Raw genomic sequence first — 116645 nt, 5'->3', positions numbered from 1 at the left:
ATGGCCAAGAAATCTGTAGAAACCAACCTTTGTTAAACGGACCCTTATATTCCTAGACACTTCTTCACCACTCACTACCCCCACCCACACCCCTTTGTCCTGTTGGTTCTTCACACATTTTTTAAAAATGTTTATTTATTTTTGACAGAGAGAGCGAGTGAGCGGGGGTGCGGAGGGAAGGGGCAGAAAGACAGGGAGACAGAGGATCCAAAGCAGGCTCTGTGCCGGAGACCCCCGCCCCTGACGTGGGGCTCGAACTCTGAGCCTCGAGAGCATGACCTGAGCCGAGGTAAGACGCTCAACCGACTGAGCCACCCAGGCGCCCCGCTCACGCATTTGTTTCTTTGTGTGAAAGGTAGAAATGCTTCCTGCTGTTGTCACTTCCGGCCTTCCTTCTCTTGTGAAGGTTCTCATAGACGTGTAAACGTCCCATAAAACGTACATGATTTCCCGGTTAATTTTGTCAGTTCACTTTTCAGACCCAGCCAGTGACCCTAAAAGGGTTGAGGAAAACTCTTTCCTTACCTTCCTCCCTCTCTCTGAATAATTAACGTGGCAACACAGGTAATGAGAAACACTGACGTGACACATTTTCAGACCTTACTAATCCCTGAGTCAGGCACTATTATTATCCAACTTTTCAGATGAGGAAACTGAGTCACGGCGAGGTTAGGACACTGTCCTGTCTCTTATACGGCCAGTCACAGGGTGCAGTAGGGATTTGACCAAGCCTTGCTGGCTCTAGAGCTGTTTTGGAGGGAGGCTGAGAGAGTTGGAATTTCCAGGCTGTTCTGGAGACTCGTCCGCCAGGCCCAAGGCAAGGGCCCCGCATGTATGGCTGGCTCTGGTCTAGTTTGGGCCAACAGAAGACCTCGATCTCTCCCGGAACGAGGAGGGCTTGTCTCTGGCTCCCTCATCTGGAAGGCTCAGCTTTGTGTAAGCAAGAAATACAGGATTTGGGAACTAGACCAGTGGCTTCAGCCCTCCTTAGCCAGAGACCAGAGGCAGGACGAAATCTGCTTCCTGGGGCGAGCAGTTTCCAAAACATACCCCTGAGCTGCCCTGTGGGGAAAGGCAGTCTCTTGCATGCTGTCTTTTTTATTTTAATTTTTTTAATGTTTATTTTACTTTGAGAGAGAGAGCGAGAGAGCAGGGGAGGGTTGGAGAGAGAGGGAGACAGATTCGGAAGCAGGCTCCAGGCTCCGAGCTGTCAGCACAGAGCTCGATGCGGGGCTCGAACCCACCAACCGCGAGATCCTGACCTGAGCGGAAGTCAGACGTTTAACCGACTGAACCCCGCCCCGGGCGCCCCTTCCATGCGGTCTTTCAACCCCACGTGCCTGGTAACAGTGGCCTTGAGGCTGGAACACTTCCTTACCAAGAGATAAAGAGCCCACCCCACACAGCCCGTGCTGACCTTGTCACCTCGAGCGGGAATATCTTTCCCGTTTCAGGCCCAAGGTGAGCTCTTTTGTTCTGCTTACGGGTGTGTGTCATAGGGCAGCCGGCCAAGCCCCATGCTAGATCTGTCCTCTCGGGGAGGGGAGCGTCCTGCCACTGTGGCAGGAGGGCGGGGAGAGCGAGCCACTGGCCCCGTGCCGGTTACTCGGAGAGGCCTGCTGGCCACGGGGGACTGCCGCCAACCGCCAAAACTCATCTTGCTGCCTCCTCGGCGTGAGCAAAGCATGATTCATCCAGTGCTGGACTGCATCCCTTTCCCGGGTGCCTCTGGCCACAGGGTGCAGCGGGCAGAGCTGTCTGATGTCCTCCCTGGAACTGATACCCGGTGCGTGGTGTTCTGCTCAATGTGGCCACTTGTCCCCACCCCCACCTCCCAGCCCAAGCCACCAACATTGTCCTTTCAGAGCGTAAGTCAGATTGTGTCCCATTCTGTGCAAAGCCCTCCAGCGGCCCCCATCTCACTCAGAAAGAGCCCAAGTCTGGGGCGCCCGGGTGGCTCAGTCAGTTAAGCGTCCGACTTCGGCTCAGGTCAGATCTCATGGTTCGCGGGTTCGAGCCCCTCGTCGGGCGCTGCGCTGACAGCTCAGAGCCTGGCGCCTCCTGCAGATTCGGTCTCCCTCTCTCCCTGCCCCTCCCCCACTTTCTCTCTCCCTCTCAAAAATAGACATTAAAAAAAAAAAAAGGCGCCAAAGTCCTTGAAATGACCTACTAACCCTTTGCCAGCTGGTCCCTGCTGCCTTTCTGACCTCATTCCTCCATCCCTCCCTTGGCTCCAGCCGATCGGCCTCCTGGCCCTCCTGGCCATGCCCGGTAACGGGCTGGACAGGAACACACACGCTCAGGCCTTCCTATGAGCTGTTCCCCTGCCTGTAACCTCACGCCAGATGCAATCCCCTGACACTTGGGGTTTTTTTTTTTTTTCCGGTCTGATTCTGGTATCCCAGCATCTAGAAGCCTCCCAGTTCCCATAGGCTCTTGGCTGCTTGTTGAATGGATGTTACAAAAGCAGTTTTGAGACATGCTGCGTGGAAAGGGGGCACCCTGCCGGTGGCCCTCGCTCTCTCTGGGCCTCTGATGGCACTCTTCTTGCAGGACAGTCCTCCGGCTCCTGGGGCCACTTGGTCTGCATGGTCAGGGCGCCAGAGTAGCCTTAAGTCACGGTCCCCCGCCCCCGGAGCAGCCCTGGGCCAGTGACCGGAAAGCCCAAACCCCTTGCTTTGTATTGAGTCACACGCTGCATTCAGGGTCTGCTTCTGGGGATGCCCACCTAGGATAGGAACCTTCCTCTGCGCCCCATAAAGATCCGGCCAGACTTGAGGGATCTCTGGCTATACTATCCCCTCTGCTTGACACAGGCTCTCTTAGATGCCCCCCCCCTACACCCCCCTCACCTTTTCATTCCCTTTGGAAATCTGACATATTCACAACATACACACGGGAGCATGCGCCCACTGGAGGCCTCCCGTGTGCCAGGAACTGGGTAGAAACCAGAGAATTGGAACTTGGGTTTTAGTCCCATTCCTCAAAGGCCACACCCCTCCCCAACCCAAGGCCGCCTCAAACATGACCTTGAGGGGTATTTCCTTCTAGTCCACTCTTCAATATTTCACCACACGTACCCTCATGAACGACATACAGGATTGCTTGGAGGTTTTTAAAGTCATGCTAACACTCATATTGCACACACCATTCTGCAACCTGTTTTGCTCCCAACAGGGGGACTGATGTCCATAGAGATAGGTCTGGGGCGCCTGGGTGGCTCAGTTGGTTGAGCATCCGACTCTCGATTTTGGCTCAGGTCATGATCTTGCAGTTTGTGAGATCGAGATCCGCGATGGGCTCTGCACTACCAGCAAGGAGCCTGCTTGGGATTCTCTCTCTCTCTCTCTCTCTCTCTCTCTCTCTCTCTCTCCCTCTCTCTGCTCCTCCCCTGCTTGCACTCTCTCTCTCATAAAATAAACTTTAAAAGAAAAAAAGAAATTGGTCTGGTTTATTCATTTGAACTGCTGAACCATAGCCACAGGATGAATACAGCACGGATCATCTATCCGTCCCCTTCTGATGGTGAAGCTAATTCCAGGTTTCTTACAGCTGCAGCCACTCACCAACCCTTGGTCCAGAGCACAGGTTCGGTCCCAGAGGTTCCTTTCGGAGCTCCTGCCTCCTGACAGCGGACTCCTAATGTCTATTCCCTGAGAGCAGGCACCAGAGTTCAGCCCTGCAGCCCCAGGCACTTGCAGCAGCAGGCACTAAGCCCCTTAGGACAGACGGACACAGGAGGATGGGGGGGTTGTGCACTAGGCTTTGATCTCTTTGTGCCGGGGACAATCCAGGACGGCCTGGGGAAGTCCAGGCACATGAGGCCCGGAGATCAACACTCAGTCCAGTCGGAGTGGAGCGGGACCCTGGCCACGGGACGCTTGGGGCTTCTGACCAGGTGTTGGTCCTGCTCCGCCCTCACACCAAGACACAGGGTCTGCCAGGGAGATGTCACCCTTTGCCTACTGACCCCACATCATCACAGGCTCAAGGAGCAACCCACCAACGCTGTTACTTCGGGAACTTTCCAAGGGCCAGGCACTGCACTCTTTGTGTGTGGCATCACCCTCCGGGCGGGCATTAGCCCTTTTCCAGAAGACACTGAGGTCAGAGATGTTAAGTTGCTCAAAGGCACATAGCCAGGAAGTGGCAGAGAGGGATTCAAAGCAATACCCAAGTCATCTGATTCAGAGACACATACCCGTCTGCCACACCAAAGAGGGCCCTCCTCTGCCCAGGCCCCGGCGAGGCCAAAGCTGGGTGCACGGCAGGCCCAGCTGGTCGTGAACCCAGGCTTCCTCCCGCCACGACAGAACTGGCAACTAAGCCCAGTTTCCCTGGGGATTCAAAGGAGAAATCTTCTCAGGAATGACAGGTCCCGGACCCAGCCTGGCTGGGAGATTAAACGTGGCTCAAAACACACCCAGCTACAGATTCCCCAAACTTTTAATGCCGTGGCTCTGGGAAGGGCAGCTGGAGGCTGCAGACGGTCTCCGGCCCCAAGGTCCCCAAGCACCGAGTGACCAGGCAGTGAGAAGCCCAGGGACCTCACTGCCACACCGCACTGCTCCTGGGACTGAGGGCTGAGCACCACCTAAAGCTCTCAGAGCTTCTGCGGGTGGGGTCAACAAACTGTGGGTAAGGCCTGGCCCAGGTGGAGCTCGGCCTGGGGCTGCACGGGCAGGTGAGGAGAGACCAGGTTCCCAGCTTTACTGGCACGGGCCAGTGAGCTACCCTGAAGGGAGAGGAGGTCTCAGGGAGTCTGGGACAGGTATGCATGGGGCTCCTGGCCACTCAGGGCACCTGATTCAGGCAACCCCTGAGATGAACAGGAGAACACAGTCCAAGGTGGGCGGGGCGGGGGGGCATCTAGAACACCATCCGAGGCGCAAGGAAGGTGGTGCAGCCTGAGCCGCCTCCACGGTCTGTCATACTGGCCCCAGGCTGGGGCCCGGCAAAGCAGCCTGGCTTCAGTACCCTTGCGGGGCGTGACCCCTGCTCTCCGAGCCTCCGAAAGGGTCTGTGGGAGCCTCTGGTGAGTCAATCGTCTGGTAGTCGCTGCGCTCCTGTGACGGTCCGAGGAAACCTAGGGGTGGGGGGATATGGGGGTAGGGGAGAAAAAATGAAGGGTGAGGACTCAAGATGTTCTACCCACCCACCCCCACCAGGAGGGCCCTGGGACACGGATGGCAAGAGCACCGCCCCCAAGCTATTGGCACGTGTGCAGCCAATCCTCCCATATCCCTAAAGGGCAGGCATCTTGTTGCCCCCACTTTACAGACGGGAAAACTGAGGGTCAAAGAGGTGGACTGACTTGCCTGCAAGCAGGGAGCTTGAAGCTGGGGACACTAAGAGTCAAGCCAAGGCAGCACGAGTGCTCGTGGCCACCACGCTCGGCCCTGCACAGTGCACGCTTAGCAACTCGAGGAGAGGGTGCCCAGCCCTGGGCCCACAGGCTCCTCTCCGAGGCACAGTGGACACCGTGTTACTGTGTCCAGAAGGCCCAGAGCTGGCACAGCCGCAGAGCCCAGAGCGCTGGGCTGGGGGTGCCAGGTAGGTGAGAGGGCTCGAGGTGCCCATGCCCTCACTCCCATCCCTGCCCTGTACATCTGTCCCATGATCCGGAGCAGGTCCCAAGGGCTAAGGGCGCCAGCTCCTTCATGTGTCCAAGGGGAGGAACGTCACTGGCTCCCCGCAACCCCCCGGCAGTACTGAGGTCAGCCAGGGGGAGGCCACAGGCCACCCCTGCCCTGGCCCGGCTGCTCCCCTGGGCGGGTCATGGGCCCCTCTGGGCCTCTCTTCTCCAGACCAAACAGTGCAAGACTGCCCCCCAGCCTCTCCCTACTTGTCTGAGATGAGATGTCAGAGAGAACAGGAGAATGGCCTGGCCACCATGAGAGGGGTACAGCTCAAAGCCGGTGTTGGAGGGGTAGCGGTGGGCCGGGATGGGAGAGGGGTGACACAGATGTCAGCAGGGAGACCACCTGGGGCTCAGCCGAGGCTCCCGCGGCCCATGCCACGCCAGCGCCTTCTTCCTTGGCCACCCAGACCCCACAGGGCAGGAGGGGAGGCTCCAGGCTGCTACCGCCCAGAGCTGCCTCGGAACCGGGGCACACCCAGCTGTATCCGTGCTCGGGCTAAGAGGGGGGTCCGGTCGCCACCCCCAACTCTGCCCGCGGCCTGATGCCGGGGAAAGCTCCCAGCAGGCTGGGATGGGAGCACAGGGCTGGTGCAGCAGAAGCCGGAGCTTGTACGCCTCCTGGCCTGGGGTTCAGCGTCCCCGCCACACTCCTCCCTGCACCTTGAGCCTTGGTCCCCAGGGCAAGGACGGCCCACTCGGGCAGGGGCTGTGGGCCAGGCTAGACAGAGTCAGGGGAGACGAGGAAGGCGCTGCCAGCACCTGGGCCGGGGACAGGACAGTCAGGGAGCCGGCCGCAGGTGGTGGCCTCACCGATATGGAGCAGGAGCTCACCCCCGCGCTCCCGGTACATGTGGTAGACGAAGCAGCAGGACAAGGGCTTGAGGAGCAGGCTGAGGATGGCCATGCCGGCACCAAAGCGCTCCGTGTCCGAGAAGCCGGTCCGCTGGTAGAAGATGCTGATGTGGACGATGTCCAGGAAGATGGTGGCCGCCAAGCCACCCAGAAACTGCAAGACAGGCCAGGCGCAGGGCCCGTGGTGACCACGTGTCACCAGGGCTTAAGAGCACGCTGACGCCCTATCATGCCCTCATGCGCCCCCCCCCCCCCCCCATATACCAGACCGGAAGCTCTGTCTGTGCCCTCCTGTGTCCTTAGGCTTTGCTGCAAAACACATCAGCAAGCAGGCAGGACCCTGTGGATGAGGCGCCTGCCCGAGGACTGCAGCACCGAGCGCGGGGACGTGGGGACGTGGGGACCCGGTCCGGACCTAGCCTGTGGCTCCACCAGAGCCCCACCCCCCACCACTGCCCCTGTTGCCCTTGAGGCCATGATGGGGCACGAGACTTGGCTCCAGAACCTCCAAGACAGAGGTCCCTTGGAGTTCGCCCAATCTGTCTCCAGCACCAGGGAAGCCCTTCCTCGGTCATCCTGACGGGCCGGTGCTGGAGCGCCCACCGCCCGCCGGGGCGTAGCGGTTGTCCATGACAGAGCTCAGCAGGGCTGTGTCCACTCTGACCTCGTAAGTACAGGAGCTCCCTCTTCGTGGGTCTCCAGCCACATCCCTCCCCACCAGAACCTAGAGGCGGGTTACGGGAAAGGGGTCCAGTGCCATCGAGGAGCGGCCGCTCTGGGGCGCCTGGGGGGGCCCCACCCGTGCCACTCTCTCGGGGAAGGCCCTGAGCAGACTCGGGCCGCTCTGGGCCCGGCAGGCCGAGAAGCAGGCCAGGCTAGTGAAGACACACGTGGGCTGGTAGCCTGGGTGGGCTTATTCACAAGGCTTTAGAGAACGGAAAATGGGGGCAGGAGGAGGAGAGAGGATCGGGATGGGTGAGGGGGAGACCGGGGGCGGGGGCCACGACCACCCTGAAGCCAGTCCTCTCGCTGCGTCCCCCGCCTCACCAGGCTTATGGCGTCGATGGAGTCCCTCTGAGCAACGGCCCACACGCCCAAGGCCAGGATGGTGAAGTTTGCCCAGGGATAGGGGCCCTCGAACGCTATGCAGCCCCTGTGGGAAGAGGCACCGGAGTCACATGAGGTGACCGCCCCCCAGGCGCCCGCCTCCTCCCGCTCCCGGGCCTCAGGGCCCTCTGACGTGCCGTCCGCCCAGCTCCAGGGCACCTCCCCTGCCCTGGAAATGTCAGCAAGCAAATCCCCTTGGCGTCACTTCCCAAAGGGACCCCGAATCCGGCCATATCCCTCCAGCTCCAAAACACCATCCTCCCCTGGATACATCCACGGATTGATCTCTGTGGCCTCTGCCCACCGGTCTCTCACTTCCATTCCTGCCCTTCCAGGGGCGACGATGTCGCTCTCCTGCTAAGAATTCTCCAGCAGTTTCCCGTCCCACTTGCAGTGAACTACAGACTCTTCCCGTGGCCTGAGGAGCCCTGTGGGATCCGGCCCGTGACACAGACTCTCTTACGGTCCAGCCACTGCCCGTGCTGTGCCCTCTACCCTGAACACTTGGCCCTGTTGTGTTACTTTAGTCTCAGCCCAAACGTTACCTCTGAGACTCTTTCCCCGACCACGTAATTTTAAGTACCCACCTTGTCACTTTCTAACACAACACCCGCCCGTATCTTCTGTTCTGGGGGATCGTTACCAACTCCCGACGGATGCGTTTACGACTTGTCAACCCAATGACACGATTAGCACAGAGGCCCTGCTAGCGACTAGCACAGTTCTAGATGCTTTAAAGGAACTCATTTATGTGCATTTATGTTCACAACTCTAGAAAGGGAGCACAAATTACCGGCCTCGTTTTTAAAAACGAGGAAAGTGAGGCACAGAGAGATCAGGTAACGTGCCCAGGGCCACTCGGCTTCTAAGTGGGGGAGCTGGGATTTGAACTCCAACAGCCTTAGCCCTTTTCCAGAAGACACTGGAAGACACCGCCATTGACGCAGGCAGTGTACCTTGAAGTCTGCAAAATGCACACAGAGGCTCAACTGTTTCCAGTCCTGGTTTGGCAGAGGAATCTCCCCAGCAGCTCAACCGTCATTTCATTAGGCGGCAATAATGAAAATCAGCCCTGCAATCCTTGAGCCTCCCTTTGTGGCCCCAGGGAGTGTGGGATGAGCACTGCCACGCCTCTCCCCCACAGCTCCTGAGGGGTGTGCCATCCATATACCCATTTGACAGATGGAAACCAAGGCCCCAAGAGGTGGGTGGGCCACTTGCCTAAGGTAACCCGGCTGGACCCTGGCTGAGCCAGGACCTGCCCGGGTCCGTCTAAATCCTGAATCTGCCACCATAGAAGAGTAAGGGTCTGCCCCTAAGCAAGTGACCACCCTGCGTCTCTCAGCTCATAGAATATCAACTTGCTGAGCCACTGAGCTAAGCCACAGAAGGCGCTCAGCCCAGCGGCTGGCCCCGAGACACCCTCAATAAATGTTAGCGGTTATGACAGTTTCTAAAGCTAAGCTTTCACCTTCCAATGACCTTACAAGGCAAGGAGGGGTGTCGGTAATACCGTCATTTTGCAGGTGAGAAAATGACTCAGGGGGGTCTAAGTTTCCTCTGGAAACTGCCTGCCCCTCACACATTCTTGGGACGTGGGGAGCCTGCGGAGGACGTTCTTGGCAGAGGTGCTATTTGGCTTTGGAACTGGCCAGGAGACCCGCGGACAAGACCCAAGCGACACACGGACAAGACCCTGGCGACATGTGCACCCAGATCCCGGGAGACAGGTGGACACAGAGCCGGGACACCTGTGGAGTCACTCACCAGGTCGTCAGCAGCCAGTGAACCAGGAGGATCGTCTGCGGCACAAAATAGGGGAGAGGGAAAGAAAAGATCTATGAGTGTGACCACCAGATGGCAGGGGCGTGGGGGGGGGGGGCGCGGTGGAGCTTTTGCGGCCAGAAAACAGGGGACGCAAGCCCCTGTCTAGCACCTACGAGGGCTTCGCAAATACAGGAGGGGAAGAGCAGGGGGAGGGGTGGGGGTGGGGAGGCAGGCCTTGAGGGTCTCGGCAAGGAACGTGGATTTCATCCTCAGTGCATGGAGGGGACGCCACCAAAGGCTCTTCTGCAACGAAGTAACCTGGTATGGTTTAAGAAAAAAAAAAATCCCTCTGGCTTTTTTCTAAATGTCTACACTATTCCACCCCTCTGATCGCCCCAGATGTCCTTAAAATCACAGCCCCCATTACTGGAACTGGTCTCTACTCCTGGTAATCAAAAGGGCCCTGCTTGGAAAGCAGACGGAGGAGGGAGCAGATGCTATGGGGAGGGCAGGGCGGCTGTGAGTTGGCGTTTCCGAAGGAGGGCACTCGGTGCCAAGGGGTAAGCAGGGACCCCGCCAGGCAAAGGGGAGGAGAGAAAGGTGTTCTGAGCTGGCGCGTGACAACAGGAACGGGGAGGCAGGAAGGGGAAGAGGGAGTGGCGCTGACCCCATGGGGGGCCAGGAGCCCCAAGTCAGGAGCTTCAGTGGGGTCCCAGTGGTGGATGGGGGACCCTGAAGGAGTTACTCAAGGGATTGGTGGGGATCAAGCTGGGAGGGGGAAATGCCGAGAGCATGGGGAGGGGATAGCGTGCCCGCCGGCCTGGAGAGCAGAGAGCCAGGGCAGGCACAGCAAGGGTGTGTAGTGAACCGCCCCGGCTTCTGGACTGGTGAAAGGGCAGAAGTGGGGGTTGCCACTTGCAAGAAAGAACCCTGGCTAGGGAGGGAGAAGCCCCTCGAGAGGAGTTACCACTTACCGCGCACATACTCTGTGCCGAAAGCCTTACACAACCTCCTTGGGGCCTCAGAACAGCCTCTGGAACAGACACTAAGCTCATTCCCATTCTGGGGGGCCTGGCTAGCTCAGTTGGGGGAGCATTCAGCTCTCGATCTCTGGGTCACGAGTTCAAGCCCACGTTGCGTGGGTAGCGATTACTTCAAAAAATAAAATAAAATAAAAGATCATTCCCATTTTACAGATGGGAAAACTAGTCTCCGAGGAATATTAAGTCGATCTGGATTCCATAGATGGCAAGTGGTAAAACCAGAGTTCAATTGTAAGTGTGCCTCCGGGGCACCCAACTTTGCAGCGGGGGCCCGGGCTTTCAGCGGAGAAAAGCCATTTGAACTTTCGACAAATGTGGACATTTTCTGCACATGGGGGAGGTGAAATCCAGAGCAGATGGCTGGGATATTCCGCCTTCACCCCTCGTGCCCAGTGCGAATGAACCAAAAGAGCTCTGGTGCCATGGCCCAAAAGCTCAACAGACTAGTAGAAGAGTTCTGTAGGGACTGATACTCCTGACTTTACAGAGGTCCCAAGACTCTGAAAAAACCAAGTCTGTACAGTATGGAAGGCTGGCGCTAGAAGAAATCTTCGCGGGGCACCTGGCTGGCTCAGTCGTTAGAGCATCCGACTCTTGACCTCAGGGCTGGGAGTTCGAGCCCCACATTGGGTGTAGAGATTACTTAAATAAATAAAACTTAAAAAAAAAAAAAAAGGTATCTTCACGACTGGCTACCTTTGTTTACTACCGAGCGCTTCCTAAGTGTCAGACCCCCATACTAGGTACTTTCTATACACGGACGCACCTCATTCTTACAGTCTGTGGAGGTGACATTTACAGTTGAGAAAACTGAGGCTCAGAGGTAAGTCAGTGGCAGAGCCACTCAACAGATTCAAATCTGACCATTAGCCCAGTGTTGTCTGACTGCCAGGCCTCTCTGGGCCTGGGCAGATGTCTTCTTCCCATTACAAAGATGGGGAAACTGAGGCAGAGAAGTCTTAGTCTGCCACGGGTTTGTTAAAGTGTTTTTTGTAATGTTTGTTTATTTTTGAGAGACAGAGAGAGACAGAGCGTGAGCGGGGGAGGGGCAGAGAGAGAGGGAGACACAGAATCCGAAGTAGGCTCCAGGCTCTGAGCTGTCAGCACAGCGGGCACGCAGGGCTCGAACTCACAGGCCATGAGATCATGACCTGAGCTGAAGTCAACGCTTAACTGACTGAGCCACCCAGGCACCCTTTCCTTTTATTTATTTTTTTAATGTTTATTTATTTTGAGAGGGGGGAGGGGCAGAGAGAGAGAGAATCCCAAGCAGGGTCCGTGCTGTGAGTGCAGAGCCTGACATGGGGCACAGAGTAGGGGAACATGAGAAAATAGAGGATCTCATGAACCATGAGGTCACGACCTGAGCTGAAATCCAGAGTCAGATGCTTAACCGACTGAGCCACGCGGGTAGCCCTGCCATAGTTTTTTTGTTTTTGTTTTTTTCCCCAGAGGCTTAAGAGATGCGATCTCATGGTGCTACTTTTCTCAGGCATTTATACTTTAACCCAGCATCCCTGGCACCTGCTAGGCACCCGCCCTGGGGACTCAACAGTGAGCAGAGGAGATGTGGTGCCCTGCTGCCCTTCCAGAACTTTCACATGGTGGAGGACACCTGCTGATCAGATCATCACCTTAGAAACGAAGGCTCCAGTGAGAACCTCTTCCAGAAGGAGGGTGATAGCAAAGGAACCGGAGACCCATTCTACAGCCGGGTGGGGTGGGGCCGTGGGGTGGTTCTGAGGGAGTGACTTTAAAACAAATTTTTTTATGTTTATTTAGTTTTAAGAGAGAGAGAGCACGAGCAGGGAAGGGGCAGAGCGAGAAGGGAGACACAGAATCCGAAACAGGTTCCAGGCCCCGAGCTGTCAGCCCAGAGCCGACACGGGGCTCGAACTCGAGAACTGCGAGATCATGACCTGAGCCAAAGTCGGAAGCTCAACCCACTGGGCCACCCAGGTGCCCCGGGAGTGACTTTTAAGCAGGGGATTAACTAGGGCCAAAGATCAAAGAAGAGCCTTTCAAGCAGAAAGGATGGAGCCTGCAAAGGCTCTGTGGCAGAAGGAAACGTGGAACCTTCTGGAAACTGAAAAGAAGCCAATGCAGCTGGACAGAAGAGGAGAGCAGAGGACGGACAGGAAGCTGGGGGGTGGGCAGGGCTGGGCCCGGGAGGTGTGGGAAAGAAGTCTGATCTTTATCTCAAGAGCTAACACCACCACCGGTCTGTCTTAACAGGAAACCCTACCCACAAGAGGGGAGAAGTCTTGCCTCGAAGGCCACAGCACGTGACCAGTCGCGAGAGTCCTGGTGTCCGGCTTTTGGACTAAGAGAAGACACTGAGAAAGACAGCACAGGGGAGGCGGCTCACATCACCACCTTCCTCCTGAAAATCAACACCTAAGCCTTCCGCACTGCTGGCTTCTATTCCAGGAACCGTCTTAATTTCCAAGTGCTCGGCTTCCTCCATTCAGACCATGCACACAACGGGCCCTGCAGAGCTCTGCCTGATTAAGGTGAGCTGGATGAGGAGCAGGCCCCCAGGGTGCCCGCCGATGCCCAGGCAAGCCTGTGGGGAAATCGCTCTGTGTCACCTGTGAGATAAAGATTTTTCCTGGAGCCGAAAAGACCTGTAAATGCAGTGAGCGCCTGCCTTACGTCCAAAACTATGCCATCTGTTTGGGGAAGAAAAGAGTGCAACCTGGAAATACTGAGGATCCTTGAAGACACAGGGTGTCCCCACCATGTGACAGACATCACTTTTGTTTTATAAATACTGAAGAAATTAAGCACCTTTTGATCATGTCTCTTAAGCCCCTGAGAAAAGGAACCCGCAGAAGACTAAGCCTCAGTTTCCTCATCTTTGTAGCGAGAGGACACGCCCACCCAGGCCTAGAGTCCAGGAGAGCTCCAACCAGACACCGAGCCAAATGGGCCCTGCCCTTCCCGACACAGGAGGGAACAGTGACTCATCTCAGCACAAAGAACTGTCTGCCGGCTGTTGGGGAGGTTTCTGGGAACCAAGGGGACACCAGGGATTCTCAGGTACTGCCTGAGAGACTGGGGGATGGGGCGGAGGGGGGGAGAGGGCTGGGCTCTGAGAACGTGCCTGGGGAGCCCTTCCTGGCTGGGCAAGAGGACAGAGACCTGAGCTCCTGGACTCTTCATACAGTGCTCGGCACAGGGGGCCTGCCTGGCTCTTCCCCAGGCAGCATCCAATGTGTCAGAAGACTGGGGAGGGGAGGGCCATGGGCCACGGCAGCCAGGGGTCACAGGATGCTGGACTGGAGACCTGGGTTCTGATCCAGGGGCCATGTCCCTTTGTGTCTGTGCCCCAGGGTCCTTCTCTGTGAAATGGAGGCAATACCTATGTCCCCATATGTACCAGCGGGGTGCCTCAACTGTAGAGAGACAGCGTCTGATAGTTACTGTACGTATCCACAGTCATGCCAAGCACCCCCGTGAACAGGCATCTTGGAACAGCGTCAATAACACAATTCCTGTTACCGATGAGGACCTGTCTGCCATGTGTCTACACTGCCCCGAACACTTGGACCACATCACCCTGCAACTGTATGGGGGAGAGAGTATGAAGGTTCTTTTACTTGTGAAGAAACGGAGGCAGTGAGAGATTAGGTCACTGGCCCAAACTGGAACACTTATAAACAAGAGAGCTCAGATGCCAATCTCCGAATCGGTCTGTCTGGTCTGAGTTTTTCTGCTAATAAAAATGTAATGCCCCAGGGCGCCTGGGTGGCTCAGTCAGTTAGGTGTCCGACCCTGGATTTCGGCTCAGGTCATGATCTCACGGTCCGTGAGTTCGGGCCCCACGTTGGGCTCTGTGCTGACAGCTCAGAGCCTGGAACCTGCTTCCGATTCTGTGTCTCCCTCTCTCTCTGACCCTCCCCCGTTCATGCTCTGTCTCTCTCTGTCTCAAAAATAAACATTAAAAAAAAAATGTAATGCTCCACCAACTTCTGGACCACTGGGTCCTTCTCTTAGCACCCTAGAAGGTACGGTTTATTTTTATCCTCTTTTTACAGTGAGGAAACTGATACTCAGGTTAAGAAACCTGTTCAAGGTCACACAGCTAATAAGTAGCAAAGTCTATGCTACGCAGTCGGGATCTGGAGGAGAAAGGGAAGGGTGGATGGAAATGAGGTTTAAGCAGAAGGGAAGGCTAAGGGGAACCCAAGCGGTCACGTGGACCATGACTTAGACCCCTTGTTTGCCACTAGAGGGCCCACGGACGAAAGGGGTTGGGTGTGGGGGAGATTCCTAGACAGGTGGTAGACAGACCTAAGGTCAACCTACAGATCAATGTATGGAATATAGTTCTATTAGTCCTGTGTAAACATTCAGCAGCCTGTTACGTGAGGCAGTAAGACCGCCCAGGGCAGCTAAGGCTGAGGGACCCACGTCAGGAACGCCACGGCAGGGAGGCAGAGTCGGGCGGTGGTTAACTGCTTGGGCAATGAGGCCAAAGATTTGGATCTGATCCTGGCTCCATGTGTGATCTCGGGCACGTTACCAGATCTCCTGGAACTGCTGTTTGCTCATCTGTGAAGTAGGGACAATAACGCCCGGGTCATAGAATTGTCATGCGGATCTAGCAGCACAGGGAGGTAGAGAGGTACGTGAAACACGCAACACAGTGCCTGCCAGGGAGGCAGCCCTCAGCACACGGCCATCCTCGTTACTCCCGTCAGGAAGTCGGCTTCCTAATTTTTAACCTAATGCTGCTATTCCCTGGCCCCTCCTCCCGAAGATCTTTTCTCACAGGACCTCATGGGCCCAAGTCTACTCTGTTCTCAGCTTGCCGCAATGTCATTTCTGCGGCTCAGGACTTGCCTCTCGGATGGGGCTCGGTTAGGGGCTGCCCTTTGGGTAAAGGGCCTGTGGCAGCTGTTTCTTTCACCTGTCACCACTGACCACTCTGGCTGGGCTGGGCACAAGCAGGCATCCAACCAGCTGCCAAGGAATGTATGAAATGAGGGGGTGCGGGGCCACAGGGGTGCGTTTTCCCAGCTCCCCGGGGGTCCTGATCTCAGAACATCCCACTTTGGTGCCTCCAGGGAAGGAGTCAACAGCGGCTCTCTATAGGGTGGCCAGATTTAACAACAACAAGACAGAACGCCCAGTGAACTCTGAAGTTTGGTTAATAAACAGTTTGTTAGTATGTCCCGAATATTGCCTAATACTTACGCCTAAAAATCACTCGTTGTTGGTCTGAAATTCAAATTCAGCTGGATGTCCTGTATGCTACCTGGCAAACCTGTCCCCTCAGAGCCTCCTAGTACTTCCTTATCTCTGACTGGTAGCATCGGTGACCTTTGGAAACATGGGGTCTTGTTTCTGCCTAGGGAACAGCCAGCCACGTCACTCTGGGGCACCGAATACCAGGACATACCTGTGGGTGCATTTGGCCTGTTAGGCACACGAAGTTGCTCAAAAACAAAGGAAGCCCCAAAGGGACTAAGGCTCCCCCAGTGGATGGAAACCATCAAGGCAGAAGTCAGTCCTAACTGGAGGCCAGGAAAGGACCTGGCTTTGAAGTCTGACCCCAGTTGGTCCAAAGCCTGACTCTGCCACTGAATCCCCGTGGGACCTCGGCAGGTTACTTTTTGGACCTGAGCCGAAGTTTGCTCCTCTGTAAAAAGGTGACAGTATCGGCTTTCTCAGAAGGTGGCTGTGATCGAGCAAACAACCTGACGCCCGGGAATGAGGAGGGTTCCCTGCCCTCTCCATTCCCGCAGCTCTGCCCCTCACCTGATTCTCTCCTAGCAATTATTGTAGGCAAATCTGTCATCAGAGAAAAGGCAGCCGGCACTGACTCACACTGCCCGGAACACAGGGGATGTTGACCCCAACAAACCGCAGCTGCCCTCCTGTAAACCTCTTAGGCTGGAAGCTTCAGGGAGGCAAATGGCATTAAGGAAAACCTGCCCATGTGGAGTCCGAACACAGGCCCCGTCTAACAATCCGCAGACGGATCACGTGTTGTCTTGTAGCCCTCTAGGCGTTAGATTCCTTTGGTGCCGGACGCCACGCGTGCTAAGTGCTTCGTCACTGGGGAGTAAGAGGCCATTCCTGGATACAGCCTCAAGGGGGAGGGCGCCCAGACCCAAAATGGCAGGTTTGGCCCAAGGCTCACACCTTGCTGCCCAGAGCTAAAGGTCCCAGCCCCTCGCTGGCAAACTCAGCCCAGAAGCGGAGGCCGCCGGCGGTGGGCGGGGAGAAAATGAAGAAGCCGCTGGCATCTTGAGGAGCTGAGGACAAGCCACAGGAAATGAAGACACCCCAGAAAGGCTCTCAGCGTCCTCCTAAGTGTATACGGTGGGGGTTTTCTGCTTTTAAGTAACTTCTCTCGGAGTTCCCGTTTTCTTAAGAAACAGGGACGCTGCACTGATCAACTTTGGAAAAAGCACTCGTCTGCGAATTTCGGCTTTTCTTAACCCGATTAAGCCAACAAAGCAGCAGGGGGGGTGCTGGGCGTGCAGGTGAAAGGTCTGCCCCCCTCTCTCTGGGAAAGGGCAGGTGTCCAGCCGCCGAGACCCCCTCGGGCTCTCAGCGCCCGCCCCCAAGTCCGCCCCTCCCACCCTCTCCGGGGGGGAATTCTGGGCTCTTGGGCCGAAGCGATCCTCCCGCCCCCGCCGCCTCCGGCTCCCTCGCGGTCTTCCCTGCAGGCCCTTCCCTGGATCCCTTTCCTTTTCCGGTCTGCGCATCTCCTTCCCGGCTCGGCTCCACGCTCTCTTTCTCCCTACTACCCCTCTTGCCCCAAGCTCTTGATCCCCTCACCTCTAAAATCCTTCTTGGAAAAAAAAAGCAAACGCCCGACACACTCTGGAGGGCCCGCCCCGCCCGCGCCCCGCCCTGCCCGTCGCCACCTTCAAGTTCACGGTAGGCAGCTCCATCCCGAGCTAGGCGGAGGGCACCTGCGCCGCGGCCGCGGGGGCTCCTGGGCTCCGAACTCCGGGCGCAAACTTGCCTCGCCCCGCCCCGCCCCGCTTCGGCCACTCCACCTCCAGAGCCGCTCCGGGCCACGTGAGGCGGGCCACGTGATCGCTGCCCCGTTGCTAGGAGACGGCGTCGGGCGGCGCCCGCCCTCCTCCGGGTTTCCAGCTCCGGCCGCCTCCGAGGCGGTTCCCGCAGGCGGTTGGAGAACGCTGGGATGTGTGTCGCAAAGGGCGCAGTATCTCGCCTGGTTAGTAACCTGACAGGTGGATCGAGGGGACCACCTGCAGCTGAAGAATTGGGGGGAACGTCCAGGTGCCCACAGCTGGTGTCTCGTCTCGTCCCTGCGGGTACCCTCCTCCTTGCTTCCTGGCGTCAAAGTGGAGACACTGACAATACCTACCTCATAGGATCCTGGTGAGGTTAAATGAACTCATTCCTGTTGATAATGAAAAAATTATTCTGACACTTGCTGGACCGGTAAGGAAGACTGTTGCCGTAGGGGTATTGCAATGGGGAAGCCTGAGGAAGCTCACCTCCCAGGACAGCAAGGACAGGCGCAGAGGGAGGGTCAGTGGATGGAAAATACCAAGAACAGACATCAAGGGTAGGGAGATTCTTGCTAAACTGACCCAGCAGGATTCTTGCTAAAGGCAGGCGAGGACACCAAAGGTGGGGGATAGGGAACTTGATCAGATATGGAGGGTGATCAGATATCAAGGGTGGGGAGAGTCTCACTAAATTGATTTAGCAGGGTTCTTAGGGCTCTGCAGTCCCAGCAAGGATAGGCTGGATACAGAAGGCCAGGCCTAGTCTAGGAGAGGGCTCAGAGGAACCTAGCTAAAATTTGATCACAGATAGTGTCTTTGTGAAGGTAAAATGCCCAGAACAGTGCCTACCACTTAGTAAGTGAGCAATACACATGAGCTGTTGTTATTAGCGATACAGAAGGTTATTATCACTATACTGCTTGGGGCCCACTTGAGTCAGTATACCAAAAGCTAGCTGGAAAATCTAGCTGGAAAGCCAGCAGAAAACCTACAGGACACAACTGTCTCCAGAAAGAAGAAGATTGGAGAGAAAAAGATTTTATCTAAACACTGTCTGCCCCTCAGCTGGAAATGGAAAGAATTGAGGAAGGAAAGGCCATCTTACCTGGCACCCCTCTTAGACTGTTGACCACCCTCTCCCCAACCCAGACAGGAACATTAATTCTCCCTACCTCCATCCCCCTCCCCACCTCATCCTTCCCCCATAACCAGAGAAAATTTTCATTTGGAGAGCACCAGATTCCATTAGAGTCACTTGGGGTAAGGGACCCCCTCGGATGCGTCTGAGTGCTTGTTCTTGCTTTTAGGAGGGAGAAACCTCATGGGAGGCTACAAAACTACCTGGGATTGGCGGTGGGGGGTGAGGCGTGGGAGGGTCCTGAGATCAAATCAAGACACATCCTCTGGAAGCGCCTGGGTGGCTCAGTCGGTTAAGCGTTTTCGACTTAGGTCATAATCTCACGGTTCATGGGATCCAGCCCCAACGGGAACTTTGTGCTGCTTGGGATTCTCTCTCCCTCTCTCTCTCTGCCCCGCGCCTGCACACACGCACTCTTCCTCCAAATAAACAAACAAACATTTAAAAAAAAAACAACAAAACAAGACACATACTCTCTCCGGACATGAAGGGAGACTTTTGCAAGACTCCAGGGCCCATTGGCCTAATTTAATGCCCTTTTGGAGACGCAGTCCTCCAGCCCAGGGGGCAGAGAAGCGCAAACTGGCCACCGTGGTTGAGAGCTGGTAAACGGCTGCACCTAGTTTGATTTTTTGGGATTCAGCACACAGCGGAACAGGTGTTTGAATCCCGACTTTGCCACTTACTGTTTGAACTTGGGCAAGTTGCTTCACCTCTCTGTGCTTTAGTTTTTGCAAGTGTAAGAGGAAGATCGTAATGGTAACTTCCTCAAAGGGTTGTCAGTAATTAATACACAAAAAGCGTTTAGAATAGTGCCTGGCAGATAGTAAGCACTAAATCAGGATTGGCTGCTATTGTCATTAAGTATTAGTTATTGTTAATTATTGCTGTTGGATACCGAGAAGAGAGTAATTCCTCAATAAATGGTGGATATTATAACACTATATTATTATTTATCCATTTTCTTTTCTAAGAAAAAGTCCCCATCCACCTGAGATCCTAGAGGTGTTTCATCCAAGCCTGTAGGGGTGTAATAAGACTGCAATCCCATTAGAAGGAGAAAATAAAGGGGCACCTGGGTGGCTCAGTCGGTTGAGCATCCGACTTCGGCTCAGGTCACGATCTCGCGGTCCATGAGTTCGAGCCCCGCGTCGGGCTCTGTGCTGACAGCTCAGAGCCTGGAGCCTGTTTCCAATTCTGTGTCTCCCTCTTTCTCTGACCTTCCCCCGTTCATGCTCTGTCTCAAAAATAAATAAAAAAAAAAGAAAAAAAAAGAAGGAGAAAATAAAAAACAACTCCTAGGATTAAGACTGACATTTATTAAGTACTTATTTTGTGGCCCACGGTGTGAAAAGCGTTCTGTAGTAAATGCTCACAATGACCCCATGGTGTGGGTGCTATCCCGATCCTTATTTACAGTAAGATGATTGAGGTTAAGAGAAGTTGCAAAGATTATCCAAATCACTGGTGGGTATGAAACTGGCCTGGGGACCGAGGAGGTCTGGCTCTGGGACCCTCCCTGACATTCAGCCCCTCGGTTCCACTGCCTCCATCTTGGGAGGGAAAATGCAGCCCAGGCTGGGATGCAAAGGACGGAGGGAGGCGAGGAGGCAAGACAGATTGCGGATGAAGCACAAGGCTGGGTCTGTGGAAGGTCCTTGCCGCTCACACAGTGACACTGCATTCATCCCGACCAGCTGGGGCCAGAGGCATGGGGGAGGGGGCAGAAGACCCAGCTGGCTAGGGTTGGGGGGGGGTAGCTCATAGGAACAAAGGAAAGTGACTATTCTCAAAGGAGTCAGAGTTTCTGCCATGACCCAGTCCCGACTATGGAAGGACAAATGCCCCCCTCCCCAAATCCTATCCCACAAGGCTTTGGGGTCATAGCTTTAGTGAGCACAGTTTTGGAATTTAAGTTTAAATCTGTCGCGTCCCTCACCAACCGTGTGTGCCTCAGCCAAATTTTATCTTTGCACTTTGAGTACAGAGAGAGACATGAAGAACACCGATTCATTCATTCATTCATTCATTCAGGGGAGAGTTATGGAACACTTGTTTGGGTAAACATCTGGGAGCAGAATGACCAGATCATTCGGCAGGTCATATTTACCTTTTGAAGAAATTGCCAGGCCGCTTTCCAAGGTGAATGCAGCGCCTATGTTTTATTCTCCGTAGCACTTATCACTGTCGGAAGGTGTTGCTCTATCAGTGTACTTGCTTACTGCTTATGATCTGCCCCCCCCCCCACCCCCCAACTAGACTGTAAGCTCTAGGAGGGTGTGACATCCTCAGTGCCCAGCCCCCTGCCTGGTGCCTAGTAGGCACTCAGGGAATGGACCGACATACACCAACTGAACGAATATGTGTGCCCCACCCCCCATCACAGACATCTGAAAGACCTGCCGCCCAACCCCCTGCTTATCCTCAGCGTCAGGCTCCGTCCAGGAAGCCGCTGGGTCAGTGGCGCTAGTTGTGGGTGATGCAGATAACAGATAAAACACTTAAGGGGGGGAGGGGTCTGGGGTGGCTCAGTGGGTTAAGCGTCAGACATCAGCTCAGGCAGGTCATGATCTCACGGTCCGTGGGTTCGAGCCCCGCGTCGGGCTCTGTGCTACCAGTTCGGAGGCTGGAGCCTGCTGTGTCTCCCTCTCTCTCTGCCCCTCCCCTGCTCATACTCTCTCTCTCTCTCTCTCTCTCTCTCTCTCTCAGAAATAAACAATAAAGATTAAAAACATTAAAAAAACCACACCTAAGGCAGAGAAGCTACTGGGACTCCATTTTGGAAAGGCTCATCATGGCTTTAATCCTCACTAGGGTAGAAACTTCTACTTTGTTGATGGAAACATTGTTGCAGTTTGGATGACTTAACCCAAGTTGCATTTAGCAAAGCTTGCACGGGAGCCCTGTAAAGAAAACCTGCGAACCCGGCTGGAGGTCTGTCTTTGGGGGCCAAGGATTCCGTCCCAGGTACAAGCCCTTTCCGTGATCCTGGAGGTGAAGGTGGGCATATGTACCCCCCATACTCCTAGAACAATGAGGCACGGATCAGGTGGATGAACCCGAAAGAGTCAACAGTAATGGCTGGTCTTTATTTTTTTTATTAAAAATTTTTTTAATGTTTGTTTTTGAGAGAGAGAGAGAGAGAGAGAGAGAGAGAGAGAGAGACAGAGCACAAGTGGGGGAGGGGCAGAGAGAGAGGGAGGCACAGAATCCGAAGCAGGCTCCAGGCTCCGAGCTGTCAGAGCCCGACGCGGGGCTCGAACCCACAAACTGTGAGATCATGACCGGAGCTGAAGTTTGACGCTTAACCTGATGCTTAACTGACTGAGCCATGACCAGTTTATAAATAGGCTTTCCTCAAATTCACGTATGTGGTATGGGATGGGGGGAAAGGTGAAATCTCTGGAGAACGTTTTGCGGGGGTGATGCTGTTTAATCAGAGGCATTGCAACGTGGGTATCCCGGGAGGTCTCTCTCCCCGGGTGCCGTCCGGGTGGCCTAGGGAGCATAGGGGCTCAGCCCCGTGATGTTAAAGATGAAGCCGGGTCTACAGTCTCCACTTGAATATTCCTATGGCTTCTCAGAGCCCTGTGGACGATGACTGAGGGGACAAACCATGCAGGAAACATCTAAAAAGAGAAAAAGAAATGGGGCACCTGGGTGGCTCAATTGGTTGAGTGTCCAACTTCAGCTCAGGTCATGATCTCACGGTTTGTGAGTTCGAGTTCGAGCCCCACGTCTGGCTCTGCTCTCAGCACAGAGCCTACCTTGGATCTTCTGTCTCCCTCCCTGCCGCTCCCCTGCTCGTGCTCTCTCTCAAAAATAAAGTTAAAAAAAAAAAAAAAAAAAGCAAGGCTCTATCTGCTCTGTTTTTCTGCTACGCCCCCTTCACTCCTGTTCTACACTTTGCCTCTGAACAAGCCAAAGAAGCGATGTTCCCACTTCTAGGGGGGAAGCAAAAAAGCTTTGTCCTAGGCCTCAAACACCTGAGAACACCTAAGAGGAGCCAGATCCCAAACAGGTTCCAGGGCATCAGCTTCGAACAAACCCCGGCTGATGTTGACATCAACCCCTCCTCCCTCCGGTGGTTTATAAAATAGTTCCTGTTATTCGCCCATCACGCACTTCATCTTTTTTTTTTTTTTTAATTTTTTTGTTAACGTTTATTTATTTTGGAGACAGAGAGAGACAGAGAATGAACGGGGGAGGGGCAGAGAGAGAGGGAGACACAATTGGAAGCAGGCTCCAGGCTCTGAGCCATCAGCCCAGAGCCCAAAGCGGGGCTCAAACTCCCGGACCGCGAGATCGTGACCTGGCTGAAGTCGGTCGCTTAACCGACTGCGCCACCCAGGCGCCCCACGCACCTCATCTTTGATCGGACCCTACCCTGGATTCCCGAAGGAACACGTACCCTAGACTCCTTTCCAGTATAACCCACGCCCCCGCCCCCACTCGAAGCAACGGGGAGACTCACTCTCCTTTGGTTTCCGCATCTCCCAGACACTCCCATCTGTTACACTCTGTCACTCATGCTATTCATTAAACTAAACTCTGCTTTCACTCTCTCTGGCATGCATTTGATTTCTATCCTGCGCGGAGCCAAGGACTCTCTTGGCTGGGTCTGCGGCGCACCCCGCCCCCCCGCCCCACTCTGGGTTCTTCGTCCCCGCCTGCCTGCGTCAGAACCACAGCCATCGCTTTCCCAGGGTTGCTTGCTCCTTTGGGTAAAGGTGGGTGTTTTTGGATCCCTGCCTTGCCTCCTCCTGGCACAGCTCCTGGAACTTCATAAATGCTCAGTAGGCAAATAGCTACCCTCCTGCTGTGACGAAAACCACAAGTGTCTTTTGGCGTCTCCCAGCACGTCTGGGCCCACAGTGAATGCTTTTGGAACAGATGCACCGGGGAAGACCCCTTTGATGGGGAGCAGATGCCCACCCCCCCCCTTTCCTACTAGCAAAGACCTCGGCATTTCAGCCTGCTGCCTACCACCTTCCCAGCTTCCACACCCTCCCCTCCCCAGCGCTGCCACTTTGCATCTATGACACTTAATCCCTCCGCATTTTTTTCTGCATCGAGACAATGGGGACAGTGATAATCAGTCCCCCCCCCCCCCCCCCCCCCCCCCCGGCGCTGTGTGAGGCACAAAGGAGGCTCCGAATATGAAAAGGTTTGGAGATGATTTCCCCCGTCCTTCAGTTCTTAACCCACGGGAGGCCCACCGTTGTGAGGCGGTGCAGCCACTTCCTTTCCAAGGGGGTAAATCCAACTGGAAGAAAGAGAGCAGAGAACATCATCGAAACACCGTCTGAAAGTCACATGCGCCTGTCACAATGCAGAGCCCTCCGCAAGAAGCACATTAGAGAAGGGTCTGGAAGCAGAGCCATGGCCCCTGGTGGCACATCCCCCTGGGGGGCTTTGATCTGGAGACCCATCCTCCAGGGCGCGTGTTAGCTTGTCACATGTAACCTGCCGGCTCTGTGTTTCTCGGCCTGAGGTCTGGCGGGGTTGGGGAAGGCGTGGGAGTTTTGTGGGTCAGTGCTGGCCTTTGGATCTGTGGCTATACTCTTCTTTCTCCTTCTGAGGGCCAGCTGCTGCCCACCGACTACAGGAAACGGGGCAGGAGCTGATGGAACCGAATGGAACCCTGTAGGACTGGGGTGGGAGTGGCTCTCTTGGGCTCCCAGACTTCATTCCCTGTCTTCAGCCCGGTCCTCGGTTGATGCGCGTACCGAAACTATCAAATGCCATTATGACTCACCAGTAAAATCACTGTGTCCCCAGCACCATTTACTCAGAGCCAGGAAGGGGACATGGTCCAGGGGGAGGCATGTGCCCAGAGGGAGTCAGGTTGGATGATCCTGCTACATCCCTGTTCCTGGATTTTCTGGAGGTGCCTGGACATTGCTGGGAGGTGGGAGAGGCCTCCACTCTAGAGGACACGTTTGTTTTTTGTGATTAGTCAAAGGGGGACTGATTCCAGGGTATTTGTCCCATTGGCACACAATTCGAACTTACAGCAGCATCCATGGCTGACTTTTAGAGGCCCCGGTCAGGCTCCTTGAAGACTCTCCCTTGAGCCTTAAAATGAAGCCCGTAATTCCTGATGGCCCTATAGCTTTGCCACCTCATCAGGGTCCTAAGAAAATTACTGCGGGTGAGCCCCACCCTGGGAAGGCCCTGCCAGCCACGTAGCGATAGTACCCTGTCCCTCCAGACACCCGTGTGCTCAAGTCAGGCCTCGGAGAACACATCAGAGCGCTCCATGGAACCCTTGGCGAGCGTGGGAAAGGCAGAAAAGGAAATTGTGTCCGGTTCCAGGAAACAGAGGTTGTGTTCGACAACAGCCAGAGGGAAAGCGCACTGAAGAGGCTGTGTTGCCCAAGACAGAGCCACGGCGCCCCTCCCCGCGGCTCTGTCTGTCCCGTGGCATTTTCTTCATTCGCCTCGTCCATACTCCAGCAACCCTCTTTATGCCACCGTGCTTGTGCGTTCCCAGGCTCTCACTATGCACCCCCTGCCTCCCACTGCCTGTCCTGTCCTGGCCTCAGTTCAGGCTGTCGCCTCTTTCCCCGTCAGGCTTCTCATCTCTCCACGTGCTCGGGGTGGAATTTCAAGAAAGGCATTTGAGGGCTCTGGCTGCACCTTGCTGATCGCTCAGATACACGCACAAGGCCAGTTATGGGCCCTGGGCCCTGCAGCCCCCAAGATGCCTATCTGCCGTGGGGGGTTATCCTGGTGTTGGCTTTCACCCCCTTCTGCTGGGCCAGCTCAGAACCAAATGGCTTTTGGGTCCAGGTCTGCGGCAGGCTCTCTGAGGTCTCGCGTTCCTTGCCGGGGGACAGTAAGGGAGGCTGTGAGCCATGCAGGGGGAGGGATCAGAAAAAGGAAGCAGGGACTGGGGTCAGGCAGGGTATCTCTGCAGGTTTCACCAGTTGGGAAGCCCCTGAGAGGGAATCTCAACCCCCTCCCCCTCCACAGCGCAGGGCCTTCTAGAAGGCAGCATGGTGAGGGTATGATCTTTGGTTCTGGCAGCCCAGGGCTGGGGCCTGCCTGGCAGAACTCCTGTCCCCTGCCGGCCCCGCCAGCAGCCTTGGTGATGCCGGATGCACTGTGCAGCTCCTGTGACCCGGGGTCTGGGTGGGGGTGGGTGGGAGTGACCAACCCCTAGTAGGTGCTCGGCAAACTTGTGGCATTTGAGAGGCAGTGTGAAATCGGGGGACATAATCGAGTTTTGGAGGAGGAAAGACCTGGGTGGGGTCCCCGATACATCTACTTAGTTTTCCTGCTCTGAAAAAGGGGCTCTAATAATACCTAGCTACACAAGAGGAGGGTGCTTCTGGCAGTGAGGACCGCCCCGTAGATAGAGGCCACAGTTGTGTTTGGACGAATGTGTTCCCTCTCTAAACATGACTTCCGCTTTGTGCCGGGCACTGACACAAGGTCAAGGCTGGGGCATGGAGAGACAGTTCAGGACCACCATGCACAGAGCTGCCCAGGCTGCCCCGCTGGACTGACCAATCACCAGTGGGGAAGGGTCCCAGGTGTCCCACCATGGTCCCCCAGGCACAAACATGTGGGTTTCAGGATACACCATCCTGGAGGGGGAGGGTGCAGAGAAAGGAGTTTCTCTGTTTAGCCATTTGCCTACGCAAGTGTCCATCACACCACCTTCCCCCATCCCACGCCCGCCAGGATTTCATGTCCTGAGACTAGGACTGGTGTGTCCGCTTACGTAACAGATGGCAGTCACTGCTGCCATCTGGCACTCAAGCTGGCAAAGCAGTGAGGGAGCCCAGAACCTCGAGACGCACCAAAGACAACTCTACCACGTGCCCGGGTGCTATGATCCAGAGCTGGAGAGCTGAGCTTCGCCTCTCCGTCACGGTCAGCTTCCTGGGTCATCTTGGCCAGCGGGAGTATGTGAGGATTTCATCACACACTAATCTAGGTGCCGCTGTGAAGGCATTTTGCAGATTCAGTCAACATCTACAAGCAGGTGACTTCAAGGAAAGGAGAGTACCTTCAATAATGTGGGTGGGCCTCATCCAACCAGTTGAAGGCCTTAAGAGCAAAGACTGAGGTCTCAGAGGAGAAGAAATGTGGTCTCAAGACCATCATATCAACTCCTGCCTGAGTTTCTGGCCAGTTGGCCTGCCCCATGGATTTTAGACTTGCTGGCCCCTATAATAGGGTGAGCCAGTTCCTTAAAATAAATCTGTATAAATAGATACAGAGAGAAAAGAGATATATAAATACACAAAGATGTATAAATACAAATATGCTATTGGCTCTGTTTCTCTGGAGAACCTGCAATACACCCCCCGTCCAGCTACCTGATCCCCTGAGGGCAGCGCCCAGGCTGCCGGCAGAGAGCTGAAATCCCTGTGGCCTTGAGTTCAACTGGCCTTGACTCCTCATTTCAGTACTGCTCTAACCCCTCATCAGTAGAAATGGATTTGAGTAGACATCCCAGGGCAGGAGGGGTTTGTAAAAGCCTAGCGTATCTTTCTGCAACCATGGACCCAGGGGTCAGCAGTATAGGTTAGGGGGTTGGCAAACCACAGATCATGGGCAGAGCCAGCCTGCTGCTCTTTTGTATGAATAAAGTTTTATTGGAACACAGCCATGCTCATGCATTTGTGTATATCCATTCACAGCGTTGTCTGTGGCTGCCTTGCCCTGCAGTGGCAGAGCTGAGCTGCTGGGCCAGCAAGGGGAGGACTTGTGAAGCTTAGACGAAACGGAACTTTTTGGGCTTGATTCCCTAAAACCATCCCCAGAGAGAGGTTCGCCAGCTACTTGGGGCCTGAGTGGGGGAGGAAATTGAGTTCTCAGGAAGATCTGAGGAAGCAATTCTCATACCTAGGGCAAGAGGCTCATCAAACATGCAGATTCCCAAGACCCACCCTGAGAGATTCTGAGTCACAGGCCCGAGTGGAGTTCAGAAACCTGGGTTTTCTCCCTAGAGGATCCTGATGCTGGGAATCCCAGGCCCATGCCGTGGGAAACCTTGGATTAGGGTGTTTCCCCCGTCCAGGCTGCAGAAGCCAGTCCCTCAGTGGTGCCTGGGCAGGGAGTGCCCCACAGGGACACCAGGCCCTTAAGAGCATCCCATATTGGGGCCCCTGGGTGGCTGAGTCAGTCAGGCGTCTGACTTCGGCTCAGGTCATGATCTCAGGGTTCAAGCCCCGCATTGGGCTCTCTGCTGTCGCACAGAGCCCACTTCAGATCTTCCGTCTGCCTCTCTCTGCCCCTCCCCAGCTCACGCTCTCTCTCTATTTCTCAAAAATAATAAAATATGCATTAAAAAAAAAAAAAAGGGCATCCCATGTCTGTGATTACCCCGGCCCCCAGGAGAGTCTGGACCCTGGCTTGGCTTCAGGATGTGGAGTCCCCTAGAGCTGTTACACAGCCTTGGTCTGTATTATGATCAGCCAGGCCTAGCAGGGCCTGGTCTGTGGAGCCGGGCAGCAGTGGCTGGAGCTGCCACAGAGGTAAGAGACGTCTTTCCTGGTGTTAAGCCAGGCCACTCCCTGGCCAATTCATGCCCTTTCCCATGATGGCATCTGAGCCTGCTTAGATGGCGGCGCTTTGTTCCTTTTCATCTTGCTGAAGCTGGCGTCTGCTGTTCTCTACACGTGGCCACCCAGACCCTGAATGAGGGCCAGCCTGCTGTGACGAGCCTTGTGATCTCTTTGGGACCTCAGCTACCCCAACCCTAAAATGGAGAGGGAGGTCAAACTGTGACATTCCCACCCAGAGGCCTAGTTAAAGGGTCACGATGAGGTCCAGGTGAGGACAGAGACTCTGTCTCGTTTCCCGCTGAGCTCAGAGCAAATGCTCAAAGATGTGGCTGAGGAAATGCTAGGCTTCCGGTCCCCTCCAAACGCCCCGCGTGTGCTCTCTGCCTCTGCACACACAGATCATCTCCTGGAGAGTCAGAGAGAGACAAGAAAGCAGCTAATGAACCATTGGCTCTTTATTTACAGCTCACGGGAGCACATGCAACACGTCATCACGGGACTACAAGGGCCTGGCACCTCCCCCCCTCCCCCTGCTGCCCCCACACTTTAAAGAGGAACCACAGCACCCCAGGGAAGTTCCCAAGAGTCAGAAAACCCAATGACTGAGGGCTCCAGGCCCAGGTGCTCCGCTTGATTTCCTCTGAAAATAGACCAGTTCCAGCCCTGCCAGGGCCTCAGAGCCTGGGGGTTTGTCCACCGCTGGTTATTAACTAGGCAAACCGGATCTCAGATCTGCCAACTCACACACCCAAATGTAAGGGCTCTGAATTAGCTAAAAGTCCCAGACCATCCAGCTTTTCTGTTTCCCCCTATACATCCTAGACCCGTGTCTCTCAAACTCAATCGTGCACAAGAACAGCCTGGGTCTTGTTAAAATCCAGACGGCCATGCCCCCCTGCCACAAATTTTGGTTCAGCGGACCTGGGGTGGGCTCGGGATCCCACACTTCTATCAAGCTCCCAGGTGACGCCATGCTGCTGGTCCAGGACCACACGGTGAGTAAGGAGGGACTAGGGAGCCTCCTGCACCCAGAAGAGGTCGAGGATCCTATATCAGACGACCTGTCCTGACTTAGGATTCAGAAAACACATTCCCTGCCATGAAAGTCCCTGGTTCTGCAAACCAGTTCCTGCTGCCCCCTAACCACCCCCCCCCCCACGCTCCTCACTGTCTCCCATGAGAGGAAAGGTCATCATGGAGGTGATGGTGCCAGTCCCGTGGAATCCCCAGTAAGGAGCCTAAGTGGTTTGCTTTCTGGCTCCTCCCAGTGTCCCTCCCAGCGCCCACTTTCCTTGCTGTTCTGTTGTCTTACAGAGATGTCTTTGTAGGTTCCGTGTATGTCCACTGACTCTCCTGCTGCAAAGCAGGTCCATTTCCAAGGAGCTGTGGGCCCACCATCTCAACACTAGATTTTACTGGGTGTGTTGAATATGGCTTAGAGTCAGGATCCATCTGAGGGGAGGAAGGGGTTGTGGCTTTGGATTTGACTTGTGGTTCCTGTCATTCCTCAAGGGGCAACTGAAGCCGTCACGTTCCCTATGAGGCTCGGCCCTCACGTCCTCTGACCCTCAGCCCATTCCCAGCAGGCTGGGGAGCCACTCTTGGCATCGTTGGACAAATCCCAGAAAGGAGTCATGTGGGAACCGTGGGCACCTCTGGGGAATGGCGTAAGACTCCGAAGAAGGAATGCAGGAGGGCACAGGCCACCCAACAAGCAGCTATTGGTTTCCACTTGACCTCGTGCTCCGCTCTCCCTCTGGTTGTATTTAAATTGATGAACCTGTATTGCAATGCCACTTAACACCTCTTCCAGCTCAGCCCCAGTGCAGGAATCTGTACATGGCTGCCTCTGGCTGAGTCCAGAATAGGTTTCCAAACTTCTTTGACCACAGAACCCCGCCCTCTCTTTTCTAAAGGAGCATCTCCTGGCCCCAGTGTTCCAGGGGAAGGAGCCTGAACGGTGACTTTGAAATGATCCTTGAGTATATGATGGATCATCGTCAAAGAACAGAACGCCTACTGATATTATCCTAGGAAACAAATTAGCCCACCCTGGGGGCTTATTATGTGCCTGGCACTATTCTAAACATGCTCTAAGGATTTTACATTTACTTCTGGCAACAACTCTGTGAAGGGAGAGTCATTAGCCCAGTTTACAGATGAGGAAATCAAGGCACAAGTAACTTTCCTAAGGTCGCCAAGGTGTTAAGAGGTGGAGCGGGCTGTTTGCTACCAGCTGCACTCCCACAGTCAAGAGGACAAGGGCAGAGTTCAGGCCCGGTTGTACATTAGAGTTGCCTGGGGGAGCCTTGGACACAAACGAAGCCCAGACGCAACCCAGATCAATGAAACCAGCACTGGTGACACTCTGCCGGTGGGCCTGAGCATCAGTACCTTGGAAAGCTCCCCATATTCTTCTAACGCGAAGCCAAGTTTGAGACCAGTGACTGTAGCAGGAACCTGTAAACTAGCGCCTGTGGGCCAAATCCAACCCACCACCTGCTTTGGGATAATCTGCCAGTTAAGAGAGGTTTTTACATTCATAAATGGGTTTTAGAAGATCAAACGAAGGCTAATAGCTTGTGACATGTGAAAATTATATGAAATTCAAACCTCAGTGTCCACAAATTGTTTTATTGGAACACAGCCTAAAATATTTAAGTGCCCTTTATGGTAAAAAGTTTGCTGAATCCTGGATTAGGGAGAATTGACTTCTGTACCAGCGAAAGAAATGTAAGATAGACCTAAGGAAGAACTTCCTGGCAGAGGGGTTTGTTAAACACAGGGGGCTCTGGGATCCCTAACTCTGGTGTTAGGAGCTTTGCACCCGCAGACCACCTTGCAACCGTGGCAAAGAGCTAGACTCCTCTGAATTTCCAACCGTGGAACTCCCCTAGTAGACAGGGATAGTTCCACGGGGACTTCTGTGTTTTCCATTGCTGATGTCCCCGGGCCATCCTATTAGCCCCCAGACACAAGCGATGCCAGACATAAGCAATGCTGTGCTTCCTGCCTGCAGCCACCCCCTTAGGGTTCAATCACAATCTCAGATCAGCCACCCCAAGCGAAGCACACACAGCACAGGCGTTGTCTGGTCTTAGCCAAAACTGCTGGTGGATTTCATTTCCAAACAGCCGGCTTTGATCTCTTTCAGTTCCCCTGCCCCGCCCCCACGCCCAAGATTCCTTTGCCCACAGAACTTGAAAGGGGAGAAATGAGCAAGGATATCTGGTTTCTCCTAGATCTGTCTGCTATGCTTGGTGCCAGACCTCTGACCCTGACTGATTTTCCCAATGGAGTAAACAGCCCTGGCATCACGGGTATGGTCCCTCTGTCAGGTGTCCAGGCCAGCGAGGAATTTGGACAGGGAACGCTTTTGTCATTTGCAACCTGGTTTGCCCTGGACCAGAGGGCTGACCAAGAATGAGGTGCCAGGTGTGTATAGGGGGGATTTAAGTGGCTCTCCTGAAGTGGCCCTTAGAGCCAGATCTGCTGGGAGAGATGTTCCGAGGGCATCGTGGGTCTAGCTTATGGGGGGGGGGGCAGGTAGTTTCAGACAGCACCTTGACCTCAGAGGTACCTCAACTCCTCAGTAGGCTTTGCTGCAGAAGTGTGGTGTGGGGGTCTAGAGATGTCTGTGGGAGGCCTGGAAACCACTGAGGCAGCATGCAAAATGGGTGCATATTTTGAGTCCATATTGGCATTCGATTCTCAAAGGGCACGAACCACAGAAGCTTAAGAAGCTATCAGGGCAACGGCAAAGCGCATGTCCTGGGACATGCACTCTTGTTTCCCCCAAACACATCGTATCTCAGAATACCAGCTCCCAGAGGGCAGCGACCAATCTTCCCAAGTCATGCCTTACCGGCAAGCGGGAGCTTAATGCATGTTTTGTTTTTAAAGATGATACACCTTTGTCCAGGGAAGGAAGAGAACAGTTCGTTTTTGCAGACTTCATCACAGGGAAAGGAACTGCCAGGGAACGCTTGCTTCTTTCCCACTGAAAGCCCTGGGGAACCTGGGATAAATCCTTGGTTGTGGACAAGCAACCACCCTTTGGGCCTGGGGAACCCGACAGGCTTGGCCTGGGTTCAAATCCCGGCTCTGGTGTTTACTCCCTAGGGCCTGGGTGCTCTCAGTGGGGTCCCCATCAGCATCAGCAGCATGCCCCCCCCCCTCAGAGCTTGTTAAAAATGCAGAAGCGACTGAGCCAGAATCTGCATTTGAGCCAGATCTCCCCGGGGTTCTTACACAGGTTAAGGTTTGAGGAGCATTGATCTGGGACCCTGGACAAGTCATAACTAACTCTGCCTCGGTTTTCCTCACCTATAAAACGGTGATAATGCCCACTCTGAAAGGTCATTGTGATAACTAAGAGAGATAACGTATGGCACGCATTTAGCACAGTGCCAGGTACGGCAGAGGTGTTCCCGCGTTCACCTCCTCGGGTTCTCTGTCTCTGGGAGTGGTCCCTTTACGCGCTCAGAAACCTCTCCATTGCAGTGCTGAGGTCGGGCAGTAGAGGGCAGTCTCGACATTGCCATCGCGGAGTACGCGGTTCCCCCCGGGGCCGCGGGGGCCTCGTGGGTCCTCCGGAGGCCAGGAGGTGGGCGCAGGTGTGCCGCAGCTCAGCTCCTGGGCGGGGGCAATTCGCCCAGGGCTCCCCTGCCAGGGCTGAGTGTCCTGGGCTGGCGCCTGCAGCCTCGATCATCTAGTCCCCATCCGATCTCGCACTGCTAGTTCTGAACAAATTGCCCGGCTTCTCCAAACCTCGGCGCGCGCGCGCGGTCCCCAGGCCGGCGGGGAGGCGCCTCGCGCAGAGCCGCTAGACGTTGATGAAGGATCCCTGGTCGCCGTTGGCCGTCTCCGGCTCCACGCAGCGCCCCTTCCTCCGTGTGACCCTGCGGTTCCGGTGGAATTTGGCATAGCAGCGCAGCCCTGAGCGAAGAGAGTCAAGGGGGTCGGGGGGGGGGGGGGCCCACCGCCAGGGCCCGCCCCTTCCTTCCCCGCATCGCATCCTCTGGGCCCCCCGCCCCCACCGCCCCGCACACTTTCACCACCCCTTCTTTGTGCTGCCCTAAAATCCACCCACTCAACACATGGCAGCCCGAGTGGGCTTAGAAAAGACAATGGGCGGGGCGGGGAGGAAGGATGCAGAGACGGAGCACAGGGGCTGTTCCGGGCCGCGAAGCTGTTCTGTGATACTGGAATGGTGGACACATGATGCATTTATCAAAACCCGTGGAATGCTCAATGCCGAGAGTGAACCGAATACAAACCATGGACTTTATCAAGACCATGGTTCTTCAATTGTAAAGAGCATACCACACTAATGCAAGATAACAGGGGAAACCATGCAGGGGGGTGGGGGGAGAGGGCACAGGAGAACTGTATTTTCTGTGCAAGTTTTCTGTAATCCCAAAGCTGCTAAAAAAGATGGTCTATTAAAAAATGTGTAAAGGGATGCAGATTCTGCCCTCCCCTATAAACCTCCTGTGGCTCCCCCTGGTACTCAAATAGAAATCCAAACTTCCCACTCTGGCTTACAAGACCGCCTGGGACCTGGACCCGCCTCCCGTCTGCCCTCTTCACTTCCCACTCTCCTCTTCACCATCTCCAGCCACACTCAGTCTTCTTGCTTTTCCTCAACACCCAGTCATGCTCTGCCCCAGGGCCTTTGCACTTGCTTTTCTCTTAGCCAGAATCCCTTTCCCAAGCTCTCTGCATCCCTGGCTCCTTCACAGCCGTCACGTCTCAGAGACCCTCCCTGACCACCCAAATTAAAGTCAGTGTGGCCCTTCTGGCCCACCAGTGGGAGGGTTTCTTAGCTGAAGCTCTCTCTGTCATGGCCACCAGCATTTACTGGGATACACGGCAGGTAGATGTATTTTTCATTTAAGGCCTCAGAAGGCCACGTCCTCCTGGTGGCAGGTGGAAAGAGATGTGAGTGTGGCCTGAGCAATTCCACCACTTCAGGTTAGGAGGGACCTCAGGGAGAGAGGACATTGCTACTTTAAGATTCACTTATGTCACCATCCAGAGAATAAAGGAGCAAGTTGCTGGGTAGAGTTTGTGCTTAGTGGCCTAGAATTTACACCTGGGTCACTGGGCTTCCAGACCTGTGGCCACACAAGTGACACTTGGAAAGGGGAGGGGATTCATGAGCAGGAGTACTAGGTTCCCACAGAAGCCCCTTCAGAACCCTCCAGAACCCGGGCTGGCCCTGACTGCTGGACTTAAGCCCTGGGCCCTGTGTTCAGCATTTCAGGATCTCTCAGAGGTCCTCAGGACTCTTGGTCCTCAGGAGGGTTCCTGGCCGCCGCCTAGATCCCTCCGGTGTGGCATCTTGGTGACAGCCGCCTCCTGGACCATCTTTAATGAGCTGCCTGAGTTGTCACTTCTGTTCTTTTTTTTTCTGGAGCCTGAGTCTCCCAGGAGGAAGCAAGCGTCCCTTCCAGGACCGACCGGTGCCAGAGGGATGAGAGGAAAGGGGCAGATGGGGCTTTGGATGCCGACGTATCTTCCGGATGCCTGGAAAGCTGCCCCCTCCCGCCTGAGGTCCAGGCGAGGAAAGAAGGAAGAATTCCTGGACGGTGGGGCCACCCCCTGAGCACCCGGCCAGGCACCAACCAGGCAGGTGCAGCTCAGCAGGGCCGCATCCCCCCCACCTGGGCGCTCGGGGTTGGACCTGGAGGCCAAGGATTGAGATCGGACCTCAGAAGTGTTCTGGCCAACCTGGACTGGAGTGCCCTCCTGCCGGCTCCATACCTCAGCCTCCTGCTCTGTGAAATGGGTCCCCAGCCCTGCCTACACGTAACAGAAGGCAGTTTCCCTGCACCCTCCCCACCCTGCCTTCTCTTCACCTCCCTGTCGGTCCTGTCTATCTCCACTCCTGTCCCTCAGCGTCCTGCAGCAGAGACCATGTCACTCTCCTGCCTACGACTTCCAATTCTAACTCAAACAAGGCTGACAACGTCCTGTGTGATCCTCCCCGCTAGCTTCTCCCACCCGGCCCTTGGGCCACCTTCTCTGTTGGCCACTGTGTGCCGGGCCCACTCAAACACACCAGCCTTGTTCCTGCCCATGGTCCTCGCCTTTGGCCTGCTTCTTGCCTGGGGCTCTCTCTCCGTCCCCACACCCTCCATCTTCTGGAGGCTGGTCCCCACTGTCCCCTCCGGTCTGTCCTTCCTAAAACAAGTCTGATCCTCATCAGACTACCTGGATTATTTACTTTACAGCCCTTATTACTTTCTAAAGACACCTTATCTCTTTATTTGCTTCGTATCCGCTCATCCCATTAGAATGGAATCCGTGGGTGCATTTTGCCGGTTCTCTTCGCCGCTGAATCTCGAGTGTCCAGAACGGTACCTGACACTCAATAAATATTTCTTGACTTGGGGACGCCTGGGTGGCTCAGTCCGTTGGGCGTACGGCTCTTGATCTCGACTCAGGTCATGATCTCACAGTTTGTGAGATCGAGCCCTGCGCTGGGCTCTGCACTGACAGTGTGGATGCAGCCTGCTTGGGATTCTCTCTCTTCCCCCCTCTCGCTCTGCCCCTCCCCTGCTTGTTCTCTTTCTCTTTCAAAGCAAACAAACAAAATATTTCTTGACTGACTAGACCCATGTAGCTGTATTGCTTTCACCGCAGATAATTTTTGAGGCTAATCTGAGTAAAAACGGGGCTTGTATCTCAGGATGGTCAGTAGAGGGACTGAGACCAAATTCTCCCACTCAGAACACGTGAGCACTGATTAGCTAGTGAATGATACCGAGCAACTATTGTTCACATTTGGTATTTTATCTTTAAAAGCGTACTTCTCTTTTAGAGAGATATACTGAACTAATCACAGGTGAAATATCTGTAAACTCCCAAGAGTTGCTTCAAAATCATACTGGGAACTGAGTGGGGGGGAGAAGTGGCACAGATGGGCAGTGAGTCTGTAAATCCTGATGCAGAATGATGGGAAATCACTCTGGGGGGGCTAATGGTTGTAATAATGATTTCTAACACGTATGTTTGAAATGTTTCAGAATGCAAAATTAAGAGCATTCCCCTACTTTTCTGGCTGTGTGAGTTCGGGCAAGTCACTTAACCTCTCTGTGCCTCGGTTTGCTTATGTGCGGAAGGGGGATCATAATAGCTCCCTTTCCCGGGACGCTTGTGCGGATTATGGGAGATGGCGTGAGTGAAGTTCTCGGCACAAGGGCCCGGCACAGCGGGGCGCACCTGGGCAGGTGGGAGCTCAGAAGAGTTAAGGACGTAGCTGGCCAGGTGCATCCTCCCCTGGGACAGTGCTGGGAAATCCACCCCACCCCTTGTTATCACACTTGGAAGGCCTCCCCAGGGATAGAATTCTGGTATGAAAGTACCAGCCTTCTCAGATGTGATCTTATTTAAAGAGATGCACGCCTCTCCTCCCTTCTCCCACCTCCAGATCACAGGAGATCATGCCAGCTTGTATTTCAAGAGGTGAGAAAAGCACATCTGAGAACCGATGCCAGGAATCAAGACTAAATGAGTTCACAGATTGGGAAGGCACCGAGCAAAGCTGTTCTTGCTCATGTTTTCAGCTCCCAAGGCCCTCTTCCACCCTCTCCTTGGCCGCAGGCCCCTCTGCCCACCCTCTTCAGAGCCCAGGGGACCCCCGCCCCCCAGGAGTGCGGGCTCACCTTCCATACACATGCAATCATCAAAGCATTTGTTGTTGAGGCCGCGGTTGTGGGGCGTGCAGAGATGTTCCCGAAGGTCACAGCAGCTCCCTGCTCACACAGCAAGTGCGCGGTCAGCCACGCTTCCCCGGACCCTCCCACCGCCGAGCCCGCCGTCCCACTAGACAGGAGATCCATCATCTCCGTGGCAGGGCCGTGGCCCGGCAGGGTGGGCCATCTGGTGCGCAAGGCTCCCTACTGGGACCACCTATGGATGCCATGGCCGAGGCCCCCCAGGGGCGGGTGGCAGAGACCCCAGCTGCCCCAGATGGGCAATTGATAGAGCACGGGCAGAGCGAAGGCGGTGTGGGATGGCCTCCCAGGGAGAGGGGGCAGAGCAGCTGGGGGGGGGGTGTGGAGCTGGGAGGGGCTTCAGGGACCATTGCTGCCAAGGTCCACTTTGACAGATGGGAAAACTGAAGCCCCTCCCCCCCCCCCCCTGCCGCCTGCCTCGGGGGGAGCAGCAGGGGGGTGGGAGGGGCGGGGGGGGGCCAAGGTAGACCCCAGACAGGGCTTTGCCCACCACACACCGAGCCAGCTCTTAGGAAGACTGTCCAGCTGACCCCAAATCAAGCCTTTTCTTTGCACTCAGGGTGAAAACTATGTGTTGCAGAGGAAACGGCCTGTCCGGGAGCTGGTGGTCTAAACACTGGGGATGACAGGGTCCCTTTCCCTGGGTTGCCATGAGGAGCAAATAAAGTATGACAGCGCCACTCAGGAAAGAGGTAGCTCAGGTTTTTGTTATTTCTCTCCCTTTTAGGGCCACGGACCCACAGGCCCTGCTCACGTGCCTGGGAACGTCCCCACACACGTGCAGCCTCCCCTCCACCACCCCAACCCTGACTCTGCACCCAGCCGTGTGCCCTGGAGGCGGATGCTGGCTCCGTACCTGGCAGGCAGTCTTGATGATGGTCGCACGGCTCACCCTCAGCCGGTGACGTTCCGTTACCATTGCTGGAGAGTTTAGCCCAGTGTTTCTCTGGCAACGAGAAGTTCTGCTGTCAGAAGCTGACGCCAAGCAGAGCAGAGAGACTCGGCACGGGGGTGCCGGGGACTGGGTGCTCATGCTGCCCCCTGTACGGTGTGGCGTGGACAGGACTGTCTACCTCGCTCTCTCTGCCTTCGTCTTCTCCTCTCTAAAATGGGCTCAACAGCAGGATGGGCCTAACAGTTTTGTTTTGTTTTTTCGGGTAAAACAGCCTTTGCCTTGTGGGTGTCAGTGCCAATTTAGACGCCACGCCCTCCCACTCTGGACACCTGTAGGTCAGGCTGGGCTCACTGGGGCCCCCACCGTGACAGACAGTGAGGGGGGTGAGGGAGAACCCAGGAGTGGGGGTGGAGGGCTGGGCGGACGTACCTTTCTTCTTTGCAGAGGGCCAGACCTCAGGTTTTAAGTCTTCATAATCGGTCCAGTCGAACAAGGCCATGTCCAGTGTGGGCATCACCTCCCCATCAGGCCTGGGCTGAGCCTGCAGGAGGGACATGGAGAGGAGGGAGCCTGGAGCTCCCAACAGGTGCGAGTTGAAACATGGGACCCCAGAACCAGGGGGTTAAGGAAGGGCTCCTTAGAAGCCAGCTCGTCCTCTGCTGGGCAGCCTGGAATCCCAGCCCTGGGGACACGGGGACAGCTGCCTAAGCAGTTCTCTCACTCTGCAGCCACCACCCCAGTGGGATGGTATTAATGCAGACAGGTCAGTTATCCGCCAGGCCCCTGAGGGAGGGACTGGGAAGGCATTCGTGCCTGCTCAGGGTTTCTACACCTATGCAGCCGGGGAGTTGGGTGAAGCCCAGCCACTCGCTTTCCTGTCCCTTCTCTCCTCTGACAAGTCATTGGCTCTGTAGCACCGTGAGGCCGCCGCTCAGTTCACCTCGCAGCCAGCGGTCTCGGGGCTGGATCAGTGCACAAGGACATGTTGGTACGTGTGAAAATTTTCCCCCGAGGTCCCTGCTCTTTTCCATGTGGACCCGGTGTGCTGAGCTGGCACCTGCTCTCTTGCCTGTCCGTGGAGTGAACCCTAGGACCACTTCGTCCCGGACAGTAGCAGCCCTTTTAGCACAGAGCGTCTGCCGGGCTGCAGCTGAGTTGGACAGGCATCAGGAGACCTGGTCTGCCTCTAGCCCCGGTGGCTCATCCCGCTCCCTCCCACCCCTGTGCCTCAGTCTCCCTAAATATACGATGAGGCTCTTCTGGGGCCCCTTACCTGGGGCCACAGGGATGTGACAGGCAGGATCAGGGACTCTTCTGTGGCAGGTGCTGCCTCAAAGGTGGTTAGGTAGAGGATGGTGGGGGCCAGGCTGGTGGAGGATTCCTCCATCGTGGCATCCGGTGCCTGGTCTTCGGACGGCTCTGCCTTCTTCATCAGGGAGCTAGGACCTCGGACCAAGGCTCGGCCTGAGACACGGAGTGGGAAACACAGGAGCTTTATCTGCTCACCACCCTGTGTCAACCCACAGCACAACTCACATTTCCATCTGCAAACAAGGAGGCAGCAGGGACTATGTGACAAGCCATGGGCTCAGCCAACACTCCTGTTGCCCACCTTCCTGGGGAGGTGGAAACGAGGGACTGGGGTGGTGGGGAGAGAGGAGGGAGGTCTTGAATGAACTTGCAGTGTTGCCGCCAGGAGGCAGCCCAAGGATGCTCTCTCTAAAGCAGCATTCCGGCCAGTTCAAGTCAGGTTAGCGGATACAGCCGGGGCCGTAAGTGCAACAAGTGGGAACTGGTGGGATTGACCACGGAAGGCTTCCCGGAAGAGGTGAGGTGTGACTAGGAGAGGCTGAGAGGCACTGCAATGGGGAGAGGTCTTTGAGATGGTAAGATCCACAGTTTGTCACGTACAAGCAAGGGCTTCCTATGTGGTGATAACCATCGCCCTGTTATATGCTGGGTCCTTCCTTACAAGCATTATTTCATCTAACCACGGTAGGAACCCTTAGGAGATGGGTGCTCCTTCAGGCTTCATCTATGGGGGGTGGTGTGGACACGGAAGCACAGAGAGGTTAGGCAACTTGCCTCAGGACACACAGCTAGGGGACAGCAGAGCCTGCATTCAAACACAGGTCCATCTGAGCACAAGGCCGATGCTTTTGGCCACAGATGCCACCCCCCAAGACCCGTGGGCATTGGGGTAAGTTGAGTGTGAGGGGACAGTGTGCAGGATTGGAGGTGGTCAGGAACAAAGGGGCTCTGAGAGAAGCTGGAGGCCCCGGGCTCACCCTTGCCTCTTTTTCCTCGGGCAAGATCTGACTTTGAGTTTGATTGGGTCAGTCGGGGCCACCCCACCCTCCGGAAACAAACCCCAGAGAGTAGAAAGGGGACTTAGGGACCGTTGAAGAGCTCCCCAGCAGGTCGGCAGTACCGGGCCTGGCCTCCAGCACTGTCCCCTCCTCCACTCACCCGCCACACCGACTCTCTTGGGATGGGGGATGGGGGCCCTTGGTCCTATGGAGCTGGGGCCTGGAGTTGAGCCAGGATGAGTTCATGCCTTGTGAGTCCTTGAGGATGCCAGCCTCCCCCACCCAACCTGACCGTGACCTCCAAGGGGGTGGGAGGCTGAGTCTAAGCGGGGATCTCTCGACTGTGTTCTGTCCACTCGGGGGGTTTCAGGAGGCCTAGCAAGGAAGACCCCAGCGGTTGCAGAAGGTGGGGGTGCCCAGCCTCCATCACACTCCTCTTGGAGAACACCTGCCCCACATTTGTGGCACTTGGTTGGCCCCTGGTGGCCTTGGGACCAGGTCAGGCAGGAGGAGCTGCCTGGGCCCAGCTGTTGGGACATGTTTGTTCAGGGACTGAGTGGGCAAAGGAGGTGGCGGCCGGGGCCAGGGGGCGGCTAGGCCCTCACGGGGATTTGAGGATGCGGGAGAAACTTAAAGAAGGTGACCAGGGCCACGGGGGAGCACCCCAAGAGACAAACAGGACAGAGGCAGGAGGGATAAGGACGCCACGTCTCTCCCTGGGTCATCCGTGTCCGGGTCAGGGGACGGTGATTCCACACTGAGAGCAAGTTGAGAATTAGCTAGTAACAGCTACTGCTCACGGCACGTGATGCTTGTCAGGTGCCATTCTAAGCATCTAAGGGTAGATGGAGCCCTCATCCTCGTTTTGCAAAAGGGGACACCGAGGCACAGAAAGGGGACTTGTCCCGGGCACGCAGCTAGTAAGCGGCAGAGCCACAGCCGAACTGGGGCAGACCTAGCTTCAGAGTCTGAGCTCTCAGTCCCCGCTCTGGGATTCAGAGTTGAGTAAGTGTTGATTAAGTCCCCTGGTTGGGGACCGAACTAGTCTATCTCTACTCCGGGCTTATAGTAGGGTGGATTTCGGTCAGACCCAAGGCAGAGCTTCCTGACTTAGGAGGATCATTCCCACGCTCCACCACCAAGGCTCTCCCAGCTCCCTCCTCTTACCAGATCACTTTTGAGAGACCCCCTCCCCTCCTCTGGGGGTCCACTGCCTGCCCTCTATGGAGCCTCTGGATATCCTCCCCGGCTTCTCACACCATCGACACTTCTCCACTTCCCTTGTGCCCGCCCCCACCCCCCTCTTGGAGTCCCCTTGGCCATTGGGGTATGCCCTTCCCTCATCCCCCCACCCCTCCTTTCCATGGCAGGACCCCACCCCCTCGCAGACCTCCGGCTACCTCTGTGCAGTTTCAACCTTTCCCTGCGTCTCTTGAACTCCCTGCCACGTTTCTTGACCCTCTCTGACCCGGGAGACCGGTTCTCCTTCTCCGGGTAGGGCAGTGCCAGCCCCAGGAGCAGGCCCTTGTCCTCCAGTAGGCCTGCAGGACTCTGCCCGGGCAGCGGCTCCCCTGCCCCTGGCAGCCTGGAGGCCTGCCTGGTGGTGGTGACCACAGCCCCATCCTGAGCCCGGCCGGGCATGCCTGGGCCCCACTCCTTCTTGCCCAGGCCCCGCCGGCGGTGGTGGCTGGCCTGAGGCATCCACAGTGCTGGGCCCTGGAGGTCGATGTGATTCTCAGGAAGGTTCCGAGCCGGGGTTCCAGGTCCCAGGGAGCCTGCCAGGCTCAGCTCCGAGAGCACCAGGAGGGCGAGGAACAGCATGGGGACAACGTGGGTGCTGGGCCCGGCCATGAGCTCTGGTCTGTAAGGAAAGCAGCACCATGAGCAGACAGCTCAACAGCCCTCCTCGTCTTCTGCTCCCCCACTTCTGCAAATCCCCTCACCCACATCATCATAGCCCGGTGTCTCTCAGCACGGGTGGAGGGGGACTTGGCTCCCAGGGGACATTTGGCAATGTCCGGAGACATTTTTGGTTGTCATAGCGGGGCAGTGCTGCCCCTTCTGGGGTCAGGGATGCCGCTAAACACCCTACAGCTAGCACAGGATGGCCCACGAAGGAGGCTTGCCGGCCCAGGAAGACCACAGCGCCGAGGCTGGGAAGTCCTGGTTTGATTGGCTTAAGCAGCATCCAGGTTCCAGATTAGTCTAGAATTCTCTTTTAATGTCTTTTATTTTTTATTTTATTTTTTTAAAATTTTTTTAACGTTTATTTATTTTTGGGACAGAGAGAGACAGAGCATAAAAGGGGGAGGGGGAGAGAGAGAGGGAGACACAGAATCGGAAGCAGGCTCCAGGCTCTGAGCCATCAGCCCAGAGCCCGACGCGGGGCTCGAACTCACAGACCGCAAGATCGTGACCTGAGTTGAAGTCGGAGGCCCAACCGACTGAGCCACCCAGGCGCCCCTAGTCTAGAATTCTCTTTGCACAGACCTCTGCCCTTTGCCAAGTCCCCCGGAATGAGCTGCGTTCTTCCAAGCTCAGAAACAGGCCTGTCCTGCCCGAGGCTTGACTCAAAGCCCAACTCCGAACAAACAGAGCAGCCTCTTCCAGCGCGTGCCACGGGCCGGAATCGGGTTCAGAGCTTTGCGGGAACTCATATCACTTCGTCCTTTCAACATGCCTCTGAAGTGGCTCCTAGCATTTTCTGGAACAGCCACTAAGGCCCAGAGAGGTTAAGCCACACCTAGTAAGTCTCATACATGTAATTGCTACGTCTGTGCTCTGCACCTCCCTCGTGGCTGTCCCAAGACCGCTCCGTCCCTGTCTTTGCTCTTTTCTTTTCCTCTAAGGGGCCGGGAGGTTCTGACACAGCCCTGTCTCTGCCGGCGCTGAGGAACTTGGGAAGAAGCTTGGCTCTGACCCCTGCAGGGTGGGGTGAGCTGACCCTGACCTACCCTCAGGATAACCCTTCATTGCCCACCAGAAGCGGGGCCTCCTCAGGGCACACACTGCTCCCCCCGCCGCCCCCCTGTGGGAGGAGGAAGCAACCCCTGGATGTTCCAGAAGACGTCGGAGCTAAGGCTCATGAGGCCTGTGGCTGGGGACGGTGGGGCAGGTGCCCAACTCTGGCGACCACCCCCTGTGGCCCCACCTGCCCCCCACAACCTCCCTGCCCCCGGCTCCCCCACCCACAGCTTCGCCTTTAGCCAACTCCCAGTGAGGCTCTCGGAACGGGCGGGGAGGGCAGGCCGGACGGGGAGGCCGGGGCCCCGCCAGGCTGACCCACTCTGAGGGGGTGGGGGCCGAAGGGGGGGGAACAGCTCCTCCCACCTTGCCTGGTCTCAGGGTCCTTTATCCTTCTCTCCTTTCATTCCAGCCTGGAGGGCCCTGGTCCCCTGCGAGGCCCAGGCCCTGCCTCCGTGGCCCGCAGCTCCGCTCTTGCTAGAACCACCGACTGAGAGAAAGAGGCCGTTCTATCTCCTCCCACCCGGGGAGCCCCCTGCGCGTCCCGGGAGAGCCTCAGGAGCCGTGTGGGACCCTGGGATGGCATGGCGTGACAGCTCCTGTCTCGTCACACAGCCTTCCGTGCCTAAGACGGTAAACCATGAAGCCCTGGCCCGCCTTGCTGTCCACCTCAGTGGCCGCACAAGGATTCGGCCCCATCAACCTCACCTCCAGCCTTCCCATAATGAGGGCTCTGGAGGCCGGGGCTCAGGCAGCCGGGGCCTGTGCTCCTGGGCTCCTGAGGCAGCTGGGCGGGAGGAGGGGGACCATTCTAAAGGCCTGTCAGTCAAGTATTGTTCTGCCCCCGGGGAACCCCTTGAACCCTGTTTCCGGGCCTGAGGCAGATGCAGACTCCTCTCCAGGCTGGTTGGCCAGGCTTCGCTCTGCCTGGGACTGAGAAAGGCTTTGAGGCTGTGTGGGATGCTGTCCCCCACCCCGCGCGGCCCTTCTGTCTCACAGGGACAATAGCCTGAGAGAAGCCCACAGAGTGCCCTCACCGGCAGGGGTGGTGGGAATAGAGAGGGGTGAGGCCGGTCACTCCAGAAGTGCAGGAAGAGGCCAGATGAGGCAGAGGAGGAGGGGTGGGCAGACCCACAGGCCCTCGTGGGCCAGCATGCTTGACGCGAAGCAGGTCGGTGACTCTGAGAGCCAAGGTATGAGCTCGCTGACCCGCCCGGGGAACTGTCTCAGACGACAGCCCCTCCTCTGCAGAGCCGGAGGAGGAAGCCCATCGCCACGCCCTCAGGCATCATGAGCCCACCCGTTGGCATCTCTCTCCCCCACCGGGGTCCTGTTGCCAAGAGTCTTCCAATGGCCGTGGGTCTGTTTACGGTAACCCCAACTGGCTTCAGGGCCATCTTTGTTCCCTTCCCTCCCTTTGCACCCCACAAATCACGTGCGAGCCAGCCTGGGACAAGCAAGAACAGATTTCAGTGTGCAGTGCCGATCGATGCACCCACTGGGAGTCATTTCTCTCCCCAGACCTTATCGGCACCGTCCTGCCCCCAGAGCAGCTCGTACTGCTGACAGATTCCTCTGACCATGACCCTCGCCTGCTTGAAACTGTCCTTGGCTCCCTATTGCCTTCCCATTTAACGGCGACTCCTTACCTCGGCACTCAAAACCTTGTATAACGTGGCCCCGACCTGGCTTTGCAGCCTTGACTTCTACTTCCTCCCCATCACGGTCAACAGAGACTATTCTCCGGGCCCCAAACACACCCCACCTTTCCTATCTCTCTTCTCACTTGGGCTGTCCCCTCTGCCTCAAACAACCCCCTCTCTCCACCCGCCGCCCCCCATCTCTCTCTGTCCAAATCCTGCCAGTCCTCTGGGGTCCATCCCAAATGTCCTCTCCTCCAGGAAGCCCTGTCAGTCCCCCAGTTACAAATGCTCCCCACCGCGCCCCTACATATGTGTGTCCAGCTCCTGAAGACCTCATGTACCATCTTGTGCTGGGGCAGGCTTTTTTAAAGACTGACTGGACAGAAAGATCCTAGGGGGCTCTGTCCCTCTCTTCCCTCTGTTCCTATCACATCTACAGGACCCTGCAAATAACAGGCACTGACAGTGGATGGGAATGGAAGTGGACTGAGCGCAAAGTGACCCTGAGCAGAAGAACATAAGTAAATTCCTAGGGTGGTGTGTGTGTGTGTGTGTGTGTGTGTGTGTGTGTGTGTGCGCGCGCGCGTGTGTGCATGTGTGGGTTTGAGAGAGAGCATGAGTACTGGAGTGAAGGCTGGGCATCCTGGCACCACTTTGCCCTGACGACTGCATGAAGCCCTCTCTCCAAGCCCACGGGATTTGTTCGCGGATCTTGGCACAGCCCAGCAGCTGAGATGCCAGCCTGGCAAAGCGCCTCAGGAAACGTGGGCTGCTAACAGAAGTCGTGCCAGGGATCCACAGCGATGAGGGGCTCCAATCCATTTCTGTCACTCTGAAAGCCAGTTGGAGGCTGCATCACAAAGCGCCGAGCATCCAGGCAAAAAAGGGGCAGCAGGCCCCCCACCCCCACCCCCATCAGCCCTGGAGGGTTGTCCCCGCCTGCGGCTTGCTCACAAAGTCCGCCCTTCCGGGCCCCTGGGGCGGATCCCCTCCCTAGCAGCCTGGAGTTGCCCTGGATGAGAGTTGTCGAGGGGACTTCAAGACCATCCGCGACCCAGAGATGGCCCTCTCGTAACTGAGATCTAAGTGACTCATTAAAAGCAAAACAGAACAAAAGCTGCCGCTGAGACTGATTTCGTCCACTTCTCCCTGCGTCCCTCCCCGCTGCCCTGCACAGCATGTCATTTTCTACATTTTTAAAATGAGGAAACCGAGGCTCCGGGAGGGTAAAGCCACGCATTCAAGATGATGCAACTCACCCAGTGCACATGGATGGATGGTCCTTGCACACCACCGACCGTGCACTGAGCTTCATCAGGGGTCACCTGCCTCCCCCACATAATCTGTCATTGCTGTGAGTGCAGTCGAGGCCCAAGAGGGGGACCAGGCACTGGCAGCTGGGGACGGGGAGGAAAGAACTGATCTCATGTCCTTAAGCTGTCCCTACATAGTGGGGACAATTGACTGGGAGCTGTCTCCATCCAAAGGCTGCACACGCGAACGAAGGCAATTAATTGAGGCTGGAGTCTACCGTGATTCCTGAGCCCCTCCCCTCCCAACAGCCTGGCATTTAGGGCCAGGAGACTAGGGGGGTTCCTGCCCCACCTGCCTGGCAGACAACTGTGGAGCTGGACTGCCCCCGGGGCATCCCAGGACAGCTGTAGGGCTCACATTCCTGCCTTGCTGATCAGCTCACCAGCCACACGGTGGGTTGGGATGGGGGGAGGGGGTGGGGAGGAAGAGGGATGGGGGGGTGGGGTAGTAGGGCTGGCGGTGGGGGGTGGGTCTGATGGGGATCCTGGGCCAGGAATATCAGTGATGCTCTGATAGAGCAGAGGATTACCGAGCTCAGTCCGGGCTGTGAGCCAGACAACCACCCACTGGGAGAACTTGGCCCATCAACCCCTCTCCCTGACTCTGAGTCTCCTCCTCACGTGTGAAAATGAGACATCCGAGCCACCATATTTGGTAGAGATGCTTCAGGGTTTCTTTAAATGTTTGATTCTAACATCACTTTAAAAAAAATATTTTAAACTATTCTGAAAGCTGTAGCGAAGACAACAGACACTCTCAGACACGCTCTCTACTCAAATTTTAACACGAGCACTGCTCCATCGTCACTCGGGCTTCTCCTGGGTCACCGAAGAGTGTTCCAGGGGCTCAAGGTGAGCAGTTGAAAAGAACCGTTATGGGGGCGCCCAGGTGGCCTGGTCAGTTAAGAATCCGACCCTTGCTTTCGGCTCAGGTCATGATCTCAAGGTTTGTGGGTTTGAGCCCCGTGAAGTGGGGAGCCTGCTTGGGATTCTCTCTCTCTCTCTCTCTCTCTCTCTCTCTCTCTCTGCCCCTCCCCCACCCCTCTCAAAATAAATCAACTTTGAAGGGAAAAAAAATAATAAAAGAATTGTTGCCATTCACAACTACTTATGTACGCGTTCCAGAGTTTTCTGGACATGACCGGCCAAAGCCGGTTAGAGGCCCCGTCTCCCACAGACCAGTGCAACCAACATCCACTGCATGCTTTCATGTCACTGAGAACGAGTTCTTTTTTCTTGCTGATTTACTTTAAGGCAATATGGTAAATCGGGGGCAACGATGGTTGGTCCCCTGGCACGTCTCTGCAGGAGGCTGAAGAGAGTCTGGCTGCAAGTGAGGCTTGAAGGTGTGTCTGCATAAGATGGAGAAGATTTTGATTCGGGGAAGAGATTATTGGTGGGGATGTGGGGTGCTCTGTTCGTAAAAGGCTGCCTTTATTGGTTTTATGTATTAGGATTAGGGATCAGATTTCATGGGAAATGATGTGCACTGCTCAAAAAAGTTGGGGTGAGGGGAGCGGGGGAAGAAGACCACCGTATCCGCAGGTGGGGTGGCCTCAAGGACCTTGTCCGCCCAGGGAGCCTGGGAATTTATGACCTAGAGTGACAAGCCTTCTCCATCTGTCTGACAGCCCCCCTGTGGGGGAGGGGTGCCGGGTAATATCCTCTAGGATTCGAGTAAGCCCCCAGGGGCTAGGGGCATGAATTCAGAGGATCTACTGGTAAATGCTAAAAGGTAAAACACAATTATATGATTAACAACCCCATGCCAGGGCTGGCCCTCCCTCTCCCTCGCTCTTGGAGAAGGCCTGCTGCGCTCTGTCCATTTCTCTAAAGGTGGCTGACCCCTTGGGCACCAGTGAGACCCTAACCCACAGGGCTTCTGGGATGGGCACCTTGAGACCAGTACAGGGTCTCTTTGGGACGATCGCGGCATTTCTATCTTTTTAGACTTCTGCAGAAAAGAATGCAAGGTGCTGGGGGTGGGGGCTGGACAGGGAGGTGTCTTAATTCCTGCTATTCCTCTGGCCACAGCTTGGGTCTTGAAATGACCCTTTTCATGGAAACACCCTAACCCTCTCCAGCTCATGAGAAACTTGCAGGCAACCACCCACCGCTAAACCTGAGCAGGAAAGGACCTCTGACCCCTGAGAGGCCGAGAAACATCTCTGAGATCTTCCTTCCTCGAGAGAACCCAGCTGGGAAGGGACATGCTGAAGTCACCCCAAACAGACTCCCTTACCCTTGGGCTCACTCTCTCTGTTCTCAGGCTTCGGTGATGAGCCCTCAGGCTCACGGGGACATGGCCCGGATCCTGGGCACTAAGGGCTGGATCCTGTTCTTCTGAGCAGCAGCCTCGGGCAGGCCCGGCCTCTGTGTGGGTGCCCGCTCGCCACAAAACCCTGGCCATGTTCCCTGCCGTGTTTTGGGTGACTGGAACAGCTTCCCATGCTGCCCTTCTGCCTCTGCTCCTGCTTTGCACCAAAACATTCTCTGTTTTGTGGTCAGAAGAACAAATCTGGGGGCGCCTGGGTGGCTCAGTTGGTAGAGCGTCTGACTTTGGCTCAGGTCATGATCTTGTGGTTTGTGGGTTCGAATCCCAAGTCGGGCTCTGGGCTGGTGGTGGGGAGCCTCCTAGGGATTCTCTCTCTCTCTCTCTCTCTCTCTCTCTCTCTCCCTCCCTCCCTCTCTCTCTCTGTCCCTTCCCCACTTTTTCTCTTTCAAAATAAATAAATAAACCTAAAAAAAAAAAAAAAAGAACAAATCTGATGACTGGCTCTACGGCTTAAAACTCTTCAGTGGACATTTTTACAACCTATCCAGAAGACAAGGGATTAGCTCCTTAATGTATAAAGAGCTCTCCCTCACGCCCAGCCCTTGACACCCCGAGCCTGGGAGCCCTGGGGCAGCAATTGTAGGCCTAGAACCCCGATTCAGCAGTGCTTAGGACGGATTTTTCTCAATGCAGGAATCATCTCTGGTTTTACGTTCCCATGTGTCCACGAAGATTTTAGGAATGTCCTAACTTAGAACGGATCTGCCTGACTCCTCCCTCTGGTGCCTCGTCCTCACCCAGGAGGCTGGACACTTTCTGGAACGGCTAGAAGTGGAGAATGGAGGTGGCCATCCCCAGGCCTTCCTCTCTCTCAAAATAAATAAACTTCAAGAGAGAGAGAGAACAAGCTGGGGAGGGGCAGAGAGAGCGGGGGACAGAGGATCCCAAGCAGGCTCTGCGCTGACAGCACCGAGCCAGAATTGGGGCTCGAACTCACCAAGCGTGAGATCATGACCTGAGCCGAAGTCGGATGCTTCCTTCACCAACTGAGCTACCTAGGCGTGCCCCTCCTTCTGTCTTTGAACAGTGGGGCTCCAGCGGGGGGGGGGGGGGGGGCGGGTCTTAGAGCTCCTGGCCCCCTGGGAGCAGATTCCTGTCTTCGTTAGAGGGACCTGACTCCCCCGGGGCTGGAGAATGAGTGATTTTGCTGGTTCAATCAAAATAGTCCTAGTGTAGATGAGAGTGGGGGAGGGGCAGGTGGGTGGGCTTTTCTCAAGGCAGTTCGGAAATAGACTTTGTCCCTCTAGCTGTTCCCACCATCAGAACTCCTCGGGAGTCATGACGTTCCTGTCTGCGAAATGGGTTCATCAGGCTGTCTTGAGATAGGATTATTTAGGAAATCAGTATTTCTTCGTGCCGCGTGTAGGGCAGAAGGGACTTCCGGTGTGCCTGGAAGCCAGGCAGTGTACGTGGGGTAGAAGGCAGCAAACGAGCTCACTGGCTCCTCTTTTTACAACCTATCCAGCAGACAAGAGATTAGCTCCTTAATATATAAAGAGCTCTCACCCACTCCCAGCCCGCGGGTTGGGGGGGTGGGGGCGAGGTGCCTACTTGGGCCTTGACAGTCCTGATCTAGTCCCCACCCCTCTCCCTGTCCAACAGGAAGAGGACACAGAACAACCAGAGCCCCACCTACCCTTCCACAGGCCTTTGAGCCAACCCAGCCTCCTGCAGAGGACTCTATCTTGAGGGAAGCGGTGGGAGGAGGGGGGGGTGGGGAAGCACCGGCTGCTGCTTTGCAGTGGAGACTGTAGGGGAGAACGACACCAGGCGGTCACCACCGGCTGAGCCCCTCTGGGTGCAGGACCTGGAGGTCACGTAAAGGAGCCCGCTCCAGTCTCAAGGAAGAGAGCTTCGTCTCTGCTTGGGAAACTGCCAGTCCAAATGGGGATACTAACCCTGGCCCTAGGGGGTTCCCAGTGTCACAGGGGAGATCCACGGCTTGCCTTGGAGGGCTAGGATCTAGGGAGGACTCCCAGACGGAGAAGAGAGACACCCCTCCTGCCCACGGGGAGCTCTCAGTCTAAACAAGGAAAGCGACTCCTGCCCCAAGGAAGCCTGCAGTCTGAAGAGATAGACTCAGGGGCGCCTGGGGGGCTCCGTGGGTTGAGCGTCCGACTTCGGCTCAGGTCACGATCTCATAGTTCACGAGTTCAAGCCCGGCTCGGCTGCTGTCAGCGCAGAGCCCGCTTCGGGTCCTCTGTCCCCGCGCTCTCTCCGCCCCTTCCCCACTCACGTGTGCACAAAACCAAACAAACCTTAAACAAAGAAATCAAGAGGTAGATTCATTTGCTGCCCTGAGAGGTTCCCGATAGGAGAGACATACCTCTGGCCTTGGGAATTCCCATAACGTGGGGGAAAACATACCCTTTGCTGGAAGGGGCTTCTAATCTGCAGGCAAAGACATAGTGCCTGCCCTCCAGGTGTCCCCACTCTGACCTGCTGGAGAGGTCGGAGGTCCAATGAAAGCTCGAGGCACAAGCTAGTGCTGATTCAAACAGGTGTCGGCCCAAATCCATCAAGCTGAGCCATGGGAGAGCCCCGTGGAGCAGGTGGGAAGAGCTGTGTGACCTTGGGCAAGTCATTGAACCTCTCTGAGCCTCGGTTTCGTCTGTAAAATGCCAGGGGTTGTGGAGGAGGAGAAGTAAACGTATATAAAGTGAGCAGAACCCAGTCCGGGCGGGATCAGCAGTAGCCCTTGTTATAATGGGGCTCTTTTATAAAAAGAGAGAGAGTGGGTGGTGGGTGGAGTGGGGGAGAGGGGTTGGTCCTGGAAGCATTTGTGCGTCTGTGCCTGTGTGGGTCGGGGGGGGGGGGGGGGCAAGCGCAGGTGGCCATGTCCTCAGTCCTCAGTGGGGTGATCGATGGTTTCCTGTGGGGTGGGACAGGACAGGCCCAGGCCAGCCTGGAGAGGACCATTGTCTTGGTAAATGAGGTTTGGCTTCCCCGCAGGGGCGGGACCATCTGCTTTTATTGTTTCCAACAGTAGCCTTGGGAATTCGCAGCCCCCCCAAGGCCTCACACCTCAAAAAACCTACATAGGGGTGTGGAGTTGGGGGCCGCCTCAGAGCCCCCGCCCACCCACCCAGAGGCTCCCGGCCTTGGGCTTTTCTCTCCCAGTGTCCCGCGTCCACCTCCTGAGCCAGCGTCCTGCCTCCTGCTACATTATAGGTAGCCACTCCTCTCCCCGCTCCCCAAACAATCCTCCGCCCGCCCTCCCCTTCCCCAAACTTCATTATCTCGGGACCCAGACAATTTAACACCACTTGCTTTTGGTCAGACCCATCACTTAATCATCAAGTGACAAAAATGCCCGCTGTTGGCTCTGGCACAGGCCAGCGTGGGGCAGAAAGACACCTGGTGTCAGACAAGCCTGGGGATGAATCCTGGCTCCGAGCGCTTAATAGCTGAGTGACCCCGAGCAAGTCAATTAACCTCTCTGGGCGTCAGTCCCAGGTTGTCTGAGTATCATTTATTGGCCATTTACTAATCTGGGCCTAGAGCATCAGGTGCATTATCTAATTTAGCCCTTTGAAGTGGGCAAAAATGACTCAACATGGGGCCAAATTTGGAGGGATTTGCCCAAGGTTACACCGCAGAGGGAGTGGTAGGGCTGGGACTTGATCTCATGGTTGTCTGAGAGGCAACCGTGCCTGTACTGTCAAAGGCAGGGTCTCTGACCACTCCTCATGTTACCCTCAGTGACCCTCAGTGTAGACGCTGTAACTGTCCAGGACCTCCCGTACTGGAGGCCGTAACACAGAGCCCGGCACAGAGAGAGCCTCTAAGAACTTGTAGTTTCTACAATGACTTCATCTCAACTGCTCTAGATTCTGGGAGGGGCCTTATCCCTTGGACCCCCCCCCCACACCCATCCAGTGACGTGTACCAGATGGTCAATGCCGGACCACGGTGTTGTGTATGGACAGCTGTCAAAGCTGGGACCTGCTGGTGGTGAGGGCGGCCTGGCCTCTAGTGGCAACGGTTCAGCCACCCTCCCGTGTCCTTCCTGGGGATGGCCTGTGTCCTTCCTGGAGATGGCCTCTGCTCAGTTGGCCAAATGGCCCACTCAAGAGGAAGGGCCGACAGAAGACGGGCAGAGGGGCTGCAGTGGGAAAAGAGGCAGGTCTCCTCCGAAAGAGCCAGAATAGGGATGCTCATCTAACACCCCCCTTGGGAATATGCCCAGGACCCTCTCTGGAGGGAGCGCCATTCTCCCCAGGCTGTAGAATCAGGGAGGCCAGGATGCAAATCTCTGCTCTACCAAATTCCTGGCTGAGACCAGTGAAGGAACTCCCTCCAGGTCACGTAGCTAGCAAGCCATCAGCCGGAATTCAAACCCATTCTGCAGGACTTGGGCAATCACTTCCCTCTCTATAATCAGGCACAGATATCCTCATCTTCCAGGGAGAGGGAGAACCCAGTACCCTGGGGGTTTTCCAGGAGGCTTGTTCCCCCTCTGACCTCCCCAGCTACGGTCTTTTGCTTCAGGGTCACCCCTGCCCCTGGCCTGGCCGGCAGGACACGGTGGGACCCAAGGATAACCTGTGGCTTAGCAATATTCAGGTCACTCCCATCCCTTTGACCAAACGTTCCAGTCGGTACAACACGTGCGCGTGGAGCGCCCCCTGGGTGTCCTGGGACCACGAACGGAACGAGACCCAGCCCCGCTCAGGGGAGTGCAGACCACGCGAGAAGGGGAGGCAAGGGGGGAGCAAGAGGGCTTCCCGAAAGAGGGGACATCTGACCTTGGCCTGCAGGGAGGGCAGGCTCCCACTGAATACGGGCAGGGGAGGAGACGTTTCAGAAGGAGGGAGGAGCCAAAGACGCAATGAGAGTGTTGTGGGTGGCAGGTGGAGTTGTTAATTTGGTGCCAACAGGGAGCCATTTGAAGGATTTAGGGCTGGGGAGAGGGGGCAGGTTGGACGGGCGGAGGAGGCGCCGTTGTTTTCGTGTGGGTGAGGGGCAAGTAGCGAATTTTGGAGGGGTCGCAGAGGCTGCCGAGCTGGCTTTCCCCAGGAGGCAGAGCGGGCAAGGGCGCCCTGGGTTGCCAAAGCCGGGCCTGTCCACCAGGCGGGATCACGAGCAGGAGGCTGGATGGGGTGCGCCTGTGTCCCTAGTCCCTAAGTGCCAGCTCTGGCCATGGCTGAAAACAAGAACTTAGGCGGGGGAGCCTAGAACGTGCTGGCTGGGAGGAGGTTACCCTCTGCTGAAGTGGCCCTCATTGAGCCACTGCTGGATTCCGGGGGGGGGGGGTGTCCCCTGTTATGAGGACACAGATGATCCGGTGGTCAGAGGGTTTGGGCAATTACACAGCAGGTCCAGGGTACAGCAAGACAGTGCCCCCAGGGGGAAGGAGATGGCTTGTGTGCAAGTGCCATTAAAAAAGAAATCGGTGCAAGATAGAGGTTCAGAATTGGGAATGAGTCACATGGACGCCTCATGATGAATGACCAGCTGTTGGCAACATTGTCACAGCGACACTCATCTCACTTTGGAAGCAGAGACCCTATTCACCCTGACTTTTTAAAACTGCTTTTAGGACAAGCAGAGAGGAGGAGCGAGAAGAGGGGAGGGTGCCTGTGACAGCAGGAACCCTGTAAATGGGTGGGGGCGGTTGCAACTGTGACAGCCACGCTGGGGGGGGGGGCAGGGAACATTCAGGTTTCCCTGCAGTGTCTCTAAGCCTTGAATTGGGATCCATTTCCCCCCCTTGCTGGGGAGCCTCCTCCCCACCCCAGCCAGGGGCCGAAGCCTCACCCATGGCCACCAAGTGTGTCCTGTGCTGGCATCCAATCTGCTTTTTTTTTTTTTTTTCTCCTCACTGTTTCAACACACATCCCTATGGGTAGGTGCTGTTATCCCCATTTTATGAAGGGGGCTTCGAGGCTCAGGAAAATGCATTCCTTTGTCCAAGATCACTCCCAGGGCCTCTGTCTGCCTGATCCCTGGGGGATGATGCTGAACCGCACCGGGACACTTCCTGCGGGCCCCCGGCTGGGAGGAGGGCAGCGGGGAAGGTGCGCTGGGCAGGAGACCCGATGGAGGCGAAGGCCGAGGGAACCCCCAGTGGAGGAAAGCAAGAAGACTTGGCGGGAAACCCAAGAGCCCTCGCATCTCAAACCCCGCAGGCAGCCGAGACCCCGGTGCTCAAATGGAGAAAAAGCCAGCGGAGGAAGAGGGCCAGAGCGGGGCCGTCGAGGTTGCTAGGGCGCAGAACCGCCCGGGCGCGTGGCCGCCGGCGGCGCTGGCAGAGGCGCACGCCGAGCCTCCTTCCCCCGGAACACACCTTAGCCCCCCAGGCAGCCTCGAAAGGGGCAGGAGGACACGCCTGTCAGCTCTGCCCGGGACGCAGGGAGTCTTCGAAGCTTCTTCGAATGGTGGCGGATTCTCCGGTCCGCTCCCGCGTCCTGGAGACCGCCCAGAGACTCAGAGACAGAGAGACAAAGAGAGACGCGGTCCCAGAGGGAGAAGGGCTAGCGCGGAGAAGAGAAGGCGAAAGCCGCGACCCAGAGAGGGCGGCCAAGGCGCGCGCGAGGCAGAGTGTCAGAGCGTGGAAAAGTAAGCGTCCGGCGGAAGGTGGGCGGACGCGGGGGCCGGGAGCAGAGCCTGGAGCCCAGCGGTGACGCGGCGAGGGGCGGAGGCGGCGGACACACGGACCGACGGCTTCGAGGGCCGCGAGGGCAGGGAGGAAAGCAGCATCCTCACCTCCAACCACAGTCCCCCGCGCGCCCTGCCCCTAACCGCGCCAGGTAGCCCACCTTTGTCCGGGCACGCTACCAGGTGAGGAGGGAGGGCGGGGCCAGGGGCGGGCCAAGGCCATGCCTTACCTGTCCGGCCGGCGGGGCGGGGGCCGAGGGGCCCGGGGCCGAGCGCCTGCGGGAGCCGAGCGCAGCGGAGGGCCGAGCTGCGAAGCGGGGACCGCGAGGAGAGGTGCGCGGGCGGCTGGAGGATGTGCCCAGGCTGAGAGGGGCTGGAGGGAAGGGGAGGGGGCCGGCGCGCGGGAAGGGGCGGGCGCGCTGGGAGGAGGCGGGGGAGGGGCGGTGGGAGTTGGCCCGGCCGCCCCCGGCTGAGGGGCAGCCCCCGGCCCGGCTGGGCCCTGCGCGCTCCCGGCCGGCGCGCCCTCGCCAGCTGCACTTGGCGTTCCGGGCCAGCTCCCCAGAGGCCTAGCCGCCGTCGCCGCGAGGGCGCGGGGCAGACAAAGGAGGCAGACAAAGGCGGGCGCAGCCGGGCGGCCGAGCGGGCACGGGGCGAGGCGAGTCCACTCCTCCCGGTGCGTAAGAGCCGCCTCGGTACTGCCCGGAGCGCGTGGGACGGGCGGGGCGCGGGCAGCGGTGGCGCATCTGGAGCGGCCCTGCCGGGAGCGGGCGACAAAGGGCCGCGGCAGGGGGTCCCCGGCGGACCCAACAATGGATCGGAGCTGAGCGCTCAGCTGCGGCCGCGTCTGGCCGGGCAGGGGCCGGCCAGTCCCCAAAAGGATTATTCCGCCCTGGCTGTCAAATGGGACGGAAGAAATGCCCGGTGCGAGGGAGGCGGGACGGGGCACCGCGGAGCCTTTGTAGCCTCGGAAAGTGCGCGGAGCAGGGGGCGGGGTTCTGGAGAGGTCGCTCTTGGTTGTGGGGGGTATAGGCGGTCTTCAAACCGTTACCAGGTGAGAATCCCGGGCCTTGACGGCCGCACTAGTGTGTCTCCCCCGGTACACACCCTGAGAGGGAAGGGAGAGATACAATCCTCCTACCCAACACGCGCGCGCGCGCACACACACACACACACACACACACACACACACACGGTCTTCCTCTCGCCACGCCCCGTCCAAAGTCCTGGTGGTGTTCCCGTAGCCCGGCCCAGCTGGGACAAAGCCAGCCCCCAGGGCCGGCTCATCCATCACCGCGCGGGGCGCCGTGTCCTAAAGACCCTGGGAGTCCGGGAATGCTGTGTTATGAGTCCCGCGGCCCCCATAACTCACAACGGGGTCAGAGGGGCCACAGGCACTGCCAAGATCAAAGAGCTGTTGGGCAGGACCCGGGCGCGCGTGAATCGCGAGTCTCGCCTGGAGCCCAGAGCTCGCCCAGCGGCTTCCATTTCGATTGTTTTCCTCTTCCTCCAGAGTGTGGCAGTTATGGTTCAGAGGTTTAAGGAGCTCCGTTCTTGGGTCAGGCCAGATACCTGGGCTCATCTGCTGATGCCATTCCGGGTCACCTGGGGCAGTCGCCTAACCGCTCTGAGCTCATCATCCCCAACTCTTAGGGTTCAAGGATTCTGTTGGATGCAAGGAGATAGCGTTCCTAAGATCCTGGCCCCATGGGAAACACTCTAGAAAAATGACCTGCTATTGTTATGTAATAGTATCAGCCTGATGGGCACTAGGATGGACTGTGTTCTGAGCAGAGACGAGACATGACCTGACTTGGGCTTTAGGGACGAAGTACCAAGACATGCCACAATGTGGGTGAATCTTGAAAACACTATGCCCAGTGAAACAAGCCAGACGTGAAAGGCCACATGTTGTATGATTTATATGGCATGTTCAAGATAGGCAAGCCCATAGAGACAGGAAGTAGACTAGTGGTTGCCTGGGGCTGGGGGAAGGGGAGACGGGGTTTTTCTTTTTGGAGTCACGACAATGTTTTGGAATTAGATGGTGGTGATTGACGCACAGCGCATTAAAAACCACTAAATTGCATGTTTTAAAGGGTGAACTTTATGGTTTGTGAAATACATCTCAATAAAGCAGTTATTATTTTTAAAGGAGTAGTCAAGTTGGATCAAGGGTTCTTACTGTGTGGTCTGGGATGACTTCAGAGAGCCCGGGAACCCCTGAAATTGTGGAAGACGTTCCATGTCTATGGGTGGAAGCTCTAAGCTTAAGAAGAGATGATTTGTAAGATCCTCCTGACCAAAAAGGGGTCAGCAACATTGGGGGGGGGGGAGGTCAGCAAAACACTGGGGAGGGAATGGCATGTATGGGCTCTGCCCTGGCTGAGGTGTTGGAAGTGCCCAGTGCTGCTGGCCTAAGGTCAGGGCCCTGGCTTGGGTCTGAGGTCGGCCGTGGATCTGGGGAGCTGTATAGGTCACGCCTCACGCCAGAAGTCCAGGTGAGGGAGGGGAGGAGCTGAGTGTGGGCCACATTCCCTTGCCTTTAGGCATCTCTGGCGGGGGGGATACAGGTCCTTCCTTAGGGCACCTCCTGGGGACTGCCTTGGGAAATGGAGATGGGGAGGGGGTGCAGTTGAGAATGTTTTAGATGGGGTTTTGAAAAGCATGGTGGCTTGTCCAGAGTGTTTGTTCTAGGGGCTTAGACAGTGTGTGCAGATGTTAATATCATTGCCATAATAGCACGAATTGTGCATTTATATGCCAGGCATTGTGCACTTTATATATATATAATTACATAAAATTAATATATTAATTAACATATAGTTATATATATAATTTTATTTTTTATTAAAAAATTGTAATGTTTATTCATTTTTGAGAGACAGAGACAGAGAGTGAGTGGGGGAGGGGAAAAGAGAGAGAGGGAGACACAGGATCTGAATCAGGCTCCAGGCTCTGAGCTGCCAGCACAGAGCCTGGCCCTGGGCTTGAATCCACGAACCGTGAGATCATGACCTGAGCCGAAGTGTCAGACGCTTAACCCATGGAGCCACCCATGTGCCATATATATGTACATATATATAGATATATATATATGTTTATTTATTTATTTTGAGAGAGACAGAGATAGCAAAAGTGGGAGAGGGGCAGAGAGAGAGGGAGAGAGAGAGAGAATCCCAAGCAGGCTCTGCACTACCAGCGCAGAGCCTGATGATGCAGGGCTTGAACCCGTGAATCTGTGAGATCATGACCTGAGCCCAAACCAGGAGTTGGATGCTTAACCGACTGAACCACCTAGGCGCCCCTGTGCACTTTATATTTTTACAACCATCTCACTTGTTTCCCCCCCCTCCCCCAACCCTATGGAATTGGTGCTCCCACGATCCCATTTTCCAGGTGAGGAACCTGAGATTCCGAGAGGGAGGGGACTCACAGCTGGTTAAGGAGCAGTGGTGGGGAAAGACAGTACGTTAGAGGCGCGAGCAGCCCGGTGGGTGCAGGGGGTACATAGTGAGCATTCCCCAGCTCTTGTTTCATTTTTGAAAACAGCTCTTTGCACACCGCTACCTGTAGCTCGAGCACTGAAATCAGAGGCCTTTGTTCTCATTCAGAATAAGTTAGGATTCAAGTCAGGCAAATGGCAACGAGCCACTGTCCGCCGTCATTTCATCTGTTCTTTCTTTCATTAATTCATTTACTTGCACTCATCGAGAACCTGGATTGGGCCAGGCACTGGGTGAGGGGCTGGACCAAAAGAATGAACAAGGCTGAGGCTCTGATCAGGAGGTGTCCCAAACGGCTGCATCCTTGAGCATCGGGGTACCAGTGGATTGTTACTAGGCTATATGTGGCTCACTCTCTATGGCTCCCCCCACTCTCCTGTGTTTGGTGTCTTAGGAACCTTAGGCAGGGATGGGATAAATGATCTGTCATGTGATCCGCCTAGTGGGTATGAGGGGACCTTGGCAGCATCTTAAGGGGCTGGATACTTCATTGCCTATTGTTTTACTCTGTTCACTTGTTGCATATTTGTTCAGTGAACTCCAGGGATCCTCCTTTGCCCACGCAGGCCTTGGTCTTTGCAAGACTTTCTTACATCTTGCTTTCTCTTAGTTTCAATTTAAATGTCTCTTGGCAGTGATTTTCTTTCTGTCCTCATTGCAGACCCTCAGGGACCTGTTCCAGTTGGCAAATAAGCCCTCTCTCCTCCTAAACATCCATCCTTTTCCTCCCGGATGCCCTCCTACATATTGTTATTATGGTGAAAAATATGCAAATAACTTGGAAAAACAGTCTCCCAGCAAATGGGTATTCAAAAATGTAATAAATTAACCCCATAATGTAATCTTGGTCCCAAGACTATCCATCATGCTGATGTGCTCAAGATCTAGAAACCCAGATGCCACAGAGCCCTATGGATAAAAATGGCAGATGTCTTCTTAGAGCTCCCCTGCCCCCTCTCCAGCTTCTTGGCCCCCGTGGAACCCAAGGCCATCAGAGGTTCAGGGAACATCTGTCCAGCCTGTTCATTTCAAAAATGAGGAGATAGAGGCCTTTTTGGGGTTAGGGGTCAGATCAGTTTGAGTCCCTCCTCACCTGTCTCCCAGCCTGCATTCCTCTGCTTGTGGCTGACTCTGAATCCAAAGCCCCAAATGTAGGCATTTTGTCCATGGGTTTCTAGTTGACAAGGCAGGTACCCCAGTGTCAAAAGCTCTTGGGACCTCGCTTTCTGCATTTGAAGAATGTTGAGTGTTGGGTTGTATGTCTGCCAAGGTGTCTCTGAAGTTCCTTTAGCTCTGTGTGTCAGGGGACCTACAGGTGGCTTGTGCTTTGTCTTCTCAGGGCAGGGGGCTAAGGCTGGGAGCCTGGCATGAGTCCTCGTGTCGCTCACATTGTACTCTGGAGGCCATCCCATGGAAGCAGCTAGACTCTTGAGTTTCCCAGCCCAGGATCCAATCCCAAGAAACCCTTTACAAGAAATTGCCCCCCTAAGACTGCCACTTCCTGTCACTAATGGACAAACTGCTTGAACAGCCTCCAGAGAGGGGCAAAGAAGGACTCTTGCTTTCTCCAGGGCCAAAGTATCCATAATGATTAAATCTCAAGGAGCCAGGGGACCCTGTTTACAAGCCAGTGAGCTGCTTAACTGGCTCTGTGTGGAAACAGTTGTCTCCTTCATGGCATGATATGGGCAGTGTCCCCAAGTCTTGAGAAGGGCTGCCATGCCCAAAATGTGCCACCGAGTGCGTCAATTCCTGAAATAAACCATCTTATCCCTTTGGGTTAAATGTGGAAATGGTATGAAATGCAGACTTTCTTTGGGAACAGCCCAAACTACCGTGGCAATTCCCGTATGTTTTGGGGCATCAGGGTCCCTGGGGAACTTGTTAAAGGGCCCATACCCTGCTTTGCACCCAGACTGGTCCAGTAGGTCAGAGAGGCCTGGGTTCCAGGAGTTTAATGGGCTCCCCAGGGATTCTGATGCAGATTTCCCAGGATTGCTTTGAGAAATGCTTTGCTGGTATTCCTGGCTTAATGGGCCAAGTCCCTTATTCTCTTCCTTATCCCCGCCCCATCAGAAGTGGGCAAGTGCAGGTTTGAAGGCATCTGGAGTGAAAACGGGTGCAGATCTCCAATAGCGACCTGTAATTGATAAACATTCCTGGCTAGATCTGGGTACCCACAGCTGGGTGTGACTCCTAACAAGCTCTTCTGTCCCTAGAGGTCAGAGTCAAGGTCCCCAGGCTTCTGGTCCTGATTTGTTGCCTGTAACTGTGCTGCAACTTCTCTGACCCTAGTTTTCCCACCTGTAAAATAAAGGGGCTGAAAATAAGTTGAAGCCCTGGAATCAGGTTAGAAGTCAGAACTGGGTTTGTATTCCAACTGTGTGATTTGGGCAAAGTAGGGAGCATCTCTGAGCCTGTTTGCCATCTATAAAGTGGGGCTGTAAAACGGGGGCTTAGCTCCTAGGGTTAAGGAGGGAATTAAAGAAATCAGTGCTCGACAGCGAGTTAGTGTTCAATTCAAGTTAGTGATTATTTTAATGTTAATATTATTATCTCCCAGGGGGCCTCTCAGCGGTTCCAGAGGGCATGTCTCTAGGGGATTCCAGAACTGTAAAATGTAGTGGGCCAAGACAACTCCGCGCGTCCCCTCCCTCAATAGATGTGTGATTCGGGAAGGTTACTTCACCCTTCTGAACCTCGTTTGGCTCCTCTATAAAATGCGGACAATCACAGTAACTGTCTTACGGAACTGTTTTGAGGATTTAGTGGGATAATCCACAGGCACACTTAGCCCGGTGCCTGGCACACGGCTGGGTCCCTATAAAGGGCAGCTACCACTATGATGCCCGGGCCCGGGAGGTTTTATCTTCTTGGGAGGTAAACCCAAGCTGCATTTAGTTTCTGGGTGAGGGCGGGAGTGAGGACGTCCCCGCCCCGGAGCCGGCGGATTCGCTTTCGGTTGGGCAGCTGAGGTCCGGGGATGGTGACTCTGCAGTTAGCAGTAGATGTCGCTGTCTTAAGTCCCCAGCTGTACCCTCCACCTGTTCCTCACCAGCAACACCTATCCGCTCCCTCCCAACGCGAGACAAACGCCCTGGGGAGCAAAATACGTGGCGACCTGACGTGGAGAGCGAAGGGGTCTTTTCTCGCGCCGACCCCGAGCCTAAGGGAGGCGGTGCCGCGCAGGCTCCGCGTCTCCCGCCTTGGGATCCCGGGCGGCGAGGCCGGGCCCCGCCCCCTCCCAAGCCCCGCCCCTCCGGCTGCCGCTCCCTCCCGCCTCCAGGTTGGCTGCGCGGGGAAGTGGGCGTGGCCGGAGGCGGTCGCTAGGACCTTCCCGAGCGCCGCGGAAGTCTCGGAGCCGAGTCCAGGCCGCTGGTTGAGCGGGAGGCGCGAGTGGTCGGGTCGGTGGTTCCCCGCACCGGGGGAGGGGAGAGGGGCGGGGTTCCCTCCGAGGAGGTTTCCGGCCAGGCGGAGGGCGGCGTCTTATTCCCGCCCGGTTTGGTTCTCAGCGTGTCCGGCTTTGCGCCCGCGGGCCTAGGCAACCCGCCGTTCCCTCTGCGGCCGTGCCCTTTTTGCGAGCACAGCTCTGGCCTTTCCTACCGCACCCCCCCACCCCCCGCCCCAGAGACAGCAGGGCGGGGGGCCAGTAGACAGAGCTGATCGGGGCGCAGCTAATGTCCCCGAGCTATGACGCCAGCGTGGGAGGTCCCTTCTAGCTGCCCAGATTCTGTGTGAAGGGGGACGTCCTGCCCCCGATTCCCCCAGACGGAGGGGAGAGGGGGTGGAGGCAAGCGCACCCTGCGGCAGTCTGATCCGTTAGAACCAGCCCCCCTCCTGCCCCACCCTCTAGGTGGCGGTAAGGATGACCACACTCACGCGACAGGACCTCAACTTTGGTCAAGGTAGGGAGGCTGGACTTGCGGACCCAGGGTGGGGGGTGAGGGAGGGCCTGGGCCGGCGGGCTTCCCAAGCTCACCGGCTTCAGCCCCTTCACAGTGGTGGCCGACGTCCTCTGCGAGTTCCTGGAGGTGGCCGTGCATCTCATTCTCTACGTGCGCGAGGTCTACCCGGTGGGCATCTTCCAGAAGCGTAAGAAGTACAACGTGCCTGTCCAGGTGAGCCCCCACCTCTGGTCATCCCCGAACTTCAAGGTGGGTAGAGGTTGGATTTTTGAACTCTTCCTCCGCTTTCAGGCTGAGCCCCCTCACCCCCCAGCGGCCTGGCCTTGCCGTTCAGTTTCCAGCCACAACTGCAGGGACTTTTCTTTCCATCCCTCTGAACTGGGAGTTCCCCTTGCCCCAAGTTAGGGACCAGACTCTCGGGTTAGAGTTGCCCCTGGGGCATGGTTGTATTTTAAAGAGCTCCTGGGACTGGCGAATGATTGGTTTGGGGAGGGGATCCCTGTAAACCTCAGGTACCCCTGCTCTCTGCCCTCATTGTAAGGGGTTGTTTTAGGTTAAAAGGCAGACAAAAGCAGTAAACAAATGCTACCCTGTCCCCAGTCTGTAGAAGTGCCGGCCCTTAGAAGGCACTCAGTAAACATTAGAATAAATGAATGACCCAATACTGAAACGTGGTGGAAGCTTGAAGGATATACGAGGAAAAGGAAAAAGAATGGCATTTACTGTGCACCCTCTGTGTTGTACGGGATTATCTCACTACTCATCATTTTTTCTTTGCGAGACCATTCACAGATGAAGTAATTAAAGCTCAGAGAAGTTAAGTGATTTACCTGAGGCCACATAGCTCTTAGTCCCAGATGCTCAATTTTTGAAAATTGATTAAAAGTTTGGATCCCTTCTCTGGGAAAAATGCCTGTATGACCAAATACACACAATTTAGGGACTTCTCAGCCTCTAGAGGAGCCCGCAGACCCCACTTTAGAAACCCCTGATGCTATATTAAGTGCTAATGTTGAGACTGAATTCTTCTACGTTCTGTGTGGATAATTCGCAGTTCTCAGCCCCATGATGGGAAGTCAGTCTCTTGGGTAGGGAGCTCTAGGGAGTTGCTGGCCTCTCTCCCTGGGCTCCTGGAGGTAGGGGTGTTGGGTGGTTTCCCCACTGGTGCTTTGGGCCTCACCAGCCATCGTGCGGTTGTGTGCAGATGTCCTGCCACCCGGAGCTGAACCAATATATCCAGGACACCCTGCACTGTGTCAAGCCACTGCTGGAGAAGGTGAGGACACCAGGCTCTAGCCTACTTCACGCCCCGTCTGTTCCTCCAGTGCTCCAGGACAGGGTGATGCTGGGACCGTGCGGGGTCCCTATGACTCTATACCCCAAAGCATGTCTCCTGTTCCCTGGAGACCACCCCTGCCCCAGGATAGACCTCAGGGCACGTGGGCCACATTCAGGGTATGCTGGGCCCGGGAGCCCTGTTTTGTGGAGTTGGTCAAGTGGAGCCTGCCCCAGAGGGTTCTGGGTTCTTCTCACTTCTGTTTCTCTCCCTGCCCCCAAGTTCTGTCTGGGCTTGCCCCCTGAGGGTTTCCTCCTTTTATCTTGTCCCGCTCTCTGAGATGTCCTGGAACCGCCATGGGGCCCGGACACTCTCTCCCCTCCCAGCCTGTACCGCTCATGTCAGCGATGCCTACTTGAAATTCTCAAAGCCCAGGGACCCTCAGCCTAGAAGCTGAGAAGGGCTGTGCCCTTGCCGTCCTTCCTTGGGCAGGGAGGGAGGTGGTGGTGGTGGTGGGTGGGCTACCTAGTCCTGGACTAGGGGATTCCTGTCCTTGCAGAACGATGTCGAGAAAGTGGTGGTGGTAATTTTGGACAAAGAGCACCGCCCAGTGGAGAAATTCGTCTTTGAAATCACCCAGCCTCCGCTGCTGTCCATTAGGTAAGCCGCCTCTCCCCGGACTCTTAGCTAGCTGGCTGGTATGAGGTCCCTAGAAATCACCCCCATACTCACCCCTTTAGGGCAGCCCCTGAATACCTCAGCTTGGCCCGTGTTCTGAGGTCCCTACTTGGCTGCACCAAGCCACCTCTCTCCCTTCCTGCCTTTTAGAACCCCTCTGAAAGCCCACCTCCTCCAGGAAGCTCGGTAAAGAGGAGAATGGCAAGGAACGCTATCCTAACGCGGCTGGCCGCCCTGTGGTCTTCATGTAACCTCTGTGAGGTCCACACTTGGCAAACCATCGCTTTGCTGAATGGCTATTCCCAACCTCCTTTTATGGACGGAGAAACCAAGGACCAGAGAGATGACATGAACCACTCAGGGTCACCCAAATGGTGGCAGAGCCGGGACCAGACCCAGTTTTCTGACTTCCTAGTCGAGTGTCCAGCCCATAGTCAGCCAGAAGTTGACCTTGGGCAAGCGTGTTGGCTGGTCAGCTGCTGGTTTCCTGGTGAGGTCAGGGCACTGTTATCTGTTCCCACTTGCTGTGTGGCCTCGGGCAAGCCCTTTCCCTTCCTGGCTTGGTGTCCTGGGGTATGAAGAGGCTTGGGCTGTGTCCTTGTTCTCAGACCTGGCTGCACATTATAACCACCTGTGGGGGCTCACAGTGCCCCATTTGGACTTAGTTTGGGATGGGACTCAGCATGGGACTCAGCATTTTTTTTTAAGTTTATTTATTTATTATTTTGAGAGAGAGAGAGAGAGAGAGAGAGAGAGAGAGAGAGAGAGAGAGAGAGAGAGAGAGGTGGAGGGGCAGAGAGAGAGGGAGAGAGAATCCCAAGCAGGCTCTGCACTGTCAGCGCGGAGCCCGGGGCGGGGCTCGAACTCACAAACCGTGAGATCACGACTGGTTCCGACGCTTAACCGAGTCACCCAGGCGCCACATTCAGCATTGGTTTTAAACTCTCCAGATGGCTTTAACTGCATAGATAGGATAGGTGGCCAAGCCCTCCAAAGCCAACACAGTCAGAAGCAGAGAGGGCCCCTGGACCCCCAGGTCTGTTTCCAGGGTTGGTTGCCTGCTGGTGGGAAGGGCCGCCAGTGTGACGGGAGCCCCTCCTCTTCTCCTTCCAGCTCAGATTCCCTGCTGTCTCATGTGGAGCAGCTGCTCCGAGCCTTCATCCTGAAGATCAGTGTGTGTGATGCTGTCCTGGACCACAACCCCCCAGGTGTGCTCGCCCCCACCCCACTGTCCTCAGGCCTTTCCATGGCTACCTTGGCTCGGGCTGCATTCTCCGGTCCCTACTTTGCTGTATCAAGCCACCTCTCTTCCTTCTTGCATTTTAGAACCTCTCTGAAAGTCCACCTCCTCCAGGAAGCTACCCTGATGGACTCCACCGGGGTTCAGTCTCCCTATTGACTGTGTCTTGTCTTAGCACTTGGTTTACACTCTTCTCCCCTGGGGGGGCTGCTGAGCCAGCCTGGGAGCGGGGAAGAGACTGTGCCCAGTGGCAGGCGTGACGTGGCCCAGCCTTGACCGGACTCTTGCTTCTTTAGGCTGTACCTTCACAGTCTTAGTGCACACGAGAGAAGCTGCTACCCGCAACATGGAGAAGATTCAGGTCATCAAGGTGAGAGGAGACCCGTCTGGGAGGGAGGGCAGGGAGACAGCCGGGAGGCTTTGAAAGCAAGATGCCACAGTTCTGAGTGGGCCGGGGTGTTGCTGTTGGCGCACCCTCAACATTGTTGGTGGCGGTGCCTGGCACGCGGCAGGTTTTTGTTGTGTGTTAACTGTGTGGCCGAATGCTGGTCGTTACTCGGCCTGGGCACCCAGTACTGAGAGGAGGGTGGGGCCATGTCCTGGGACTGCCAGCTCAGTGGTGGCTCTCAAGAGAGGGCGGGGGGGGGGGGGTCTTCACCCACCAGTTTCTGAAATGGTGCCTGGGGCTCGTTAAATCACCTGGGTGCCCCAGCCAGCTCGGATCCATGGGCTCGGCCTCTCGGGTGGAGGAAGCCGGGAGTCTGCAATGCTGGTAGCTCCCTAGCAACTCTGGTGTTCCCTGAAGTCTGGGGACCCCGGCGCTGGAGAGGGAGTGGGTAGCAAAGTGAGGACAGGCCACGGCCCAGCCCCCTTCCACCCGCTTCCCTTGGTCCCCACCCTAGGACTTTCCCTGGATCCTGGCAGATGAGCAGGACGTCCACATGCATGATCCCCGGCTGATACCGCTAAAAACGATGACATCAGACATTTTAAAGGTGAGCTGCATGGGGACCCGGGGAGCTTTACAGACGGTACGCTGAGGCTAATGGCTCAAGGCTCGGAGGAGATGACCAGGGAATGCCTGGCGTAAGGCTCCAAACTCCCTTTCCCTTAACCCGTGGCTGTGCCACACTGCCCCACCGCTGGCAGGGATCTGTCTGCCTGGGGCTTATCGGCCCTCCTGAGGACGTGCCCTGGCTGTGCTCCTGACCTTGGCGGTTTATTCCTGTCCACTAGATGCAGCTCTACGTGGAAGAGCGAGCTCACAAAAGCAGCTGAGGGTGTGATGCTCCGATCATGGATGTAACGACTATGGGACACTGGGGGCCCCCAGCCTAGGGCGGTGCTGAGGGACACCCCCTCCCCCCGATTCCAAGTGCTCTTATTACCTCTGTGTATGGACCACCCACTCTCCAGCCCGGCGCCGCTCAGGTCTGGTTGCCTTCATGGAGGAATTTTCCCCAGGAGGGCAGGGAAGGATGCCGGGACCTTGATTTCTTGGCCTCCTGGGATGTGGCTGGCCAACACTGTCTGTCTGAAATACTGTGCTGTGAGTTGTTTCAATAAAGAGCCCCAAGGGCTGAGCTGGGCTGTCACTAACTGGAGAGGGGCAGGAGCAGCCAAATTAACTTGGGAGGAGGGGCTGCTTCTCTCCCAAAGTGCCAGGGACCCCCCCACCACCCGTAAACCCAACCCCAGGCTGGTTTTACGGAAAACATTTATTGTGAGAAAATGTCAGAGCACATGACTGGGGGCTCCCACAAACTGGTGGGTTTCCCCAAGGTTGGAACTGGGGCAGGAGCTCCAGGGCAGGGGCCCTCGCTGCCGGCTACACGCTCCGCCGGAGGAGACCTCTGGCAGTCAGTTGGCCCAGACAGAGGACGGATGAATGGCTATCAAATGACGGGCTGTCAGAAGGGCCTTCTGAGGTGAGGGAAGGAGGGCAGGCAGACAACCTTCTCCTACCCCTCTGTGGTCTCAGGCAGAGCTGTGCAGGGGGCCAGGTTCCTAGTCATCTTCGGGCTGATAACGATGCTGCTGTTGGTGACGCGGGGCCCATACCAGCCTGCCCAGAACTGGGTGTCCTTGCCCCCGTGCTGGAAGAGGATGTGGCGGACGCCTGGAGGGTAATCTGAGAAAGTGTACGAGACCTGGGGGGGTGGGGAGAGGAAGAAGTGATCGCCAGGATTGGGGAAGGGACGAGATGGGGTGACCACCCCGCTGGAGAGGGGAAGGAAAGAGCCAGGTCCTGCAGGGGAGAGCCCCCCGGGCTGAACGCCACGAGCTCCAGGCAGGAGAGCTGGGGGCCTTCTGTGCCCTGAGGCTGACCCTTGTTTCTTTGCCCTCGTGGCCCTGAGAGAAGCAGGCGGTGAAGGGCAAGCAGGTGAGGCCTCACCTCCGTCCACTTGGCATTGTTCCATTGATCGATGGTCACGGGCGGGGGCTCGAAGGAGGCCAGGACGATGTAGTCGGCTGAGGCCAGCTGTACGCGGATGTGGTAGGTACAGCCACAGTCTGCTCTGGCGGCGAACCTGGGGGAGGGTGGGGCTCAGGACTGTGCACCCCAAGACAGAAGGTGGCCCTGGAGGTGGGGGAGGTGGCAGCCCCATAAACCGGAGCTCTGAGTTGGATTTCCCTGCTCCGCCCCTGAGGCCCCGCTGGTTTCACTGCTCCCTGGGCCCTACTGTGCCCTTGGGGCAGTGGAGCAAAGCGGCATCCCTTTTGGGTATCCTCTGCTGATGTCCCTTTAACACAGCAAAAGGGTCCTTACGGATCAAGGCCTGGGCTGCGGGAGCTGTGTCACCTGTACGTTATCATGGATCAGACTGCAGATGTGGTGGGAGATTTAAGGGGTGGCCTGTGTGACAGGGGCTGGTATGGAGCTCACCCTCTGCTCAGCCCTGCTGTCCACCCCTCTGCAGCTCTGGATGCCCCTCCAGCCCCATCTGTGACGCTTTGAGTGGCGGCCTAGGGCCTGGCTGGAATTGGGGTCCTGCCCCTGCTGCTTTGGGCCAAGCCAGAGTCCTGCAGAGCTCTGGGTGCCGAGCAGGAGCCTGGGAAAGAGCTGAGGGGTGCACGGCGAAGGGGGAGGGAAGGCAGATAGGCGGGAGGCGTGGAGCAAAGTCCGGGGAGGGTGTGTCCTGGTGTCTCTGCTGCTTCAGTACTTGTTTGGTGACACTTTATCTGTGGGCCTCAGTCTCCCTATCTGTAAACTGGAATTAACACGTGCCGATGCAGGGTGGCAGGAGGGCCCAGAAGCGCTGAATGAGCAAGCGCCGGGTCCGCCGGCAGGAGCGGCGGGGCCAGGGTGGCCGGCTCTGGGGGCAGCCCCGACCCCAGGACACTGCCAGGCACAGACTGGGCACTTTCCCAGAAAGGAAAGAGGGGAGGACGCAGAGCGCGGCCCGAGCCCTGCTCACCAGTCCTTAACCACGATGTCAGGCCGAAACGTGTCTAGCAGCTCCTCCCCGTAGCCCTCGGCCTTGAGGTCCACCAGCTGGGACTTGAGGCACATCCTGTGGAGCATAAGGAAAGGTGGACATTTCCCGGGTGTGCGCCGTGGCCAGGACCCAGCAGTGTCCCCCGACTGCTGTGGGACCGCGGCCACTGGCTGGTGCTGGCCTATGAGAAACACATGGGGGGAGGGGTCTGACCCACCTGTGCCTCGGTGGCATGTGACCCCAGTCCAAGGGTCCCAAAGAGGGCACCTTGGTGAACTAGATTAGAAACCATAAGATACCTCTGACTTACCCTAATCACCGCCCCCCCCCCCCCCGCCCCCTGCCACGAATCCAGGCCGCTGAGGACTCCTGCTCTAGGCATCCACTTCCTCCAGCTGCAGAGAGAGGCCCTCGCTGAAGCTTGAGGTTTGGCAAAAGGTGTCCTGACCCCCTTCCCCCTCGACACTGCCGGCTCGGTGGTTTGTCCCTTACCCAAAAGATGTGACAAAGTACTTCTTGACTCTGGAGTCGGGAAAGTCCGTCCCGTGGTCTCCGGGGAGGCTCTCCACCTTCCAGCGGTCTCCGCCGTTGGAATCGATCTGCCAGGAAGCCATATCCTCTAGGAGAAATGGACCAAGGTCAGATTCCCCTGGGTAAGTGTACAGTTGGCCCTTCCCTCCTGCTGTCAGGAGGGAGGGAGGTATAAGGCTGGGCTTACTCAAGCTCCCATCTCAAGGTGAGCACCCCTCCAAAGTGCCTTTCCTCCAGCACATTCCCCCCTGTCCCCACCATGTGGGCTCTGATCCGGGACCCTCCCTGTCCCACCTTGTCCCTGACGGGCTCTACTTGTAGCATGAAGCTGGGAAAAATAGAGAATATTACCAGAAATTCTAAACTAGCCTTTCCTTCCTTTCGTTCACACTGTTGCTGGAGGGCTCTGGGAAATACCCAAGTTTCAATTCTCAAAACATGGAGTATGAAGGGCCTGTGATGGTACTTCTGTTCTTAATGGCTAATGTCAGTTTGTCCCAACGTGGCCCACTGACTTGACTGACGTTTCCCCTGACACCTAGCTATGTAACTGAGATCCAAGGGGGCCCGAGGACTGGTTTGTGGGTTTGGTGGCAGGTCATGGGAACCTTCTGGGCTAGCTCAGACCCCCCTCTGCCCAGGGCAGGAGGGATAACCGTGAGGGTGGGCGTCCTCTGCATTGGTGGCACGTGGTGACCCCATACTCGTGATCCCCACCAGGTTGGCCTGGCAGGTTCCGGTCTCCCCGTTCAGACATTCAGACTGAGCTGAGAGAACCTTAAAAAACAGCAGTGTTTCTCTACCAAGGCTTTCCAGAACAGTCACCAAGGGAGCTTTTCCAAATTGCTCTCTTGCTCCCTCTACTAGAAACCCACACCTATTCCCTGGGTGCCCTGGGGCCCGCCAGTAGAGAACCAGGGGAACAACACAGAAATCCAGCAGTGGGGCTGAGCCAAGCACAGGCTGCAGGCGGGCTCTGTGGAAGCTGTGTGAGCTGAGCCGGCAGCTCAGCTGGGTCGCTTCGGAGTGGAATCTGGGGCAGGCAGAGAGATTGGGTGTCTGGGCCACTGTCTGTGGGGCCTCAGAGAGGGGCCTGAGGGCCCTTATCAGTCAGGACCAGGCCCCAGCAACTGGGCAGTTCTGGATCTTCCAGTAGGACACTCATCACGGGCCTAGCGCTCCCCATCTATAAAAGGGAGCCAACCTACATATTTGGTCAACTCTCGGGATCCTCGTGAGGGTCAAGAGAGAAAACTGACGTGAAAGGGGTTCCAAGCGTACAAACTACGCCTCAGTCGATTGCTGCTGTAGCCCCAACAGGAAGCCCGGTGCCTGGGATGTGGTAGGTGTTCAATGAAGGGAAAAAACCACTGGCAGACAGAAGAGAACATTCAGAGCTACGCAGGGGCCTCAAATTACGCAGTCACCTCTTGAAATCCTTATTTCCTTCATCTGGGTAACAGGGATAACAGGAGGATAATGACATTTGTGAAGACCTCAGTCCAGTGCCTGATGCAGAGGAAGCCCCTCCAGAAACGTTAGGCAGCTTAGACCGAACTCAAGAGAGGACGGTGAATGTGTACTCTGTTCATTCAACAAACGTTTTCTGAGCACCTGCTATGTGAAGGCATCATTGCAGACACTGGGCGGAGAGGGGCAAGCAAGACCCATGAAGTCTGGACCTTGAAGTCTGTGGCAGAGGGGGAAAAAAAAAAACGACCAAGAGATAAATAAGGTAATTATAGGTAACGAAAGTGTCATCAAGGAACTGAACAGAGTGAATGTGATAGAGATAGATGTGGGGTGGGGGGGGAGGGGCGCGGGCAGGTGTCTGAACTGAGACCTGAAGAATGAGGAATCAGGGGAGTGTGGGAGGGGTGTGAGAGAACGTTCCAGACAGTGTGGGAATCGTGAGGGTAAACAAGGCCTCCTGAGTGGCGGGAAAGGGAGGGAACCGGCCTGGGGGCAGCCCCCCCCCCCCACCTTCGGCACATGGATTGCGTAGGAGATTCCTGTGGAGGCTGTGTAGGAAGTAGAAGATCTTCCAGTCGGCCACAGGCTGGTCCCCGTCCTCGGTGATGAAGCCCTCACGCAGGCACTTGCGCTTCCAGAGGGTCACCAGGTCGATGAGGTCTCGCCAGAGGCTGCAGACCAGGCGACAGCGCAGGAGCAGCTGGCGGGCGGGCACGTGCGTGAACACCTCCAGCAGGATGTTCTCAGGGAGTTCGTTGATGCTGACCGGGGCCATGGCTGGGGTGAGGTAGGGTGCACACACTGGCCTGTGGGGGGCAACACTGGTTACGAGCCCTGACCAAGCAGGCGGACCCCCTCGGATTCCCAGGGACCTCAGCCAGGGGCTCTTTTTTTTTTTTTTTTTTTTTTTTTTTTAATTTTTTTTAACGTTTATTTATTTTTGAGAGAGAGAGTGTGAACAGGGGACGGGCAGAGAGAGAGGGAGACACAGAATCTGAAGCAGGCTCCAGGCTCCGGGCTGTCAGCACAGAGCCCAACGCGGGGCTTGGACTCAGGAGCTAAGCTGAGCTGAGCTGTGAGATCATGACCTGAGCCGAAGTCAGAAGCTCAACCGATTGAGCCACCCGGGCTTTTGAAACGAGAGGGGTAGACGGCGCATTTGAGTGTCCTTCCAGTACAGAGTAGGCTGTCAGAATACGGAGTGGTCACATGCTACGCACATTTTTAAAAGAGTGTAGTAAACACATTAATAGAGACTTTAGGAGCTAATATTTAAAGGGGCCCTTCCCGCCCCCCCCCCCATTAAAAAATAATTGCCTAACGAGACGCCTGGGTGGCTCAGTCGGCTTAGCATCCGACTTCCGCCGAGGTCATGATCTCACGGTTCGTGAGTTCGAGCCCCGCATCAGACGACTTGGAGCCCCACGTTGGGTGAGCACAAATCCTGCTTTGGGTGAGCCCCACTGCTTTCTCTCTCTCTCTCAAAAAAAAAAGTAATGGTGGACCTGGTGGCCTGGAAGACCTTGCCGAGGCCACGCTGTTGTCTGTGGGCTCTGCAGGAGTTTGTGGTGATGTTATTTGGGTGCTGGGAATTCACTATCTGTCTGGGGACGTAATAAAGATTTTATATTCCACGTCACAACTTCATTAAGCGGTGGGGCTAGTGCTGAGAAACCAACTTCCTCTCCCCAGATTGCTCACTTTGGCCTGGAAGCCAGATGTGCTGAAACACCCCAATGAGAAGCACCCCCCCCCCAATTCCATTCTGGTTTGGGCATCAGGCCAGAACCCACTTTGAAATGCTCAGAAACTGCAAAGCAGATTGAGGGAGCCTGAGCAAGCCTGCCTGGGTTTGAATCCTGGCCTGCAGTGGCTAGCGTGGGGAGCTGTAAAAGGAGTTAACAACTGTCCCAACCTCAGAAGGGCCAGGAGGACTGAGTTAGCACAAGCAAAGCACTTAGCATAGGGCGGGTAAAGAAGTGCTCCAGAGCACCATTACTCACACTTCTGTCATTAACAGCAAAAACACTCCAGCAGCCGTAGTTACTCGCCCCCAAGAACACCTTCCACCCTCTACACCTGAATTGCACAAGGGTTCTGGAAAATTTACAGTGTCACCCTGGCCTGAATCTTGCCTGGTTATCCAGATCTCTAAGGAGATCCCCTAGGAGGGGAGAGAAGGCCAGCCACTGTCACTCAGATGGGCCTCATCTGATTACAGGTGGGAGGAGGAGGAACTATTCTCCCACCCCTAGAGTTTCTGAGATTTCTCATTTTCCATAGCAGCCTACAGTCTTCCCAAAGCTACCATCCCAGCAAAAATGAGGTGGGCGCATAATCTAGTTCCTGCCCAGAGAGGAGCGTTTCGGCAGGGCAGAGAACAATAGAAAAAGTACTTGGACCTTGCACAATAATGCTACGATGGGAAAAACTGCGTGTGGCTAGGCCTTCCGATTTTTCAGAAGCAACTCTAAACGATTTTGAAAATACGAAACCTGTCAATTTTTAAATGTTGGCAACTTGTAAAGGCACTGTCTAGGCCAAATAAAAGTCGCTGGGTCGGAGTTAGAGGAGACTTAGGTACGAAGAGCTCCTCACCCAGGCGTCCAGAGTCTGGTCTCTGGCTCTGGTTGAACGTTATCACCCGCACCCTCTCCCTTAGTTTCTATACTTCAAGGGTCTCCGGCGAGGCCTGTCTGGGGCAGGAGGTGAAGCCACCCCGGGGCACCCTGTGCTGCTCACGTCCCCAGCCCGAGTCGCGACCTTCTTAACACCCCCTCCAGGTACTGTTAGCATGCCAACTTCTCGAAAGCAGAAGCTGAGGCTTGGGAAAGTTTGGGGCCGGTCCCGGGCCCCGCCGGCATGATACTGCCGGGAGGTCCCAGATCGGCCCCGGGCAGGGTGTCGCTCCCAGGCGGCACGGCCCGGAGCCGGAGCCAGGACCGGGCGGCGCGGGATCCGGCCCGGCTAGTGACCAGACCTGGGCGACAGTGCCCCGCGCTGCCCCTCCGCCTCGCGCCGCCCCGACCCCCGCCCCGCGGCCCCCGGAGTCCCCGCCCGCTCGAGACTGCGTCGCCGGCTCAGTTAATGCCCCGCCCCCAGCCCCTCCCTTCCCTTCCTCCTCTCCCCCCTACCCCGGGGGGTTCCGGACACCCAAGCCCTACCCGCGCCTGTCCCACGCCCGTCCCCTGGGCTGGACTGCGATCTGGACGCGGGGCGGGACGCCCCGCCGGACCTGAGCTCCGGGTCTGCCTGGACCCTTCGCCCTCCGCTGCGCCGTCAGCTCTCGCCCCGCCCCGTCCTCGCGTCACGCGCCGCGCTCGGACCGCCCCCCTCGGGTCCCGGGGCCGCGCCCACCGCCTCGCCACGCCCCACGCCTCCCGCCCGACGCCCGCTCCTTCCGCAGCCAAGGGAAGGGAATCAATCAATCCTGAGGTCGTCGGTGCCTCCGCAGCGCTACCGACCCTCCGGACCTCGTAGCCTTAAGCTGTCTTCTCCTCCAGGTGGTGGGCGGCTCGGCAGCCGGATCCCACGTCTTCCCTTTGCTTTCTCCTCCCTCAGGGAAGTCCGAGCTTTCTCCTAACCGAGCGTTCACCTGTGCGCGGGTCACCCTGAGACCTCTTCACCCGTTCCTTCCGGCATAGAGGGAGGTGGGGCTCGCCCCAGAGGGTGATTGCTGGAACTCTGGGCTGGAGCTTGGCTTTCACCTTCACTAGGGACTGGCTTCGCCTAGGCCTCAATTTACTCAAAAGGAAAAACCTCCCTGCGTTTTTGTCGGGATTAAATTTATTAATTCCTTTCTTCAACAAATAATTATCAAGCACCTACTTAAGGCAACCACAAAGGGTTGTGCAGGCTGTGCACTGCGCCAGGGTGCCTGGCCCAGGCCATCTTGGTAACTCGTCAGGGCTGCATCTCCCCCAAAGATGTCTTTTACTAACTAGTTTACCATACTGCTAGTGAGTGGTGTCCCTGTCAAGGCTGAGGCCCTGATCTAGTTTGCTACTGAGATAAACAGTACATTAAGCACCAACTGTGTGCTGCATACCATTCTAAATGCTGGGGCTTCATCTAATGTCAGTAAAACTCTTGGCAAAGTAAGTAAGCGGTAACTGGTGCCTGCAATGAGATGCATACAAGGGCTACCCAGATATTCCCCCCCACCCCCCAGGGCAGGGCTTCCCATGAAACTTGCCTTTCCCCCTCAGAAACCACAGGGCACAGGTTGGGCTGGGAACACCTTTTATTTAGCTGCATGCAGCAGGAGCAGAATCACAGCACAGCTGTCCTTCCAGCAGGAGGGAGAGGCAGGAGTGAGGTTGGGCAGGCGGGGGTGGGGGGTGTTCTGGGAATGGCAGTTCCAGGGGTGGGATAGGGGCTTGGGATGTTTTCCAAGCCACAGGGAAGGTGATCTGGGCATGGAGTGGATGGGTGGTCCTTGAAAACCTCCCACTCATCTCATCCAGGGCTTACACGTCCTGGCTCTTAGAATCAGGGTCTAATCCTGCCCCCCACCTACCCTGGGTTACCATGCACAGGACTCCAGGGGTCTTCTGGAGGTCCCGCCTCCACCTGCTACCCATCTGACTTCTGATTTCTCGGGCTTCATCGATAATGAGGTCAGTCCAGACCTGGCCTGGACCCCAACCCATCTTGGGCCTGCCCATCTCAGGCCAGGCCTGAGCTTGGCGGGCAGAGCAAAGAGCTTGGGAGGGGCAGAAGACAGGCCAGCACAGCTCCTCTTCTGCTCCCAGATCTGCCTGAGCTATGTGGTCACCTCCCAGCATCTGCACGATCTAGGCCAGGCACAGGCTTGCCAGATGTCTTGACTGTCCTTGCTCTGAGGGCCCCCAGTGTAGACAGGGAGAAAGGGCCCAGGAGGGGAAGGTAGGAGACACGCATCTAGATTTGGCATCTGAGCTTGGAGACCACTCTCGGAGGAACCTGGGAGAACATCCTGTACCTCCCCAACCTCAGGGGCCCCATCTCTTAAAGGAGCCCACGCAGGCCTCCCCTGCCATCACTCAGGCTGAGACCTGGGGCAGAGCGCTGGCCCCCATGGCGTGTGAGGCTCCACAAAATAGGCAACTGAGGGGCAAGGATGAACCAGGAGGTCTGGGGGAGCCCGGCCCCCTCCCCTTCCCTAACCCAGCCCTTCTCTGAGAGCAGTTTACCAGTCGGGGTTTGGCGGATCAGGGCTTGGGGGGCGTCAAGGCAGTGGGGGCCCGATGGTGATGCTGCTGTTGGTGACCCTCGGGCCGTACCAGCCGGCCCAGTAGTGAGTGTCCACGCCGCCGTGCTGAAACCAGATGTAGCGGACGCCGGGTGGGTAGTTGGAGAACGTGTGAGAGACCTGGCGGCAGGTGGAGGGAGAGAGGTCAGGGGCCAAGGTCTTCATGCTGGCCCAGCAGTCAGCAGAACTGAGTTCTAGTCCTACTCTGTGATTTTGGGCAGACCCCTTCCCCTCTCTGCCTCAGTTTCCTCATCCGTAAAATGGAGCAGAGTCCTCCTGGGTCCGTCCACTCCACAGGATTGCCTAAGCGCAGCTCAAAGGAACTGAAGGAAAGCGAAAGAGGTCCGATACGGTTATCACTGCGCACGCGTGGCTATTTCAGTTAAAATTAATCAAAACTAGAGAGGATTAAAAACGTAATTCCTCAGTCACACTAGGGACTAGCTCTTATTAAGTGTTCGATAGTCACATGTGGCTATTGGTTACATAGACCATTTCTCCTGGACAGCACTGGTCTCAATTGGCAAACTATGGCCTAGGGGCCCACTGCCTGTTTTTGTAAATGAAGTTTCACTGGTGCACAGCCATGTCTATATAGCTGCTTTCACAACGCAATGGCCCAGCTGAAGGGTTGAGTAGAGGCGATAGAGACAGCAACGCCTGAGAAGCCTAAAATAGTTGTGTCTGCTGCCCCCTGGCCTAAATAGTAGGAATAACCGATATTAGTAACTAGAACCCGTCAGCCTTTTTGAACACGGCTTTACCAGCATCATTTCGCTGATGTCTTTTCGAGCTCGAGCAGCTGGTGCCCAGGTGAGAAGCAGCAGAGCTGGGATCTGAACCCAGGCCCGTTTGACTGCAGTCTCAGCCTTGGGCAATATGCCACCTGCCCTCTTCCCAGTTCACATACCTCCCTCCACTTGGCATCGCTCTTCTGCTGGATTGTTGCCGGGTCTGGCTGGAAGGTCCCCAGCGGCGCATGTGCTGACGACAGGAGCTGAACACACAGCTGGTACTTGGACCCGCAGTCTGGCCTGGCTGCGAACCTGCATGCAGAGGGAGGGCCGATCAGGGCCTCGGAGATGGGGGGCAGGGTGGGGGCGGGGCGCCTGAGTGGCAGGCCCCCCTCCCCCAGGCCCTCGCCCCAGGCACTCACCAGTCCTTGACCTCGATGTCCGGCCGTGTGGTGTCCATCAGCTCCTCCCAATACCCTTCGGCCTTGAGGTCCACCACCTGGGACTTGAGGCAGGTGCTGGGGAGGGCGGGCGGAGGGGTGGGAGGGGCTGGGGCTCAGCACTAGGGCACTGGGGGGGCGGTTAGGGCTGCCCCTCTCAGGGGCAGGAGATCCCTGGGTGAAGTGGCTTGGGCTTCCCCCCACCCCAAGACTTCCCCAGCCTCAGATCTTACTAATAAGAAGTCACGAAGTATTTCTTGACCTGGTCATTGGGGAATTCCTTCCTCTGGTCTCCAGAGAGGTTCTCCACCTTCCACTCATCGCCTCCATTCACATCCAGGCTCCAGAATTCAAAGCCCTCTGGCCAGAAAGCAGAACTCACGTCATAGGGAAGCCCCTCAGTGGTCCCTTTCTCACAAGTGCCCCTTCCTCCTGGATCTGCTCCTTGGGTCTCTGCAGCTACCCTCAAGCCTCACGCTGTGGGATGCTGCGGATCAACAGTAGCTGTCTTTTTTTTTTTTTACTTAAAAAAATTTTTTTAATGTTTATTTATTTTTGAGACAGAAATAGAGCAGGAGTGGGGAAGGGGAAGAGAGAGGGGGAGACACAGAATCTGAAGCAGGCTCCATGCTCCGAGCTGTCAGCACAGAGCCCGACGTGGGGCTCGAACCCACCAACTGTGAGATCATGACCTGAGCCGAAGTTGGACGCTTAACCGACTGAGCCACCCAGGCGCCCCAACAGTAGCTGTCTTGTATTAGGTGCTTCCTGTGAGCCAGGCACCATGGCAAGTGATTGCCACTGGGAATCCCAAGACATGCGACCACGGGAGTGACCAGATCCCTTCTGTGATGGAGGACGCTCTGATGCCAGAGCCAGCCAGATCTGGAGCTAGTCCCAGCTCTACCAGTATGAGGCTGTGTGACCTTAGATACGTTGCTTTCCCTTTCTGAGGTTTGGTTTTGTCCTCTGTAAACTGGAGTTAAGAACAAGAGTTGGCAAACTTTTTCTGCCAAGGGCCAAAAGAGTTTAGGTTTTGTGGGCTACATACTATCTCTATTAGTCTTTATTTTTATTTTTATTTTTTTGATATATAACCATTTAAAATCACAAAAGCTAGTTTCAGCTCCTGGGCCAGGTGTGGCTAATGGACCATAGAGTGCCAAGGTCCATGGTCATGGCCATTGGGGAGTCAAGTGAGGCAGGCATCTGAAAGCTCTGGACAGCGTGGAGTTATTTCATTGTCATTTTGCTCCAGAATTTGGTCATATAATAGAAAATGAGGTTCCCATCCCATCCCATCCCATCCCAGTGCCTGGCCAATGAGTTACAATGCAGTAAGAGAAAAAGAGAGCTCTAGGTGATGTAGAAATTTTGTTTTACCTGTTGTTGTAATATGCTGGAAAGAAGAGTGGATCTCTCATCCTCCCATGAATAAAGTCCCCTTTGCACTCTGGGACAGTCCTAGTACGCCTAGCCCTGGAGTCTGGGATCCAGGCCAACAAATTATGGCTCTGATTTCCTGGTCTTGTGTCTTGGGCACAAGCAGTCCAGACTGGTCAACAGTCCCTCACTGGGGAAATAATCTTAAGAGTGGAATGCAAAATGCCACTCTTGGCCTCAGTTTGCCCATCTGAAAAATGGGAGCATTAACAGCACCTACCTCTTGGGATTATTGTGGGATTAAGGAGTTAAGCCATCCAAAGTGCCTGGTTCATAGTAAATGCGTAATGAAAGTCAGCTGCTGTCACAGCCGTGTGTGTGTGTGTGTGTGTGTGTGTGTGTTGGGGGCAGGCCAGACCCACCCTACATCCCACCTTCAGCACATGGATTGTGTAGGAGATTCCTGTGGAGGCTGCGTAGGAAGTAGAAGATCTTCCAGTCGGCCACAGGCTGGTCCCAGTCCTCGGTGATGAAGCCCTCACGCAGGCACTTGCGCTTCCAGAGGGTCACCAGGTCGATGAGGTCTCGCCAGAGGCTGCAGACCAGGCGACAGCGCAGGAGCAGCTGGCGGGCGGGCACGTGCGTGAACAGCTCCAGCAGGATGTTCTCAGGGAGCTCGTTGATGTTCCCCACGGCCATGGCTTGTGGCTTCTGGACAACCCCCTGTGGTTATTGAGAAGCTACCCTTCAAAGCCGGCCCCTTCCCCCAGAACAGAATATTTGCAACGCCCCATGGTGGTGGAGGTTCCCATCCCAGCTCTGCCATTTGCTGTCTCAGGGAATTCACCGAGCGTCTCCGAGCCTCAGTTTCCTCCTCGGAAAAATGGGACCAAGAACTGTACTAAAATGGGTTCAAATGCCGTGACACAACAGATGCTCAATAAATGGTAGCTGATTTTACTGCCACCACACGACAGCCTCTAAAAGACGCTAAGGAGGCCCAGAGGGGTGCCAGTACCTGCCCAAGGTCATATAGACAGAGGAGGGAAAGAGTCTTCTGATTCTAGAGCCGGCCTTTTCCAATAAGCAAGTCTTTACAGTGTAAATAACAATGCGCAGCCCCCAGAGCGCTCCAGCAAGTCCTCCAACGGAGGAGGGAGAGAGATTGGGGGCAGGGGGGGGGGTAATTATCCTGGTGTCTGACGGAGGTCTAAAGAGCTCAAGCGACTTTCTTAAGGCCGCAGAGTAAATGATCCCCCTAGCTGGGACTGGAGAGGGGGTGGGCGATGGGGAAAGAAAGGCCTTTCCAACACTCCCATCTCCATCCTCGCGGCTGGGCTTTCAGCCCCACGACCCCCGGCGCGCGCGCTTCCCACCCTGCGTTGTGGCTTTAAAGTGCCCCAATCCCAAGCTGGGGCTTGGACCCCTGAGCATCGATAAGCGACCCCGGCCCCGGTTCCCTCTTGCGCCGCCGCTGGAGCCCGCGCCGCGCAGCCCCCGAGGCCTGGGCCTTGTCCGCGCCGGGCCGCCCTCTGCGCACTGCCGCGAGGCCGGAAATCGCCCTGCTCGCCCGCCCGCCCTCCGGCCCCCAGCCCCGGACGGCCCGCGCCCCCGCCGCGGCGCTCCCCGCGCCCACTCCCGCCGGGTCACCTTCGCTTAGCCGCCGCTGCCGGATTCCGCTGGGCCGCGGGGCTGAGCGGACCTCCGCCGGCTGTAACGAGCGCGTACGGCCCCGCCCCGGCCCCCGCCCCGGCCCCGCCCCCTTGGCCCGCCCCGCGCCGCGCCCCCCACCGCTACGTAGGAAAATTACCTGGAGCTGGGCGCCGGGAGGGGCCTCCGCCCTCCTCCCTCCTCCAGGGCGGCGCGCCCCGCACCCTCCGCATGACCCAGACTCGCGGCGCCCCCTCGCCTCCTCCTCCCAGCAGCCACCCCTGGAGGGAGCTGGGAGACACCCCAAATCGGATCCCCATTCCCATTAAAAAACCCGACTCCCGACCTTTCCCTGCCTCCTGGGTCCGCCTGGAACCGGTAGCCTCAGGCCTGGGGCCGACCGCTCCAGACTGCGGGGCGTCCCGGCTCCGGGCCAAAGGCGGGGCGGGGGCGGAGGCGGGGGCCTTTAAGAGGCGCGGCCAGCCGGGACCCGACCTAGACGCGGGCAGCGCCTGGACTCGCCGCCGCCGCCGCCGCGGGACTCGGGCAGCCCCGCAGCCCCGCAGCGCTCCGGCTCCTCCTCCTCTCCAGACCGCCCTCCGCAGCGATGGACGGAGACGGTGAACCAGGTAGCCGCTGCCACCCGGATCCACTCGCTCGGCCCGGGAGGGGAGACCGAGGCAGGCGGGCGAGCGAATGCTACGGAGAGGGGGCATCAGAAAGCGAGGGGGTCCCGGAGACCAAGCGCGGCAAACTTTCACCCACGCAAACCCCTGGAAACAGTTTTAAAAGAGCACAGCCCTGTGGCTGGAGGCCTCCAGAGGTGACAGGCAGGGAGGGAGGACTCCTGGGTCCTATTTACCGGGGGGGAATAGTGTAGGGGTAATCCCACATTCTCGCCTCTCAGCTTCCTGAGGGTCTGTTGGGTCCGGGTCTGGGACACATCTGGGACGCCGGAGGCTGCAAGCTTTTTTTTCCCCCCCATCAACTTCTTCTATTTGCCAGCTCTGGCCCTTGAACTGCGTGTACCCTACGGCTTTCTTGGGGTGACCGGCTTCTCCTCACCCCATCCCTGCCTTCCTCCTTGGCTCCCTTGTCTGGAGGGGCTGCTCTTCAACTGGGTGGCCGGTTGCCCAGTGGGGATCAGGCCAGCGGAGAGGGAGAGTTGGGGCACAGCTCAGAGCCCTCTGAGACTGCCCAGTCATCTTGCCTGGCACCAAAGACCCCCCTCTCCCCATCCCTCGAATTCCCTGCTGGGCCTGTAGGGGTTGCCTGCTGAGTCAGGGTGGGAACAAAACCTGCCTGCAGATTTCCCCACCCCGGTCCCAGCAGGCCCATCTGAGAGTGGGCCTTCCTGGAGGAGTCAACAGGAAACACTGATGCACGCTCCGGTAACCAAGCCCCTCTCTCCCCAGCCCTGAAACTCCCAGCTCCTTCAGCCCCTGCTCCCAATCCGTGACCCCCTTGCCACGCCCTCTATAGGGCCCCAGAATGGGCTCCTGCTTTTTCCCAGGGCTCAGCTATTCCCTGGACTCCAGGGCCCAGTGCAGGTGAGTGAATCAGCCTGGGAGGCAGCTTCTAGGGGCCAGATAACTTTCCGACAGCAACAATGTGGGGAGTTGTGTGTACTGGAAAGGGGTTGGGGGGGGGCTGTAATTAGATCTGGGGCCTGGAGTGCCAGGCCTGGGGCCAGAAGAGGGGACTGGGCAAGGTGCACCTTTCGGGGGAGCATCAGGTGTCCACCAGGGCCAGGGCAGGGCAGGGGGAGGGCTGGAGAGGTGAGGACACTGGGGCTGGCTCCCCAGAGAGCTGTGGGCAGCAGAACAGGCAGGTGATGCAGCTTCAGGGCCTGGCATTTTCCTTTCTGTCTGCCCATTGTTCTTTCGTGTGACTTGGGAGAAGCTAGGAAAGTGGGCCTCAGTTTCCTCTCTGCAAAAAAGAAAGGGTAAACCCCCACATCATAAAGATGTGCCCCCCCCCCCAATGCAGCTAATAGTGAAGGAAAGTGTTGTGCTCAGTAAGATTCACTAAATAAGATTTGCGGAGGACTGACTGTGTGCTCTGGGCTCTGAAGAAGAGGTAAACCCTGGTTCAGCTCTCAAGGGCCTGACTGTGGGACGGGGGAGAATATGCTACATGTGAGGAGGGGCGGTAAAGCCTGGCAGGCTGGGGTCCCGGCAACACCCAGACTTGGGTCTAGGCCCTGTCTGTTCTCCCCCCTCCCCCTGTTCAGCCTGTTTCTACCACTGCCTGGGCTTTCCAGGCTCTAGCCCTTAGGAACCCCCCATCCTAGATCTGAGAGCACTAGTCTCCCCCCCTGCCCCCATCACCCAGAGTGGTCCCAGCCCCTCACCACCATGTCTTCCTCCTCCAGAGATACTGTGCAGTCAGTATCTGCTTACTCAAGGTTTTGATGGCCCAGCTGAGGCCCGCTGGGTTCCAGGAGATAGTCCAGCCTGCAGCTCCTGACGTCTGTCCACCTCCTTACACTTTAGAATGCTCTTGCCCCCTCCCCAGGGGATTGGAACATCAGCACTGTTCGAATGGCCTGGCACAATGATTACTCCCATTTTATAGATGAGGAAACTGAGGTCCAGGGATAGGACAAGGGAGTGAAAAGACCTTCCTTTCTTGAGCACTTATTACATCTCCCTGTCTATTTTTTTTTAGAGAGAGAGAGAGAGAGAGAGAGAGAGAGAGAGAGAATATATCCCAAGCAGGCTCCATGCTGAGTGCAGAGCCTGGGGTGGGCCTCGATCCCAGGACCCCAGGGTCATGACTTGAGCTGAAACCAGGAGTTGGGCACTCGATCGACTGGGCCACCCAGGCGCCCCTACCTGCTCTCTTTTAATGAGCTCCCACGTCATACTGCTGTGGCCAGCAGGGGATTATGATCCCTGCTCCCCTTTCCCTTCAGGCCTCAGATCCCCATGTCCCTGTCCTAATACTAGCAGCATAACCAAAATCATAACCAGCGAGTCAAAATCAAAGTCGTATGGCGCCTCCAAAGTCAACAAACTATTTTATTGAGGGCATTTTTTTTTTTTTTTTTGAGCCTGGATTTGAACCCAGGCTTCAACCACTCATTTGCTGTGTGATCCTGATTGGTTTCACCTCACTATTGCCTCAGTTTCTTTATCAATGACATAGCGACAGCAGGAGGAGCAACCTCAGAGAGATGCTGCAAGGATTTAGAATAAATAAAAACGCTGAGGACAATGTCTCGCTCTTGCTAAATGCCCAGTAAACATTAGCTGCTGACAGTGTGCCAGGGAGGGATCGAGACGCCAGGCACTGGGGTGAAGCAGTGAGTGTCCCAGACCCAGTTCCTGCCTTCTTGCACTCACTCTAGTCCTGAGGGAGGTGTTTACAAACCAACATACCCTAAGACAAGCGCTAGGAGGGACAGGAACTCCACGGCTAGAAGATTTCATGGTGGGAAGTCCGGGAGCCGTCCCCAGAGGAGGTGAGGGGAGGCAGGGATCTCAGGGCGCGGTTGTAAGGATAAAGGAGTGGATAAAGTCAAGTTTGTGCAATTAGATGGGTGCCCTTAGAATCAGATTATCAGTTGCTGTTAACCGCTCGGGTTTACTGGCCCTGCCAGGAAACTTTTCCGACTGGGCGCTGGTCTGCGGCCCTAGCCCCCTGGGGTCTCCTCCGCTGGGCGCCGGTCTCTGGCCACAGAGCCTCGGGCCCCGGTTTCGGATCGTCCGAGGGTGGGTGAGGGGCAGATACCCGACACGTCGCGGTTCTGAAGCTTGGAGGGGGATATTCTGAGCAGAGTCACAGCCCCCGCCCCCCCCCCTCCCGCCTGCAGAGAGCTTGGGTCAGCCGGAGGAGGTGAGCCCGGAGGGGCAGCAGGAGGAAGCCGGCGCGGAGGAGGCGAGCGCCGGGGAGGAGCGGCCCGAGGAGGAGGAGGAGGAGGAGGAGGCGGCGGCGTACCTGGAGGAGCTGCCCGAGCCGCTGCTGCTGCGCGTGCTGGCCGAGCTGCCGGCCGCCGAGCTGGTGCAGGCCTGCCGCCTGGTGTGCCTGCGCTGGAAGGAGCTGGTGGATGGCGCCCCCCTCTGGCTGCTTAAGTGTCAGCAGGAGGGGCTGGTGCCCGAGGGCGGCGCCGAGGACGAGCGCGACCACTGGCAGCAGTTTTACTTCCTGAGCAAGCGGCGGCGCAACCTTCTGCGCAACCCGTGCGGGGCAGGTGAGGGGCCCCGGGGAGCTCAGCTTTCCCTGCTGCAAAAGGGGCCGGAGCAACGCCAGCCTGCTTGGAGGGCTAAATGGGATAAAGCCCCGGCACGACGCCCCGCGGGGCAGCCCCCACAAGAATCCTGTGCATATTATTGGCCCCTGGGGCCGCCTGCTCTCTGGGGGTCCCTTTTCCAGGTCCTTCCACCCTCACGATCTGAGGCAAGACGGGCCCCGCGGAGGACCCTCTCAGGAGGGAGAGAGAATCTGGGGACGAACAGGAAATTCCTCCCGTTCCAACCCCTCGCATCACCTGCCTCCCCCCCCCCCCACCCCGTTAAAGGGCCACGTTCCCCTGCCCCGCAACCGATGGCGCGGGAACCAGCCCGGCCACACCCTCAGCAGGGAGTGGGTGACCAGGGTGGGGCTGTCGTGCTCTTACAGAGGACCTGGAGGGCTGGTGCGACGTGGAGCACGGAGGGGACGGCTGGAGGGTGGAGGACCTGCCCGGAGACTGTGGGGTGGAATTCATCCACGACGAGAGCGTCAAGAAGTACTTCGCCTCCTCCTTTGAGTAAGGAGAAGGGGGATGGAGGGCACGGGGGGTGGGGGTGGGGGGAGGGGTCTCCACTCCCTCCTAACTCCAGTTCCCCAGGTGGTGTCGCAAAGCGCAGGTCGTTGATCTGCAGGCTGAGGGCTACTGGGAGGAGCTGCTGGACACCGCTCAGCCGGCCATCGTGGTGAAGGACTGGTGAGCGGCCTTGGGGGTGGGGCCGGGACGGTAGGGAGGGGGAGGAGGAGGGATGAGGGAGGGAGCAGGGGTGTGTGTGTGTGGGGGGCGCAACCTGGAGCCGCTGCCCTGCCCCAGGGGCCGGGGCCTCCCAACTCTACTGGTTGTGGCTGCATGGGCCACGGGGTTTTCGGGAGAAGGTGGAAACCCACCTCTCCTCCTGACTTTCAAAGGTGGGCAATTAAAAAAACAAAACTTGTCACTGTGGGCTGGTTTTAGCCCCGGGGGGTGGGTCTGGCCGACCTCGGGTGTAGTCCCTGGGGTTTGGACCTTGGGCGAGTCCACGGTCTCTCTGGCCTCAGCTTCCTTATCAGTAAGACGGGGACCTTAGTAGTACGGGCCGGCGGGGTTGGGCGGAAATGAGAACTTCGGTAGCAGGCACGGCCCCCCCCCCCCCCCCCCGCAGTACCGGCTCAGCAGGGTTCCCCCGGCCCTCGCTCTGTCCCTCGGGGCAGGTACTCGGGCCGCAGGGACGCCGGCTGCCTGTACGAGCTCACGGTGAAGCTGCTGTCGGAGCACGAGGACGTGCTGGCCGAGTTCAGCAGCGGGCAGGTGGCGGTGCCCCCAGACAGCGACGATGGCTGGATCCAGGTGAGCCTGGAGGCTCCGGGGGGCGGGGCGGGGCCTGGGAGCAAAGGGCGGGGCTCATGGAAACCCCGCCCATGGCACGCGTGGCCAGGGTAAGGCAGACTTGGCGGAGAGGTGTGGGTGAGGGACCCTGGCTGAGACACCCAGAATGGGGGCGGGCCAGGGGTTGGGAAAGTGCTCTGGGGTGGGGTGGCTGGGGGAGGCGTCAGGGCCCTAACCGGACCCTCCTACCTCCACCCCCCAGATCTCCCACACCTTCACCGACTATGGGCCCGGTGTCCGCTTTGTCCGCTTCGAACATGGGGGTCAGGACTCCGTCTACTGGAAGGGCTGGTTCGGGGCCCGAGTGACCAACAGCAGCGTGTGGGTGGAGCCCTGAGTGACCCCTCCTCCAACCTCAGCCCTCTTGGAGGTGCAGAGGCCTGGGGTAGATAGGCCTTAGTCAGTAGCCCCCTCACTTTTCCCATCCCCCACCTCACCCCCACCCCCCACACACTCCTCTCCTGCCCCATTCTCCCAGCCCAGCCCCCACACTGGGAAAGAGGAGTTTTGCTGGCCTATATGTGCATCTAGAAAATAAGATGGGTGAGGGTATGGGCCTGGGTCGGGCCCACCGCTGAATCCCCTGCACCTAGTACAGTGCCTGCCACAAAGTGGGCACCTAATAAATATTTGTCCAAGGAAGGAATGAATGAACAAACGGATGAATGAACACCGCCCCCTTTGCATCCTTCTCTGTCTCTTGGGGGCCCCTGGCCCAGCCTGGAAAAATACTTGGTGGGGCTCCAACTGCTCTGGTTTCCAGAGGCCCTTGGGCCGGTACAGAGCCAGCCAGGCCCGGGCCGGCTGGACAAAGGCCGGGATTGTGAGGCCAAGGAGTGGGGAGCTGGGCCTGGCGCCTGACTGACACCCAAGCTGCCCAGAGGCCAGAACAGGGTGTGTGTGTGTGTGTGTGTGTGTGTGTCTGTCGGGGGTGGCGGGGGTGGGGGGGTTGCCCTCCAGGCCTCTCTTGGTCCTCGTCCTGTTCCTTTCTGAGACCAGGATGGTGGGTGGCGGTAGCCTCTCACTTAGCACACGAATTCTCCGGGGCCCAAGGGATGGATGCCGGTGGCCCTGGTGGGGACGGGGAGCTGGGGGTGGGGGTGGCTAGGGGAGAGGCTTGGTGTCCCTCTTCAGTACAGGCGCACTTCATGCTGTCCTCCCTGGCCTGGCGATGGATTGAACAGCAGCATCTGGTCTCTGGTCATATTCTTTCTTTCTTTTTTTTCTTAAAAAAAAAAAAAAATTATTTATTTTTGAGAGAGCGCCAGTGGGGGAGGGGGAGAGAGAGGGGGCAGAGGATCCAAAGCAATCTCCACGCTGACAGCAGTGAGCCGACGAGGGGCTCGAATTCACGAACCTCGAGATCATGACCTGAGCTGGAGTTGGATGCTCAACCGACTGAGCCCCCCAGCCCCCGCCCCCCTCCCCCTCCAGCCTCTGGTCATTTTTCTAAGCCCTGCCCAGAGGCTGGCTGTAGCCCTGGTTTGAGGCGGCAAGGGTGTGGTGCCAGGCCCCTTTTTTGGCCTCTCCAGCAGCTCTCAAACCCAGCCCCTCCCCAGGACTCTCAGGTGTTGGTCCTGGGGCTGAATGAGGGTCTCCCCATAGCCTCTCTCCTCTAGGCAATGGTGACCAATAAAATCTCAGTGCCCGCCCTGCCCCCCACCCCCCAAGCTTTCCTTTGATTCTGATCCCTGCTGCCACCTGCTGGTCAGGTGGGATTGCAGGCTTTAAGCTGGGGCCTGCCTGGGCCTGGTCACTGGTTCGTTCCTTCACTCCCCAATCCTGAAGCCCCAGTCCCTGGGGCCCGGCTCCGTGCAGGGCCCTGAGATTCCAGAGGTGAGGAAGATACTTCTTGTCCCAGGAAGAGGGGGCGTCCTGGGGTCCTGGGGCGCCTCCAGTCGTCTCAGCTCTGGGGGCATCCTCAGTCTGACAGGGGAGACAAAACGCTGATCTCGAGAACTCCCCAGCCTGAAGGTGGAGGCACAGCCCCTGCCCCACGGGCACCCTCAGTCCTTTCTAGGGGATGTCACAGTCCGGTGGGGGAGGGCACTGTTCACACCTACCTGAGTTTCCAGTCAGGGGGCGTGATGCCTTGACGAGTTTGATGGATGCCATAAAGGAAGAGGCTCACCCCTTGAGCTTCCAGGTGTACGTGAAGGTGCACAGGTGGTGGTGCTCTGGGGCAATGGACCGGGATGGGCACGCGGGGATCCCCGTGAGGATGAGCTGGGGGAGGACTGGGCCCGTGCTGGGGCTACGCGAGGAGGCTGGAGGGAGGTGCGGTGAGCATGAGAGGCAGGCATTGTGCAGGTGCCTGTGAGGACTGGATGCCAGGGCCGGGGTGTGGGGGCACGGAAGGTGCTGCAGGTGGGAGCTGGGGACATTCAGAAGAGAGGCCCGTGAAGGGTCTGGGGCTCTGGGCCGGTGATATAGGATTGGCAGTGTATGTGGCCAGCGGCCAAAGCCAAGGCCACTGTTGAGGGCTGGGAACAAATGTGGAGTGAGGCAGGAGAGGGCACAGAGAAACAGCCTCTAGGGCTGTGGTGGAGAAGACAGAGCAGCCACGGAGGCGGGGATGGGATGGGTAGGAGGGGGCGAGGCCAGCAAGGCCGTCTGTAGTCAATTCTCTGCACTCAGAGGAGGGAGCCAGAAGCCCAGAGACCAGATTCTCTGCCCTGGGGCCCCAGAGATGAGACCCCCAGAGGGGACCTGAGGGGCTCAGATAACGGAGTGCTCCAGACCCACTGTCCCTGAGGGACAGTCACTAGAGGGACAGTTGGATACACTGGTGGGATTCAGCAGACAGCAGTTCCTGAGTCACCAAAGAGCTGATGCTTCGGGAGCGGGGGACGGGCCAGAAAAGCACAGTGAGCTTTGCACAGGGCACTGTGTACTCACTGTGCACAGGGCACGTCCTGTCACTACATCCCCGTGCGCAGTCGGACATGGGGAAGGGGGAGAGGGCATCCTTACTACTGTTGGACACGAGGATACTGAAGAGCCCAGGCTTCGCTGATGATACACGGACTTCACTGGAGAAGCACACGTTTCAACCAAGGTGCCACGGGCTTCAAGGAGTGTGCGCTTAACCCCTCAGTTTTATTGTCCCTACCTGCCCGCTCCCCTCCAACATTGATTCTAGGGCTGCAGATACCAGCTTCAAGGGAGGGGAAAACCTTCAGGGGAAGGTTTCAAGGGGAAAAGCTTATGCTGCCCAGCAGGGGGTGCCTCAGGGCCATCTCTGGACCGTGGGGAGTGTAGATAGCAGACAGATTAGCCACATGACTCAATGGCACCTGAACATTGGCTAAGGAGAGAGAGAGGCGCATGTTCCTGATGGTCCTTTCCACTCAATCAGTGCTTATTGAGCACCTACTATCTTCCAGGCAGGGCAAAAACAGACGAGGACTCTGCCCCCTGGAATATACAGTCTAAGCAGAAAAACTTAAATGCAAGCAACTATATAAATGAATAAGGTAATTACTAACATGATCGAGCACTTGATATACATACCAGGCAATACTTTGAGAGCTTTGTATAGATTGATTCATTAAAATAACCGTATGGAGTGGGAATATTATTACTTCTGTTTTTATAGATGAGAAAACGGAAGCACAGGGAGGTTAAGCAATTTGCCTGAGGCCGTACAGCTAATACATGGTGGAACTGGAATTCTCCTCAGCCACTTAGGCACTTGACTTCTACGTGAAGTAAACAAACTACAAACTGAGGGTAGTCACGCGATCAGGGAGGACCTCTTTGAGGAAGGGACATTGGAAGGATGAGGAGAAACCAGCCATGCCGATATCTGGCGGAAGAGCATTGTAGGAGCAGGACGTGCAAAGGCCCTGAGGTGGGAATGAACTCATTTACAGGTTAGAAAGTCTGGAGCTCAGTGAGCAAGCAGGGAAGCTGTTTGACATGAGATTGGAGATGTAGGCAGGCAATTCTGAGAGTTTCCTGAACACCCTACTGTGTGCTCTGACATATGAGGTTTAAATGCTTTAAGGAAAAACCTTTGCTGTATCCAGTAGGACCTGAGAATGGGGAGTTAGACATGAGCAGCTTACAGCCCAGGTGAGGAAACCACATTTCCCAAGAGTAACAGGATAACCAGGATGCTGATAACAACAATGCTGGGCATGATAACAAGCATCCATTGGGACCTGGTGGGAGTCAATTCCCGTGCTAAGCGCACAGGCTCATTTAATTCTGCTCAGTGGCCCTCTCTGGTAGACACAGACCCTTCCATTTTATAGATGAAAGAGTTTAGACTCTGAGATGTTGGGCAACTTGCTCAGGGACATACAGTGAGTAAACAGTTGTGGCTCTCCAGATTGGAAATCCGGTTCACTACGGCACAGGGTCAAAGATGGGCACGTGCCAGGGGACAGAGAAATGGCAGGAGCTGGGGGCTTTGAGGCGAGGAAGAGTGGAAACAGTGGTGACAAGGACGGTGGGGCTCCAGGCCTTCTAAGCATATTCTTGGTTGCCCCAGATGGAAGGAGGGGATCCTAAGTGTTTCTGGGCCATTTTGGTTAAGGGGTTGAGGTAGGTAAAGTGACTTTTCTTTTAGATTTCTTGGTAGAGCTCTTTGTTCAGTAATTTTTGCCATGGGAAAAAGCTCTCCTTCCCCTCTCTGATTTATTTTGTTTGTAAACCTGGATTTTTGTGTGCATGGTATGTTTAGGAGCGGTTGTATAGGGAGGAGCGAAGGAAGGACCAGTTCCTCTGAGCACCACTAGGTGTCAGCATTGTCAAGGGAGTTCCCAGGCTGGGCTTCTGCCGGGTTCTCTGCAGAGGAAGGGGCATCGGCAGGCAGGATTTGAATCCACAGCTGGATTGGATTTCTTGCCTGGGGTTGAGTCTTGGGCTGAGGGTCTGCTTGGGGCTGCTCTTATGCCAGAGGCCCCTGAGAAACATTTAGGAGGCTGGGTCTTCTGAGGCTTGAGTCCTGTAAGACTAGGAAGGGCTGGTGGTCTTCGGGAATCCAGCCCCAAATAGGTCTCAGGGCCTACACCTCCCCCCTCAACTCTCCCACCTGCTGCCCTAGTTCATCCCCGAGCTTGGCAGAGCCCCGGGCTTTCCTCAGGGCCCTTCGCCTGCAGTGAACACAGAACACCCAGGCAGATCCAGTCCTGATCTCCTGGTGAGTAATGACTTTGCTATTTTTTCCCCGTAAATTAAACCTAATCTTGTGTTGACTTTGCTGAACAAGGAGAATAATGAAGAAGATTAAGATGAGATGGTATTCATTCTCCTCCAACAAAAGCCAATTAATTGTTAGCAGGATTACCGCCCGGAGCCGGGAGCCAGCACAGACTCTGGAGACAGGATGGGCAGGGCTATGGTGGGGGGGGAGGGGGGAGTGCGGGGAGGGGGGGGGGTCTCCTAGTGCTCCAGCAGGGGTCAGCCAGTGATGCAGCAGGAAAAATACCAGTTAGATGTAGAGGAGAACTGCCTGGATGAGAGAATGGGCTGAAGCCAAGGAGGCGGCTGTGAAGAGTGTGGAATCCCTCTGCCAGGTAGGTTTTGTGAGACATGGGGAGAGGCTCCGTGGGTCCCTGCGCGTACAAGGCATTTGCTCCCTGAGGCCCCTGACCCCTCAACATCTCCATCCCAGGCCACCTGACACCCTCCCCTGCCTTTCCTCCCTCAGGGTATCACCCTGTGACCTGTCTCAGCCTCGTGAACTCCATTTCTGGGGTTGCCTTTGATAAATGAACTTGCATGCAGGGGTCTCCAGCCTCCTCCCCACCCTGCTTGCCCCCCTCCCTTCCTGTCCCAGGAATGAGGGTTCAGAGCATGGATTTGGAGACAGAAACACCTGGGTTTCACCTGGCTTTGCCGCTCGTCCTCAGCTGCAAAGTGGGATCTGAGTGCGGCTCTGAGGAGTTTAAGCACCCAAGCTTCCAGGCCCAGTTTCTGGCACCCAGTGGGTTCTTTGTACAAGATACGAGGCGGAGTGGGTCAGGTGGACTGCCACACCCCTGGGGCCACTGTTGAGAGGCTCGGGGGCGGGGGAACTAACATTGTCGGTCTCCTACCCCATCTACACTATCTCACGGGCTCCTCATAGCAACCCCTGGGGGAGACTTCATTTGCCACCCCAATTGATGAAAGAGAAGTCTGCGGTGCCGAGAGGTGGGTCTAGGGGTCAAGGACACAAACCGAGACCTGCGAGACCTGCAGAGCTGGCTGGGATGGGCCTGGATCCGAGGGGCCCCCGGGCAACTGTGCCCCTCCCCCCACTCCACCTCCCTTCAATGCACTTGAAAGGCGTTCAGCCCACACCTGAATGAATGAAACACTCCTCAATCACCATTTCTGGCCCACTAGGTCCCCATTTCAGACCCTCTTGCGTCCTGGTAACTCCCAGAAGGAAATGGATTGTGTGTGATTGCAAAATTCTTCTTGGTAATTCTTGGCAACTCACCCATCTTACTACGAGTATTAAGAAAAATCCACCCTTCCATCCAGATCTCGGGCCTCGCTTCATTTCCTGGGATTGATGAGCTTCTGTTGTTTTCCGAGCACAGCAGAAGTATCCCCGAAGTCCACATCTCATAGTTTATGATATTTCACACCTACTGAGCGCTCACCACGTGCTGGGTATTGGTGCATGGCTTTATTCAATCCTTGCAGCACACCTGTGCCCTACTTCCCTTCTCATTTGAGAGACTGTGTTGGAACTGAGGCTCAGAGAAGTGCAGTCTTGCCCGAGGCCACACAGCTGGAATCCACACGTTACAGGGTGGGGATTCTTTCCACACCAGGAGGCTGTCCCACATCATGAGACTTTTCATGGTGGTTTCCGGTCCTGTACGGGGTGAGACTGGTGAAGGGCATGGGTCTCAGGGCCCTGTGAGCCATTGAGGTCCTTGTCCCTTGGGAGCTCGCTGACTAAAGGGGGAGACACTTAGGTCACCAGTTCTGACCCTCCCTGCTGTGTGACCTTGGCCAAGTCCCTTACCCAGTCAGTGCCTGAGTTTCCTTGCCTATAAAATAGGGCTGATTATAGTTCTTACCTCATAGGGTTGTTATGAGGACCAAACGAATTAATATTTGTAAAGCATCAGGTAATGTTTGTTAAGATCAGAGCCTGTATATGGCAAGTAATATATGTGAGTTTGCTAAATGAACGGGGCACCTGGGTGGCTCAGTGGGTTAAGCGTCTGACTCTTGGTTAGGGCTCAGGTTATGATCTCATGGTTTGTGGGTTCAGGCCCCACATCGGGCTCCACACCGACAATGCAGAGCCTGCTTGCTATTCTCTCTGTCTCCCTCTCCTGCCCCTCCCCTGCTCGCACTCTGTCTCTCTCTCAAAATAAATAAACTTAAAAAAAGAAAAGTAAAACGAACAAGTCTGGCAGCTGTAGTCCAACAGTAAAAGGGCTATGAGGAGGAAGCCCACTATCTTGTGGGAACCCAGAGGAGAGGCATCTAACTTGGATCTTAATCAGAGAGGGCTTCCTGGAGGAGGCAGTGAGTGGACTCTTGATCTGAGGAGTAGTAGGAAGGTAAATCACTTCCTTAAGCAGCTCTTAGCTCCATGTACTATCAGTTGGAGCTCTGGCACTAACCGGTCATTTCCTGGGGCTTTCTTGTCAGAATTTATCAATGTGCAAACCACCATAGTGTCATCTGCGTTTGAACAGAAATCTGTGTCCCCGGGGACCCATGATTGAGGGCAGTGCGCCAAGAGGGTCCTGAATCTTCTCAAGATTGGTGGGTGGGCAGGTGCAGAGAAATCTCTGGTGGTAGAAGGTGTAGCAAGTCCCTGAAAGCCTGCATGAAGAGACAAAGATGTCTTTGGAAAAAAGAACAAGAGGGGGGAAAAAAAAAAAGGAAGGGAGAAGCAGGCAGGGAAATGATTTTCTCGGCTGGCGTTTCTCAGGGAATTAAATCTTGTTTTTCGTCACCACTGAGTGGAATAATCCAATATATTAAAGCAGATACCCCCCTCCTGTTTATTGCTGTGACTTTGACCTAACAGTCTTGGGCTGCATTTGGAATCAGATCGTCCCGGGGAGGGAGAAGGGAGGGAGGCGTCAGCCCCCTGGATCAATTACTCTGCTCTCCGACACCGGAAAAATGAATTATTCCCCCAAAAGCAGGCTCCTCACCCGATGAATTCTGCACTGCAGAGCTGGTGGAGTTATACCAAATTGAATTTGGTCTTTGAGAGACATTTAAAACCAGGTGGAGTGTGCACATTGCAGGGGGGAGGCGGGGGGGAAGGTCTGACAGCTGCCGGGACCTCTGTTGCCTGGCTGGGGAAGCCCCCTGCTCATAATGCTCTGGGGTGGGGGCCAAGAGGCAGCCACTCCACCTGCCCAAGGGGCCACCTGCATTCTGCAGGGGTGAGACATTTTGTTTCCAGCCCGAGGCTCAGAGAGGTGAGGTTGATTGTCTGAGGCCACACAGTGAGTGGGTAGCCATGGCAACCTGTTACCTTTTTGTCCCTTGCTCTCTGGGCCTCGTGGAAAATGGCCTCATTTCCCCCCCCACCCCTCCCCAGCCCAACCTCAGGGGGGAACATGCTGAGATTGGGAGCTTTTCAGTCTGGGGCATTCTGCCCATTCATAGCTGTGTGACCTGGGACGAAGCGTAGCTTAATCTCTCTGGACATCAGTGTCCTGATCCAAGAAATGGGGTTTACTAAAACCCTTGTGCTGGTTGCTACTCTGTCGGTTGCAAATGACAGACACGCGATTCAGAGTGGCTTAATGAAAAAGTGGATTTGGGGCTCACATAACAGAAAAGCCCGGTGTAGATTTCTCCCAGGGATAGCTGGTTCCAGAGGCCCCAATGGCGTATTCGGAAATTGGGCTTTGTCGCTGTATCTCAGCGCTGTGTGGCTTCACCCCAGGCAGGCTCGCTCTGGAAGGGGCCGGGCACCCCCAACATTAAGTCCAGTGGGTTCACACACCCATCTCTGAGCAAGGCCTGGGGTGGAGCCACCCAGTGAGAACCACAGGCTGAGAGAAGGGGGCAGATGCTGTCCCCCCTTGAAGAAGGCGCTGGGACAAAAACCTCACACAGAGCCCCACCCCTCACAGGCCCCGGGCAAGAATGAGGGGGTGTTTGGCACAGCGCTTGGCATCATCGGGCAAGCATTCTGCCCACCACGGCCCTGCTGGGGTTGTTTCCAATTTTCACTGAGGAAGATGCAGTGTCCTCCTGGGCAGGTTACAAGGGGCTCTGCCCGGGCCTCCCTCTGCCTCCCTCATGATCTCCTACTTTATCTGCTCCCCCAGAACCTCCCTCCCCACGCCCAGGCCAGATCCCGGCCTTGGCCCTCTGCCTGGCCAGGGGTCCCCAGGGAAGGGGGGCTGACTCACCCCACACAGCCAGGGGACTGCAAGGGCTGCACTTTCACTAATGATGTGGGGAAGAGAGGAAAAAACTAGCCCGAGATGGAGCTATTTTAGCTGAAAAACCCTCCCCCTGGGTTTGAGCAGGTTTTTCAGGGCTAATGCACTGGGGCCGAGGGAGTTGTTGGGGAGGGGGCTGAGGCTGGGGTTCTGCAGGGGCCGGAGGCCTGACCAGGGAGAGAGGAGTAGGGGTCTTGGGAGGGGGTCATGGGGGCTCTGTGCCCCAGAACTGAGAGCTGCTCACCCCAAAGTGGAATTGCCAACTCTCCAGTCACCCCTGCCCTCCTCATGCCCCACTGCCATCTGACCCACCTTATGTGGGAAATAGCCCCAGTGGCTGGGACGATTTTGCCAGGCTTGATTATCTCTGGCCTGTATTGTGAAAACACTGGCTGTCTGTTTTATTTTCCCTGAATATAAAGTCCTGCTCTGATGTTGGAGTTGCCTTTTTCTGTTACAATGTTACACCCCTGCTTCCGAACGCGAGCAGAGAGATTCTGATGCACTGCACCTCCACCGTATCCATTAGACACCTTCCCGAGGGATCCAGGAAGGAGGAGGAAGAGCACGGAGGACAGGAGTGTCTTGTTTCCTACCCACCATGAAGGGCTGGCACGTGTGTCTTAGGGGTTTTCACTCGGCATCTTTCCAATTACAGAGGAGGAAACTGAGGCTGTGTTGCAGGAGGAGATAAACAGGCCTCTCTTTTTTAATTTTTTTTTTCAACGTTTATTTATTTTTGGGACAGAGAGAGACAGAGCATGAACAGGGGAGGGGCAGAGAGAGAGGGAGACACAGAATCGGAAACAGGCTCCAGGCTCCGAGCCATCAGCCCAGAGCCTGATGCGGGGCTCGAACTCACGGACCGCGAGATCGTGACCTGGCTGAAGTCGGACGCTTAACCGACTGCGCCACCCAGGCGCCCCAAACAGGCCTCTCTTGAGAGCCAGCCGCCGCGGTTCTGGGATCAGGTGTGCAAGGAGAGGGAGGTGGCCTCTTAGCCCATTTCCCCTGGGTGGAGGAGAACCCAGGCTGGTGGTGGGGGGGGGGGGCGAGAGGCTGGGGCACACAGGCATTGGGGAGGCTCCAGAGCCAGGAAGGAAATGAGGTAGGAAGGGGGAACAGCTGGCTTCTAGGGGGTCTTCAGGTGCCTGATCTGACCGCCTGGCCCGCCCACCAGAGGCATGGGAACTCAGGGACCAGAAGAAGAGGTGGCTGAGTCCCGAGGTCCCCAGCTTGGCCGTGGGTGCAGAGTGACCGGCTCCACACCTTGCTGGCTGTGGGACTCCAAGTGAGGCTCCAGACCTCTCTGAGCTTGTTTCCTCCTCTGTCAAATAGGGAGAAAGATGGGACCTAGCTTGTTCGGTGGTCATGAGAATGAAATTGGGTGGTGTGTGTAAAGCACAGTCAGGGCTCAAAACACATATTAGATTTCATGGGTATTATATTTACCCCTAAGACATAAAGGCTACTCCAGGCCTCTGGAAGAGGGGCCAGGGCGAGAGGCCCTATGAAGAACATGGAGTGGGGCCATGCGGGGCTTCTGCCTGTGGTCCACGGGGGTTTGTGGAAGGGGCAACCGAGGCGGTTGGGAGATGGGAGCTTCTGGACCTGAGGAGGGGGTGGGGCGCCTGGCACAGGGTGGAGGCTGGGTTTGGGGGAGTTCACAAAGTGCTCTGCCTCCAAGAAGGCTTTCTAGAATCCCTTCCGTCTTCTCTGCCTGCCCCCACTTCCCAGCCACCAGCCTGGAGCAGTGGGTGTGGTTGGGGAAAGTACAGGCAGAACCCGGGTTTAAATCCGTTTCTACCACTAGCAAGCTGGGTGGCCTTGGGCAAGTTATTTGCCTCTCGGAATCTCAATGGAATTACTTTTCTTTAAAATTTTTTTTTCAATGTTGATTTATTTCAGAGACAGAGAGGCAGAGTATAAGCAGGGGAGGGGCAGAGAGATCCAGAGACAGAATCTGAAACAGGTTCCAGGCTCTGAACTGTCAGCACAGAGCCCGACGTGGGGCTCGAACCCACGAACCGTGAGATCATGACCTGAGCTGAAGTCGGACACTCAACCGATGGAGCCATCCAGGCGCCCCTGAGATTATTTTTCTTCAATGGACATCGTAACACCTAGTCCACAAAGTGTTCTGTGTAAAGCATTGGGCACACACCAGGTGCTCACCAAGGACAGGTGCCGATCTGGTTTTGATGTGTGCCGGGGTGGGGGTGGGGGTGGTCAGGCTCCTACTAGGTCAGCACATAGTGGAGAGGTGGGGGCCTCTAAATGGGGCCTTGCTGGTCACAGCTGCCCCGAAAGGCTGTGGCTTGGAGGACAGAGGGCAGAGGCTTGGATGTGAAATGCTGGAAAGGGCAGCAAAAGGGTGAAAGTAGGGATGTTGCCTGGGGAGGTGGTGCTTTAGCCTTGCGGAGCCCAGATGTGCCCTGACTTGAAAGCACTGATTGCAGGTAGAGGTGACGGTGGGGGGGGGGGGGTGGCACGTGCACCCATCTGCCTTCTTGGGTCTGGTCTGAATTCCTGTAGCTTCAGTTTCAGGCCCCATACTTTGCCCTGACAGGGCACTGGCCCTCCTTGTCTTCTGCCAGCTGCCCTACCCACCCCCCACCCCCCACCCCTGCCCCAAGTAAGGTTGCCTTGGGTGTGAGGACAGGGAGAACGGGGTTTCCCAAGTCCAGAGTTCAAGTCCACATGCTGCTTCTTTTTCCCAGTGGCCTTAGGCAAGTTACTCTAATTCTTTGAACCTCAGCTTCCTTCCCTGTAAAATAGGATAATAGGACTTACTACATGGGACCGCCGCCAGAACCAACAAAGTGGGTGGTTGAGAAAGTGCTTTATGAACTGTTAATATTTTGCAAATAAGGTTTGGCTGGAAGAATTGTCTCTCTTACAAAACCCTCCCTTGGAGACACTGTTTTATCGAGATTCTGGGCTGCAGCCTCATGCCTCCCCCCCACCCTTGCCCGCCTCCCAATTTCTAATGTCTGTTGGCCTCGGGGTACACTGGAGCTCTAGGCCTGACCTGATGCACTGGTGGATTTCTGGTTTTCTCTGGAGTTTGGTTAGCTGGGGGCAGTAATCTTTGCCCTCTCCTTCCCTGAGCCCTAGTTCCACTTGATCGGAAGTTGGTCTGGAAGGTGAGGGGACAGGCGATCCATGCAAATATACTCCAACTGGCCACTTGTGCCTTCTCCAAAGCTGGCATCTTCCTGAAATACTGGAACCAGCACACTGGTGGGTAGAGAAGGCAGCCCGTTGACAGCTTGTCCAGAACTCAACAGGAGAGCAGGGATTAACCAGAACAACAGGAACCTCAGACAAAACCTCTGGAGCCCAGCAGTTGGACTACTGCTTGGCTGAAGCTGGGGATTTTCTGTGTGCATAGGGGCCGGAGGTCAGGGACCAGTCATACTCTTCCTTTGGGTGCCCCTGCCCTCTGCCCCCACTTTGGGATATGGGGAGGCAGAACCTTAGGGGGACATTTGGGCCTTTGTCATCCAGGTCACCTGCAGTGGCTGCCTTGGGTGAGGTGAGATTTTTCAGAGGCCAGCCAGGCAGGGTGGAGGGAGATAACGCCTCTGGAACGGAGAGCGAGCAAGAGGTGTGGTTCAGCACCGCGGACAGCGCCCTCCCACCTGGACCAAAGAATCCAGGAGGGGAAATCCTGAATGGGAGAACTTCAAGTGGGCAGGGTATCACAGCCCAAGGGAAGAAGACGGGGGTGGGCACAAGGATTATTGGGCACTTACAGAAGCCAGCACAGTGCTGGACACCTTATTACACCACTCCAACTCAGCCTTATCTTCCTTCTCATTTTACAGCTGAGAAAACAGAAGCTCAGCAAGGTTAAGCAAGTTGCCCCAGGTCACACAGCTAGTTGGTAGTAAAGCATGGACCTCGATCTAAGTTTGTCTGGCTGTGGAATCTCTTACTGTTACTCTGGCCAGATGGGAGAGGCACAGCCCCTGCACGCTTGTGGCAAAAATGACCCCAAAGCTCTTGGGTTTGTAGCTTAGCTGAGAGGCTGGGTCTATGTTTATGTGTGTGGCTTTGCGAATGCCTCTGGATGCACATGAGGGTGGCTTCAGTGGAGTGTGACTGTTTACAGGAGGCTGCGTCAGTCCCCAGGGGGGCTAGGAGATGAGAGTTGGTGTCACATCTCGGAGACCCTCCCTCCTCCTGGAAGGAGAGCTAGAATTCACTGTTGGCCTTTTTTTTTTTTTTTTTAAGCACTTAAAGAACAGACCAGAACTGATAGCTAAATTAAACCTGCTGAGAGCGCCTGTTTAATTGAAAATGCCATCTGTAATTTAAATGTCAGAATCGGGATGGTTATTATAGCCGCCTTGAAGACCGGAGCTCATTTCACAGTTTCAAAACAGACCAAGAAAAGCAGCAAATGGGCCATGGCCTGCGGCGTTGTGGAGCGATTAATAACTTCTCTGGTCCCGCTGAGCTCCAGCTCCCACCTCAGCCCCCACAGAGGGAGTCTGGCTGGGAGCTGGGAGCATGGGGCTTGGGCTCCAGGACTCAGCCTCCTGCCTTCCCCACTCCACATCTCTGCTCCAGCCTCCACTCAGCTGCAGGGCACCTTTCCAAAGTGTAAGGCTCATCTTGTCCCTCTTCAGGGTCTCCCTGGCACTTCTGGGATGAAATCCCAACATTTTAGCCTGGTATTCAAGGTCTCTGGAAGAGACCTCTGGAAGAGGTCTCTGCCTACCTCTCCAGCTTCAGCCCCAGCCATGGCCCGCTGCAGACATCCTGAATGCCTTCCAGGCCTTTGCGCAGGCTGAGTCCTCTGCCTGCAAAGCCATCGCTTCTCTTGTCTACCTGGTAAGTACCATTTATCATTCATGGCTCAGCCCTAGTGTTATCACCTGTAGGAAGCCTTCCCCGACTGTCCTGTAGCTCCCCAGAGCACTGAGCCAGGCAAAATTAAGGGCTTCTTTCTTGGTTTCCCATGGCCTCTTTGCTCACCTCCATAACTGACTTATCATGGTGCTGTCTTTTCCCCATTCTCCTTATACTACGAGCCCCTCAAGGACAGAGATGGGGCCTAGTTTATCTTGAGACCCCATGCCCTGCCCTGAGCAACCACGACAGCTAACATTTATTGAGGTCCTACTATATATCAAGCACTGCCATCAGTCCCAATTTAGAGGTGGGAAAACTGAGGCATGGAGAGTAACTTGTTATAGGCCAGGCCACGATTAGTGGTAGAGCTGGGATTGGAGACAGTCCGCCTCCCGAGGCCAGGCTCTTAACCCACCATGCTATAGTGCCTCATGCTAGGCCCTCCGTTTAGAGAACGTTTGTTCATTGAACAGATAAAGAGCTCCCCAGCTGTGTTCCAGTCTCTACTTGGGGAGGAGATGCCATAACACAACAATTTGGTGCAAACTTCAAGGGAAGTTAAGCCAGTCCCTTCCTCTGATGGCTTTCCTTTTCTGGGATTCAGGTCTTAGGGCTTTTTCTTTGCATGAGGGACCTGAAGAAGGGGGTCACTGTGCCCAAGACCCCTGTGGATTTAAAGCAGGGGTCCTTGTTCTTCGTCCCACCTCTCCATAGGCAACTCTCTGCCAGCCCACACTCTGCCTATGATCCCCACTTGTTCTTGACGAAGCAGTGGCATACAGGGGGACAACTAGTCCTGGTGTCCCAGCCTTCTACTTACAGCCATGGGACCATGGCAGGACATTTCACCTTTCTGACCTCACCGTCTTCACCTTCGAAATGGGGTCATAGTAGTATCTTACCCAGAGCATTGAGGGCTAAGTGGAAGCATGCAGGCACAGTGTTTAGCAGAGTCCAAGGTATGATAGCTGTAACATTCATTCATTCACTCACCCACTCATTAGTTCCTTGTAGCCCATGTCCGGGGGGGTATCCGATCGTGTCCGCTCTGTGTTCCTGGGCCCCCAACCTTCAGGTCTGAGACATTTTAAACTGCTTCGTGGAAAGAGAGTCTCCAAGATCACATGCTTGTTCTGAGACTGGCACTACACCCATCATGCTCTCAAGTGTGGCCGCCGTCTCCCGACCCCTCCTGCCCACACCCCATCTTCATGTTCTATCTGCCCTCTGCCCTGCTCCGCACCCCAATGTTCTCTTCCCTGGGGTTGTCATGCAGCCAACTATTCCCTCAGCCACGAGAAAAACAGAGAAACTCACTCCTAATTAGATGGGTTTCCATCTCCCCAGGTCTTCACTTCTTGCATGTTCTTGACTTGTTAGAGGAAATCGTGTATCGACATTGGTATTGATTTGCATAATTCAGATATAATTAGGAGAAAGGTTTGCCGGAGTGGCAGCCAGCGAGGCTGGTGCTGCTATATCCTGCTGACCTTGGGGAAAACTTGGAACTGGGCCTTTTACCCTTACTAAATTCATGGCTCCCATTCTCTGCAAAGCCCCGTAGGTACTTGTCCCGAGAAATTTACTCTTGTGTGAGGTTCAAGGCAATAGGAAAACCCCCTTCACCCCAACACATCTCCTTGTCTGGCCCTGCATCTGGAATTCTGACCATGAAGGCCACCCCATGGGGGCCTGCTGGGGATGTAGGAAGACATTATGTTGGCCAGGGGGACAGGGACCAGTTTGCTTATGATGCCCACCATCTGGAGGGAGGAAGAGGACTTCGGGGTAGTGTCATTTGGACAGTGGGAGGCATGGAAAGCAAAACCAAGCAGAGCTTGAAGTAAGAGACTGGAAATTAGTGTGACCCAATGAATTACATTGCTGCCGTGATGAAAAGTGGTGGTGCGTCCTTGGAAAGATTAGGAACATAACGAGGCAGGGAAATAGATGAAAATGCACGCCCATGCCCGCTCTGTTCTGGAACCATTTCTTCATTTCTTCATCTATTCATTCACAGATATTTATTGAGGGGCTATTATGTACCAGGCAAATAGTAAAGAATCAGGTGTTGACACTGGGGAAACAAAGCTGGTCTCTTATCACTGTAACTGGTAGATTCAGTTCCTACCCACTCCGGCCCAGGAGGATGGATTTGGCTCCAGGATTTGGGGCCTGGGGGTCAGGTTCTGGAAAGGACAAGTGCCCAGAAGACCATATGATACTTCCTTTGAATTGTACCTCTATTTCGCCCTTGAGCTGGTTCTATTCTGGAAAGGCAAATGACAGCATGGGGGTGGGGTGGGGGTGGGGAGTGGGGCTTCCCAATCTTGCAGGTGTCACAGGAAGCAAGGAGATGGGCAGGGAATTTCTCTCCGGACCCAACCCCTGCCCCCACTCGGCTCCAATGTGACCCCTTTTGCTCCCACACAGCCCCTGCAGAGTGGCCGTCACCAGAAGCCACATCCAATTTCCCCAGGGAGCAATCTCCAGGCCACTGATTTACTCGTTAGCTGTCACCACGGGCACTGAATAATAAGGCCTCTTTCTGCAGAAAGGATATTAGAGGCTGAGATGGGAAGGGCTAGGGCAGTGTGATATTTATTTCCCCAGCATTTGCTGCTATGAATCACAAGGCTGTCTCTAACCTGCTCTCACACAGCACCACAAGTCCATCCTTGGGTCCCAAGATACTTTCATCAGTGTCCCAGGGTGGGGGCGGGGGCGGGGGTTTGGGGCTGGTCTGGTGATCTGTTCCAGAGCCCGGCCCATGATTCAGGGTTCTTGTCGTGCATGTGCGTGGGCTGAGAGGAGGAGGCTATCAGCTGCCATCCTCCGTTTGCAGAGGTCTCTGTGATTCATTGATTCACTCATTTGGCAAACATTTTGGAATATCTGCTGCTTGCTGCTATGCACTGGGCTGGGGGCTGGGCATTTAGGGGTGAACCAGTCAAGTCCAGCCCCTGTCCTGGGGCGCCCAAGTAGTGTGACATTTGCCATGTCTCTGGTACCACCCAGGGGGCGAGACTGGACGGGGCGCTGGTGGGGACCGGAAGTTGATTCTCCCTACGCTCTCTGTGCTGTCCCTCCCCCTCAACCCCACCCCACGCCCCCTCTGCCCAGATGGCTAAGGAAGATCCTCAGTCCCTAAATGCTCCGGTGATATTTCCCAATCTTGTGCCAGGACTCCTCTGCTCTTCTTGGGTGGGAGAAGGAAACCTTTGCTTTATCAGCATTGACCTTCATCAGGCCCTCCCTGGTGGTGATGGTGACTTACCTAATCTCATTTAATGTCCACTTTGCAGATGAGGAAACTCGCCAAGGGTGGAGCCGTGGTGTGTGTGCCCTGGTGGGAGTATTTACCCCGAGGACACTGACAGGGGCTACAAATCAGGGCTTTCCTGCTTTGGAGAACTGGTTCTTAAGCATTTACCAGCACATCACTCACTGCACCTAAGTGCTTTGACGGATACCGTCCTCTGAAGCAGCGGCAAAGGATGGGGGGGGGCGTATGGGAGCCACCGAAGATGTCCCTCCTTCCTGTTAGCAGCTGCTTCGTCTGGGGAGAACTGAGGCAGAGCAGAAGGACTTCCCATGGAGGCGTCGGGAGTTTTCAGCCTCCGTTTGGCCACTTTTCAACACCACAGGTCATTTTGGGAACCAGGTTGTGGTTCCCGCTCTCCTCCCCTCCCACGTCCGGGCTAATGACGGAGTTAAGACCTTGCGGCTAATTGAGGCCTCAAGGTTAACTGGTGCTTTTATTGGTGTGAGCGATAGCTTTTTGCGGTGCTCTGAGGACAAGGCGGGAATCTGGCCGGAGGGAGTGCGCTCACAGGTAGACGCAGAGGCGGACGTGTCCTCTAGAATACCTTTTGTGTAAGGCCGGGTTTCCCCCTCATCCCTTTGAGCTCAGCTTTAGTGTCGGGCCCCTCAGGGAGACCCTGAGCGCCCTAGCTACGGTATGTTTCTCTGCCTCCCACAAACCTTTCTTTTACTTTATTTTTCTGCTTACGTATTTCTTGTCTCTTTTACTAGAACACAAGTTCTGTGAAGATGGGAAGGAGGGACTTAGCGATTTGGGTTGCAATTTCAGACGCTGCTTCTCCATCGTGTCATCTCCTCATTGTGGCCCCCTGATCCCTGCTCGGGGAAGACATCACACCCAGCTGTTTGCTTTTCGTAACTCAGCGGGGGTCAGTGTCAGGTCCCTGGGCTCCGAGTCAGAGCCCAGGTTTCGCATCCTGGTGGTGGTGCTTACTAGCTGTGGGATCATGGAGAAGGAGGAGAAGGGACAGCCCAGAACAGAAGCTTTGGCAGCAGAAGGAGCCCGCTCTCCCCAGCTCCTAGCCCAGCCCTCTGTGGCTCCGTGCTCCAGCACAATTTTCCTAGACACTCTGAAGCCTGTCTTGCCTTACGTTTTTGTTTTCTTTTAATTTTTACCTCTGTTGTTATAAAAATAATGCTTTCCATTGGAGAAAATTTGGAAAATGCGGGACAACGTGAAGACTGACTTAAAAGTCACCTTTTAGATAGGAGAATCATGTCCCCTGTCCTTCCTTCCTTTCCTGAATTAGCCCCACCCACCTGAGCCCAAGACCCCACCTTCTCCAGCAATTACAAGTAACATTAAAACTGCCTCCTGGACCAAGTTATTACTTCCAAGAATAATAGTCTCTGTTACTACAAGAAACTAATTAACAGCATGCAATGAGGGGGAAAAATTCAATTAATTAGTAGCTTAATAAGCGCTAGCAAAGACTTCGGGCTTAGCTTGGGAGTTGGGGTTGAGATGGGGGGGGATTGAGACCCCCAGAGGGCAAGGAGTGGGGGCTTGAGAGGTGGGGGGGGGTGAGCGCTGGCCTTGGGAACAGGTGGGGTACCGAGGCAGCCTGAGCAGGTGCAGGAGCGTCGTCCCTGAAGGAAGAATTTGTTTCTGTTTCTGGAGATTTTGTTCTGCCTCCTGGGCTGAGGCAGTTGGTAGCAGGGACCTTCTCAGTCTCATCCCAAAGTCATGGTTCGGGGGCTGCAGGGGAAGTAAGGGAAGACGTCCCTTGCTCTGTGCTGTGGGTGGAAGGGGAGGTGGGCACATAGGGTCTCCTCTTCTCCCTCACAGCCCCTCCTCCTGGAGCCCTGCCTCACCCCAGCCCTCCCATCTCTCCTCCAGAACCTTGGACTCACCCCTGACATTGCCCCTTCCTCAAGCCCCACCCAAATCTGTCCCAAGGTCTTGTGGCTGCTACCTTCCAAGTGGTTCTCCTGGCTGGTGCTTGTTCCTCCTCCTGGCTCCTCAGCCCCCATCCGCTCTTCCTGGGACCCCCCTGAAATAGCCTGCCCACATCCAGCCCCTCCCCACCCAGCAGCTGCTCTGATCTCACCTTGTTACCTTCTCAGTCACGAGTGGTGGATCCGGTGGGTTCAAGGCCCCGCCTGGTCTGGCTGCAGCCTCCTGGCCCACCACCCGCCTCCACCTGCCCCCATCACTCCTCCAGGCCCTCTGTGCCCCCTGGCACCACACCCACTTTGAGTCACTTGAATGGGGAAAGTTCGGCACTCAAGGCTCAGGGTTCTCCTCTTCCCTTCCCTTAACATGGTGTCCACACAGTTAGGTGTGTTTGTAAAATTCGCTAATGGAGCGATGTCAACTGCAGCCCATTAAAACCATCGTCTCTGTCCACTCTGTCACTCTGCTTTCCCACTGCCCAGCGGTCGGGGGGCTAGGGTGGCCCCAGCAGCTTTCAAATCCGTCTGAGGCAAAGCTGAGGGGAGGTTTGTTTAGTGTGGGTTCAGCGGGATCTATGTATGTGGCCCCACGGTCTCTGAGTCTAGTTAAGGAGCCCTCCTACCACCCCACCCATTACTTGCCCAAGGTTGTGACATGAAGACATGGGCCAGGAGTTGACCTGGGAGGTGTGTGTGTCCTGAGGCACCCGTCTCAGAAGGTTTGGCGCGTGCGGAGTGGGAAGCCAGTCACTGGGTGTGGAAATTCTTCTTCTTATTTTTTTAAAGTTTATTTATTTATTTTGAGAGAGACAGAGACAGCACGAGTGGGGGAGGGGCAGAGAGAGAGGGAGAGAGAGAGAGAATCCCAAGCAGGTTCCACACTGCTAGCGCAGAGCCTGATGTGGGGCTCAAACCCACGAAGCCATGAGATCATGACCTGAGCTGAAACCAAGAGTCAGACACTTAACTGACTGAGCCATCCAGGCTCCCCTATGATTACTTTTAAAAGTAGGCTTCATGCCCGGTGTGGAGCCCAGTGTGGGGCTTGAACTCATGACCCTGAGATCAAGACCTGAGGTGAGATCAAGAGTGGGACGCTTAACTGACCCAGCCACCCAGGCGCCTTTGGAATGTGGAAATTCTTCAGTGTAGGATTCGGTTCTCACAGAGGCCTCGTCAAAACCAGTTCTTTCCAGTTGGGAACATCCTTAAGGACATGTGATCTGCGAGTATAAACGCACTATGTGTATGTTTCCTTTCTCATTGGCGACCGTGTGAAATGGAATTGATTTGAATTCCTGTGTTTGTGGGTGCCTTTGTTTTCTGTTGCTGCTGCAACAAATGACCACAAACCCAGGGGCTTAAACAATGCAAATTTATTATCTTATGGTTCTGGAGGTCAGATGTCCAAAATGGGTCTCCCATCAAGGGTTAAAGTCAAGGTATTGGGAGGGCTGCCTTCCTTTCTGGAAGCTTTGAGGGAAAAATCTGTTTCCTGGTCTTTTCCAGCTTCTGGAGGCTGGCTGTACTCTTTGGCTTGTGGCCCCCGCCTCCAGCCCTACCGGGCTCAGTCCTCCCGCTGCTGTCTCTGGTTCTGTCCCCGCTGTCTCCCTCTTCCACTTTTAAGGACCCTTGGGATTACATTGGACCCACCCACTCAGAGAGTCCGGTGTTGTCTATTTCAAGGTCAGCTTTGATTCCGGCTGCCTCCTGGTTGCCCTTTGCTGGGTAACACAACACGTTCATAGCTTACGGGGATGAAGGCATAGCTGTCTCGTGGGGCCATTGCTCTGCTGACCACAGCAGGGCACAGATCTGTAGCAGGTGTACAGAAAATGAAGGTGCCTGTGTGTGAAGCCACATGCTTTATGGATCCCGTATAACACAACACATTTGTTATATATGGGTGTATTATGTATGCGTGTGTTTGTATATGTGCATGTGTGTGTGTGTTTCACTCAGGCATGCTGGAAGAATGATTCTATCCTCTAGAAAATGATATTACAAAATCTTGACATATGTAGAGGGAATCCAAGAGTCTGCAGGCAAAAATGTAAAAAGGAAATATTACAGAGGTGGGTTAGGCAGTGAATAAAAATATATCTCCCCCACTCTCCCCGCCCTGGATTTTGTAGTATTTGTCAGTTTTAAAAAGTGTGTAATTTGCAACACTTTTTCCATTCTTTAAAAAAAAATTTTTTTTGACATTTGTTTATTATTGAGAGAGTGAGAGACAGCATGAGCAGGGGAGGGGCGGGACACAGAATCCAAAGCAGGCTCCAGGTTCTGAGCTGTCAGCACAGAGCCCGACGTGGGGCTTGAACTCACAAACCTTGAGATCATGACCTGAGCTGAAGTTGGACATTTAATTGACTGAGCCACCCAGACACCCCATCCATTCTAAATAAACATTAACTTCATTTAGTTCATTCTAAACTTTATTTGCAATGTTAACATTGATGTTTAGGCCTAATTTGCATTCTATTTTTAAGATCCCTGTCTCCCACCCAGGTTATATAAACTGCAGGTCCCACAAAACTAGGATCCCCTGCTGCTCCTACCCCAGGACCTTTGCACATACTCTTCCTGATGTTGAGAGCTCTTTATGCTTCCCCCCACACTCTTCTCTTGGTTCTTCCTTTAGACCTCAGCTGGAACTTTATTTCTTCACAAAACTCTCTCACTGTGTGTCCTCCTCCCCAACTTGGCCAGGTCTCCTGGGTTTCTCCTTTGTGAATTATAACTATAATCAATTATTTGTGAAGTTTCCTGCTTAGGCCTGTCTCCTCATGGGAATGTCTGCTTCATGACCTTACCGTCATTTCCCCCAGTGGTTAGCACAGTGCGGCACTCAGTCCAAACTCCATAACTATGTGCCGAATGTGGGGATAGATGGAAAGGCGGATGGATGGTGCTCTCAGGGTGAGGGAAGACGCATGCTCCTGAATGCAGATACCTGGCCAAGACCGTGCACCTCTCATGTGCTGGAGCTGGGATTCAAACCCAGAACTTTGCTTTGTTCTGGGTATGTATGTCCTTCTACCACACCACACATTTGCAGCCCAAGGCCATTTAATGGGTGCCCACATGGGTGGCAGACCTGTGTGCCGACCCGTTCTAAGGCAGGGAGTTGGTGAACAGCTAGGCGGGATTAAATCCTGGGGGTGATAAGGAGCACTATCGACTGTCGTGGTTTGTCCTTGTGGGAGCGTTCTCTGGGAAAGGACCCCCTAGCTGGCCAGAGTCCCCCCTGCCTGCAGCCTGCCTGGTTGCAGAGACCCATCTTCCCATGGCCCCTCCATTATGCCAATCAAAGCCAGCCGCCGTGGGCCAGCCACTTCCAGAGGGAGGCCGATAAGGCGTTTATTGAATTTATGATTTTAATTTATGACAATTCTAATCCCATTACGGTCTCCCTTTTGTCTGCAGCCTGTGCAGTGACGGAGTTTAATTACGGCCGAGCAAGATTTCCCCCGCTTGGGGGACCTTTCCTGTCAGTCCTGGAGGTCCATCCCTGGTTGCTTGAGGGAGTTTAGTGGCTGGGGCTGGGGCAGGGGTGTGTGTGTGTCGGCGGGGGGGATGCAGTGGAGGAGAGGGGAGGCTCTCTGGTCTGCTGCTGTAGCACTTCCTGTAGTTGGCAGCCGCGTCGCGTAGGACGCATGGCGATGCCTAGTGAGTGACAATTAGGACTGCAGCATGGGGCTATGCTGGGGGAGCAGTGCACAACCCACACAGCTGTACAGACAGGCCTGGGGGTGTCCAGAGATAGGTGGGGTTGTGGGAAAGACCAGGCAGTGTGAGCCTGAGGAGCTGCCAGGGCCTGTACATCAAAGGTTCTGAGAAAATGATCATCTTGGGGGTGGGGTGGGGGGAGTAAGTCTCCACTGCCCACTCCAGAAAATGGGATCTCTTCCAAGTGGTCAGGGTCCCCAGCGGGAGGTTCAAGACAGGGGAAGGGTCACAGTGATGTCACAAAGTCCCTTGTTGGCTTCTGCGGAGGAGGAATCATAAACAGCAGTCAGGGGTCCAGAGCTGGTCCCAACTCCGCAGGAGCGGCTGTGACCTTGGGTCACATTTAGCTCCTCTGTGATATTCCTTTGTCAGCTGGGAAGTTAGGGGCAGGAGGATCAGGCCTCCCCTCAGCCCAGAAGGAGAGCGTAGCTGGGGTGGGTGTGCCATGGAGGCAGAAGGATGGACCCACATATCGGGTCAGGAGAGTCAGTGGGAGTTCCCGAGGCTGTGCCCGGTGAAGGCAAGAGGGCAGGGGGAGGGCCCGGACCCGGTCCCAGAGCTCAGGGACCGACAGAAGACTCGGGAGGAATGAGAGGACAAGCTTGTGGCCAGGAAAACCCTGGAAGAGACAGCAGCCTCGTATGTGGCACTGAGACACCCTGCAACCTTGCCCCAGTAAAATGAGTATGAGAACGACCCCAGCCCGATCCAACCCCCCCCCCCCCCCATCCTCCAAGCCAAACCGGAGCGGGGACCTTGGATGGCAAGGCTTCCTGACTGCGCGAGGGGGCAGCAGCATTTCACCTCTCTTCCGGGCCTCAGGCTCTTGTCTGCACCCGATGGGTGAAGCCCAGGTCGGCCTCCCAGAATCCTTTAGGTTCAGACATTTGCAGAGTTGATGGTTAAAATAGGAAGACTTCCTGGAAGGGCCGGCCTGAAGGAAGGGGAAGGGTACGGCTTTTGGCAGGTCTGTAGGCTCCAGATCCTGATTCCTTAAGAGCTGGAGCGGGTGGAGGAAAATACAGGGGAGGAGGCAGCCTGGTATAGGGGTTGAAAACTCAGACACCTGCAGGGGTGAAGTGAGGGAACTCAACGGGTCAGACAGACAGGATATAATAGACTAGGGGGCGGCGGGGACCACGGCAAACTGAAGTGCGTATGTCCCGGCCGTTCCTCGGCTCCAATGACCATTGCCATGTTAGGGGCGCTAATCTTGGGTGGTCAGAGGGTCTCAGTCCCCATCTGTAAAAGGGGCACAGGAACATGTCTCGTGGAGCTGGTGCGAGGGCTGAGCGAGCTAATGAATGCAAAGGGCTTAGAATAGTGCCTGGCACGTAGTAAGTGGCAATTACTTGCATTGCCAATTACCATGAGCGTTGTTATTCTCTCTCTGCACGGGAGACCAGATGTCTTCCTTCCCCGACCCCCAGCACACTCCAGATGGGAGGGTGGCGGAGTCTAATCATTGTGATCTGGTTGTTGGGGGCTCTTTGGAGCACCGGGCTTCCCTGGCTGGCCGTGGCCGCGTCCCCAATGGCTATCCCAGACGAGGAACGCCTGGGACCTGGGGGAGAAAGCAGACACACTGGGGATGTCGCTGAGACTTACCTGGCATCACCTCGTGAGGGTTTTTCTCTTACTTGGGGAGGGCTATTCCGAGCCTGAGACACGCGCGTTTGCAGGCAGGATTTGTCAGGCTTCGCTGGGCCGAGAGGCGGGCTGCCGAAGAGCCTGGGGGAGAGGGGAAGTCACGCGGTGAGGCGCAGAAAGGCCCGTTGGAGAAGGGGTCTGATTGTGAACCTTCAAGAGAGTCTCAAATGTGTCCAAGGACGGGGAGGGAGAATTAGGAGCGGGAGTGATGGGGTAATTGTCTGGCCTGTTCCCCACACTGCTTGCGTTCTCAATTCCGCCAGCGTTGGCGGAAGGAGAGGGTGTGAGCGCGTGTGAGGGCACGTGCACGTGTGTCTGGCAACCGCCCCCTTCACCTCCTGTTCCGCCTCCCCCGACACACTCTCCCTGGCTGACCCCAACCGGCCCGGGCTACACTTTCTTCCATCTCCTGATTTCCAGTCCCGGATCTTTGGACAGCCAGCGTGCGTCCTTGGACAAGTCATTTGCCTCGCCGTGCCTTGTTTTACCTATCTGGAGACAGGGGTGGTCATTCTGGCCTCCGCCACTCCAAAGAGGTGTCACGAGGAGGCCTTCCGATGGTGTTGTCCTCAAAGGACCAACTTTGGCTTCGGATGTATGCCTTCTCTCTTTGAAGATCTGAGTCCCCTGTGGTTTCCAGGCTTTTTGAAGCAGCATTGTATCTGATGCCCGCCAGGGAAGCTGAGGTTCAGAGGGTGTTTTACGGTATAGTTTTATTGTAATTTAGGTGTGGTGAGACCCATAGATCAGGAGACAACTGCTGTTGAAAATATAGTTTGTTCCTCACAGATCCCAAGAAGAGAGGGTATAGTGGTCAGAGGGATAAGAACTCTGGGCAGCCCGGCCCTGTCACCTGCCCACCCACCGACATTGTGTGTGTGTGCGTGAGAGACAGAGAGATGGAGAGAGGGACGGAGGGAGGGAGAGAGGGAGAGAGATGTGTCTCACAGAGCATTGTGACTCAGCTCCCTCAGGACCTCATGGAACAGGGAGAGATGGTCAGAAACAGGCCGTGTCCCCAGGTCAATACTCTTCATTCCCATCCAATAATTCTCCATGAAAATCTTGCTCTGTGCCGAGCATGGCCTATGGTCCAGGGCTAGAAGCCCTTTCCCCCTGTCCCCCAAGATGGCTTCACAGAAGGGCAAGCACCCCGGTCTGGGAGCCAGGACACTTGGCTGCGAGTAATAGCACCATCGTGACCCAGGACAAGCCCCATAAACCTCAGTTTTCCCAACCGTACAATGGGTGGACTGGGCTAGAGGGTCCTTTTATCTTTTTTTTAATGTTTATTTTTGAGAGAGAGAGAGAGAGAGAGAGAGCAAGAGAGTGCACACTCGAGGGGGAGGGGCAGAGAGAGAGAGGGAGAGGGGGACAGAGATCTTAAGTGGGCTCTCTGCTGTCAGCACGGAGCAGGGCTCAAACCCACGAAATGTGAGATCATGACCTGAGCCTAAGTCAAACTCTCAACCGACCGACTGAGCCACCCAGGTGCCCCTGGGCTAGAGGGGCCTTAAGATGTCCCCAAGTTCGACCCTCTGTGAGTAAAGTGCTCTGAGTAGTGGTTCCAAGCCTCCTTGCCAGAATTAGCTGGTGGGGCCGGGGGCTTTTCAGATACAGATCCCTGGGCCCTCCCCAGACCTGCCAGATGGCACTGTCCTGGGAGTGAGACCCAGGAGACTGTATTTTGGAGAAGTGATTCTGATGTAGTTGGTTATTTACCTGACATTTGGGAGCCACTGCCTAAAAAGTCTGGTTCCTCAAAGGCGACAACGAGCTTATTCCTGTTTGGGGCACTGCTTGCCTCTGCTCGCCTGAGAGCTAACGGGGTACATCGCACACGCAACTGGAGGCGGCCGTCGCTGCTGAGTCCAGACTCCAACATAAGGCTCCTGGTGGTGACGCTTTTGCATCCACACGTGGTAGGTGGCCCATAAGGGGACCCAGGCCTGCCAGCTGGTGGAGCATCTGGGAGCTGAGAGCTCTTCCTGGAGAGCCTGCCAGTGCTTGGGGACAGGATGGGACCTGGGGAGGAGGGGGAGAGAGGGTGCAACTTGGGGACACCCCAGGAGGCCACTGGGGAGGAAGGGGACATGTGACCTTGGCCAAGTCAGGGCATCCTTTTTGGGGCCTCGGTCTCCCCACCTGCAGAATGGGCGTGGCAGTGGAGGAGGTGGCTTGTCAGATCTTTAGAGCTTGGACATTCTGAATATCTAGTCCAGCCCTCAGAGAGGGCTCAGCTGGGGAGGGGGCCACACTGGGGGGATGGTGGGAGGGCGGTGGCAGGGAGGAGGCGCTTGGCTTGCAGGAGCCAGGGGGCAACTGAGTCGCCGTAAGTCAGTCCAGGGGGGCCAGTGTAGGCAGCAAGAGCTGGCGAGGGGGCCGCTGGGGTACGGAGCCGCATGGTTACGAGCAGGCCTCCGGGGGGCGGAGCCGCAGGCCGACCACGTGACTTTGTGGCCTGACCGCCCCATGCCTCAGTTTCCTCACTTCTAAAAGGAGGAGGACAGTATCTACTTCACGAAAGTGAGTCCTCAGTGAGTTGATCAAGGTGAAGAAAGGCTGAGGGCAGAGCTGGCTGGTGGCCTGGGAAGCTGCCCCCGGCTTGCAGTCAGAGACTTGAGTTGGCTCTCTAGCTCCGCCCCTCCCTGGCTCCACCCCTAACAGGACCTTGCCTGCTCTGCGTCCCCTCTCCTCACTGGGACACAGGTAGGGGTTGTCTTGTGAGGCTTGCGGGTGACAGTGAGGCTCCTCCCAGAGCGCACCTGCCAAGCATCTTGTTCCCGGGGTGGGGTAGTGAGCCTCAGGGCTGGGTCCTCCATGCGGAAGGAAGGACAGACGGTTGTCTCTCTCCCCCTTTCCTTCCTCCTGCCTCCAATCCTCCCTCCTCCCTCCTCCCTCCTCCCCAGCCTCTCATCTGGCCTCTGCTCTCTCCCTTCCGCTTCCCTTGTACTTTAAGATTAGACTTTATCGCTTGCGTCTTGAGGACACGGATTGACACGCGGGCGTCTTCGCGCATTTCTCCCCTGCCAGCGTCAGCCTCCCGTGCGGCTGCTGGTGCTGGACTTTCACTGCAGTAGATGCACCGGGGGAGGTGGGGGGGTCCTGCTCCTCATCCAGCTGTGTAGACCTGCAGCTACATAGGAGGGACTTTCTTCCTTTCGATTTGTACCTCTTGCCTCCTTACGCCCTGTGCTAGACGTGGCCTCCCCCCCCCCTTCCTGTGGTGCTCAGGATTCTAATTAAGTGGAAAAGGCTTTTACTCCTTACAATTCTCCAGTTATGAATAATGATACTGGCTCATAAATGAAAATTGCTTTTCTATTTAAATTCTGGTGTTTTTTTTTTTTTTTTTTTTTTTTGGTTTAAAAAAGAAGGTAGGAACCCAGGGCTCTTGGGTCATTTGCAAGTTATTAATTTCAAGCAGAGCTCTAAGCTAGCTTATTAACGGTGAGGGTATTACAGCTGAGTTAAATGGCTGCGATATTAATTACCTTGCAGGCTTTTATGTATGGAGTAATGGCTTATTTCCGTGCTGGTGGGTGGTCTAGGTGAGAAAACACAAGTCCCCTTCCGGGAGGCAGGAGAGGAAATTGGTGGGATGTTCCTTTGGTAGGTATTGAGTCCCAAGAACTTGGTGCTGGGACTCTTGGTGTCCTGGGATTCCAGGCAAGGTGGCTGGATACGCCATGGTGCCTGGGTCAGGTTGTCAAAGCCAGGCACAGGCAGGGGAGTGAACACTTCTTCCCAACTCGTGCAACTATGTCCCCTCGGCCCTCACCTCCACTGGGGACAGGCCAAGTGGAGGTGGGCTGACATGGCGGCAGGAGCTATTTCGGTCAGTCCAGCATCTCTACAATCTCGGTTATTTCAGCTCTGTTTTGGCCATATCGACATACTCCCTGTTCTATTATTTACTTACTATTTTTATTTCCACTGACTCACTTTTAAAAAACTTAAATTTAGTTTAAAGGGAAACTTTATATCACCTCCATAAATGGGAAACCAGCATCCCTAGTCATAAATTCAAAGCAACATAAAAGTGAATACATGACTGTTAAAATAAAAAATGTCAGCTCCCACGTGGGCAATGGCGCATTCGCCACATGGAGGCAAACCTCAGTCAGTTGAATCTGACCTCATGGCTGGTGCAGCACCAGGGTGGGAGTCAGGGGGTAGGTGACCCACCCGGAAGAACCAACGCTTTCTGAGTCCTTCCCAAGGAATTCAGTTGGAAGTTACAAGGCTATAGGGGAAAAGGAAGATCTGGGGAATTTCTGTATATTTTGAACTTCGTGGAACAGCATGTTAAGGGTATGCAAATACCCCACCAGCCACCATTTCTTCTCGAAGGCTGATTGCTCAGGTGTATTGGGCTGGCAGTATGGGTAGCCTGTCTGTGGTTCCTGCTCTCAGCTGGTCCTTGGGCTCCTAGGAGCCACAGCAGGAGTGAGGGGACTGTCCAGAGAGCACTGGCCTGAGAGTCAGGATGGAGGCAGCCAGGCACTGCTGTTACACTGCTGTGTGACCTAGGGCAGCCCCGTGGGCCTCTCTGGACTTCTGTTTCTTCACCTGAGGGGGCTGAACAAGATGCATCCGGGGACCCTATGACGGCTGACTTTATGTGTCAGTTTGGCATGGCTACAGTGTCCAGATATGTGGTCAAACGTTATTGTGGATTTTGAGTAAAGCAGTTTGCCTTCCGTAACGTGGGTGGGTCTCATCCAGCCAGTCGAAGGTCTCCATTGGACCAAAGACTGATCTCCTTCCAACAAGGAGGAATTCTGTAGCAGAGACCCAGGGACTTGAACTTCAGCATGGGCTCTCCTCTGGATCTCCTTAATCATATGAGCCAATTCCTTAAATAAATCTCTCCCTGTCTCTACATCTCCCGTTTGTTCTGTTTCTCTGCAGAACCCCGACTAATACATACCCCCCTTTAGTCATCGGCCCCCTCTTTGGCATCAGGCAGGACGGACGGATGCTCATGGAGAGGACGGTGGCTGGTCTCCATTTCCCTCAGCTTTTTCTGCTGCCCTTGCGTGAACCTGACAGAAGAACTCAGCTCAAAGTGGCTTAAACCAGCGAGCGGGCGTATCAGCTCATGCCTCTGGGGCCCAGTGGTAAGCCCGCCCCGCTGCTGGACTCAGCCGCTCAGTGGTCATCGATCGTCCGATTATTTCCCATTGCTCCCCTCTCTTCCATTGCCGGTGTGGGTTTCGACTGGAGGACGGCTTCCTTCACGGCAGCAAATGGACTTCACACTTCCAGCTACGCCTCCCTGCACACAAGGAGGGAGATGTCCGCCCAGAACTCCAGCAAACGTCTTTGGCTGACTGGCCAGAGGGGTAACACGAATGGATGGGCTCAGACCTGGTTTGTTCGAAACCGAGCACCATGGTCAGGGGTGCGGGATGACCTTGTAGCAAGGGGGTTGGGGCGGGGTGGGGCTGGCCTCAGGCAAGCAGGGTGTTTTGGGGGTTTGTACAGGTGCTGAGCTCAGATGGAGCCCTGTGTGGTCCGGGCACTCTCCCGTCCCTTCTCTCCCTCCTCCTTTCTCCCTCCTCTCCTCCCTTCTCTCTCCCTTTTATCCCCTTCCCACACCCTTTCCTTCCCGGTGGCCACAGGCTACAGCCCTGCCTTGGCCAGCTGCCCAGTCACCTACTGGGAGACGCTGATGTGTCCATACTGTCTCTGCTCAGCATGACTGTGCCCTCTTCTGCTGCTGGCAGAGCCCCCTCCTTTGGGAGAACATCCCCCTGGCCACTCCATTTGGCTGTGGGGAGCTCTTCATCACCGGACCCCTTTCTGCTTAGTGAGAGCCCATGAGATCCTGGCTGGG

The 116645-nt window shown here is 56.0% G+C and overlaps 6 protein-coding genes and 2 non-coding genes across 14 annotated transcripts; 4 read left to right on the top strand and 4 right to left on the bottom strand.

Moving 5' to 3' along the window:
- Nucleotides 1–3433: 3433 nt before the first annotated feature.
- LOC102901287 (angiotensin II receptor associated protein) lies at nt 3434–17449 on the bottom strand. 2 transcript variants are annotated; one of them, XM_006934280.4, is made up of 5 exons: nt 17295–17449; nt 9368–9402; nt 7541–7646; nt 6473–6647; nt 3434–5086 (listed from the first exon to the last, which is right to left on the bottom strand). In XM_006934280.4, exons 1-5 carry the CDS (start codon nt 17319–17321, stop codon nt 4971–4973), a joined length of 459 nt encoding a protein of 152 aa, XP_006934342.1. In that variant the 5' UTR covers nt 17322–17449; the 3' UTR covers nt 3434–4970. The 2 variants fall into 2 exon arrangements, with proteins under 2 accessions (XP_006934342.1, XP_006934341.1); XM_006934279.4 differs by having other exon boundaries at nt 6452–6647; nt 17295–17447.
- A 4547-nt stretch (nt 17450–21996) lies between these two features.
- On the top strand, nt 21997–22180 carry LOC111562124. The gene has a single exon (XR_002745170.2). It is a non-coding gene; the product is annotated as a small nucleolar RNA SNORA73 family (small nucleolar RNA).
- Nucleotides 22181–30686: 8506 nt separating this feature from the next.
- DRAXIN (dorsal inhibitory axon guidance protein) lies at nt 30687–55239 on the bottom strand. Its single transcript, XM_019836156.3, has 7 exons — nt 55107–55239; nt 41422–41882; nt 38986–39176; nt 38142–38253; nt 37674–37763; nt 36746–36835; nt 30687–33011 (listed from the first exon to the last, which is right to left on the bottom strand). Exons 2-7 carry the CDS (start codon nt 41870–41872, stop codon nt 32899–32901), a joined length of 1047 nt encoding a protein of 348 aa, XP_019691715.2. The 5' UTR covers nt 41873–41882; nt 55107–55239; the 3' UTR covers nt 30687–32898.
- On the top strand, nt 48468–48552 carry TRNAQ-UUG. Its single transcript has one exon. It is a non-coding gene; the product is annotated as a tRNA-Gln (tRNA).
- On the top strand, nt 54946–67061 carry MAD2L2 (mitotic arrest deficient 2 like 2). 2 transcript variants are annotated; one of them, XM_019836159.3, is made up of 9 exons: nt 54946–55059; nt 62233–62284; nt 62379–62497; nt 63489–63560; nt 64120–64220; nt 65352–65446; nt 65775–65848; nt 66381–66473; nt 66715–67061. In XM_019836159.3, the coding sequence occupies exons 2-9, from the start codon at nt 62245–62247 to the stop codon at nt 66754–66756; spliced, it is 636 nt and encodes a 211-aa protein (XP_019691718.1). In that variant the 5' UTR covers nt 54946–55059; nt 62233–62244; the 3' UTR covers nt 66757–67061. The 2 variants fall into 2 exon arrangements, with proteins under 2 accessions (XP_019691718.1, XP_006934340.1); XM_006934278.5 differs by lacking the exon at nt 54946–55059 and adding an exon at nt 61675–61783.
- Nucleotides 67062–67178: 117 nt separating this feature from the next.
- Nucleotides 67179–74243, bottom strand: FBXO6 (F-box protein 6). Of its 2 annotated transcripts, none has more exons than XM_011284602.3 (6): nt 74087–74243; nt 71433–71728; nt 69411–69537; nt 68898–68993; nt 67874–68009; nt 67179–67628 (listed from the first exon to the last, which is right to left on the bottom strand). In XM_011284602.3, exons 2-6 carry the CDS (start codon nt 71695–71697, stop codon nt 67440–67442), a joined length of 813 nt encoding a protein of 270 aa, XP_011282904.1. In that variant the 5' UTR covers nt 71698–71728; nt 74087–74243; the 3' UTR covers nt 67179–67439. The 2 variants fall into 2 exon arrangements, with proteins under 2 accessions (XP_011282904.1, XP_044891031.1); XM_045035096.1 differs by lacking the exon at nt 74087–74243 and adding an exon at nt 72926–73894.
- Nucleotides 74244–75147: 904 nt separating this feature from the next.
- On the bottom strand, nt 75148–80696 carry FBXO44 (F-box protein 44). 3 transcript variants are annotated; one of them, XM_045035097.1, is made up of 6 exons: nt 80523–80696; nt 79147–79435; nt 77592–77689; nt 77312–77407; nt 77066–77201; nt 75148–76275 (listed from the first exon to the last, which is right to left on the bottom strand). In XM_045035097.1, exons 2-6 carry the CDS (start codon nt 79409–79411, stop codon nt 76115–76117), a joined length of 756 nt encoding a protein of 251 aa, XP_044891032.1. In that variant the 5' UTR covers nt 79412–79435; nt 80523–80696; the 3' UTR covers nt 75148–76114. The 3 variants fall into 3 exon arrangements, with proteins under 3 accessions (XP_044891032.1, XP_023113893.1, XP_044891033.1); XM_023258125.2 differs by lacking the exon at nt 80523–80696 and adding an exon at nt 80363–80466 and having other exon boundaries at nt 77563–77689; XM_045035098.1 differs by lacking the exon at nt 77312–77407.
- Nucleotides 80697–80820: 124 nt separating this feature from the next.
- Nucleotides 80821–86631, top strand: FBXO2 (F-box protein 2). Of its 2 annotated transcripts, none has more exons than XM_003989492.6 (6): nt 80821–80991; nt 84180–84557; nt 84986–85115; nt 85197–85292; nt 85787–85922; nt 86164–86631. In XM_003989492.6, the coding sequence occupies exons 1-6, from the start codon at nt 80970–80972 to the stop codon at nt 86296–86298; spliced, it is 897 nt and encodes a 298-aa protein (XP_003989541.3). In that variant the 5' UTR covers nt 80821–80969; the 3' UTR covers nt 86299–86631. The 2 variants fall into 2 exon arrangements, with proteins under 2 accessions (XP_003989541.3, XP_044891030.1); XM_045035095.1 differs by lacking the exon at nt 80821–80991 and adding an exon at nt 83780–83828.
- Nucleotides 86632–116645: the final 30014 nt, after the last annotated feature.

This window comes from Felis catus, chromosome C1, assembly GCF_018350175.1.
Source record: "Felis catus isolate Fca126 chromosome C1, F.catus_Fca126_mat1.0, whole genome shotgun sequence".
In the NCBI taxonomy this organism is placed as follows: domain Eukaryota; kingdom Metazoa; phylum Chordata; class Mammalia; order Carnivora; family Felidae; genus Felis; species Felis catus.
Note: the sequence above shows the minus strand (reverse complement) of the source record. Positions and strands in the feature narration are given on the sequence as shown.

Coding starts and splice junctions, on each gene's coding strand:
- FBXO44 (XM_023258125.2), bottom strand. CDS start 79,411: ATGGCCGTGGGGAACATCAACGAGCTCCCTGAGAACATCCTGCTGGAG. Junction 77,690..79,146: donor ACACAATCCATGTGCTGAAG/GTGGGATGTAGG, acceptor CTTTCTGGCCAG/AGGGCTTTGAATTCTGGAGC. Junction 76,276..77,065: donor GCGATGCCAAGTGGAGGGAG/GTATGTGAACTG, acceptor ACCTGCCGCCAG/GTCTCTCACACGTTCTCCAA.
- MAD2L2 (XM_019836159.3), top strand. CDS start 62,245: ATGACCACACTCACGCGACAGGACCTCAACTTTGGTCAAG. Junction 65,447..65,774: donor CCTGGACCACAACCCCCCAG/GTGTGCTCGCCC, acceptor TTGCTTCTTTAG/GCTGTACCTTCACAGTCTTA. Junction 66,474..66,714: donor TGACATCAGACATTTTAAAG/GTGAGCTGCATG, acceptor CCTGTCCACTAG/ATGCAGCTCTACGTGGAAGA.
- FBXO2 (XM_045035095.1), top strand. CDS start 83,795: ATGGTGGGAAGTCCGGGAGCCGTCCCCAGAGGAG. Junction 84,558..84,985: donor GCGCAACCCGTGCGGGGCAG/GTGAGGGGCCCC, acceptor GTGCTCTTACAG/AGGACCTGGAGGGCTGGTGC. Junction 85,293..85,786: donor GCCATCGTGGTGAAGGACTG/GTGAGCGGCCTT, acceptor CCCTCGGGGCAG/GTACTCGGGCCGCAGGGACG.
- DRAXIN (XM_019836156.3), bottom strand. CDS start 41,872: ATGGCCGGGCCCAGCACCCACGTTGTCCCCATGCTGTTCCTCGCCCTC. Junction 39,177..41,421: donor AAGGTTGAAACTGCACAGAG/GTAGCCGGAGGT, acceptor TCCGTGTCTCAG/GCCGAGCCTTGGTCCGAGGT. Junction 36,836..37,673: donor TCATCAAGACTGCCTGCCAG/GTACGGAGCCAG, acceptor CTGTGTGAGCAG/GGAGCTGCTGTGACCTTCGG.
- LOC102901287 (XM_006934279.4), bottom strand. CDS start 17,321: ATGGAGCTGCCTACCGTGAACTTGAAG. Junction 9,403..17,294: donor TGCCTACCGTGAACTTGAAG/GTGGCGACGGGC, acceptor TTTGTGCCGCAG/ACGATCCTCCTGGTTCACTG. Junction 7,647..9,367: donor CACTGGCTGCTGACGACCTG/GTGAGTGACTCC, acceptor CTCTTCCCACAG/GGGCTGCATAGCGTTCGAGG.
- FBXO6 (XM_045035096.1), bottom strand. Junction 69,538..71,432: donor ACGCAATCCATGTGCCGAAG/GTGGGGGGGGGG, acceptor CATTTCTCCTAG/AGGATATGGCTTCCTGGCAG. Junction 68,994..69,410: donor TACTTTGTCACATCTTTTGG/GTAAGGGACAAA, acceptor TATGCTCCACAG/GATGTGCCTCAAGTCCCAGC.